General features: G+C 39.3%; 2 protein-coding genes across 6 annotated transcripts; one reads left to right on the top strand and one right to left on the bottom strand.

Moving 5' to 3' along the window:
- Positions 1-8,425: 8,425 nt before the first annotated feature.
- Positions 8,426-21,235, bottom strand: LOC140196425 (E3 ubiquitin-protein ligase MSL2-like). 2 transcript variants are annotated; one of them, XM_072255630.1, is made up of 3 exons: positions 20,180-20,268; positions 19,875-20,006; positions 8,426-12,251 (listed from the first exon to the last, which is right to left on the bottom strand). In XM_072255630.1, the coding sequence occupies exon 3, from the start codon at positions 12,187-12,189 to the stop codon at positions 10,633-10,635; it is 1,557 nt and encodes a 518-aa protein (XP_072111731.1). In that variant the 5' UTR covers positions 12,190-12,251; positions 19,875-20,006; positions 20,180-20,268; the 3' UTR covers positions 8,426-10,632. The 2 variants fall into 2 exon arrangements, with proteins under 2 accessions (XP_072111731.1, XP_072111730.1); XM_072255629.1 differs by lacking the exon at positions 19,875-20,006 and having other exon boundaries at positions 20,180-21,235.
- On the top strand, positions 19,917-114,324 carry pccb (propionyl-CoA carboxylase subunit beta). 4 transcript variants are annotated; one of them, XM_072255634.1, is made up of 15 exons: positions 19,917-20,210; positions 55,314-55,433; positions 56,524-56,592; positions 60,748-60,804; positions 62,249-62,362; positions 65,293-65,403; positions 74,605-74,713; positions 90,940-91,060; positions 102,065-102,146; positions 105,635-105,758; positions 106,668-106,775; positions 108,345-108,445; positions 111,595-111,693; positions 112,562-112,661; positions 114,045-114,324. In XM_072255634.1, exons 2-15 carry the CDS (start codon positions 55,413-55,415, stop codon positions 114,164-114,166), a joined length of 1,338 nt encoding a protein of 445 aa, XP_072111735.1. In that variant the 5' UTR covers positions 19,917-20,210; positions 55,314-55,412; the 3' UTR covers positions 114,167-114,324. The 4 variants fall into 4 exon arrangements, with proteins under 4 accessions (XP_072111735.1, XP_072111734.1, XP_072111732.1 ...); XM_072255633.1 differs by lacking the exon at positions 19,917-20,210 and adding an exon at positions 20,831-21,110; XM_072255631.1 differs by lacking the exon at positions 19,917-20,210 and adding an exon at positions 21,646-21,963.
- The last annotated feature ends 5,253 nt before the right edge of the window (positions 114,325-119,577 follow it).

Raw genomic sequence — 119,577 nt, 5'->3', positions numbered from 1 at the left:
TTAATCTAATCCATATGAATATAGAGTAAGGAGTTCATTAATGTGATTCAATATACTGTATCTGGTATTATATTTTCTTTTGTTTTATAATATGTATTCTCTTGAACTCTGTACTCTTCTATACAGAAATCAATAAAAAATATTGGAAAAGATGTACTTCTCCTTGTGGGACAAATCTTCAACTAATCCTCAATATCTAGAAAAAACAAGTTTCTGTAATAGGGACTATAAAACATGCCTATTTATAGGGAGAAATACATTGCTTTTGCACTGTTAGGCTTATGTGTGACTGGTTTTGAAGGGATATAGAGCCTTGACATCAACCTCCATTCTGTGACAAAACAATAAAACTCTAGGCCATTCAGGGCGACTAGTAATTCAGTAAGGATGACATGCAACAGCTTCAGTTCAACAGTTGGTCTGATCAGAGGGCATTTTGTGGTATCAAAAGCCACTCAATATGACAAATCTCTGCAAACGCATGTAATGAGAGGACAAAACTTCATGTTTCATGCTCTGAAGAAACAACTGAAAGCACTTACACATTTGTAAGCGTAGTGACCGCAAATTAACCAGCTATCCTAAAGAATGGAATTTTTTAAAAAACATCATGCAAGTCTGAAGGGGCATTTTGAGAAATGCAATATACTAGGGAAGTTACAACTCCTAGTCAGTTACCACAGATATTTCAGTTCACTTTCCTAGGTTGACCATATATATTCTCTGTCAACAAATCATTAAGATGTATTATTATGAACATTAATTTATCAGAATTTTATAGAGAAAATTGTTAGCTTAGTAAATTGCATCAACTAATGATTTAACTAATTTACTCTATTAAAGTTCCTGGGAAAAATCATTTAAAGGACTACAATTTCAAACAGTCCACAGCACTATTACTTCCTAACAACCAACAGCTGCACAAGATGTTTGTCACCCTTAGTTACTATACATACCATCTGAAAAACGATCAAAAGCTTACAAACAGCTTAATAAAACTGCTCAAAACCAAAATAGAACACAGACCCTACTTAGCAGATTGCAACGTGTAATGAAGTAGTACTTCATTTGCATCGGAGTGAACAAAAATAAATGCACAGAATTCTGAAGTGACATAAAATGGACATTATGCAATTTCAGAGGAAGGCAATACAAAAAATCCACAAAACACAGACATTTTTAGAAACAGCAGACTAATTTTAACAACATTTCACAATTGATATTCAGTCTCTCTTCTCACTACTCCCTTCAGGAAATGAGGTACAGGAGCCTTAGGTCATAAGCCACCAGGTTCAGGAACAGTTATTAGCCTTCAACCATCAGGCTCTCACTCACCTCAACACTGAACTGATTCCACAACCTATGGAATCCCTTTCAAGGACACTACAACATGTGTTCTCAATATTATTAATTACTCCCGCACCACCCCGCCCCCCATATTTGCAGTTTGTTTTCTTTTGCACATTGGTTGTCTCTGTGCCGCTTTTCATTAATTTATTGTATTTGTTCTGCTGTAAATGCTCACGAGAAAATGAAATGCAGGATAGTATATGGTGACATATACGTACTCGGATAATAAAATTTTAACATTGATATAAAAACAAATAACCAATAAGATCGTTACTTTCTTTGAGTGCTTTCATTCCAATTACTTTTGCAGTCATCTGTAATTTGGAGAAATTTCCATATACAACCTTTCTTTAATCAACAATATCAGTCCAACCTTACATTTTTTCCACATCACCCAACTAAATTAAATCTGGTATGTTTCTGTCCTGCCAACTCTTGTTATCGAATATTAACGTTAGGAACAGGATTCCAAACATGTGGTACTCTTACCATTAAACAAAATTATGGCTGATCAGGGCCTTCAATTTGCATTCTATCCCCTCTCAGTCTCAGTGTTAACCCATCTATCCATGCATTAGTCTAATAAATCTTCTCTGAGCTACTTCAGATGCATTAACCTTCTTTTAACAAGGAGACTGGGCATACTAAGGTAGAGGGTAAAATGAATGCAGCAGAGGGTAAATGAATGCAGCAAAATACAAGGAAATCTTGGAGGAAAACTTGATGTGGTCTGCAAGAGAACTGCGATTTGGAAGATTTGTTTTACAGCAAGACAATGACCCCAAGCATAAAGCCAAAGCCACACAGGAATGGCTTTAAAACCACAAAGTTAACGTCCTGGAGTGGCCAAGTCAGAGTCAAGACTTCAATTTGTAGCTGGAATTGAAAAGGTCTGTTCTCTCATGATACCTGTGCAATCTAACAGAGCTTGAGCAGTTTTGTAAATAAGAATGGGAAAAAATTGCAGTGTCCAGATAGAGACCTGTCCACACAGACTCAAAGCTGCAATTGTTGCCAAAGGTGCATCTACTAAAGACTGACTTGAAAGGGGCGGGTAATTATGTAACCAATTATTTTGTGTTTAATAATGAATTAAGTTAGATCACTTGGTAGAGATGTTTTCACATCGACCAACAGAAACTTTCATGTCAGTGTCAAAAAAAGCAAAATTAAATCCATTGTGATTCAATGTTGTAAAACAATAAAACATGAAAACTTCCAAGGGAGATGAATACACTTTATTGGTCCTGTAGACTGCTTGCTACTTATAACTGAAGCATAATTTCATACTTTTGTGTTCAATTCTCCTACAAATTAGTATTCAAAATTACTTCCTGTATTTGCATACTAACCTTTTGCACCAATATAACCAATTCTCTGCATCTTAGAATATATTTAATTTTCCCTTCATGATGGACAATCTTCCACTCTTGCTAGCATTTTATTCTATCCAATCAATACCGGCACTCTCCTTTCAAGCACCACGTATCTGTCCTACCTCACACGCTGCCCACAGCCTCACTTCAACATCGCTATGTATTGATGTTCAATTTCTGACCAAAGTCTGATTGCAAAAACTGGGTTAGACATTCCTTAGTGGCACTCCTCATCCAGGCAAGATCTCCCACCAAACTATTGTCATTGGAACAAAAAACAGCCAAGTCAGATAACAGGTCCTGTTTACAGCTAAACTCAAGATGAAACATAGCTAAGGATAGCAAGGTCAATTTCACCTTTGCATGCATTTATTCGCAGTAATGCAAAAGCCAATGAGTTGCAGGTACGGCAAGCGTATTGCACAGCGATGTTGACTTACTCAAAAGCTGTTTGACGAAGTAAAAGCTGAAACCACAGCAATTTCTCCCAAACCATTCTTCAGGAAAACATGAATGAAAGATTGTAATAAATTGTTGTTGTGTGCCAGCGAGACATTGACAACTCACGACGACCCTATGGACAGTGTACTTGTCCATAGGGTTTTCATGACAAGAGACAGAAGTAGATTGCGAGGTCTTTCTTCTTGTGAGTTTGGGACTCGGCCAGATTCAAGCTCAGGACCACGTGCTGCAAAGTCCAGTGCGGACACCACATCACCAACCAGCCCAAAAAATGATGTTCGCATAAAAGGTTACTACATTATCTGCTTTGAATTATCCAATTTCCTCCACTCTAGATGGCTGTAATAAATATCAGTCATGTATAAAAGACACATTGCCATTGTAGTGAAACACTGATGGAGAGAATATACTTTATAATAAAGATTTATAAATGTTTCATTCTGGATGTCAAGCTTTGACAAGTCTGAAGCTATTCATATTGATGTAAGAAATGCTAGTTCTCATTTCATTTCCTCCAAGCTATTAAATTTTGTGCAACATTGCTGAAAAGCCTAGAACCCTAACCCTAAATTAGATTCAACATCCATTGCACCAATTTCTGTCAACATGTAACAACTAATCTTATATGACTGCTCCACGTCACTGGATTTATCATCCTTGCCCGTGTGAGAGAAACTTGATTCATCCAGTAGTCTTCATAGAACATAGAAAACCTACAGCACAATACAGGCCCTTCGGCCCACTAAGTTGTACCCAACACGTCCCTACCTAAAAATTACTAGGGTTACCTATAGACCTCTATTTTTCTAATCTCCATGAACCTATCAAAAAGTCTCTTAAAAGACCCTATCGTATCCACCTCCACCACCGTTACCAGGCAGCCCATTCCATGCACTCACCACTCTCTGCGTAAAAAACTGACCTATCTCCTCTGTACCTACTCCTAAGCAACTGAAACCTGTGCTCTCTTGCGGCAGCCATTTCAGCCCTGGCAAAAAAGCCTCTAACTATCCACATGGTCAATGCCTCTCATCATCTTATACACCTTTATCAGGTCACCTCTCATCCTCCGTTGCTCCAAGGAGAAAAGGCCGAGTTCACTCAACCAGTTTTCATAAAGCGTGCTCCCCAATCCAGCCAACATCCTTGTAAATCTCCTCCACACCTCTTCTATGGCTTCCACATCCTTCCTGTAGTGAGGCAACCAGAACTGAGCACAATACACCAAGTGGGGTCTGACCACAGTCCTATATAGCTGCAACATTACCTCTTGGCTCCTAAATTCAATTCCACGATTGATGATGGCCAATACACCGTATGCCTTTCTAACCACAGAGTCAACCTGCACAGCTGCTTTCAGCATCCTATGGACTCAGACTCCAAGATCCCTCTGATCCTCCACACTGTCAACATTAATACTGTATTCTGCCCTCAAATTTGACCTACCAAAATGAACCACTTCAAACTTAACTGGGTTGAACTCCATCTGCCACTTCTCAGCCCAGTTTGGCATCCTATCAATGTCCCACTCTAACCTCTGACAGCCCTCCACACTATCCACAACACCCCCAACCTTTGCGTCATCAGCAAACTTACTAACCCATCCCTCCACTTCCTCATCCAGGTCATTTATAAAAATCACGAACAGTAGGGGTCCCAGAACAAATCCCTGAGGCACACCACTGGTCACCAACCTCCATGCAGATTATGACCCATCTACAACCACTCTTTGCCTTCTGTGGGCAAGCCAGTTCTGGATCCATAAAGCAATGCCCCCTTGGATGCCATGCCTCCTTACTTTCTCAATAAGCCTTGCATGGGGTACCTTTTCAAATGCCTTGCTGAAATCCACATACACTACATCTACTGCTCTTCCTTCATCACACACATTCTCAAAAAATTCAATCAGGCTCATAAGGCACGACCTGCCCTTGACAAAGCCATGCTGACTATTCTTAATCATATTATACCTCTCCAAATGTTCATAAATCCTGCCTCTCAGTATCTTCTCCATCAACTTACCAACCACTGAAGTAAGATTCACTGGTCTATAATTTCCTGGGCTATCTCTACTCCCTTTCTTGAACAAGGGAACAACATTCACAACCCTCCAATTCCCCGGAACCTCTCCCGTCCCCATTGATGATGCAAAGATCATTGTCAGAGGCTCAGCAGTCTCCTCCCTCCCCTCCCATGGTAGCCTGGGGTAATCTCATCCGGTCCTGGCGACTTATCCAACTTGATGCTTTCCAAAAGCTCCAGCTCATCCTCTCTACATGCTCAAGCTTTTCAGTCCGCTGCAAGTCATCACTACAATCACCAAGATCCTTTTCCGTAGTGAATACTGAAGTATTCATTAAGTACCTCTATTTCCTCCGGTTCCATACACACTTTCCCACTGTCACACTTGATAGGTCCTATTCTTTCATGTCTTATCCTCTTACTCTTCATATACTTGTAGAATGCCTTGGGGTTTTCCTTAATCCTGCCCACCAAGGCCTTCTCATGGCCCCTTCTGGCTCTTCCAATTTCCTTCTTAAGCTCCTTCCTGTTAGCCTTATAATCTTCTAGATCTCTAACATTACCTAGCTCTCTAAACCTTTTGTAAGCTTTTCTTTTCTTCTTGACTGATTTACTGCAGACTTTGTACACCACAGTTCCTGTATCCTACCATAACTTCCGTATCATTGGAATGTACCTATGCAGAACTCCACACAAATATCCCTTGAACATTTGCCACATTTCTTCCCTACCTTTCCCTGAGAACATCTGTTCCCAATTTAAGCTTCCAAGTTCCTGCGTCATAGCCTCATAATTCCCATTACTCCAATTAACCACTTTTCTAACTTGTCTGTCCTATCTCTCTCCAATGCTATTGTAAAGGAGATAAAATTATGATCACCATCTCCAAAATGTTCTCCCAGAGAGATCTGACACCTGACCATAACCATTGATTTAAGAATATTGTTTGCCACAGGAATAATTCACTGATAGCATTCACAATCATGTATAAAAGTTATGGGCATGTCTTACCTGGAGACATGAGTATTGTTCAAAGTCCTGCTTTTCAAATATGCCACTATACTGCTGCCCCTTAAATTCACAGATGCAAAATTTCCCAATAGTTATAAAACCCTGAACAATATGCACCCTGAATGAACATCATTAAAACCATGGATAGCTGGTTATCAGATTACTATTTATGGAAACTTGTTATGTGCAAATAGTCTCCTATTTCCTATTTTATAGCTACTTAATAAGCAGTAAATCTGTTCAGAATATCCATGTTTATGAAAGGAAATTGATTAATCTTAACAACAAAATCTTCAATAGATGTTATTGCATTTTGTCTATTAAGGTGAGCAATCAAGCACACACAGCTATTAATAGACTTATTCATGCAGATAAACTACAAAGGAGAGAGAAACTAAATACAGAAGACTGATAGGCAGATGCTGCCAGAAGAGTATATAGCACAACAGAAGGAACTTGCATTTCCTTAGGGTGACCCAAGCAATTAGCTGGTCAGTTACTGCAATTGTTTTTGTAAATGAAGTTGCCAATTATCTTTTCTGTAAATGGTGGAGGGAACTTCATCTACCAGCACATGATAGAAATGTAGATTATCCATTGACAATCCAAAAGCAGAATCTCCTGTAGAGAAACACTAGTAAAATGAACTTAGAGCTTCCAGACCACTACAGTTAAGTACATTTAACAAACTTAACTTACCTTCTGAAATCTACAATAATTTATAGCATATGGTTCATTTTAAAAAGTACCAGTTCATTAAATGTAGGATTTTAAGATGTAACTTAATATAAGCAATTGCAAAAGTAAACTGCAGCTTTCAAAATAAAAGTACATTATTAAGTGGGAATTGTTGCATCTGACTTGGTATATATTATTCAACATAACTCAGAATAGTGAAGTCTTGTTACAGAATATAAATGAAAAATTTCTCCCCTTTTTAAAAATTATAAATTTTATAAATGAGCACACGGTTAAAAATGCAGAAGGCAAAGCTGGTTGTGGAGGATAGAAGCTTTATCTGGTTGATGGTACTCCATCCCATTTGCATTTTTTCTTTACTTCCTATTCTTTCTTTTCCTAGCATCTAAAAGTCAAGGTAAATGTAACCAAATTGCTGGCACTTCAATAAAGTTGTATTTATTTAACTAAAACAGTACAGAATACAAGTTATCTTTAAAATTGCAGAAAATTCAACTTACCAGCAACTTACCTTTGGCCATGTTGGGACAGGTGACTGTTGTTCTAAACATCAGAGTTATTTGCTTTTGATCTACACACCCAAGTATTCTTTTAAAAAAAATACCTCAAGCAAACTTTAGGGGTTTTAAGCTCTTCCAACAGTTCAAAAAACAAAAAGGCCACTAAACTTAGGGTATGCAAAAACTAGCTCAGCTGAGATAGTAGCTGTGAAGACACACCTAAGCTTTTTCCCTAGGGTACTGAAGAATGAAAAATACTTTCATCCATCCTTTCTAGAACACTGAAAGACTACACATACTAGATTCAGTTACAATGCCTGCCATTATCAAATTGAATTTTGGAGAAGACCCACTTGTGTGTATATACCAAAATTAGCATCAGAAAAGAAGTGCAACATGCTACTAAGATGCAGGTAATCAAGAAAAACTACTAAAGATTAATGGAACAATAATTATCCTCTAAAGAGAAGTAACTTGTAACCCATGTGGAAATTGAGAGAGTTAATCTACTCTCCCCATGCACTGATGCACCAGACTAATGATCTTGTGTGCCCTTAATATTTTATATTTTGAGATGAGCCTTACTATCAAGACCACACAAAAAGGTATATAGGGTTCATTAAGGATCTATTTGATATCACAAGCCAAATAAACTGATGTGACTCAACTGAGCCCTCAATTAAGCATATTTATCAAATTGTTAAGAATTCTTAAGTGTTATTCCCTGCTGCTCACAAATTTGGATAATTTACAAAAACAAGTAATTTTCAGAAACAGTAAAGTTGATAGTGGTAATTGACTTTTAAAGAATTTCTATCCTGTTATGCTAGTTCTTTATCAACTACAATTTGTTTCCCATCGATTCAAAGTACAAATTTGTTGTTCAATTTTGTTCAGATTTGAACAGTCTTGTCAAAGCCCATACGAAAATTAAATTGATTAGGTATACTCTAATACAAATAATTTGCACCTTTTTTCCAATAAAGTATTGCACCTGAATATAGCTAAACCAGAGTAGTATAAAACTAATGCATTTATTCATTACTTTCTCATACATGTTCCGGAAAACGGCATGAATATACCATCATTTAGAAAAGAAATTAAGGATATTTTTTCTAGGTTCCTCAATGGAATCTGGACCAACTTTTACCACGGATAACAGGAAAACAACAGTGTTAATACAGCTTCACAGCTTTGCAAAAATGTCATGAAATGATTCCACGGACTTCTTGTGGCTACATACCAGAATCTGTTTTCAATGCTCGAACAGCAAGCGTAAAGTTCATGCGAGAGTTAGGATCAACCACCTACTCGATTAATGGAATTTTTGGTCAGCATACAGAAATCACATTACACAAATACAAAAACATAGCTTCGCTATGACATTAATTTACCACGGATGTCAAAAAAATTAAAAAATGTAGGTGCCTTAGGTGCCAAAAAAAAGACAAGAAAACTGAAGAAGCATTTTCCACCATTTACTCTCATTATCAAAAATAGTTTCAATTCTTCTTGCAAAACAAAAAAGAAAAAAAAACAAAATAAAAATACAGACTGGACACAAAACATCACATTATTCCTATGGCTTCAAAACGCTACTTGACCACATTCACAGGAAATGACACCAGCTACACTATAAAAACAAAAAGGTGCCATTCAAACTCTTTCTGTATGTGAAAATTTTCCTGCACATTTACACTATGTGAGTAACCATTGTTGTGCATGCTATGTGCCAAACCATAAGTGAGGCTGAGGAGTAATTTCATATACATCATTACAATGGTGGACAGTGGTACAAGCAGTTCAGCCACATTGACACATGTAATAGAGTTATGAGATATTAATAAATGGTAAAATATTGTTTTGCTTTTAATGAAAGGAACACCAGAGGGAGATGAACACATGCACTAGCCCTCGTTTTTGAACTGCCTGAGTGAATGTTATTGTACATATTTATTTTAACTTTATGTGAAGTATGCAACAAATTGCAGATAAAGTCACAGGTGCCATCTGTTTGGTTACTCAATTGGATTTATATCAATGTAAAACCTGAATTTGCCAGTGTGGTTAAAATGTTTTATGTTTGTTTATTTTGGTCAGGCATGCTGATAATCAACTATTACCTGCAGTACTATCTGTCACTATAGGGTACAGGTGCACTTTGTAAATACAGGATTATTCAGTAAGTGCTATACTACCCAATGGCAGACAAGTAATGCAGAGGCACTGCTGAAATATGCACATTTGGGTTAAATGTTAAATTTTCACCACTTTGCATCCTGTATCATCAAATGGAGATGGTGGCAAATTGCAGCACAAATCCAGCACATTATCAAATTATTATACACCTCTAAGTTTGTAAAATGAGTCCTTCACATACCTTAGACAAACACTTGCACAAAACACCTCTGGCTAGATTAGCAAGCATTTGTGCACAACTTAACTAACTCAATAACCTTCATCTGTACATACTGTTGTCAACATGGATCCAATGCTCTCTCCAATTGTAAGCATTTAAGTGCATGTGTACAGTGGGTAGGGGTCTTCCAGCAACCACCATTCATGACAAAAATTACACATTTAGCACTGCATGGTTCTAATAATACAGCAAGCAAACCTGAGGGAAGAAAGCATATATCATGTGTGCCTAAAGTATCATCCCCATTTCTACTTGAAACTAACTACACAGGTGTAATGGGAGTGTTTTGCTTTGTGCAACTGATCCATGCTAATGCAGACACTAGAAAATAATGAGGCATTTTGTTTTAAATATATTCTTGGGTCATCTAATGACATTACCAAAATAAAACAAAACCAATGTTTTTTTTTGATTTAGAGAACACAAAAATAATCTGCATATAAAAAGTGACATTATATTCTACATGTTTTTGTTAAACTGTTCGTACTGTAGTTCACCATTTTCTTTTTTTAAATTACACCTTAACCTTTTGCGATTATGCACAATGCATAAGCAGCAACAATGAGGTCAAATTTCTCTTGCCAAAGATCATTCAGTATAAACCACTTGCATATTCCCCTTTTCTAGAGGCAAACCTGATGATTTACATTTACTTCAAGTGATCTATACCCAAAGCACTACGGCAAGTTCAACTAAGTTTCTTTTTCCCCAAATATAGAACTATAGCTGCCTTAAAGTTGTAGTCATCCCCATTAACAGGGACATGCCTAAGGTTTACCAGATCGATTCCAATCTAACAGTCATATCGATAGTCAATAGTTTCATCCAGGCTTTTGTCGTCATGTGGACTGGCAGCTAGGAAAGTAGGTATTGGCGACCCAGTTGTCACATTGATGACACTTGCGCTCGTGCTTGCATTCCGCACCGCATTGCTGATGCTGGTTAGACTGATGCCCACTGTAAGCCTGGTCTGTTCCAAGGCCTTCTCTGGCACGGCAAAAGCCTCCAATTTTTTCTCACCATTGGCCATATATGAGTTCTGGCATCCACGACAAATGCAGTCCAAACAGGCCTTGCGATTTGAGTAACAAGGGCAACGTTGCCCACGACAAGTAAGAACACTTGGGTTTTGTGTAGCACGTCCACACTTGCACCCCTTCTTCTCGGGGGGCTTTTTGTATGCTATTTTTGATGGGCTACCAGGCATTATAGCACTGCTATGAACCTTCTCCTTGGTTTTAGATTTGGTTGCTCCCTGCTTTACTTTTGAGTGTGATTTCTTTGTTCCATGTTCTGAATGTTTTTTAACATTTTTACTAGTTGCAAGCAAGGATTTGCCCACTTTTAACGTGCCCCCATTTGGCACCGTGACTACAGTTTCGGTGGACATTTTGGTCTCTCGTTTGGCAGGAATAGGAGCAGCTGCCCCTAATGCCGGACCATGTATAATTCTGGAAATAGGTAGGGGCTGAATTTTTTCACTGTCACTCTCTGACCGGGATCGCTTCCGATTCATCCGTACAATTTTGGGCGTTGCTGCTACACAGGGAATACCATGAGGGGGTGCATTGCTAGAAACAAAAATACTGCTTTTAGAAGGCAAGGAGATAGGTTTGGCATCTAAGTGAGGTCCATTGGGTGTAATAGCCTCAGATATCGATTGTGAATAATTGCTACAAGCATCTAGATCATTTGCAACATTTTCTAAGTCTTGAAATACATGTCCACCAGTAAGTAACAATGGCTTTATGTCCTCACCATAACTGCAAATGTCAACACCCACTACATCAACATTACTACAAGAAACTACTTCGTTGACTGCCTGCAAATTGTCAGAAATGTCCCTATTTTTGAAATCCTCTCCTGTACAGGATGTATTGAGCCTTTCTGAACTTTCAGAAGAAATATTTACAGTAAATTCGCCAACAGAAAGTCCATTGCAACCAGGCAATCCATTGAAACTAGAGCATGTTAATTCAGTATTACTGGAAACCTGCTCACGATCTTGAATATTTTCAATGATTTGTGGTGTTGATGCCATCTCCAGGTCACTGGTGCATTCCGAGGTTGACGGGGTTGGGGAATTTGATAAGTTTAAAGCATTTGCTGAAGCAGCGGTCCCTTGCCTCTCTTCATCCAATGAGAGGCCCTCCTGCAGCAGGTTTAAGATGTCAGGAGCACCATCCATAACTGTAGTGAGGTGCTGTGAAATTGGGGATTCCGCTACATATTCACATAGTTTTTTGTAGCAACGCACCAGAATGCTCAACTGTTTATTTTCCTCAAACTGTTCATAATCTTTGCACCAACTACAAGAAGGCTTCATCATCATTTTTTTGCCTTTACACATTTTGCAGACATAATGCTGGCAAGTGGAGTTTGTAGGAGCAATTGGATCTTTCAGTAGGTTTCCTGCAAAAGAAAATATTATTATTACATAAGTAATGTTCATAAATGTTAAGTACAATTTTAAAGAAGTTTCTGTAAAAAGTATAATAATCTCCTATATTATTTCTCATCTATTTTCTGGGAAATCCTTTCAATTTTACTTTTTAAAAAATTGTTCATGTATGTAGACTTTGAGAAACAATGTCCTTCTCTTCCATTTCATAGATCTACTTTCCATCAAGGAACAAGGAGAAAAGATACCTTGTAACTTCAACTGAAATGCATTAAAGTATTAAAGTTTGTGGTTGTAAGAAAAATAATATTCTGTTATTCAAGCATTTGTGTTATTTTCTAAATTAGAGACTAGTGTAAACAAAAATTTAAAGACCCTAGAATACCATTTGTTAGTATGTATGACTCCAGTGGAACAGACTGAAGAAAATGTTGCTCAGGTAATTATCTGTAAAATAGAGATTTCTTAAGAATGATTGTACAGCTACCATTACATTGTAAAACTGGATTTCTCCATTTTTGCAATGCCTGTCCTATCCTGCATCTTGCTCCTTAATTTTTCAGCCATATTCTGCCTTCACTGACTGTGAATCAAGATCTTATTGTTGTTTGATATGACAAGAAGAAAAAAATTGAACTGGAAGCTTGTTGCCACTTTGGTCTCAATAGCACAACTGCTATATAGGTTTTTACTTTTGGAACAGCGTTCTAAGAGAGGAAATTAGTACAAGTTCATGATCAAACCAATATCAAAGTATCAAACAGTTAATCCACATTTCATCTTTCATCAATCACGTGAGAACAGACTAGCCTATTTAAAATGTGGAAGAACAGCAAAGAAAAAGAAAACAGATGGGTTATTTGAATATATTAACAATTCTTTGACAAATAAAACACCTTAAAGTAAACATTTTCCTTTGTTCACTTTAAAAGGACTGTCTCGTGCATTTTTCAGTATCAACTTTAAAAGACACTCTCCCAACAGTTTGTGATTCGGCAGGTTCGCGTGGGGCCTGGATAGCAACTTGCGGTTGCTACTCATGAGCGCAGTAGTTATACTTGCCTTGTGTGGCTGTATACTTCTCAGTACACTGCCAGCATTGTTGGTGAGGCCTTCCCACAAAGTGGAGTGCTTTCCAAGTGGCAACACGGCCACATGCAGTGGAACCCAAGATAATGCCAGCAGACTGTCTTGATAATCTTTTGTAAGTACAAGCTATTAGAATACCTTCTCACTGCTTCCAATTGAGACACTTAGAAACAACCAATTTTTAAAAAAATTTACAAATCAAAAATAAGTTCAGAACACTTGAAAAGTTAGTACGCATTTTAGTGAACGAGATTAATGAATGGGATCATACTAGATATACCAACTATAGCTGGCACATCACTGAGGGTGGGACCAGATACAAGATATATCCAGCCCTGCAGCTCAGTGAGTTATGGAATGACCCTGTACTTGGTCCAAAGGTCATTTGCCTTTGACCTCTAGCACGTTTTATAGTTCTGTGCATGTAATGAAATCTGGAAATCCCTGAAGCCTCAGATGGTTCTTTAATGAGTTACCAGCTAACCATGAATATGATCTGACCTTGCAGATTTCTTTAACTGTACTCAAAAACAAATCTCAGTAAGAAGAAATATGAATTGGTTGATTAGTATTGCATCCATTAACATTACTATTCCAACTTGGTTGGGACTGGTATTTTATTTGCAATTGTTTCTATTTACACTCAAACTTCAAATTCGCAAAAAAAGTTACACAAATTGTTAAACATGCTTGATGTGAAAAATTAAGTCCAAAACCCAGTGACTGCAGTATTATACAAAAAGATGAAAATACTAAATTTGAAAGAAAAATTCTTTTAAAAGCAATTTTCCTCAAGGGACAGAAACGAGCTATTGCTTGTTGGCCTGGTGAGGGCAAGCCAAAACACTCTGGGACTTTCGTATCAGTTGCTTGAGTAAACACACCACAGATGAATTAATCAATGTCTGATCATAGTACAAGGGCTCATATCATGTTAAAAAAGTTATTGCAATTTTAAAGGATAAATTTAGAAGCTAACACAGTGAAACTACTGTAATGGGTTCTTGCTGCTGGACATAGCAGATCACCATCTAAAAAGACATTTACAAGTTCTTTTCTTGTTCAATAAAAGAACAAAACTGCTTGACATTTGCCTTCTAAAATGAGTAGTTCTATTAAACATATCAGATAAGGATAAGTCATTTATTTCTTCTTCATCTGATGAAAAGCCAAGGCATTTTAAATAACAGGATACTTCTTTTAATACATATTAAAAAGGAAAATGCATGGCAAAATAGCATTTTACACTGCAGTAGTCTACAATAAAATCCTACAGGGTATGAAATATATTTTCAAGGAAATCTTTCCAGAGTTTTTTTTTTATGCCATGGACCTCTATCATTAACCAAGGGTTCCGTGGACCTCTGGTCTAGACCATTTCCTTAATGATGTAAAGCCACATAATGCTCATCTTTTAACCTCATCTAATATCACTATCCACTCATCAATGAACACCTTCCAAAAACTATCAGAACGTACCTTGCAATAAAGTTAAATGCGCACTATAAACAACTTTACTCACACCTGATAATATTCCACTATTACACAGTGAAAAGATCGCCATTGAGTCTGAAGTACAATTCTTTATTAAACAAGAACTTGTAACTTACACTCGAAGTGCTTTCATCTATGATCTGCCCTTCCACTCAGGTCAGAGATAAAACGTAATAATGTCAATTCCCTGGGTATTCCTACCTACCTGGATTCCTTATTGAAAGAAATCTGAAAACGAACAGTGCAGAAAATAGGTTCTGCGCAAGTTAAGTACAATATATATTTTCTTTAAAAAATATACTACACCTAACAATTGTTGAACATTTAAATTTTCAGCTATCAGTTAAATTTGACAGAATAATCACCCAACTGTGGACTAACGAAATTTGCATCCATAGATGGTGCCCAACCTGCTGAATTCCTCCAGCATTATGTATGTATTACTCAAAAATTTACTTTACTCTGACCCACTCAGATTTTAAAAAAATCACACATTAGAAAAGCAGTAAGACCTTGTGTTGAGTTACGAGCAATGAGACTCAGTAAAGATATATTTGCATTATTGTAGCATGGCTCATCAGAATGTTATTGGTCTTAAAAGCTCGAAACACACTTAAAATTAAAGACACAAACAACAGGAATTCTGCAGATGCTGGAAATTCAAGCAACACACATCGAAGGGTCTCGGCCTGAAACATCGACTGTACCTCTTCCTAGAGATGCTGCCTGGCCTGCTGCGTTCACCAGCAACTTTGATGTGTGTTGCTTAAAATTAAAGATTTAAGATTCAAAGTACATTTATTATCAAAGAATGTATAAATTATATAACCTTGAGATTGTATGCTTACAGGTAGCCACAAAGCAAGAAACCGGAAAGAACCCAATTAACAAATAAAAATTAAGGACCAATACAATGTGCAAAGTACAAGCTATTTTACATTTCCTCAATTCCAGAAAGTTTAATGGAGATCCAGTTTTCATCCCATAAATTAAGAGTACATGCACAGAATGATTTTAAACAAGAAATCCAGAACACAAGCTCTACTCTTAATATTAGCATTTTGATAAAGCATCATTGACCTGAAATATAAAGTCTGCTTCTTTCTCCAAAGATGCTGACGAGTATATAAACTCAATCCCCTCCATAAATTCTGTTTGACCTGCTGAGTTCTTACAGCTTTCTCTGTGTATGTTGGTCAAGTATTTAAACTTTTTTATTATACTTAAAATTTACTTTAAGTGATGCAAAGTAAGCATCAGGTCATGTAAAAGTTTCAATTTCAATTAAGCTCAATCTAATCCACTGGTAAATCTTACAGGACTGTTTAACCAATGTATTATGGCAATTGTAACCAAATCAATACTAGTCATTATTAAATCAAAGGTTTATTTAACGTCTTAGGTTCTGCTCTAGACTCTATACCAAATGCACCTGAAGTTTTCTTTGATTAGAAAAATCAAAAACATATCAAATTCTTAAACTTGTATCAAAAACTCATTTATTTAGATAACACTAAATCTGTTTATGATATCCAACAACTAAAGTGCGTATGAAAATTATTGGGCAAATCAGAACGATTTGTCATCGGCTATTTAACTCTCATCTGAATACTAAAGTCTTTGAAAAATCTATCCAATTAGAATACTGGAAAATGTAATAAGCTTGTTTTTTTAACAAAATACTGACATGACAGCAGAGAGTAAATCTGGATACATTTTCCCTTTTGATTTAGTCTCAGTGCATACACATTTTCCAGATTATCCCTGCTATTTTCTGTAATGCATACTAAATGATCTGACTCTTGGCACTCTGCCCAGAGCTCAGCACCCAAACAATGAGGCAGAATCACAAACCATATCAAGAAACAACCAACTGCCCATCTTTTACAAAACTACTTTTTCAACAGAAAAGGTGGGAATACTCTCCCAGAATTATATTTTAAAAATGGAATTTCCAACTTTTACACTTTCTCATCCTGAACAAGATACCATACCAAGGAAATGAAGTTTCTCAACCCAACTTAATGTTAAAGAAAACAAGCATCCCCCCCCCACCGAAATAAATTGCTAAAATGCAAAGGATTCTGCTTTGCAATATGAACTTCTTTCTTTTAGAGCACCATCTCTTCATCTCATTCTTCAATTCAGAAATCTAGCTCATTTCTGCATAATTCATCCTTAAATCTAGGGACGCTACCTCTTGATAGGAAGGGAAATTAAATATTTCAAATGGGAAAGGCTCTCTCTCTCCTGCGCCTTTAAAAAGATGACTACCTTTCAATCAAACTTTACCCGAGAATTGGACACAGCAGCCTGAACTTTTCAAAATCTACTTGCATTCCACCAACAACCAATCTTGATAATGCCATGAATTCAGGAAGTTATGGACAAAGAATTGCAATACATGTTGTTATATGAAGTGTTATGTCAGATACTGTAATATATACAAGCCAGGCGATTAGCGGTAAAGCCACTCTTTACCACGTAGAGTGAATTTAAAAGGGGAAAGTAAATGATTAAAATAGATAATATTGGCTTTATTCAAGATCATAACATATACCAGAAGTATGCAAAACTATTTACACAGAAACACAGGAAACATACCTGAACTCAGAAACACAATAACATTTAACGCCTGAGCAAGTTCAGTCAATGAGACTTCACCCAATACACTGGCCCCTTGCTCCAAGCACAATTACTTATATTAAAAAAGATTTTCTTTAATGCCATTTATATTCCCCAATCTGACTTTCATTATTTTGATAAGTTATCTCTAACACACATACACACACCTGGACATCCATTCACCTTTGCCATTTATCTATACTATGGTTTATGTATTACAATAACAATTTCTCCGGTGAAACAAATACCTTGCCTTCTGTTTTCCAGGTCTAGAAAACAATTTAAATGCTAGGAAGTATTTATAATAAATACCCATATCCAGTAATTAAAAACATTTCACTATTGGAAATGTTAATGCAAATATTCCACAGAGAAATCAACCTTACAAGCGACTTCATCACATTAAAATATGCTGAAATATTTACAAGACAAAAGCCATAATGCAAGATATCTATGCCAAAAAGAATTCAAAACAGCCATTGCTATAAGGGTTTTATTTATTTTTAAAGGATATCCTGCCTTGACATTAAAAAAATAATGCAGTAGAGGTCGCCATATAAGACCCAATCAGTATGGAATAACCATTCAGCAAATTGTTTTAGTTAAAAAAAATCAGAGAAACAGCTAATGACAATCAGAGATAAAAGGCAGAAAATGTTGAAAATACTCAACATGTTTGGCTGCAATCTGTGGACAGAGAAACATGAATAACTCATGAATCTGAGAAATTAACTTTGAACTTCTGCATAGATGCAGCTTGTTTTGCCGATTTCCAGCAAGGGCAGTAGTGCAGGTTTTTTTTACCACTTGGTGAGACTGCAAAGGTTCAGATGAACAGCAAAAATACCCACAAAACCACCTTGTAAAGAGGAGTGAAAATGTTTTAAGCACAAGACCTGAGACAGTACCCCTTGATGGAAACAAAATCATGGGAAAAGAACAGTGAAAGACGGAGAGATCTCAATACGAAAGGATTTCACGGAAAATAACATATGTACGTGTAAAATAAATGTTGAAGGACGATCACATTATGTTCAATCTATTCAAATATGAGTAAACACACCGTCTTGAGAGGTTGCTGTTTAACAACCATTCGTAAAGTATCTAAAACCATTCCACGCAATGTCATTCAGACCTTATACAGCGATAGTTAGTACTGTATACTCTTCAGAATATATCAAAATTATAATGGACAGTGACTGAAGCTTACTGCAATCGAGTTCCTCACAAGGTAAACTTGCTTCATTGCAGGCCGAAGTTTCATGAGAAACACGTGTGCGTGTTTACTTTTAGGCAGAATGCACCAGCGACCGGGGATTGTGAGACAACTAAAAGGAATCTGCAACTTTCTGCAAGTTAGCTCACAGAATGTAGTGAATTACAATTTCTATATCTTTAAACTGGTTATAAAAATAACTTCCTCTCGCCGACGCAATGGGCCAAGGGTTTAAAATCAATTTATGCAACAATAGTTGGTCAATGCAAAAGGGAGAAAAGCAATATTATGCTCATCGTTCACTCATTAATCTCCAAAAAATGCAGCACCACTTTTTAAAAAAAAAGTTGAGTAAATGAACTACGATGACCTATAAGGAAACTGTTACACTGCGATGAAACCATTCCCTTCTCCAAACACGTGGCGACTTTTGTTTTCAAACCACAGAACGGCAAAGCGCAAACCTACAACCTTATTTCTCCAGATCTCAAATTGCAAAGAAAAGTACAAAGAAAGTGCAAAATAAATTGGGCGTTCGGCGAAAAAAGGACATTCAAGTAATGTTATCTTTGTACTTACAGGCTTGTAGGAAAATTACAAATTGTGTTTGTGATCGATACTATAAAAAGCAGAGACCTGTTGCAACGAAAAACAATCAGTACGGTCATTGCTTACGCCGTACTGAAGCCTTGCAATAAAAACGATTTCGTATGGTAAAGCTGTGGGTGAAAAGCTCCACAGTTTTGACAACACTACAGGCCTTGGCTGCAAATTCAGAAAGCACATTGCACAATACTGCAATTAATAAATACAACCCACATGTTATTCTCAATATAATCAAATCATTTAAATTGCTTCACTGCAATAATAGCTAAAACCAGAGACTTCGACAATTAAATCACACAAGGCTGGTCTGGTAGTACAGGCCTCTGCTGCAGTGCAAAATTAATCTTACCCAACTCGGGAAGGAAAAACTATTTACCCTAAACATTAGTATCCAATTGAACAACAACTTTGCTCTAACTGTTGCTCGCAAAGATTGCTCGACCAGATTTTTACAAAGCATACTGATTCTAGTTTTACTTCATAGCATTGTAAACGGTGATCGATCTTAACCGCACTGGAAAGGATACATAAACGCAAGCGAAAGGCGGGGGAAGGGGCGACTACGCCACTTGCACTTGATCAAAAGCAAAACAAACACACGCACACATTTACAACTGAACTTGCACCATCCGCATCGGCAAGGTATTAAAGAACCAAATTCTGACGGACTTCTGATGGCAAACACAACAGGCCTCTGGTGCAATGCACAACCCTTTCCTTGAAGTGTTCACATGCACTGAAAATAGAGAAGGGAGAAAAACAGGCTTAAAATAACAGAAAAGTGCGTAGCTGCTTATATAATTGTACAGAATGTTTCGGTTCCCCGTTTCTGAAATAAGAAATTAAAAAAAGGCCTTCATCGTTTCAATTTTCTGGCCTGGTTTTTCTTTTGCATCGTTGAGCACTCACCGCAGACACAGCAGGAGAGGGACTGGCGTAGGTAAGGCAGCAGTTTGTAGATTTCGGGGAAGGAGCCGGGTTCCTGCGGCTCGCACTGCATGATGTAGCGGCAGGTCGACACGTACAGGCTGGTGGCGTTCACCGGATTCATGGCGGCGTCGGAGCGGCCCGGGAGGCCGCTGTGCTGCTGCTGCTCCTGTTGCTGCTGCCGCCGCCGCCGCCGAGCGCGTTTCCGATCGTTTTTTCTCCGACGCCCAGTTTCCGCGGCGTTGCCAATGTCCATTTAACAGAGCGAGGTGTGAGCGGCGCTACCGCTGCCGCGACCTAGTCTCCGGTAGATCGGCTCCTCGCCCACAGCCATAACAACACGGCGGCGGTGCTGCGCTGGAGCCGACTAACCGTGAGCTGCGTCTCCATCCGAGCCGCGCCGACTCGGGGCTCCGCGTCCCTCTCGCGATCCGGTTGGCTCGAGCGCGGGGGGCCTTTGGCGCGCGCCTCTCGCCATTCGCGAGAACTCGCCTCCGCTCAGCCCCCGGCTTCCCTCTCCCTCCTTCCCAGCGGCGGCGAGGGCAACCTGCTTCTCTCCGAGGGAGGGAAAAGAGGGGGAAGGGGAGAGAGAGAGTGTGAAGGGGAGTGGAGGGTGGGGTAGGGGGGAAAGGAATGAGCGTGCCAACCACACACAGCTCAATCCTTCGCAACCCGCCCCGACATTGCCACCATTACCCTCGCTGCGACGGCTATACGACTCTCCTTGCCTCGCGGGCTGCCCGCTGACGGTTATATCCCGCCCCCTGTTTAAATTCTGCCCAGATTCGAATAAGGGCGCGGGGGTCGGCGGCGATGGGCTGCAAAAAAAATTTAAATGGTGGAAACGTTCGTTTAAAGAGGAAAAAACGGAAAGTGCTCGAGCGCCGGTCACGTGACTGGAAGAAAAAAGAAGGTAATGCGAAGCGCCTTTCCAATTGCCTGATCCGATTCATTTCTTGTTTCTCCCCCGCTAATATCCTCTTTTTTATGACGATGCTTACAAAATAAATATCATCGATTGTAGTTTTATTTGCGTACAATGGCTCTAATAAAAAAGCTATAACTTGGAATAATTTCCTGTTAAGTGTTCACACTGCTTTTTGCATGGTGCATATCTAAGTAAAGATACAAGTGGTTCCTTTTTATAGGGAGGTTGGTAGGGCGGGCACCATCACGGAACCAATAACGAGCATCCGTGGAGGTCCTTCGCCAACGAGCTTGGTATCGCTGTTGTGGGGCATGCTGGGATTGTAGTCTTGGCGAGCAATGTCGGCGGAAAATGTCACTGCAACGCTTCGCATAGAACTACAACTCCTGTTGGACTCGCTGCATTCTTTTTAAATTATAGTATGCGCATGTACCATCTGCTAACTTTAACATGCGTGCCAATATATGTGAACCCGCCTTTCTTCTATTTTATTGGTTGAAATTATCGGCACCTTTGCAGTGTAGAAACCAAATTGTTGCTACGACTGTCAACCAAGTGACGTAGCGAGACTAGAGCTAAGTCTGGTTTGCTAGGAGCTGGAGCCCCATTCCCGATCATGGCGGCTGGGTTGTGTGTTTTGGGTTGCTCCCGCTCGCTGACACGCGTATTGCGGTTTAGGACCTACACGTTACCTGTTTCCAGTATGGTCGGAACTGCCAAGGAGCACAGGCGGTGGTACTCAGTTAGCAATTTGACCGTACAGGAGAGAATCGAAAGGAAATCACAAAGGGCGATGCTTGGAGGAGGTCAACATAGGATAGATGCCCAACACAAGAGGGTATGTTTGACACATCGGCATTAACGTGAAGTCCTCGTGGGGACATATGTTTGAATATTCCTTTATAAACGTTCCGTTTATTTGCGCGTATGTCCTTAGTCTGCTAGGCAATCTTTCTAATGTCAGAGGCTGGGTGGTATTAATTGATTATATTAATCGCTAATGTTAAGTTAGCTGTATTTGCTAAGTATGGTGGTAGTTGCTTATCTTTTCCTGTATAAGAATTTATCCATGTTTGCATTGCTTGAAGGGCATCTTTGTGACAATTGTGTAAGAGTTGCACATAAAAACAGAAAGCACTAGAAATTCTCAGCCAGTCAGGTAGCATTTGTAGAGAATGGAAAAAAAGTTAACTTTTTAGGTCGATCACCCTTTACTAGTATTCCGCCACTGCTTTACTTTTGCACACGTCATTTATTGTACCGGCATGTTTATAATGATGTAAAAAAGTGCTTTTGTGATTTTCTGTGTGCTTCTGCTCTTTAGCATTTAGTTGCTACTTGAATTCGAAGGTTTCACCAACAATAGGCCAGTGCTTCCTTCATGAGGTGATTATGCACCTAATCGATAATTTTACTTTTATTTGTTGGCGACTGAACCAGACATTAACTGTTATTTGTGTACATGTGCAGTTTTTAAAAGTGTAAAGTATTCTTCCTATGGTCAGCCATGGAATCAGCAATAACGTGTAATGCTGAATAGAGGGGATTGCAGTTAATTGGGGCACATCGGAACCAATACATATTGGCCCAATTGTGGCTGCCCCAATTACCTGTGTAGCCAAGTGGTTAGGGTGTTGGACTAGCGATCTGGTTATGGGTTCGAGCCTCGGCCAGGGCAGAGTGTGTGTCCTTGAGCAAGGCACTCAACCACACAATGCTCCAGTCTACCCAGCTGAGAATGGGTACCGGCAAAAATGCTGGGGATTAACCTTGCGATAGACTGGCGTCCTATACTGGGGGGAGTCTCGTACTCTTAGTCGCTTCACACCACGGAAACCAGCATAAGCACCGGCCTGATGAGCCACAAGGCTCGTGACAGACTTTAATCTTTTAATCAATTACCTGTAGTTAAAAAGGTATAACTGAATAACAAATTATGCTTTTAAATGAAATGTGGAACAAATTAGAACACTACCAATGCTACTACAGTACTATAAAACCATATATTAGTTCCTAATAGTTATTGACGGAGGAATTCATCCAGTGTACGTTGCCGTGTATGGGGTGTCCATGGAGGGAGTGTGCCTCTGGTGAAGGGGTTTGTCATGTCCATTCTGGGGCAGCTCACTCACCTTTGGTCTCCACCAGACATTCAGCTCTCACCTTTGGCTCTATGTAGCCATTTGCATTCAACGGCGGCTGTGGTAAACCATGTATATATGTTGTAACTCGGTTACCTGTCTGGACACACCCCTCTGCTGACTGTCCCTATGGCTCTTCCCACAGAGTCCTGTATAAAGGTGTTCGCCTTGCCCCTCCCCCTCAGTCCGGGGGCAGACACTCACTGTGGAGGTCGTATTGTACAGCGAATAAAAGTCTTTCAGTATTTTACCAAACCTCAGTCTTTTGGAGTAATTGAAGGTGCTTCAGCGGCCACACCCTGGTACACTGTTTCGACAACAGGCTAAACCAGGTGAGGATAACTGGCGAGCCTAATACCCCGATGAAATAGGGACATGCATGTCCTAGCATGTGAAATCAGCTCCAGTGGAGTGGACGGTTGAGATCAACAGTGAGATCCAGCAGCAAGAAGGTGGTTCTGCAATGCTTCGTGAAGAATGAAGGATAAGACATATAATACATGGTTATCCACAGCAACCAAGGAAGACCCCAGTTAGTGATGATTACTCGTACCATGGACCTGGACTTCCAAGGTCAAGAGCCTTTATACAATGTCTTCGACAACTGTATCCTCCAAATCTTTATCTTCATTGTAACATTCAAGCTGATTACCAGTATCTTTAAATTCTTCGTAGTTCCTAACTTGCTGGAAGTAGTGAAATCGTTTTTTTTAACCCCCTTCTCCCATCAACCCAGGTTTTGTATATTCTGTAAAGATGTCTTATGCCCATTATCCCACAAGTCTTGCCATAATCCCCTAATTCTTAACCCCCATCAACCCCTTAGATTCTGATTTGCTAAGTGGAAGGTGTTTATTTAGTTGAACTTTTAACAGCTTTTTGAGTTAAACAATCAACCTGCTCATTCCTCTCAACATCTCTATGTGCAGGAACCCATAAGAAGAGACATGTAAACTGATGCATTGACTATGAAGTAAAGTTTGACGAGCTTCCAACAGTAAATCTGACCTCCTGCTTGAATGACCAATTTCAAGACTCTTAACAAAACCGAAAAAGAATTTCAACAAACTACCACGTTGCAAGGACAATTTTCTCCACCCAGTGTAAGCCCAAAATGATGGCAACCAATTCTGTATATACTGACAAATGATTAGTAAGACTTTTTTTATTATTACCTGTAATTCAAGCATAAAACATCCACACCATCATTCCCAGTTAATTATCTTTTGATCCATCAGTAAAAATGATTAACATATCATAATAATTTTCCTTAACATATTGATGAACCAACAGACTCTCAGGCATATCAGAATTCTTAGACTTCATTAAATCATGTAACCTAAAATCAACTAAAGTAATTGGCAAAAACCAAGGTGGGGTGCTGAGATAATTACAGTGGGGCACATTGCATAATCCAGCAAACCCATATTCCTAGCATAGTAAGAACCCAGCCACCCAAATCTTTTTTAAAAAAAAGTCTTCTTGTGATGTTCCCAACAGTCGTCCAACACACCTTTAACAGGGCATTTCTTTGCCCCCTTAAATTAATCCAATATGTTAACATCAACTTCAGCCTCCCCAACTGTAGGAGTAATTGTCCCATTTCAACCAGTAAAGCCAAAATGGGGGACAACGTTACTGCACCATGACACAATCTTAAAGCCTTTGCTTGAATGGCATCCAAACATTTGAAAGTTGAAGGTGAAGCTGATCCATTAGCCACACAGCCAGAATCAAGCACATATCTAGTTAAACAAATATAAATGTCCAACAAAGATTTTCATGTAGTGCCCAAGAATACTCGCATATACACCTGTGAATATTTAATGCTCTTTTACATTTACCAATTATCTTACTGGTATGGTGCTTCAATGTCAGCTTATTATCCATCCACATGCCTAGAAATCTTACCACTGACACTTCAAGAGTTTGACCATATAATTTCAAATCAATTTCAAAAAATACTGCTATTACAACTTCTTTATATACCTGTGCTTTCCTAATATCATCTTCCAAATGCAAAATTGAAGCTAATGTCATTCTATCCTTCCGAAATCCGCTCTAATAAAATACTATATCACCTCCCTTTTTGAAAATATCATTCAATTACCATATGTTCCATAAGTTTACACAAATGGGACATTAATGATATTGGTCCATAACTAGAAGGATCCGATGGGGGTTTCCCAGGTTTTAGAATAGGCACTACTACTGCCATTTTTCATGAGGAAGCGTAGTGGCCCAACCTCCAAATATGATTTTAAAAATTTAATATTTCAAGGGAGTTGTAGTTTTATATATATGTTTAAATATAGATATCATCCTTTCCTAGAAACGTCTGACCTGCACCATTAATGGCCGCCTTAGATTTACACAAAGAAAACTCTACATCACTACTACTATCATTGCTACAGTTGGCTTCCAACACATCAGGGTATTCACTTAAAACCTTATACCTACGTTGTTTAACCTCTTTGCTTAAATTATCTTGATTATGAATTGTAGCAAATGACCTAGCCAGTAATGCAACCTTCTCTGTTTTAGTAACAATCATATTATCTTCTTTAATCAATATTGGAATGTTATTATGCCTGTGAGTCTCTCAATTTACTTAATCGTTCCCAAATGTCTCCGTTTCATGTCCCTTCCAGTGCTTTCATAAAATGACCTCCAGTAAATCTTTTTCGCCCTTAACCACTTTCCTCGCCACATCCTTTTATACTTAATAAGGTCACAGAGAGTGATACTTCTTAACTTTCCTAAACACCTTATTTTCCTCCTAATTGTGTCTGCACACTCCTCAGTGCACCTTAAACTTCTCCCAATTTGCCTCACCAAAATTCCACCTCCTAAATGTGCCTCATATGCTTCATTCACATCCACACCTCTACATCCTATCCCTTTTCATATAAAACTGGCAACACCACCACTTCTACCAACTAACCTATCATGCCTAATTACAATATAATCCTGCGAAGAAAAACTCAAATGTAACAACCAGCTTTCCTGAATACATATAATATCTGGAGGATTTGACAGATCAGAAATAAACTTTTTAAAGTCATAATCATTAGAAATCAGGCTTCTCACATTCCATTGTCATATTATTAATCTCATTGTGTCTACCTTCACAAGTAGACTATAATATAGATATATCAGAGCTTCATTTACAGCTTCCCACATAACACCAGTTATATTAAGATACTTTTCAGCAGCTTTCACAATAATTTTAATTTTCTTAGTATGACTAGATGTCTGAGCAGTACAATTCACCACATCCATTATAAACAGCACAAACTTCATTTTATCAGCTAGTATCTAGTAAGAGAACTGTGATGCCAACATGTATTTACTTACTTCACTGTCTGCTTTCTGACTGGTAATACTTTTATCAACATTCAGTTTAACTTTTTGCAAGGCCTCTGTATTAGATGCACCTGTTGAACTTCAGCTGCCTTCATAAGCATTTCACATCCTCTATAAGCTGCAGTATGTCCTCCTCCACAGTGACAACAGTTAAACTTCACGCCTTCTCCACAATCTTCATACTTGTGTTCCCCGTCACACTTACTGAACCTTAGTTTCCCACAACATACTGCCGCAACATGCCCTTGTTATCGTATGAATGAAGTCACTGGAGAAAAGTACTGATAGATACAAAGCAGCTTTTTTATTCGACAAAACAAGATACAGTAGGCATCATACGGAGATGCTATTAGTCAAAAGGTCTCTCTGGCCCAATATGAGGCTTGGTATTTTATGTGTTAAACATCAAAGGACAATTCCATATTTACAAAGTATGGATAATGCTTTCTTTGAAACTACACAGAAACTTCACGGACTTTTGATAAGATGGCGATAGTTTAATCGCTTAAAACTGTGGCTCCATTTCATTTCTTACCTCCGCACTTCTTATCTTTTTTTAACCCCAGACTGCTAATTTTTTTTTGTTCTCCTACCTGCCTGCAAATACGCCTGTCCTACAATCGCTTTTAAGCCCTCCAGATCTGAGGAAAAAAGAAGTCTCTGCAACTGTCTCCGGCGCTTCTGCCGAGGTTATCGCTGTTTTGGAACAGCACCAAGAAGAGATTATATCTGAACTTAAGTCCGAATATACGTCTTCTTTCAGTTAGTTGGAGTCAAAATTGGATCAAATTAATTCCAAAGTGGAGGATCATGCCGTGTGTCTCTCTCATCTTGACCTAGAGACCGAAGATTTAAAATGGCATGTTCAGCAGCTGGAAGCCATTTGTTCTAATTTGAGTGAGTATAACACCAAGTTATCATCTAAAATAGCTGATCTTGAAGGTCGGAGCAGAAGGCATAATCTATGAATCCTGGGTATGCCAGAGGCTATCAAAAGCGGATCTTCTGTTGAATTTTTTTTTCCTTTACTTTGTGAGATTTTTGGGAAAGATACTCTGTCAACTCCACCTGAGTTAGACGGAGCTCGTCATACACTTCCGTACGGCTCTAGGCCACACCCAGTTATACTCTGTTTTCATCGATTTCAGGTGAAAAACCTTCTGTTTATGGAAGCATGTCGGAGAGGAAAATTGCATTATAAGGGTCATTCTATTCATATTGTTGAAGATTATGCTCCTCAAGTTCTGAAGCTGCGCGCCGAGTACAAAGTCGTTATGAAAGGGTTTTACAACCGTGGATTCAGGCCCTCTCTGCGTTATCCTGCCCATCCCCAAATAACTCTTAGTACAAAAAATGTACTAAAAAATGGTTTAACTCTGTTACAGAAGCTCAGAAATTTATCAAAACTCTCCCTACCATTGCCATTCATGCTCGATCTGATTATTTAAAATAGCTGATTAGTACTTTTTCTTTTCTCCCTTTGGTTTTTTCCCGTTTTCTTTTTAAATTTAATTTTTTAATTACTGAATTCTTTTTCATAGTTTTTCATGGGTATGGCACTCTGCATTATTACTTTAAGTCTAACACTTTTTGCTGGAATTGTTTCGTTTTTCTATATGTACAATTTTAATTTGCAGTGCATAAAATCTCTTTTTTTTGAACTGTTAATTAAATGGAGCTTATGAAGATATTCAGAAACTGGAAGTTGGCTTTCGGGGTAGTTTTTTTTCTGAAGAGCTTGCCGCTGTTCTTTGGTAGCTTTCTTGTTTTGGGATGGGGGGGGGAGGGTTCCTTAGTGCCAATACCATTTATACAACCTCCAGTTATTCTTTGTTACTCAGGACTTTTTTTTTTGTCCTGATTCTCTTGTCTTATACTTTTGCCCCAGATCTGTTATTTGAATGTTTGTTCTTGTCTATGCCTACTACCCTTTATGTTTTTTTTAAAGGACAATGGTTAGTCTGTTGCACTTTATAAGCTGGAATGTTAAGGGATTTAATCATCCTGTTAAGAGGAGGAAGGTATTTTCACATCTTAAGCAGCTCAAAGCTGACATTGCTTTTTTGCAAGAAACACATTCGTAGTTTCGATAACTCTCGCCTTATGTCTAGGTGGGTGGGACAGCACTTCCATTCTGCCTTTCTGGCTAAAGCCGGGGGGGGCGCGCGGGGGGGATGTTTCAATCCTTATCAATCAGAATGTTCCCTTTGAGCTTCACAACAAAGTGTCTTGACACAAATGGTCGTTTTATTATTGTCTCTGGGAAATTGTATAATACTAGGGTAGTCTTGGCTAACCTCTATGCTCCCAATTCAGATGATGTGGACTTTTTTGATCATTTTTTCTCTTTATTGCCTGACTTGAATTTATATTCCCTCATATTGGGTGGTGATTTTGTTTCTTTTCCAATATTTTTTATTGATCTCTATATAGAAGAATACAGAGTTCAAGAGAATACATATTATAAAACAAAAGAAAAAATATAATAATACCAGATGCAGTATATTGAATCACATTAATGAACTCCTTACTATATATTCATGTAGATTAGATTAATTGCTATACTAGAATATAAACAATTTTATTAAAAAAAAAAGATCTATACCCACTACCAAAGTCGAAGCTGTCTGGGGAAAAAAAAAAAGAAAAAAAACTTATCAGATAAAATATAGTATTAACCAACTTCTGTACTTTAGCAAGAAGTCAAAGCTTATGAAAATAATTTAAAAACGGCCCCCACAAATTTTGAAAATCTTGGTTAGATTCAGAAATTGAACAATGAATGTTTTCTATATTTAGGCATGCCATAACATCCCGTAACCACTGAGCATGATTAGGCGGAACAGCATCCTTCTATTTAAACAAAAGCGCCCTCCTAGCCGTAATAGAGATAAAAGCCAAAATGTGCAGATCAGATGTCTTCAAAATGGTATCTTTCTTTCCAACAGTACCAAATAGGGCAGTCAAAGGATTAGGCTTAAAATTTACTTTAAAGAGTACAGAAAAAGTTTGGAATACTTCCTTCCAATATTTTCCAAGATTTGGGCACGTCCAAAACATATGAATAAATGAAGCTTCTCCATTGTTACACCTATCACAGTAGGGGGATATATCCCTATAAAAATGAGGTAATTAGCAGTCTGGGGTTTAAAAAAAGAATATAAGCCCTATACACTTTAAATTGTAGGAGGGAATGACAAGCATATAACGATAAGGTATTAACCAATTTAAAAATCTCATTCCAAGTTTCTTCAGAAATTGAGGTCTGTAAATTTTGTTCCCAAAGATTTTTAATTTTGTCTAAAGAATCATTTCTCATTCCCAACAACATATCATAAGTATTGGATATTGAACCATTATAGAATGATTTCATATAAGGAATTTCATCTGATACGTTCTTATGAGGACTATTAGGGAATGTACATAATTGAGATCGCAGAAAATCTCTAATTTGTAAGTACTGAAAAAAATGGGTTTTTGGTAAACTATATTTAGTTGACAATTGTTCAAACGAAGAAAGACCTCCTCCCACAAACAGATCCCGGAAACATGTAATGCTCAATCTTTCCCATTGTTTAAAAACTACATCAGTCATAGAAGGCTTAAAAAAATGGGACTAGAAAGGGAGAATGTCAATAAACCAAAGTGTTTTCTAAATTGTATCCAAATCCTCGAAGTATGTTTGACTACCACATTATCAGTTATCTTACTTAAGGATAAAGGAAGTGAAGATCCCAAAAGGGAGGTAATGGAAAATTTATTAACCGAGTTAGCTTCTAAAGAAACCCACCCGGGACAGTCCTCGTGATTAATATAGTATAACCAAAATGTGAGATTCTATATATTAGCTGCCCAGTAATAAAACCTAAAATTTGGTAAAGCTAAACCTCCATTCTTTTTAACTTTCAGGAGATGAACTTTATTCAATCGAGGACATTTACCTTTCCATATGTAGGAGGATAAAATAGAGTCCAGAGAGTCAAAAAAAGATTTAGGAATAAAAACAGGTAACGCCTTAAAGAGGTATATAAATTTAGGTAAAACATTCATTTTAATAGAAGTAATTCGGCCAATCAATGATGACGAAAGGGGCGACCAATTTGATAATGTTCTTTAAATGAAAATTCTCTTTAAATAAGTATTTATAATTCTTAGTAATTGTTACACCCAAATAAGTGAATTGGTTTCTTACACTTTTGAAAGGAAGGTTAATATCAGTTAGTGGCAAAATATTCAAAGGAAAAAGTTCACTGTTGTGTAGGTTCAGTTTATATCCAGAAAACTGACTAAAACAAGATAGTAAAGAAAGTACAGAAGGTAATGAAGTTTCAACATTAGAAATGTAAAGCAATAAATCATCCGCATAAAGTGAAACTTTGTGGATAGTACCCTTCCGTAAAATACCAGTGATATCATTTGATTCTCGAAAAGCAATAGCTAACGGTTCTAAAGCCAGGTCAAAAAGCAAAGGACTCAAAGGGCAAGCTTGTCTGGTTCCACGTTGAAGTTTAAATGGTTTAGAATTCTGGGAATTAGTAAGAACCCGAGCAAAAGGGGATAAATACAGTAATTTAATCCATTGAATAAAGTTGAACCCAAAATTAAATTTTTCTAAGATTTTAAATAAATAATGCCATTCAACCCGATCAAAAGCCTTCTCAGCGTCTAAGGATATCACACACTCCGATATCTCCTTAGAAGGAGAATAAATAGCATTTAATAATCGACAAATATTAGAATGAGCATATCGATTTTGAATAAAACCAGTCTGATCGTCAGAAATGATAGATGGTAAGATATTTTCCATCCTACGGGCCAGAATTTTAGATGAAATTGGTCTATATGAAGAACATTCAATTGGGTTCTTATTTTTTTTAAGGATAAACGAAACAGAAACAGAAGATTGTGGCAACCTACCTGATTTAAAAGAATCTGAAAAAACTGAACATAAATGGGGTATGAGCAAAGAAGAAAAAACCTTATAAAATTCTCCAGGAAATCCATCAGGACCTGGAGCTGTCCCTGAATGCAGTGAACGTACAGGCTCAGCAATTTCTTTGTGAGAAATACATTGATCCAACTGTTTTCGGTCATCAACAGAAAGCGTAGGGATATTTATTTGGACTAAACAATTATCTGTTACAGCATTACCTTTCAGAAGATCAGAACTATGAAGTTTGGAATAATATTCTCTAAAAGTATCATTTATTTCTAGATGATCAGTTGTCCTAATATCGTTAGCTTTATGAATTTCTTTAATCTGTCCTTTAGCACTAGAAGTTTTAATTTGTTTAGCCAATAATTTACCTGTTTTATCTCCATGAATATAAAATTGACTTATATCCTTTAGGAGTTGAGTTTCAATAGGGTATGTTAATAAAAAGATCATATTTAGTTTTAATTTCAACCCGTCTTTTATATAAAACGGAATCTGAAGTCAAAGCATATTCTTCATCTAATTGTTTCGGCTAATTGGCTAAATTAATTCTCTCTGTATTAGCTTTTTTTCTTAATACTTGCAGTATAAGAAACTATTTGTCCTCTAATATATGCTTTAAAGGCATCCCATATGACAAGGTTAGATGTCTCCTCCACCGTATTCTCTTCAAAAAAAAGTGATTTGCCTCTCCAAAAACTTTAAGAAATCCTTGTCAGATAACAAAGTTAAATTAAAACGCCAGAATCTGTTGGTCTGAGGAAAACCAGGAAGATTTATGGATAAAAGCACAGGAGCATGGTCAGAGATAGCAATCTCTTTATATTCACACAATTGAACTAATGGAATCATTTGGTTATCAATAAAAAATTGTCAATTCTGGAGCACGTATGATGAACATGAGAGAAAAACGAGTATTCTCTATCTGCTGCATTTAAGAAACGCCGTATATCAACAATACCACATTTCATTAAAAATGAATGGATAAATGAAGCTGATTTATTAAGTGTCGCTGGTTTAGAAGAGGATCGATCTAAAACTGGATCTCACCAGCAATTAAAGTGTCCTGTCATCACCAATGAATACAAACCCAGATCAGGCAAAAACAAAAAAAATCGCTCAAAGAATCCTGGATCATCTATATTTGGGGTATAAACATTAGCAAATACCAACAATTTATTCACTAACTTCCCTGGTACTATAACAAATCGCCCATTGGTATCAGAAGCAACCTTGTGTTCAACAAAAGGAACTGTATTTTCTATAAAAATTGAAACACCTCTAGCTTTGGCCTGAAAACTTGCATGAACCTCTCCATCGGCTAAAAAGGCGTAAGTTATCAGAATTGCATATGTGTGTTTCTTGTTAAAAAAATAATTGGGACCTTAAATTTTTTAACATAGGACAAAACCTTACTTCGTTTCAGAGGATAATTTAATCCTTTCACGTTAATACTAAGTAATTTAATATTATAATCCATTTTATTATTATTTTTAAAAAAGTAAAAGGATAATCCTTAAGAAGAATAATAAAACTAAACAATTACCTATGAGATAAGAAAACCAAACAACAGGTTTGGCTAAAGATCCCAAACAGCTTCCAAGAAAGAAAACCCAAACACCCTCTCCCCTCCCAAAGAGAGAAAGTCGACCAAAGAAAGTCGAAGCCTGCAACTAATAACGACATCCCCCTAAAAATCCTGCTGGCTTAGCTCCAAATAAATTATAAGGTTAGAATATTCCAACCTAGTCAAAACAACAGATAATAAAGAGACAGTTAATTCTGGTAACAAAAGAACTCTAGAAAAGTAAGTATAATATAAAATAATGTGGACACACAGAATATTGGCTCATTAAAATCTTAATCTCAAAGTAAAACCTTAAGAGGTTCTGAAAGAAAATTGTCTACAAGATTCACCAGAGGCAAAATACACAATTATTCATGTAAGTTTTTGTTAAACAGCTCTAACATGACACTTTTAAAGTTAGCAGACAAAGTAATAGCACATTGAAGTCTTGTTCTCAAAATAAATCCTTAAAAAGCTCAAAAAAAGAGTTAAGTACAAAGTGTAGCACAGGTAAAATAAACAGTTATTCATGTAACAAATAATAAGCAATCACTTTACTGACTCTAAATATTCCTGAGCCTAGAGACTCGAAAAGAACCATTTTTGCAATCCGTCCTGCAGTGTTCGCCGGATACCGTAAAGAAGGTTTCAGATCTTTTTTGTAGAACTCTGACATGATGCTTTTGAACTTAGCACGTTCCCTCATAATCTCTGCTGAGAAATCTTCAATGATTCTAATCTTTTTTGCGTTAAAATCAACCATACCTTTCTGACGAGATTCATGAATTATACGGTCCTTTGTTTGAAACTCATGAAAAGCAATTACCACTGAACGAGGTTTGCTTGTAAACATTCTGTTCCCAGGTATTCTGTGCACTCGGTTGATCATTGGTGTTGATTTTAAAATATCAGGAAATAACTGAACCAGAAAGTTTGCAAAAAAATTCCGTAGGATGATCACCTTCAGTTAACTCTTCAAGACCAAGAATTTGTACGTTATTCCTTCTACTTCTGTTTTCTAAATCAATAATCTTCTGTCTTAGTTCGTCGTTAACCTTGGATTGTTTTTCATTACACTTTTGCAGGTCGTCCATTTTCTCATCCAGAATCAACAAGATTTCTTCATTCTCTTTTATTCGTTTATCGTGCTCAGATAAGATTTCTTGAATAGAATCCAGTTTTGTATTTAATTGTTTAATTTCAGAGCCAAGTTGTTGAAACTCTTCGGAGGGTTCCTTTCTGAATCACTGAAGTTCGTCGGAGGATTCTTTTCTGAATTGCTGCAATTCCTCAGACGCTTCCTTTCTGTGCTTTTGCATCAATTCAATAACAGAATCCAAAGATGTAGAAGAATCTCTTCTTTTTTACATTTAGCAGTTCTTGTAGTCGTGGTGTCAGGTCAGGTTGGAAAGTAAGAAAAGTAAAGTAAACTAGGAGAGGCTGTAAAATGCTGCTATTCCATCCACCGCCAACAGGAAGTCAACAGGTCACCGCCAACAGGTGGTGATTTTAACTGTTGGTTAGATCCAGTATTGGATCGATCCTCCTCTGTTCCTAGACTTCCTAGTAAATCTGCTTTATCTATTCACTCTTTCCTTTCTAATTATCTCTGATGTGTGGCATTTTTTCCATCCTACTGAGAGAGATTACTCCTTTTTTTCACATGTCCATCATACTTTTACTAGAATTTATTATTTTTTTTAATGGATAACCAGCTGATTCCATCTGTTCGCTCTTCTGATTATCAGAGTTTATTGATTTTGGATCATGCCCCAGTTACCCTGTCCATAAACTTCCCTGGTTTCCCTCAAATGAATAAACATTGGCGTTTTAACCCGACCTTGTTGTTGGATATTGATTTTGTAAAATTTATGAAGGACCAGATAACTTTTTTTTAAAGTACTAAAATGTCATCTGAAATCTCATCCCAGGTTGTCTGGGATGCTATAAAAGCATATTTGAGGGGTCAAATTATTTCATATATAGTGAATCTAATATGAAAGACCTATTTAGAGCGATTAGACTTGATTAGTCAAATTAAAGCAATAGCCCAATTATATGCCCAGACCAAAAATCCTGAACTGTATAAAAAGCGAGTAGAACTTCAAACTAAGTTTGACCTTATTTCCACTCAGCCAGTTGAACGCCAACTTCTTGAAAGTAAGAGTCGATTTTATATTCATGGTGATAAATCCGGTAAATGTTTAGTTAACCGACTAAGACGCTCTAAAGCTAAACAACAAATTACAAAAATTACAAATGGGAAATGGGAACATTACTTCAAATCATTCTGAAATTAATGATACATTTAAGAACTATTATTCTCGACTTTATACCCCTGAATCTTTAAATGATGGTATCTCTGTTGAGCATTTTTTAAACAGTTTAAGTATTCCTTTGCTGTCTTCCAACTTTAAAGCAAAACTCAATGAGCCATTATCATTAGAGGAAATATCAGCTGCCATCTCTGCATTGCAGTCAGGTAAATGTCCTGCACCTGATGGATTTTCTGCAGAATTTTATAAATCATTTTCTTCACTACTTTTGTCTCAATTATTATTAGTTCTATGTTATTCGTTTAAACATGGTAAATTGCCAGCATCATTTAATGCGGCATGTATCATTCTTTAGCCAGAAAAGGTAAAGATCCAACAGAGTGTTCTTCGTATAGGCCGATTTCTTTGTTAAATGTCGATGTTAAAATTTTGGCTAAAGTTTTGGTTCGTAGATTAGAGAACATTGTACCTTCTATTATTTTTGAAGATCAAACTCGTTTTATTAAAAATCGCCTTCACTTTTTTAATATAGGGCGCTTATTTAATATCTTATATTCACCCTCAATTGGGACTCCTGAATATGTTATTTCTCTTGATGCGGAGAAAGCGTTTGATCGTGTGGAATGGAGTTACCTTTTTGAGATTTTAGGAATATTTGATTTTGGACAAGGTTTTATTTCATGGATTAAATTGTTATATTCATGTCCGACTGGTTCTGTTTTGACCAACTCTCGGCAATCCCAGTCTTTTAGCCTTAAATGTGGCACCCGTCAAGGATGCCCTTTAAGTCCCTTACTTTTTGATTTGGCTATAGAGCCACTGGCGATTGCGTTTCGTAGCTGTGCTGAATTGATGAGGATTTGGAGGGGAGGTGTTGAGCATGAAATTTCCCTTTATGATCTTTTACTTTTTATATCAAACCCGACCACCTCCTTACCCCCAATGTTTTTACTTCTTAATAAATTCAGTCAGCTTTCCGATTATAAACTTAATTTACATAAGAGCGAACTCTTTCCAATTAATAGAGAAGCACAATCATTAGTATTTCATGACCTCCCTTTTAAAATAGCTAATAATCAATTCACTTACCTTGGTATTACAGTAGCAAGGAACTTAAAGAGTCTTTTTCAAGAAAATTTTGCTAATCTTCTAAATTCTACAAAACAGAATCTGACACAGCGGTCACCCTTGTCCATGTCTCTGGTAGGTCAAATTAATGTTATTAAAATGTATATCCTTCCTAAATTTTTGTATTTATTTCAATCCTTACCAATTTTTATTTCTAAAGCTTTTTTTGATGCGTTAGATTCTATTATTTCGTCTTATCTATGGAAGGGCAAATGTTCCAGACTTAATAAATCTTAATAAATCTTCAAAAATCTGAAAAAGGAAGGTGGTATGGCCTTGCCTAATATTCATTTATATTATTGGGCAGCCAATATTCGTTGTCTTATTTTTTGGTCTGTCTTCCATAATCAGTCTGACTGCCCAAGATGGGTGGCAATGGTGTTGAATTCTAGTAAGGATCTTTCTGTTTCTGCACTTCTTGGATCCGCACTTCCTTGTCATTTGCCTAGACGAATTGTTAATCCTCTTATTAGACATACTCTGAGAATATGGGCTTAGTTCAGAAAATATAATGGCCTTCATGGTTTCTCTCTCTCTAGCCCTATTTTACACTATCATCTTTATCTACCTTCTATGCGGGATTCAACATTTCATGATTGGTATAGAAAGGGTATTAGGCGCTTTGAAGATCTTTTCATAGGTAATTGTTTTGCAACTTTTCGACAACTGTCTGTGAAGTTTAATCTACCTAATACTCACTTCTTTAGATATCTTCAAATTAGACATTTCATTAACCCTTTAATATCAAACTTTCCTCAGATGCCTGAGAAAAACGTCGTGGACCTGTTTCTTTGTATTAATCCATTGTGTAAAGGTTTAATATCTGCTATTCGGGATAAGTTAGTGACCTTGAGGCGTGCCCCCTTTGATAAAATTAGAACTGCCTGGGAGCACGTTTTAAATATTTCCTTATCTGATGCAGTTTGGGATTCAATTCTTAAGTCAGTCAACTCAACCTGTCTATATGCTTGCCACGGCCTTTTGCAGTTTAAGGTTGTACACAGGGCTCATATGTCTAAAACTAAATTATTGCGGTTTTACCCTGACATTAGTCCTGTTTGCGATAAGTGTAAAGGGGGCGAGGCTTCTCTTATCCATACGTACTGGGCCTGCCCGAGTCTAGAGGAAGTCTGGAAAGAAGCTTTTTCAACTCTATCCCATATTCTTAATTGCCACTTAGAATCTAAGCCTCTGATTGCTCTTTTTGGCACCTGGGTGAAGACATGCACTTGAGTCCGACTAAATGTCGAACATTATCTTTTGCCTCTCTCTTGGCTACACGGTTAGTTCTTAGGTGGAGAGATGCTGCCCCACCCACTCATGCTCAATGGCTTAATGATATTATGTCCTGCTTAGGCCTTGAAAAGATTCACTATTCATTTCTTAATTCGGACATAAAGTTTCATAAGGTGTGGGGGCCTTTTCTTGAATACTTTCATAGCTCCTCTTTAGATTAAGTTTATCCTTTTTTTCATATTACAATCCTATACTTTCAGCTTTTTTCTGTAAGTTTTACAGTTTTTTTTGATGTGAATTACATTATAGTTTTGGTAGTCATCATTATATTTTCTTTTCATATATATATCTACAGCTCTGTGGGCTTGAATGCTCCGATTAACTTTTCCTTTATACATAGAAATGGTTGGCCTGGGGTTTTATAGTGGGAGGGTGAGGAGGACACTAATTTTATACAAATTTATTTTGGGTGCTCTTTCCTTATTGTTATGAATTATATATTGGACACGTTTGTTTCACCCTGTATAAATCTCCATTTCGTTGATTTTTTTTGTCGCTGTATTGTAGAACCACAAAAAACCTTTAAAAAATTTTTAAAAAATAAATTTCACACCTCCATATTCACACGCACACCACAGATATCCAAATGAACTTTAATCGCCATTGTCTAGTCTGAAATTCACAGCTTTTAGGAACCCATTGTTCAGAGCTGCACTCCTAGTTAAATCCACAATACATATTCAGATGTGATGACTGGCGGCCAAAGTCATTTGCTAAATATAGATGTGCTAAACCTAAAAATTGTTCTAACGGTCCGAATCTCTGACATTTATAACATCTAAGTGGAGGTGGAAAATAAGCTTGTACATTATAACTAACATACCCTAAACTAAATTTATCAGGGCACTTTGCCTCATCAAAATAAATCAATACAGATAAACTATCCATCCTTTTTCCCCCATTTCTAACTACTTGTAATTTCTTTTCTTCCTTAACCTTGCCTCTCAATAAATGAGATTTAACCTCTTCTGTTGAAATCCCACCAGAACACCCATTACATCACCTCCTAATACCTCTATTTTCATAAGGCAACATAGATACTATCTTTTTGCCAAGCAAAGTCTTCAAACATAATGCCTTCTTGCGCTTTCTTAACTTTACAGACAGTTAACACATTACCTCCTCTCAAAGTACAAGCACAATCTATATCTCTTTTAGCAGATTTCAACTCTAGTTAATTTAATGGGATTGACAGAAGAAGACTGATCCGGGTCAAATTTAAACAATATTTTAATCTTTTTTTTCAAAATATCCTGCCCTTCCTCTCCATTACTTCAAATTACTCCAATATTATGTTTCTTTTTCCATTTTCCAAATCTAGATTCAACTTCATTCCAACGTCTTCCCACCTACCTGCACTCTCTCTGAGCCTCCATTTCCAGTTCCTTTTGCAGATCCTCCCCACCACCTGAACTTAAACTATTTCCCAACATCCCCACACCATTCACAGTCCAGCGCCACCAACTGCCACTCCTTTGCACCGGAGCCTCGGAAATTGAGCAACCCATGCTCTCCAGTCAACTTGTTCCCCTGTTTTTGTTCCTTAAGAGGTGTCCCAAATAAATAGCTGCCCCAATTTACCGGAATCCACTGTATTACTAAATCTTAACACTTGTAAAGCCAATTAACATTTAGCTAGCTTGTCTTGCAAAAATCAAAATGCATTCTTCCCTCATCAAAAGGGACTTAGTTTCTACTTCATTTGTTTTTTGTATATTGCCATTTTCCTGCATGAAATTTCCTTAATGTGAGATGTATTGCATTAAATTCATTAAAATATTTCTTTTGAATTCTGCAATATTTCGTTTTCCTTAATTGGTTGAAATGACATAACAATTTGGAAATGACGTCAACTTTTGAAAATACATTTACAATTCTGTTCAAAGTAAACTTATTATCAAAGAACGTATATCACCATATACAACCCTGAGATTCATTTTCTTTCAAGCATACACAGTAAATCCAAGAAACACAATAGAATCAATGAAAGACCATACCCAACAGAACGGACAAACAACCAATGTCCAAAAGGTAACAAACTGTGTAAATACTAAAGAAAAAAGAAGCAATAAATATCAAGAACATGAGACGAAGAGCCCTTAAATGTGAATCCATAGGTTGTGGGAAAAGTTCAGTGATAGGTGAGTGAAATTATCCGCTCTGGTTCTAGAGCATGTCAGTTGAGGGGTAATGACTGTTTCTGAACCTGGTGGTGTGGGTCTTGAGATTTCTGTACCAGCTTCCTGATGGCAGCAGTGAGAAGAGAGCATGGCCTGCTGGATGGTGGGGGTCCTTGATAATGGATATTGCTTTCCTATGACAGCACTCCATGTGGATGTGTTCAGTGGTGGTGAGGGCTTTACCAATGATGGACTAGACCATATCCATTACTTTTTGTAGGATTTTTTTCATTCAAGGGCGTTAGTTTTTCCATACCAGGTTGTGATGCAATCAGTCAATATGCTGTCCATCACACATCTATAGAAATTTGTCAGAGTTTTAGATGACATGCTGAATTGTTACAAACTTCAAAGGAAGTAGAGATGTTGTGCTTTCTTCATAATGGCTTTTACGTGCTGGACCCAGGATAGATCCTCTGAAATAATAACACCAAGGAATTTAAAGTTGCTGACCCTCTCCACCTCTGATCCCCTGATGAGGACTGGTCCACGGACCTCCGGTTGCCTCCAACTGAAGTTAATAATCAGTTCCTTTGTCTTGCTGACATTGACTGAGAGGTTGTTATGGCACCATTCAGCCAGATTTTTCAATATCCTTCCTATATGCTGATTTGTGACCACCTTAGATTTAGCCAACGACAGTGGTGTCTTCAGCAAAGTTGAATATTGCATTGGAGCTTGTTTAGCCTCACGGTCAGAAGTATAAAGCGAGTAGGTTAGGGGCTAAGCACACAACCTTGTGTTGCACCTTGTGGTAAAAATGGCATTTTCTTTGTATTATGTTAAAATTAAACGTTTAGCCACAAGCTATTTTTAATTACTTATTTGAAAAAAGCTTGATGACCAGGTATTTGGGTGGGAAAAAATAACTTTTATGTCTTAGGCAAATGGGATTTGCTAAAATTTCTGTATTTTGATATTCTGTAGGGGTTTATATGAAATTTAAATAATATTAATTTCCTCAAAGCTTAATTTTTTGTATGCTTTTAACTCTTTATGTATCTTCAATTTGAAGAGGACAGAAAAGTTATAGCATTGCCATGATGTTATAGTGACTTGCAGAATTTAAAAGCAACTCTAATTATCATTGAAAGTAACCTATGCAGTGTTTTATATTAAAGTTGCAATACTTATTACTGATTTTAATATTATGCAACTTTTCCCCATGAAACAATAGATTCAGAAAAAAAATTATTGTTTGCCCAAATGCTGACAGCTTGCATGACTGAAGTGAAGTATTCGCATTTTAATTTTTAAAAATCCTGCCGTTCTTAATTTTTCAAATCATGGTCTCTGATTCAATAGCTGTTTTTGTTATACTATTCCCCTTTTCTAGATTTGCTTCTGGGAAACAAAAACAACAAATTGTGATTGTTAGAAATCTTGAAATAAAATCAGAAAAATTTGAAAGTACTTGGGTCATGTAACCTCTGTGGCAATGAAAACATAGTAAACGTCAGTCTGATGAAAAATCAGCAACCTGGAACAGTGTTCTTATGAACGGTCATTGACATGAAATATTAAGTCTTTTGCACTCTTCATAGATGTTGCATGATTTGCTTAGTACTTCCAGGACACTCAGTTTTTATACTTCAGATTGTTTGTTTTACTCTTAAAACAATTTAACTTACTTTTATTATGAGACTTAATTGGCTGAATGTCAACCTTAAAGTGTAGTCTGGTAGGTATTGATCTGAGAGAAGAAATAATGTAAAATAAAAGCATGTTGTTCAGCCTTATTTGTTTATACTTGTACAAGTAGACTTTAGGTAGGAATGCAGTATTTTAAAGAATAACCAGTTCATCTTGTGCATATGCTTATGGCTCCGGGTTGATTTTGTTTTACTAACAACTAACAGTCTTTTGTGGCAAAAGAATTAAATGACTATCACTTTTGTGACTTATTTATTTATTTAGTGATACAACATTCACTAAACCTTCCGGCTGTTTGAGCCACACAACCCTACGACCCCAATTAACCCCCACCTAATCAGGGGACAGTTTACAATGACAAATAAACCTACCTGGTATGTCTTTGGTTTGTGGGAGGAAGCTGGAGCACCCAGGGAAAATCCACACATTCCACAGAGAGGAAGTACAGACTTTATTACAACTACAAAAGTTATGCACTTTGCAATAATCTGCCAATTTTGAATTTTCTCTGTGAACTAGTACTGCATAGAAATTTGTTTCAGCTTAATGTTTAACAAGTTAGTATACCGTATAATGACTACATATTATCAACTGCATATTTAATGTTTACATTGTAATCCTTTTCATCATAGTTGTGTGACTATTTTTACCTCATTGCACAGTGTATGAAGAGTTCAGTGTATTACATCAGTAATTTGAATGAGAAATTCATTTATTGCCGCCTTGGGCCCAAGATATTGATGCAGTTACAAAGAAGGCATGGCAGGGGCGATATTTCATTATGAATTTGAGGAGAATTGGTATGTCATCAAACTCACTTGCAAATTTCTACAGATGAACACTCACAATGCGCTGGAGGAACTCAGCAGGTCAGTCAGTATCAGTTGAAAAGATTAGTCGACGTTTCGGGCCGAAACCCTTCGTCAGGACTGAAGGAAGAACTTTGGGGAGGGTTTGAAGAATGCCGGTAGTTGAAAAAAACAGTAATTTGAAAGACAAAGGGGTGGGGGAGGGGAAGCAGGGAGGTGATTGGCAGGAGAACAATGCGCAGTAGTAGAAGGAGGCGGAACTATGAGGGAGGTGATGTGAAATAGGGATAGAGGAAGGGAGGGGGAGGGAATTACCGGAAGTTGGAGAATTCTATGTTCATACCAAGAGGCTGGAGACTACCTAGACAGTATATGAGGTGTTGCTCCTGCAACCTGAGTTTAGCCTCATCATGGCAGTAGAGGAGACCATGTATGGACATATCTGAATGGGAAGCAGAGTTGAAGTGGGTGGCTACCGGGAGATTCTGTCTGTTGTGGTGGACGGAGTGGAGGTGCTCGACGAAGCGGTCCCCCAATCTGTGTCGGGTTTCACTGATGTAGAGGAGGCCGCACCGGGAGCACCGGATGCAATAGATGACCCCAACAGATTCGCAAGTGAAGTGTTGCCTCGCCTGGAAGGACTGTTTGGGGCCCTGAATGGTGGCAAGAGAGGAGGTGTAGGGATAAGTGCCAGGTGGGAGATCCGTGGGGATGGACGTGCGGATAAGTGAGTCGCGGAGGGATTGATCCCTGGGGAAAGCGGAGAGGGGTGGAGAGGGAAAGATGTGCTTAGTGGTGGGGTCCTGTTGAAGGTGGCGGAAGTTGCGGAGGATAATGTGCTGGATCTGGAGGCTGGTGGGGTGGTAGGTGAGGACAAGGGGAACTCTGTCCCTGTTGTGGTGGCGGGAAGATGGGGTGAGGGCCAAAGTACGGGAAATGGAGGAGGTGCGGGTGAGGGCATCATTGGTCACTGTAGAAGGGAAACCACGATCCTTAAAGAAAGAGGATATTTGAGATGTCCTGGAATGGAAAGCCTCATCCTGGGAGCAGATGCGGCGGAGACTGAGGAACTGGGAATAGGGAATGGCATTTTTGCATGTGGCGGGGTGGGGTAGTTTCCCTTCTACGGTGATTGACCCCTCTGCAACTCACTTATCCGCACGTCCATCCCCACGGATCTCCCACCCGGCACTTATCCCTACACCTGTCCCTACACCTCCTCTCTTGCCACCATTCAGGACCCCAAACAGTCCTTCCAGGTGAGGCAACACTTCACTTGCAAATCTGTTGGGGTCATCTATTGCATCTGGTGCTCCCATTGTGGCCTCCTCTACATCGGTGAAACCCGACGCAGATTGCGGGACCGCTTCGTCGGACACCTCCACTCCGTCCGCCACAACAGACAGGATCTCCCGGTAGCCACCCACTTCAACTCTGCTTCCCATTCCCATTCAGATATGTCCGTACATGGCCTCCTCTACTGCCATGATGAGGCTAAACTCAGGTTGGAGGAGCAACACCTCATATACCGTCTAGGTAGTCTCCAGCCCCTTGGTATGAACATAGAATTCTCCAACTTCCAGTAATTCCCTCCCCCTCCCTTCCTCTATCCCTATTTCACATCACCTCCCTCATAGTTCCACCTCCTTCTACTACTGCGCATTGTTCTCCTGCCAATCACCTCCCTGCTTCCCCTCCCCCACCCCTTTGTCTTTCAAATTACTGTTTTTTCAACTACCGGCATTCTTCAAACCCTCCTCAAAGTTCTTCCTTCAGTCCTGACGAAGGGTTTCGGCCCGAAACATCGTCTAATCTTTTCAACTGATGCTGACTGACCTGCTAAGTTCCTCCGGTGCATTGTGAGTGTTCCTTTGACAACAGTATCTGCAGATTATTTTGTGTTTACAATTTCTACAGATGCACTGTGGAGAGCATTCTAACTGGCTGTATCACCACCTGGTATGGATCAGCCACCACACAGGATTGGAAGAAGCTGCAGAAAGTTGTAAACTCAGCCAGCTCCATCATGGGCACCAGCCTCCCTAGCATCGAACACACCCTCAAAAAGGAGGCATCAATCATTAAGAACCTGTATCACCCATACATGCCATCTTCTCATTGCTACCATCAAGGAGGAGGTACAGGAGTCTGAAGACTCGTGCTCAACATTTCAGGAACAGCATTTTTCCCCCTCCACCATCAGATTTCTGAATGGACAATGAATCCATGAACGCTACCTCACTATTTTCCCCTCTCTTTTTGCACTACTTATTTATTTTTTAATATATTTAGTTTTTTTAAAATTATTATGTATTGTAATACATTGCTGACACAAAACAACAAGTTTCGCAATGTACGCCAGTGATATTAAGCCTGATTCTGGTAATGAGTGTAGGTGGACCTGCAACACAGTACAGGTTTCCCCCGCCATCCGAAGGTAGAGCGTTCCTGTGAAACGGTTCGTAAGCCGAAATGTTGTAAAGCGAAGAAGCAATTACCATTTATTTATATGGGAAAATTTTGTGAGCGTTCGCAGACCCAAAAGTAACCTACCAAATCATGCCAAATAACACATAAAACCTAAAATAACAGTAACATATAGTAAAAGCAGGGATGATATGATAAATACACAGCCTATATAAAGTAGAAATACTTTTGCACAATCATTACTGAACTGTTCTCCATAGCGAAAATCTCACGCAAGCGCCATCGGCAGAAAATCTCACGCAAGCGCTGTTGGCAAGAGCACTCTCTCCAGTGACCTTTAAGCTAGGAAGCTGCCAAATCATACCAAATAACATGTAAAAATACGCAGCTGATATAAAATAGAAATAATGTATGTACAGTGTAGTATCACTTACCGGAAATTGGACAGCGTCCAGCACACTGATAATGGTGTGTTAGGCTGAGTCGGAGTTTGGGTGGTGCAGTGGCCCCCACCCTCCGGGCCACCAACCGATACATTCCCGCGAAGCACGCAGGGGTCTAGTGGTAGCTGGGAGGCACACAGCACATCTTTAAGAAAAAAGCCGAAATAAACAATCTAATTAATTAGGTGCCGCCCGACAGGTAATTGTCAACCCAGATCAGTGCCGATTTCCGATTGTGTCGGCTCTGATCTGAGCCAACGATTACGTGTCGGTGGCACCTAATTAATTAGCTTGTTTATTTCGGCTTTTTTCTTAAAGATGTGCTGTGTGCCTCCCGGCTACCTTTGCATTCTCCGCAAATCGGTATCTGTCCGTGGCCTGGGGGTTGGGGTGGTGGGACACTGGTGTGTCATCTCGTCGTCTCTTTCCATTAGAGCAGGCAGTTCATCTTCTTCTATCTCTGCCCACCTCGATGTCGAAGGTCGAGGTTCGTCGTCTGCTGTGGCTGGTGTGGAAGGCTTGCTTGACTGCTGAGCCTCACGCATTTTTCTATCACACAGTTCTTTAATAAGGACTCAAACTATCCTGCAAATATCTCCTAAACCGACATACCCTTTCAAAATTAAAGTCTTACTTTATCATTACTCATTTGGTTTCAATTGTTTTCCTTTTTTCTTCCAATTGCATCAGCTGTTCATCTGTCAGTTCTTGGTGATGGGATGCCAAAACCTCTTCAACATCATGTTCGTCAGCTTCCACAAGCCAAACTCACGTTGTCCTTACTTCATTCACCACGATCAAAACGCTTAATTATGTCTAGTTTTACTGTAAGTGTAACACCCTTATGAGCTCTTTCAGGCTTTTCTGATACCATAGAGCTCATCTTGCAAACGGCTGCTCACAGGCACGTGTTAAAGCAAAGCAGTTCCCAATCCGGGGGAGAGCCGCTGCTCGGGGCGCGCTCTGCCTTTTATCGCGCGCTGAATTTTTTTCGTAACAGTGAAAACACCTTCTGAAAGCGAAAACAGGGTACTAATGTAGGTCTTTCATAACAGTGAGGTTTCGTAAAGCGAACGTTCGAAAAGCGGGGGACACCTGTAAGCGAAGAAATATTATTTGAGCTCCCCTGCCCTGATTGGTGATATTTACTGTTGTTGGTAACCCTTGAAATGTGTATATCAGCCTTGCTCAACCTTTTATCCCTGGAGGAACCCTTGAAAAAATTTTCAGGTCTCAGGTCTAGAGCTGACAGTACATTAGCATGAGCAATAAGTTGTAGAAATAATACTCAAAAATAATTGTCAATGCTCTTTTGAGTAGAGAATGAATTTTTAGCCAACCTTTCTTGAAAAAAAACAGGTAGTTAAGCTTCGCTTACCTTTTTTGAAATTAATCTCTTCCTTTCTCTTCCATAAATTCTAAAAACTCCTAAGGCAAACATAATACATTTCTCAATTCTGAGTCAAACTTGAGATAAGCAGATATGGATTTCACCTTCAACTGAAATGAGACGATCTCTGTCCTTGCCCCTGATGCTTGTTAAAAAAAGAAAAAGCTTGCTTGCGCATGTAAGAAGTTGAAAACTGCTGCAAAATGTTCTTTGCTTTCCTATGAATGGCAAGATACTCTTTCACAGAAATCCAGAACTTGTCCAGGGGCAGATCAGTAAATCTCATCATGAGTGCATGATCAGAGTGCAGCTTACAAAGTTCTTCCTCTTCTCTCAAAGTCAAGTTCTCAGACTGAGTAGTAGATTCAGAGAAAGGGTCTCTCACCCAGTCATACACTTGTGTTGAAAGGCAGGAAAAATACTGTAGTTTCGTTCTGCAGTTCTTTCAGATGGTTTTCAATAAGACTCGAGACTTTCTGATACCCTTCCTCTCTCTCAAGCCCAAGCAGCAGTGGAAACATTTCAAGATTTCTTTTTGCAGCATGGTTTTTCCCACGATTCAGTTTCTTTTTAAATCCAAGAATCTCGTCATTGAAGTCAAAACATTTTTCTCCAGGCCCTTGCAGAGACTTGTTGAACTGGTTCATATGATGAAAAATGTCTGTTTAGTAGGCTGGTTTCTGCAGCCATTCTTCATCTCCAAAGGATTTAGCAAAATCTGGCCTACTATTTTCTTGAAAGTACTCCTGCGATTTACTTTTCAGCTCAAGCACCCTATTGAGCAATCTTTCTCTGCTAAGCCATTGGATTTCTATATGTAGCAGGAGATTGGTGTGCTCTTTGTCCAGGTTTTCACACAGTTTTTTTAAACATTCTTGAATGAACTGGTCTTCAAGCTACTAAGTAACTTGCTTCCTGGATCTCTTTACTGACTGTGACTTTATTTTCAAAAGCTTTAATCTGTTTGTTTTGAGATTCCAATAGTCGTTTAAAATAATCGGCACTTTTACGTGGCTGTGATTTGCGGTTAAGTGTCTGTTCAACTTTGCTGGAGCTATTGCTACATTTGTAAGTTGCTTGCCACAGACGAGGCACAATGGAATAGGAAAATTTGGTTCACCAGTCCATGTAAAATCCATTGATAAGTATCTTTGATTGTAAAGGTATGGTACCAGCTGATTAATTTAGTCTTGCCCACTGCTTTTGTATCCAGGACCCAGAAGAGGCCTGTGGAATTCTTCTGGGGCAACAGGAGGCATTGGGTCTCTGCTGCAGTCCTGAGTTTTCCATTGCAGAGGTCAGTCATTGGTGCATGTGCTGGCGGCTCTCTGCCTCAGGTCCCTGCAGAGATACCTATATATTGACCACCCTCCAAAATGGCATGCGCCGGTGACACACTTTCTCCACCGGGGACACTGCCTGCAGGAGGACACATAGCTTCCAGTGGACAGCATCAACTGCACTGTTCTGAGGGAACTGCCTCACTTTCACGGAGAGTTGTTGAGGGTATGGGTCTAGTCTCATCCAGACAAGGTGCTCCTGCACCGAGGGGAACTGCGCCCCATCCTATCCCGGTGGGTTTCAAGGGGACTCAGGGAAGTGAAGGGTTCCAGCTGCACCACCACCAGGAGTACTCGTCGGACCCAGGCTTTGGGATACCACGTGGGAGAGGGTCCCACACAACGTGTGCCATCTTGCAGTGATGCCCATCATGCCCTTCCATGACACTCCAAAGCATTTCTTGTGCAGGCTGCTGTAGCGCACCTTTAACTTCCTTGCCTTCGTCTGTCGACCAGACTCACCTTGTTGATCTCTGTTACCATCCGAAAACAGAGGAGGTCCCCAGTGGAAATCTCTTTATGCAGCTGTCTTTCCCTTGTACATTGGGACCTGGGATGGAAGGTGTTGTACAGGACTGTACCAGGCAACAGGTTTTTAAGCAGGTTCACCAACACCTGCCTATCTATTCTGTGGCCGGGAGGAGTCAGTGTACCATGCTTATATGGAGTGTAAGAGGTTGCAGCCCCTGTGTGAGTATCTGAAGGGGCTGCTGCTCAGGTTCTGGTTTCATTTCAGCCCTGCGCTCCGTATATACGGGCACCCAGTGCGGAAGGTGGCGGATTGCAAGTAGGATTTACTGATGGGCTTGCTCCTGGGCTTGGCCAAAATAGCTATTCATGGGTCTAGGCAGCAGAAAGTCAAGGACTCTGCCTGGGCTGACTGCAAGCCTCTCTTCCAAGGATACGTTCATGCCTGGCTGCCCTTGGAGAGGGAGCCCGTGGTCATTGTGGGTACAGCTAGGATTTCTGAGAGTGGTGGGCCCCCCAGGGAATTGACTGTTTTATAGATGGTAGTAATCATATTTTAATTTGAATTTATTCACTGTCTTATAAATAATGTTTGTAGTTATTGTGTAAACAAACTGTTACGGTTTTGTAAAAAAAAAGGACTTTTTTTGTGTCCAATGTAACACTACTACAGTGAAATGACTCAGAAGATTAATTCTTCATCATTAACCTTATCAGAATTGTCTGTAGGCCTAGGCCTAGAATCCCCCTCTTCCACCTCACACCTCTTCAAAAATTACCATACTAGACTGTCTTTAGAATGAAAATTTCCCAACAATTTTCTGCTACACTGGTAGAGTTTGGGCGCTCCTGTAAGTCAGGTGGTGGCACGTAAGGGGAAGTTGGGGGAGGTAATTCGGGAGGGAGAGGCTGATGTCACAGCCCAAATTGGGTAAGTCCATTCAATGCTTGGAAGATGCACCACACTCCTCATCAGCTTAGCGTCCTTCCCTCCGTGCAATCCAGCACTCATCATCAGCCTACTGTCCTACCCTCCGTGCAATACAGCGCTCACCACTGGCTTACTGTCCTCCCCTCGTGTAATACAGCACTCACCATCAGTCTACCAGCCTCCCCTCGTGTAATACAACACTCACCATCAGTCAACCAGCTTTCCCTCCATGCAATACAGTGCGCAGCAATTAACAGCCTGTCATCATCCCCCTCCGTGCGATACAGCGCTCACCAATTATCAACAGCCTCCCCTGTCTCATGTTAAAAATTGAGAATAAACACAGTCCTATTGTGCATTGCCATACTGGGCTAAGAGACCTCAAACAAGATTGCTAACGGGACAGCTTGGTCACTAACCACCACTGCAAGGCTAGCGTGGCGTGTTGCAGGAAGTTCAAAAAACGATGCTTTTTTTTAATCACGATCTCTCACGGAACCCCAGTTGAAAAACCCTGGTGTAGACTGCTATTGGGTTTGCTTTGGGAATTCTGATTTTGTAGTTCATTTTTTAGAAATTACTTACAAGGGAAGCCTCGTATCATGTCGGACCACTTATTTCAGCTGGGATATGATGTGCATGCTAGTAGTCAAAACTGCTGCTTTTTTTTGTTGCTATTCTTTAGGCTTTCTCTCATGAGTTTTTGACTCGAGATCTTCTTTACATTTGTTCCGGTGCTGGGTCATGCAGCCACTTGCGCATACGACGGGGTATGTACAACTGATGTAAGCAATGGAATCTCTTTTTTTCAACGATGATCCTAGTGTTTCATCAACCTCATGATATCTATGCTCATCTTCCTGTACTAGTGAGAGGAAGCAATGAAGTCCAGAGTAACCACAATTCCCCCAAGTTCAATTTTTGGGGGTTGTTCTGGCCACCGAAAACACTTGGGAGTCTAATCTACTTGGATGGTGAAGGAGAAGTATCGCCTGAACATTAGATAATTGGAGACTTTTTTTTGTTGATAAAAAGGTCATATTCATTTGATTCCTTTAGAGGCTTGTGAATACATTCAGTTGCTTTTTGGACTTGTAGCAAGATAGAAATGGTGGCCAAGCTGTGGTGACAAATGTTCCACCCATGAAATAATTTCTTTGTAAATATTTGATTGAGCCCCTCTGAGGCAGTGATAAGCAGCAGATTGAGGGAGATCACAGAGATTCTGCTGCAGTTACTTGGCAGGGAAGTTGAAAATCAGTGCAATCTTAATCACAATGCATTTCAGGGTGTATATTGTATACATTTCTCTGACATTAAATTTGACCTTTGAACAATAGAAAGGGTAATCAAGGCACATGGCTGCTACACTTCTCACAGAATTTCACAGACATCAACAATGCAAGCCTTCAAGTATGTACATGGATTGTTCTATCAGAGGAACAGGTACTACAAAAATGGTGGTGTTGGGTAGCACACTAGTGAGGCAGTTGGCCCGCTTTATAGCAGTGGCCATTGGGGTTTGATTCCTGCCACAGTAATGAGTTTGTATATTCTCCCCATGACCACATAGTTTCCTCTATGTTCTTGTTTCTTCACAGATTACAAAGACATACTGATTAGTGTTAGTAAGTTGACGGTATGCTATGTTGGCACCAGAAACATGATAATACTTGCAGGCTTCCCTCAGCACATCCTTGGACTGTGTTGATCATTGACGCAAGTGATTCATTTCATTGTACAAACTGATGTTTCGATATACATGTGACAAATAAAGCTAATCTGTATTATTGGACTAGTTACCCAGAAGATGGACTAACAATTCAGAGATTTGATTTCAAATTTTACCCTAGCTGCTGTGAAATTTAAATTTGGTAAATAATGGAAAATTTGGAGAAACTGTCAACTGGATTTAGTGACCAGAAACTACTGAATTGTTACTTAACAAAAAAAAATCTGGTTCTACAATTATAAACACAAAATAATCTGCAGATGCTGGGGTCAAAGCAACACTCACAACACGCTGGAGGAACTCAGCAGGTCGGGCAGCATCTGTGGAAAAGATCGGTCGATGTTTCGGGCCGGAACCCTTCGTCAGGACTGTAGAGGGAAGGGCCAGAGGCCCTATAAAGAAGGTGGGGGGAGGGTGGGAAGGAAAAGGCTGGTAGGTTCCAGGTGAAAAACTAGTAAGGGGAAAGGTAAGGGGGTGGGGGAGGGGAGGCAGGGAGGTGACCTACTACCCCACCGGCCTCCGGATCTAGCACATTATCCTCAGCAACTTCAGCCACCTTCAACAGGACCCCACCACTAAACACATCTTTCCCTCTCCACCCCTCTCCGCCTTCTGCAGGGATCGGTCCCTCCGCGACTCCCTGGTCTACACGTCCCTCCCCACGGATCTCCTACCTGGCACTTATCCCTGTAAGCACAAGTGCTACACCTGTCCCTACACCTCCTCTCTTGCCACTATTCAGGGCCCCAAACAGTCCTTCCAAGTGAGGCAACACTTCACTTGTGAGTCTGTTGGGGTCATCTATTGCATCCGGTGCTCCCGGTGCGGCCTCCTCTACATTGGTGAAACCCAACGCAGATTGGGGGACCGCTTTGTCGAGCACCTCGGCTCCGTCTGCCAAAACAAACAGGATCTCCCAGTAGCCACCCACTTCAACTCTGCTTCCCACTCCCATTCAAGTATGTCCATACATGGCCTCCTCTACTGCCATGATGAGGCTAAACTCAGGTTGGAGGAGCAACACCTCATATACCATCTAGGTAGTCTCCAGCCCCTTGGAATGAACACAGAATTCCCCAACTTCCAGTAATTCCCTCCCCCTCCCTTCCCCTATCCCTATGTCACTCTGCCCCCTCCCCCAGCTGCCAATCACCTCCCTCATGGTTCCGCCTCCTTCTACCACCCATTGTATTTTCCCCTATTCTTTCTTCACCTTTCCTGCCTATCACCTCCCTGCTTCCCCTCCCCCACCCCTTTATCTTTCCCCTTACTGGTTTTTCACCTGGAACCTACCAGCCTTCTCCTTCCCACCTTCCCCCCACCTTCTTTATAGGGCCTCTGCCCCTTCCCCCTACAGTCCTGACAAAGGGTTCCGGCCCGAAACGTCGACCGATCTTCTGCACGGATGCTGCCCGACCTGCTGAGTTCCTCCAGCGTGTTGTGAGTGTTGCAGGTTGCATCTGTTTTTTTTTAAATCTTTCAATTTCAAATGAAACTTCAGTCATTTTTGCTTTACAATTCTTTCTTTCCTGTTTTGATTAGATGTTTCTTATGTAGCATATTAGGCTAGATACATGATAGCTAGTGGTTCTTGGGGAAAAGTTCTAGCTTGCTGCAATTTGATGACTGTTTGTATCTGACTTTCATGCCTGCACAACATGGAAATTGAGAACAAATTGGAGGTTGGAGTGTAACACCACACATGTGCTGATTTGAGGGGCTGAATGCACAGTATATCGGCCCCTCAGTTTCATAGCAGTCTTGGCTGGCATTTGTAGTGGTGACCTGGATTGAAGAATGCTAAGTGATTTGCTTTCTTTCCTTTACTGAATGATTTTAATTTTATTATTTTAATTTATTAAACTATATAGTTATTACTGGCTTAAAATTATTTTGAGGTATTTTAATAACTTTAAGTACTCCTGATTAGCAGAAACATTTATGAACTGCTTACAAAGGTTTTTAATAACACACTACTTATCAACAAGCCTTTGCGGCAGTCTAGAGGCAGGGCCTAGGGATCAGCCCACCAAAGCCTATCCCCACACTTCATCAGCTAGTGGTAACAACAAGCTCTGAAAGTGACTTGGAGTTGTGAAATTGCAAAATGGTAAATATGGTCACAGGAACAGTGTAGACAGTGAGCATGAGGAGATGACCAGTTTAACCATGATCCAGCTATTGAATCTGCTTACTCTGAGTCTGATGTTATTCAGTACATATTCTGGATTTTAATTCCTGCAGTTGTAGTGACCATTGTTTCCGATAATATAGTTTCTATACTTCAATGGCCTCTACGTATTTATTTTTCTTTGTTTGAAATCTGTATGCGTGGCTTTATACGTAGTATTACATTAATCTACATTTCTGGCCCTCTGCCCTCTATCCTACATTTATCTCTCCCACAGGTGATTATCAGTAAATAAAACAAATCCAGCTGCTATAATCATTCACAGCAAGTAGAATACGTCAAATTCCTTGCAGAGATTCTATGCATCATAAAGAATCCTTAGAATATAGTAAGAAGCAATTTTCTTTCGGGTATACAAAATGTTCAAATGCTCATTTCTTACTGACATTACTATTTAAAGATCTTGTATTCTTACCGCAACAAATGCTGTTTCCCATTGCTGTGATCCCATTTTAAGAATAGTAAGTTCTAATTATAAATGACTATTGTATTATTAACCAGCTTTACTGCTAACTCAGTCATATAAATCCTTCAATACAGGTGGCTTAACATTTTTTTTCACCACCTTCTGGAGCCTTTTATTCAGCTGCAGACTTGCATTGTTCATATAGAATTAAACTTGCATTCAAATAAATTTCTAATACATTTAACTATACAGTGGCATTTTAACTTTGTACATGTAAAAGATAAAAAATGGAAGAACATAAAAATGAAAAGCAGGTGTAGGCCATTCAACCCCCATTCAGTAAAATTGCAGTTCATTATTCAAGCAACACACGTAAAAGTTGCTGGTGAACGCAGCAGGCCAGGCAGCACCTCTTCCTAGAGATGCTGCCTGGCCTGCTGCGTTCAACAGCAACTTTTATGTGTGTTGCTTGAATTTCCAACATCTGCAGAATTCCTGTTGTTTGAGTTCATTATTCAACTTGCTTTTATACCATAAAGCTTGATTCCCTTAATATCATATATATTTTAAAAAACTGTCATTCTGTCATGAATGTACTCTGAACCTCTGCAGCCCTCATTTCCCGAGTGACAAAGATTCATTCCCTTTTGGGTGAAGAAATTTCTGCTCGTATTTGACCAAATAACTAACTCACTTTGAGGCCGTGACCTATAGTTTTGGGCACCCTAGCCGGGAAAATATAACTGTGAAGTTCTTACAGGAGTTGACAGGCTACAAACAATGAGATTTTCATTTTTCTAAACTCTAGTGAATACATGTCTAGTCCATTTAATCTCTCCTTAGACTACAGATCATTCATTCCATGGATCAATCAGGTGAGCCTTCACTGAACTCTAGTGCATTTTCTTGTGGTTATCTTTTTGAAGTAGGTGAAACCAGATCTGTACAAAAAACTTGCAGACAGAAACTTTCAGTGTCTCAATTGGAGCAACATGTCTCTGCATTTGTGCTCAAATCTGTTTAAAATGAATGCCAATGTAAAATGTGTTGTTCTGTTTTTGATGTTAAGTTTCAGTGATTTATCAATTTCCAGTTATCAATTTACCTTCCAACATCTCTTTTGGACTTGGAAGGAAACTGGGAGCAGGCCAGCAGAAACTTCCACAGTCACATGAACAATATGCAAACTTTACATTGACCAGGATTGAACCCATAAAAGTTGCAGCATTATCTGAGTGAGGAGTAGAAGAAAGAGACTTCAGGAGTAACCCTTGTTTAGCGGCTGTACCATAGTGAGAATAAGTAGATTTCTTTTTTATTTCCTGGTTGAGTATTGGTGCTATATTTGTGACTGTGTATACAGTGCACATGTAACTTCAGTTTTTCATGTAAAAATGCATTGATAATCTTCATACTTAGTTTCTATTTTATCCATTTATGTCTCTAGTAAAATAAAATGTAATATAATCTAGATACATGACATTGTAATTATGATCTTCTGTACCTAGGGGAAGCTGACTGCCAGGGAACGTATTCAGCTACTCCTGGATCCTGACTCCTTTGTAGAATATGATAAATTCGTCGAACACAGGTGCTCAGATTTTGGTATGGGCACGGAAGACAATAAGGTAATGTTGCAGTGTCTGGATAAGGCATGACCCATTCTCAGTCTGATTGGGTTCTCATTACAAAAAGCAACAGTCTGTCTATCTTTAAATTTTGGTTTTAGGGTTAAGGAGCAATTCTTTTCAACATCTGATCAATTGTGGTTAATGAGTATTTTAAACTGACCAGAATGTTTGTCCTGGAGTTGGCTGGTCCTGGAAAATCTTATTGGAGGTGTGGATTTTTTTTGAAGTCTGGTCTCCATGACTTCAGAAAAAGATTTTAGAAATAATTTCCATGACTTGAGTATAAATCAGTAGAAATTTGAAGTACTATAAAGAACCTTTTCTCCCATCTGATTGTCTTTACTCTAAATTTGTTGACTTGGAGTACGTTTTTTTTGGCATCTTTGGAGTGCATGGTAGAATGAAGTGCTAAGGTAGTTCCTATAAAATGAGCAGAAGTGACTCTGTGAATCATAGCTACCCCTTTGTGGAATATGCTTGAAAGGAAATTATAGCTCAGCCTTCTGATCAGACTGTTTATGGTTCGGTGTATTCCTGACTTGGGTAGGTATCAGTAAATGATGAATAATGCTGATTGTTATGCTGATTATTTCTAGATGCACAGCAGGAAAGGAAACTTTATAAAGCGCATGTTCTTCAAATTGAACTGATTTATTTTGATGTAGGATGTGCATTTCTTTAATGAGGCAGCTAGAGAAAGAAAATAGTATTCTATAGGTTGAGTTCAAAAATACTGTGAAGGTCAATAGCAATTAAAGAATCCATCATGCTGCAAATACTGTGTGACAGTTGTTATTTTCTTTATCCATTCAAATGCTGAAACAGAATCTGGAGGGCTGAAGAAATGGAGTGCTAAGGGCCATGGGGAGAAGGCGGGAGAATGGGGTTGATGAGGAATAAAGTCCATGATTGAATGATGGAACAGATTCGATGGTTGAATAGCCTAAATCTGCTGTTACGTCTAAAGGTCACAATTTCTTAATGTGTTACGAGAGAGATATTGGCAACTAAACTAACTTTTCCATGTCTTGCAGTATTTAAAATGATTTTTTACTAATTAGTTTATTCTTATTTATGAATCTTTCAGTTTCCTGGTGACAGTGTGGTGACTGGTCAGGGCCAAATTAATGGGCGACTTGTTTATGTCTTCAGCCAGGTAATAATATGCATGCTTTAACTTGATATTCTTCCTAAATAGATTAAGAATCGCTAGCACTACTACTACTTTAAGAGTTCAGAACACTCGAGGGTGGATTTGATCTGGAATTCTGGTTCCTGTCAAGTTAAACATGCAGGAAGTAGTCTGGCTACATGTATATACCAAGTGCCTGATGGTTCTATCAGAGGAATAGTATTTTGGGAAATTGGTGTATTTACGTTAGGTTGCGGATGGAAACAAGGGTACTCATTAGTTAATTTTTACGTTAATTTGTCTAATGGATATGGGAAAAAATACAATTGTTGTCACCCAATTACTCTTCTGTAGTCCAGAATGGAGTAGGTTGGCAAAGTTGCATTAATGCAAAACAACAAATGGTAATGTTTTACTTTTTAGCTCAAATGAAGGAAGCATGAAATCTGATCAAAAGAATAGAAATGAAAACTAAAATAAATGCTCTCATTGGTACTTGTCTTTCTTATTTGGAAGTGCAACAAAGGTGACTACCTTTTTGAGAATTTGCAAGCTTAGACTTAATTTTTTTTCTCCTTTTTATCTGACAGTAACCTACACATTCAAATTCAGGTCCCTCTCCAGGTTTCAACAGGGCTCTATTTCTAAGAACTGTTTGTAAGTGGAAGTCAGAATAAAAATATTGGCTAACCAAAGGCAAGGTGTAGTTAAACCAGGGCATTTTAATCACGTGTTTGGATATTGCTGCAAGCTGAGTTCCCATACACCAGAAGATGCCTGCGGCAGCTGGCAAATCTATCCCACTGGTGTAACAAATGCTTGTTCATATGCACAGTAGCTATGTAAGTTGAGTGTCTGTAACTTGGGGAATTCCTGTATCCAAATGGTATTGCACATTATGGCTGAGGGTTAAGGGTGGGGGAGCTGGGGTCCCCAAAAAAAAGATTTTGTACTGCAAACTCCTGTCCTATCCAAGAGCTTGTCATGGCATAAGTGCATTTTTAGACTAATGCTGTTTTTTGTTGGAAGAATGAAGGATTGAGATTTGTATTGATGAAATTTGATGGCAGAGTGTGCCATGTGCCTTTTTTTTTGAGGGGATAGAAGGTTTTCAGTGGTAAAGGAAGACATTGAGCTTGTGGCTAGGCATGAAAGCAAGTTTAAATTTATCGTGTCTGGTTACATAAGCTTCCTACCAGTGCAATTGTATTGCCAGCATAGCCTTGAATACTTCCTTAATGATATAACATGCCAGTTTGTACCTCTGAGTTTCATCTTTGCTGTATGTTGATGTGTAATGATTGTCATGAGATGAAAAAGGATTGGAGCTTTTGCCTTGGGTCAGGGTATTTCCTTGGGTTATGGAGACTGGGGGAAAGGAGAAAGCATCAGAAAGTGTTTGCAAATGGAGATGAAAAATCCTGGTCATTGAGAATGTTGTATTGATAAGGTACAAGCCATGGATTTTGGTTCAGAATGGTTCTGCGTTAGATGCCAGAAAGTTGCAAGATAAGTAAGGCAATTATCTATTTTCTAACTATGCTCCCAAGCCTTGGAAGTTCTGAACTTGCATGGAAGAGCAAGTGAATATCTACATATATGTCCACTGCAGCATTAAAATTCGTTTCCCTGAAATGAATGGAAATGAGACCCTCTCCATCGATTTAAAAAGGCATGAATTGTCACAGTTACGTACATGGGTTTCTTGAAGAAAAACAATTGGTATCCTAAATTTTTTAATATAGGCAAAAATCTTATTTTTTTCGTGGGGTGATTTAGCCCTTTCATGTTAAAACTAAGTAAACTAATACTTTGATCCATTTTAAAACTATTTATAAGAAAGGTTAAAATAGCAATCAGACAAATGTATATTAAACCCAAATAATAAACCTTGAGATATATTAGCTAAACTACATAATTGACTAGATTCCCAAATCAGCTTCAAGAAAAAAGAACTCCCCATCCTCCTCCCTCCTCCCAAAGAGAGAAAATCGGTCAAAGAACAACCACTATCTACCCCCACTGAAAACATCCCCTTAGAAAGCCTGTTGGAACCACTCCAAAGAATTCAAGGTTATTTACTGTTCCAACCAAGACTAAATAATACACAGTAAAAAAAAAACAAGCTTAGACAGGTTTATCAAACAGAGCAATTATTCATATTGAAATATATTAAACAGTCATTTTAATATATAGTATTTCTGTTTTTGCAAGATTTTTAATCTATTCAATATATGTATACAGTCATTTTTTTTGAGTCTAAAAATTCTTGCGCCTGCTCCTTTGTACAAAACCATTTAAATAATCCATCTTCCATTGTGATTCTCAGTCGAGCCGGAAAACAAAGAGAAGGCTTAAAATTCTGGCTGTATAGCTCCGCCATAACTTTTTTAAACTTAACCACATTCTGCCATAACTTCTGATGAAAAATCTTCAAAAATACAAATCTTCTGACCTTGGTAGTCGATCATACCTTTTCCACGGGCATCATGAATCAGACGGTCCTTTATTCGAAATTCATGGAAACATATAATGACTGATCTTGGTTTTGATTTTGAAGTCGATCCGTAGATAAGCGATCTGTGAGCACGATCAATCAAAGGCAGAGACTTTATAATGTCAGGGAATAATTCCATCAAAAGGTTTGCAAAGAATTCTTTAGGATTATCTCGTTCCATTTGCTCTTTAAGTCCCAAGATTCGTGAGTTGTTTCTCCTACTTCTGTTTTCCAAATCAATAATCTTCTGTCTCAGTATTTCATTGGACTTGAATTGTTTTTCACACAGCTTTTGCAACTCATCCATTCTCTCATCCAGTATAGTAATAACCTCTTCATGTTCATTTATCTTCTTATCGTGCTCGGTTAGAGTTGCTTGAATATCGTCTAATTTCACCTATTTGTTTAATTTCAGCGCTGATTTGTTGCATATCAGCCGACACTTCTTTTCTGAGCTGTTGAAACTCCTCAGTAAGCTTTTGAATTGAGCCCGTAATAGCTTCCAAAGCTGCTTTGGTAGTCATAGTAATATAATAACCCGTCTAACAGTAGTATTTCAAAAGGTTGGAGACAAAAGTAAGTTAGGAGCACCAGCAGAGAGCTGTTACTCCATCAGCGGCCACCAGGCAAATTCCATGTTCCAGTTCTTAAACTACACAACTATCTGTGTTGAACCGGTTAGCTTTTCCGAATTGTAGGACAGTTAGTACCAGTTGAGCAAAAATTTATTTCTACTATTGTGGATTAATTATTTAAAAAACCACTTTATTCTGTTTGTAACAAACTCCATTCACTAGCACTCCAGTTTTCACCCTGGTAATTGTTTGCAATTAAATCAGAGTGTTTACACTCTGACCTCATGACTTTTGGACCCTGAATTTGCCATCACCAAGACAATCTTTTACCCCTCTGAATCATTTCCATGCTGAGGGTTACCTGATGAATCCTACATCTTTGCTATATCTACCTCTGGACATTATTACTCCATTGTTCCTCTGGCCATCTTCCTTTGTTTCATACTCCATTAACCAAGGTGATGCAATACTCTGCCTTATTCTGTTGTTTACCATGTATCTACACCCATGTAGTCTTCTCTACAATTTAAAATTCATCTTTTATTTTTAAACCTTGTGGATATGCCTTTCCTAATTTCTAACCTGTTCCAGTCCCCATTATTTTCAGGTATCTGTGCTCTTTTAATTCTATTGTTTTGCCTATTTCCAAATGTAATTGCTCTGTGGCAGCTGTGCTTTCAGCTACCAAGACCCTTAAGGTCCATTACTCCTGACTCCACACCACCCCAAACCGCCAAACATATCTGGCTCACTATATCTCTTAAGAGCTCCTCAAAACCTACCCTTTTGTTCAAACAATGTAATCTGATATTAATTTTTGTCTCTGAGTGATATCTATTTTTTAAGATACTTTGTTAAAAGTGCTACTTTGAAACAAATTGTCGCAGTTAATCCCTGCTTACAAAACTTATTTTTTGACATTCTTGTTCATACACTAAGGGAAATATTTCTTTTAAAAGTTTTTAAATATAGGTGAAATTGCATCAGTATCTAAACTTTGTACAACATTAAAAGCAAATTAATTTCACCTTTTATGAAAACCAATGTATTTTCCATTTATCCAATGCATTTACAATACTTACAATAATTTTATTTACTTTTTGCCAGGACTTTACAGTCTTTGGAGGAAGTTTGTCAGGAGCTCATGCACAAAAAATTTGTAAGGTAAAGTGATAAGTGTGTAGAAGTTGTATTCTGAATTGTTAACGCCCTTAAATAAAGAAACTGCTCTTACGACTGCAAGTAAGATGAGCTACACAGATAGTTATTCCTATAACTGAGCAATGAACATGTTCAAATTATTTATGATCTAAAATTCAGTTAAGTCAAGGCAGTATATGATAAGTGATAATTTAGGTCTTATTCTGTTTTGCTTTCCTTGTTCCCAACCACAACTCCAAGATTGCTTAGATTCACTTTCTGCAAGTAGGTGCTGCATGTTTTCATACATAATTTATAAATTGGGAAAATCTAACTACACAAAATCTTTCAAAAAGCAAAGAACCATAAGAGTCTGGGCAGAGTCTGCTCACCATTCAATCATGGCTGATTTATTTTCCCCTCTTAACCCGCTTCTCCTGTAACCCTTGACACCATGACTAAACAAGAACCTGTCAACTTCTTCTCTTAATATACCCAGTGACTTGACGTCTACAACCATCTGTGGGAATCGTCTGACTCACCACTCTCTGCCTAAAATAAAAATCCTCATTTCTGTTCATTTTTGTTTCCCTGTATTTTGAATCTGACTGCCCCACTGTTGGAAGCATCCTGTCCATGTCCTTTCTATCTAGACCTATCAATGTTCAATAGGTTTCAATGAGATCCTCATTCTTCTTAACTCTAGTGAGTACAAGCCTGGAACCATTAAGTACTCCTCATACATTAACCCTTTCATTCCTGGGATCACTCTCATGAACCTCCTGTGGACCCTATCCAATGCCAGCACATCCTTTCCTCGATATGAGACCGAAAATAGCTCGCAATACTCCAGATGTGGTTTTCCCAATGTATTATAAAGCCTCAGCATTATATCCATGCTTTTACTGTATATTCTAGTTCTCTCAAAATGACTGCTAATATTCCAATTGTCTTCCTTACTAGTGACTCAATCTGCAAGTTAACCTTTAGGGAATCCCTAATTTGTGCCCCTTTTGAAAACAGTCTACGCCTTTATTCCTTCTATCAAAGTGCCTGGCCATACACTTCCCTATACTGTATTCCATTTGTCACATTGTCCGTTCTTCTAATCCGTTTTAAGTCCTTCTGCAGACACCCTGCTTCCTTATCACTACCTCTGCCTCAACCTATCTTTGTATCATTGCATACTTGGCCAGAGAGCCATCAATTCTGTCATGTAGTTCATTAACATATATCATGAAAAGTAGTGGACCTAACACCAACCCCAGTGGAACACCCCTAGTCACTATCAGCCAACCAGAAAAGGGCCCTTTATTCCCACTGTTTGCCACGAGAGGTCTGCAGGAAATATCTGCTACTGAGATTACATGCATCCATAATAAATAAGAGGGCAGATGTAACCTTTAAATGTAAACGTTGGACCATCAGTTTTAACACAGATTGATAAATCAATATGCTTACTTTCTAGATTATGGATCAGGCTCTCTTGGTGGGAGCTCCAGTTATAGGTCTGAATGACTCTGGAGGGGCACGTATTCAGGAGGGTGTCGAGTCCTTGGCTGGTTATGCTGATATTTTCCTGGTGAGACTAGCAATGTGCAATAAAAAAACTCAAAAGATGATAGCATTCATTTTTGTTTACTTTTGTGTTTTAATTGGATTTTAATTTGAATGCCGACAGAATGGAGGAAAAAAAGAGATGATACTTGTTTCATTTCCAATATGATAAGACAATATTTATTTTTATTCTGTACACAGATTTTACCTGCAATTATTAGGTGAATCATTTGTAAATTCAAGGATAATTGTCCTTATCAATAAAAGAGCCATGGATTACTTGCTCTCAAATGATACATGATTTAGTCAGGATAAAAGTTTTATAATACAATATAGAGGTTTTGCTGATAATATCGATCTATATTGCAATGAACTGCAAAGAATAAGCTTTGTTTAGTCAGGAAATTTTTAGTTTTATATTTGTTTGCCACTTTTGTAATCCAGGTGAAAAGCGTAGACTCCTTTAACATAGTTTAATTTGTTTTCAACATAATGTGATACTTGCATATTTCCAAAATTACTCAATTCTCATACATAACATTATCCTGCCACTATTGCCCCACCCCAGAAAAAATACTGAAGGATTGGAATGCCATAGCAGTTCACTGGAATTTTCAGAATTGGGGTTTGTTATCACTGACCTATATTGTGAAATCTGTTGTACAGTGTAAGGCATAATAATTATTCTAAGTTATAAAAGTGCCAAAGAGAAATAGCGAGGTTGTCAATAAAGGTTGACTTACACAAAAAGGAATTTTCTTGTGACTTTTGGTTTCCCTTTAGTTCACTGCTGGGTTTTGGAAGCCAACTATATAATCATGTTTCTATCATACTTTGGCTTTGAGTTTTTGGCTATACCATGATCTCTTTCAAAATACATTTAAAGATCAAAGTACAGGTCAACTTTCACTAATCCGACTACCTGTAATCTGATTCCTTCGATAATCCGCACTGGTTTCAAATTTTCCATGCAACTGTAATTTCAAATTTTCCGGGCCACTGTACCAATCTGTTGTGCATTGTTTTGGTTGCGCTAGATCTGTTCACATGTTAGCACGCTCTTGTAAGCACAGACAGGCGATTCCTGCTTGTTTTCCTGCATTTATTACTGTAATATCATTTGCATGAGGCGCGGCCGCCTGGCACCCGCCCGTTTCACCCACCAGCAGCGGGGAGCACTGGGCCAGTCCACCTTCTGGCCCGCCTGCCGGCAGTCGCGCACTGCCAACCAGCATCGCCCGGCCAGCGCTCCGTTCTCTTCTGCCTATGACCTCAGATCAGACGTGGTGACCTGCTGAATTTAAGCATATTACAAAGCGGAGAAAAAGAAACTAACGAGGATGCCCTCAGTAACTGCGAGTGCGATGTAGTCTTTGCTATCGCTTAGCTCACGCTTGAGTGCTGGTAGTGGGTGCACTTTATTTTTTGCCGGTGGGGAGGGGGGATTGTTGTTTGCTGCCACTTACACGCGGGAAGGAGGGGAGCGGTGGGGGGAACTTAGGGGTACTAACATTTAACTGTCATTCATTCTTTGGGGCACTCCTCTGTTTTCGTAGATGGTTGTGAAGAAAAAGCATTTCAGGATGTATATTGTATACATTTCTCTGACATTAAATGAACCTTTGAATCCTTTGATATCTTAAAGCTATGATGAGGCGGTTAGCTATTGCTTAATGTGATCCTTCTGTAATTCGGCGTTTTCACTAATCCGGCACTCCTCAGGTCCCAATGGTGCCGGATTATAGAAGGTCAACCTGTACATTTACATTTATTATCAAAATATGTATCATATACATTGTACAACCTTGATATTCAGCTTCTTCAGGCAGGCACAAAGCAAAGAAACGCCTATAGAACCCATTGAAAGAAAAACCCCACATAACAAAACCTCAAGTGTGCAAAAAAAATCAAATCATGCAGACAACAAAAAGCAAACAGATAACACATGGAATGTTAAACATCAAACAGCAGAGTCTCCTAAAGTGAATCTACAGCCACGAGGCACTGAGGCAAATGACGCCAGTCAAGGAGCCAATAGCCGCGGCCTCAGCCACTGAGTTAGTCAGTTCAGCACTCTTGTCAACGGCTGCAGATTCAGCTCCGTGCTGAAGCACCTTGATTAAATTGCACAAATAGTAAAGCATTTGCACAAATGTCCAGCACTGAGGACATCAAACATAAAACCGTAGCGGAAATTGAGTCCACGGCACGAGCTACAGAGATGATCGAACCTTGTAGCATGGGAACCAGGACTCTGGCACCTTCTGCTGACAGCAGCAAGAGGGAGACTGGTCAAACACGGGTAGATGGTATTGGACACCCATTTGTTTCCCACTGTGGTCCTCTTCAATTTTAATCTCGCTTGATACTTTAATCAGCGTGGAGTGATGGAGCCAACCACGGGTCCGTGGTCTGCCATTAGGAATTGACATAGCCTTCCCCCAGCAATGGCTGGAGCTGCACTCAATCCCCAAGAAGATCACAGAAGCGTCATATCGTGTAGTTGGCTCAAAAATACATTCTTATAATGGAAATTGCAGGCTGCAATCAACTACAGTTTAGAAGAATAAGAAGAAGTATATTTAGCAGAAGGAGAGTATCCAGTAGTTTTGTAAGCTCCCTGCACAATGTCGCCTTTCATCACTGGCGCCATCTTACCTGATGTTATGAAAATAACATTTTTGTTATTAATCTATGAAATGTATAATGTATTAACTAAAAATGCCAGTTTTATAGCATTAAGCCAGCTATCCCAATATGCCTTTTTTTTGTATGCTGCCAGTTGTGTAATGTTTTTAGATTGATACAGAGCTTGTCTGTGAAATATTCTTTATGTAAGCATTAATGGCTACTTAGCTGAACAATATTTGAATTATCTTGCTTGATGAACAGCTGCCTTATAGACTGTATTCCAGAAGTAATGCAATAACAAACTGTGTTTTTGATATTTTGCAGAGAAATGTATTGACCTCTGGAGTCATTCCCCAGATCTCCCTTATTATGGGTCCTTGTGCAGGAGGTGCTGTCTATTCACCTGCCTTAACTGACTTTACATTTATGGTGAAGGTAATTGCATTAATTAGTGATTCAATTGCAGAAATCCTTTGTTTTGTATTCTGCCAAGAAATCCTCTCAACTGCTTGGAATTAGCTCAATGCTGCAATATATTTTCTGGATAGGCTTAAGTAAACAAAAGTTATTCTGAGAGAAGGAACAAAAAGCTATGCACATAATACTGGATGTGCAGCTCAGTAGCCCAAAGAACAGTTACATATGGCTGCTGTTTTCTGCAATCTGGTTCCTTTGAATGCCCATGAACATGCTTTAATTCAAGGAAAAGTATGCCTTTTGAAAGGAAAACTTCAGTTCTGTTTCAGTTTGTAATGGTGGAAATCATTGAGCAGCAGAAGAAGCACTTAAAAATAATTGATGGCTAATGTGTAATTTTGGAAATTCCTACTTTCCTTCCCCCACCATCCTGTTGTGAAAGTTACATTAACAAACAAAATTGATTTGTCAGTGTCCACTTTTCAGAGTTAGTGTTATTTCATTTTAAAAAAATCATACATCCACAGGTCATGCTTTTATATCAGGCAGTTATATAGTGCTATATATAACTATAGTCATATAGTTAAATAGTGTGGTAGTTAACACTATTTTTATAGTGCTAGCGAATGGGGTTCAGTTCCCGCTGCTGTCTGTGAGGTGTTTTTATGTTCTCCCTGTGACTGCATGGGTTTTCTCTGGTTACTCCAGTTTCTTACCACATTCCAAAGATGGGTTAGTTGTGCCCGTGCTATGTTGGCACTGGACATGTGATGACACTTGGAGGCTGCCTCAGCACATCTTCGGACTATGTTGGTCGTTATGCAAACAATGCACTTCACAAAATGTTTCAATGTACACGTGACAAATAAAGCTAATCTTTAAACCTTTGTAAATCATTATATTTAAAATCAATATATCCATAAGCTGCAGTCATTTCTGTGGTATATAAAATCAAATTTGTTTTCTAAATGTACCACATTCGCAAAACAGTTTTAGTGAGGAGGCATTAGATTGTAGTCCCTCATCCCAACTCCAAACATCAACCAGGATCTCTGAGAAAGCGTCATGTTGTCTTGAATATATCTCTCAAAATCTACCTTGGATGATACAGCTCAAGGTCTTGGATAGTTCCTTATGTCACAAATCAGAGCAGATTTTGGAAAGACCACAGAACTGCTTTCACGGAGTTGAAAGACTTCCATCAGAAATTGATGTTCGTTCTGTTATGTATCACTGGAAACAACCTGTAGGACAGAAAGACCAACATGTTCTGTTGCAACTCCTTGCATGTAAAGGGTACTGCAGAAGGACACGGGTGATGATCTCATAACTTTTGCAGGCTTGTGGGCTGCTTATAGTGAATGCTGTAATACTTGGTGGTGTTCCGTAGGGGTTGGTGTTGGGACCACTTCTTTTTATGCTGTACATCGATTTAGATGATGGAATAGATGGCTTTGTTGCCAAGTTTGCAGATGATATGAAGATTGGTGGAGGGTCATGTAGTGTTGAGGAAACAGGTAGGCTGCAGAAGGACTTGGACAGATTATAAGAATGGGCAAGAAAGTGGAAAATGAAATACAATGTTGGAAAATGCGTGGTTATGCACTTCAATAGAAGAAATAAATGTGCAGACTATTTCCTAAATGAGGAGAAAATCCAGAAATCTGAAGTGCAAAGGGGTTTGGGAGTCCTTGTGAAGAACATCCTAAAGGCTAACTTGCAGTTGAGTCGGTGGTGAGGAAGGCAAATGCAATGTTAGCATTCATTTCAAGAGGTCTAGAATACAAGAGCAGGAATGTGATGCTGAGGCTTTGCAAAGCACAGGTGAGGCCTCACCTGGAGTATTGTGAACAGTTCTGGGCTCCTCATCTAAGAAAAGATGTGCTGGCATTGGAGAGGGTTCAGAGGAGGTTCATAAGGATGATTCCGGGAATGAAGGAGTTATCTTGCGCTGGAATTTAGAAGGTTGAGGGGGGATCTCATTGAAGCTGTTTGAATGTTGAAAGGCCTAGACAGATGTGGCCCATGGTGGAGGAGTCTAAGGTAAGAGGGCACAGCCTCAGTATAGAGGGGCGTTCATTTAAAACAGAGATACAGAGAACTTTCTTCAGCCAGAGGGTGGTGAATTTGTGGCTGGTGAATTACCACAGACAGCTGTGGCGGCCAGGTCATTGGGTGTATTTAGGAGAGAGCTTGAATGGTTCTTGATTTGACACAGCATAAAAGGTTATGGAGTGAAGGCCAGGGAGTGGGGCTGAGGCAGGGAAAAAAGAATCAGCCATGATTGAATGATGGAGCAAACTTGATGGGCCAAATGGCCTAATTCTGCTCCTATGTCTTATGGGCATATGAACAGAGAATTTAGCAAGTTCTAGAGATTTTTGTCAGTCTTTTGCTGTTACCTTTGGGTTCTTTTTCACCTCCTTCAAAATTGTATGTTGTGCTCTTGGTGTGATCTTTGCAGGACCCCCACTCCTAGAGAGAACAACAAAAGTAGTGAATTTCCTCCATTTGTAGACTATTTCTCCTACTGTGGACTGATGAATACTCAGGTCTTTAGAAATGCTTTTGTAGTCTTTTCCAGCTTCATGCATCTCTGCAATTCTTCTTCTAAGGTCTAATAAAAGTTGTTTCGATCGAGGTACGGTGCATATAAACAGTTCTTTCTTTAGAAGCTCTGGCTCTGTCAGTTACCTGACTTTGTAATTCTTTTTGCTAGGGCAGGGTACCTCTGCAACCCACACCATCAATCTCATATCATTGATTGGAACAGCCGACTCCAATTAGCTTTTGTAGAAGACATCACCCCAGAGGTTCACATACTTTTTTGAACCTGCGCTATGATTGTTTAAATGGTTACTCTGTATTGATGAGAAGTACAATTGTTTGTATTATTATGTACCCTGTGACAGGTTAATGAACCAGCAGAAATGGAAAACACTTTGGAGTCTGGTATTGCTATTAACTAATGGTATTTATTAGTAACTACACAATACTGTAAAAAAAAAATCAGATATATCAAACAGGTTAGCAATGATTATATATACGTGAAAATATAAAAACCAAGATTCTTCAAGCTTAGGGGTAAATGAATACAGTCTTACGGTGATGAGTAAAGTTCAGTTCAGTTCGTGGTATTGAGTTGAGTAGTGATGGAGCGAGAAAGAGGTGTTTAGTTCTTCAGGTGAGCTGATGCCATCGATCTTCCCATTGTCCTCCGAAACTTCCAAGTTAGCCAGACTTGACCAACTTAAGAGCACCGTCTTCAGGCGTGGGTTAGACACACTAGTGTCACATGATCAGCAACAATGAATTATGAATTGATGCAGGTTTTATAAACAAACATAAACATTTATTAAACTCTGCTCAATAATAGCAAGAAGTATTTAAACGACTAACATAACCAGAAGTTAACTGCTATATGGCAACTCTGGAACAGTTCTTAAAAGGGTAAATGCGAAAACAGTTCTTAAAGTGGTAAATTCAAACCCAGTCTTAAAATGGTAAATTCGAAAGTCCGAGTGAGTTACACAGTAAATAAGGAGAGACTTCTCTGGAAATAGATTTCTTGGAAGACATGACGTTACTGCTGATACTCCAAAGGTTCGCGACGAAGGAAATAATATGGCTTAAAGGAACTGACCTTTTCCTGGCGCGTGAACACTGCACAACTTCCCCGCTCTTGCATACAGGTCTGTATCTCAGATGCAGGCCACTATATTATGAACGAATTCTCAATAAGGTTGATACTTTATAAAGCCGCTGAACGACTCCAACTTTATTCCGATCCTTCAGGTTCCCATCCTTTAATAAAGGGAAAATTACAGATACACCAACAAAGCTGACAGCGACTAGTGAAACTGCCGGCACAACAATTCTACCTTACAAAAGAAAGTAAAACTCTGTTTTAAAACGAAACTGCATCATAAAACGAATACGCAGCATAACAGAGTAACTAATGAAGCAAACAACTCAACTGAAACTAACTGTGTCACTGGGGTTTCCCTTTATATACCTATTGAGAACAGGTCATCATGTGACCTCACACTGGCAGAAAAATGACATCATGTGACCTCCGCAAGACCATTACATTATGCTCATAAGACAGTCACAAGATACCCACGGGGTATGTAACACCAGTGTACTCCACAAGGCCGCTCTTTCATGCACTAATAATCACTGATCGATCTCTCGGAATCGATCCTCAGTCCCGCACTCGTGGGCACCTAAAAAGGATAGTGGTAACTTCACCACACCTTAGTGCATCTGCATGTCCCCTGTGAAACAAGCAATTACGCCGGTTTAAATACTGTTGTGCTGAACAGCAGCTGTCCATCAAGTAGCTCCTCCCTTCTCTCTGTGTAGGATCTCAAAAGCTGACAGTGTCCTTGCAGAAATACCAATCAAACTCTGAGCAGTCTCTCTCCCTCCCCCTCCCCCCCAGGATCCCATCACACCTTCCTCCTTTTAGGAAAAATTTTGATGTAGGCAAAATTTTTAGTTTAACTGTAGATTACAAGGTTTGAAACAATACATGTATAATTATCAGATAACAGAGCAAAACGTGTACAACTTCTAACATAACATCTGGATAAACAATCAGCTATAATGTCAGTACCTTTCACATGTTTTATTTTCAGGTCATATTCTTGCAAGATCAGACTCCAGTTTAATAACCTATTCTTATCTTTCATCTTAGAAACACTAACGGATTGTGATCCGTGTAAACCACAAGTGGTTTCTCGAAATTTCAAAACATAACCCAACACACTGACACACATTTTCAGATCAGACCACTGTTCTCTGAGCAAGGTCAAAGGTCCTTTGGGCCTGTGACCAAAAAGAAGCTCAAACAGATTAAACCCCAGTGTTTCTTAAATTCAATACCTAACAGCAAATAAGAGTAGGGGGACCCCCTCATCCCAGTTTTTTTCATTTTCTACACAATATGTTTTAATCATGGTCTTAAGAGTGGAATTGAACCGTTCCAAGTCTCCCTCAGACTCTGGGTGATATACAGATGACACAATGTGCTTAGCTCCCAGCTCAGAAACTATTTGCTGGAATGTTCTCGAAGTAAAGTTACTACCCTGGTCAAATTGAATTTCTTTGGGCAGACCTACCAGTGTGAAAAACTTACTGAGCGCTTTTACCACAGTCTTGGCCTGGATGTTTCCAAGAGGCACAGCTTCAAGGAACCTAGACGCAGCACACATAATTGTTAACAAGTATTGATGACCAGCTGCAGCCTTTGGCAGTGGGCCTACACAATCCACTATGACTTGGGAAAATGGTTCACCAAAAACAAGTATCGGTTTAAGTGGTGCTACTTGAATAAACTGATTAGGTTTCCCCTCAACCTGGCAGGTATGGCAAGTCCTGCAAAAATTCACAACATCCTTTCTTAAATTAGGCCAGTAGAATTCCTTCATAATCCTGTTCACTGTCTTTCTCACTCCAAAATGTCCACCTAAAGGCATACTATCAGCCATGTTTAAAAACTCAGCCCTGTAAACTTCCAGAACCACTACCTGGTGTTCAATAGCCCAATCCTCACTTGCAGGCACAGTTGCTGGTTTCTACTTCATCATTGACACCCCATCCTTTAGATAATATCCCACTCTCTCTGAACCTCCTCTTCTGTGAGAGCTGCCTCCTTTAAAGCCACCATTTCCGAATCTCGATTCTGTTCCTCTATAAATTCCTTCCTCGATAAGGACAAACCTTTCTCATCAACCTTACTCTCCAAATCCTGTTGTAACATGGAAGGTAGAGAAGTCTGTGACAAATCATCATGATTTAAACCCCTGGTTTTGCTATCATGGACCTCAGCAGACTTTCTGTGTGGATCATTAGCAGCAGCTTTGCTCGTTAGCTGAACTGCTGAATAAACATCACCTCGAATAGGTGTCAACCTCCCCCCAATGTTTACTAAACTCAGCACTATCACCAGACTTACAAAAACCATGTGTATATTGTGAAAAATGCCAAACAATCCATTTATTTTATTCCTACAACCGTTATCTCATATTGTCTCCATAGTAATCGCTTTAAGCGGCCTATCAAAACCAAAACAATCCCTCTTCACCACATCACAATCGTGAAAAGCAACCTCACAACCTTGAAGGTGTTTACATCCAAATTTTAAAACAAAAATTCAACAGAGTGGCACATACTTCTTCAGCAGACCCTTGTCCTGCAAGCAGGGTCAAAGGTCACAAAACCAATCCAACCTTCTCAACTACTTTATTCAAAAGTCCAGAAACAACACTTGCCTCAATAGCTTCAATAACATTCACCTCACCAATTTTAATCCCATCACTAACTTTTAGAACACTGTCTAATACAAGTCACTGAGAATCCTCAGTTTCCACTGGTACCAAGATTAACCCCTTATTCACTGAACCAAGACCATCTGACACAAAAGGAATGCATTCCTTTTCAACCAAGTCATACACCTCAGACCGTAACTGAGCTTCAACACAAGGTTCAGTACCCTGTGAATCCACAGATAGTTCAACAACCTGAACACAGGCAATCGGGACAGCTGCCTCTTCTGGGCTTTCATCACTTCCCCAGTTTCAAATTCAAGGTCACCCCGAACGTCCCAGCTATTCTCTGGGAAACTCATCTGGAGTAAACTCATCCTCGTGGGTTAAAACAATCTCTTATGCTGTCTTAGCAGACCCCTGCAGGGTAGCAGCATCCTCTTCATCTTGGTATGCCCTTATGTCATCGGGAACACAACTTTTTAATTCTTCAATCAACACAAGCTCTTTCGAGCTGTATAAATCATCAGGGTCCAACACTGGACCTCCCAGCTGCCACATCTCCCTCTCAAACTCTCTGTCTTTCTGCCTGTTCTCTCTGTCTGCCTCTCTATGCTCATGGACCCTCTGCTTTTCTGCTTCATCAGCCTCAGTAAGTACTTTGCCTTCAGCAAACATTTCCAACACCACCTCCTCAAATGTTCCTTTGGATACATAATGCTGTGCTATTAACATCTGCATCTGAGCCCTCTTCATTCTAGTAGTCACCTTAACTTTTAACTTATGAGCAATTCCCAACAACTCATCCCTCTTAGCATCATCCAACGCCTCGGGTTGGTTCTGCCACAAACTTATTAACCTCAAACTCCATTTCTGCTGATATTCCACACAACCAAATCAAAAGGGATTTTCCCCAATCACTTCAAATAAGCCCCCAACCAATTTGTTCAAATCCCGGATGAGCCCCCAATTTTGTTACGTACCCTGTGACAGGTTAAAGAACCAGCAGAAATGGAAAACACTTTGGAGTCTGGTATTGCTATTAACTAATGGTATTTATTAGCAACTACGCGATACAGTAATAAAATTCAGATATATCAAACAGGTTCGCAATGATTTTATATAAACCTAGCTTCTTCAAGCCTCGGGGTAAATGGACACAGTCTTACAGTGATGAGTAAGGTTTAGTTCAGTTCTTGGTATTGAATTGAGTAGTGATGGAGCGAGAGAGGTGTTTAGTTCTTCAGGTGAGCTTATGCCATCAATCTTCCCGTTGTCCTCTGAAACTTCCAAGTTAGCCAAACTTTACCAACCTAAGAGCACCGTCTTCAAGTGATAGTCTACCACCCCAGTCAAGGGTTAGACACACGAGTAGACTCCACAAGTTTGCTCTTTCACGCACTAATAATCACAGATCGATCCTCAGTCCCACACTCATGGGCACCTAAAAAGGGTAGTGGTAACTTCACCACACCTTAGTGTGTCTGCATGTCCCCTGTGAAGCAAGCAATTATGCTGGTTTAAATACTGTTGTGCTGAACACCAGTTGTCTATCAGGTAGCTCCTCCCTTCTCTCTCTGTGTAGGATCTCAAAAGCGGACAGTATCCTTGCAGAAATTCGAAACAAACTCTGAGCAGTCTTCGTCTCTCCCCCCTCCCCTCCTCTCTAAAAGCATAGTTCATAAGGGATCATTCAGGATCCCATCACAGTATGCTGTTAGTTTAGGCAGATTGTGTTTGTCTATTATTGTGACTTAGATGAAGATCAGACCTCATTTTGTGAGTAATTAATGCAGAAAATCAGGTAATTGCAAAGGGTTCACAAACTTTTGCTTGCAACTGTAGTCACTAACTGACATGGCAATGAACTTAATAAAGCAATTAAGTAAAGATTGGAGGGGAGGAGGGAACTCTTGATTTGATTGCGTTGGATCCCAACATTTTAATTGCAGCAGTTCACCTCCTCTTGCAGCTCTGCACCCATTGTAGATGGTCTTAGTCTAACCTTTCTCGACTTTAGCAAAATAATGGTTTGTATTTCTGATACTTGTACATTTTCCTTTCTTTGTTTTGTAGATTGGGTTGATGATACATTTGTAGATTGACATTCTTCTTGCCAAGACCTTACCTTCAAGCTTTTCTGAAAGATCAGATCCTACCTAGTCAGATGGGCTGAGTATAGCTTCACCTTAAGTCAATGCTTTTGGGACTACTACCCTTAAAGGGACTGGATGGCCTAAAGTCACTGTTTCTTAATCTAGAAGTTGCCATAGATCCTCAGCATGACAGACTGTGAAAATGTCACAGAGCCTTCTTCCTCCTTTGGCCAGTTGGTCACAGAACTTCCCCAAGCATCTTCTGGAAGGAGAAATGAAGTTCCTTGTCTTGCACCAAGGTGTAGGCTGGAATGGAGGATCATCTTAGAAGTGTGTTCTTGGTCCTTCACCTCATTAACATGAAACCCTATACCAACTGCAATTAGAGAAATTCTTGCATAATTTTCTGTACTTGTTACCTTTCTTTCTGTCTCTGTGCCACTGTCTCATGAATTCAAAGGTAACATTTTGGGAATTGGGTATTTTGTGAAAAACAACAGAAAATTTATTTCCTTTTGAATTATGGCTTAGAATTTGATTTGGAGTAAAAACAGAATCTGGGTTCTTTTTCCTGGCTCCAATCTATTAATGAAGTTGTCCACCCAGCTCTTTATTTTTAAACACCTTTCTTCATGCTTTGTGGTTTAGTCACACTGAGTTCTTGGTTTTTAGAAGTACTTTGTATTGTCAAGTGAGTATACGGCTTTAAAAGAAAGTGAAATATCTGATATTAGGTAGAAAATTCTGTTTGTACCAGGTCTTTTTCTTAAACAAAAACATACACGTACAGAATTTATGCTGCTCATTTCTTTATCAGAATTGACTCCCATTAGAGCAGTGTTGTGGTTTTGCAGGGCACCTCTTACTTATTCATTACTGGCCCAGATGTGGTAAAATCTGTTACAAACGAAGATGTGACTCAGGAAGACCTTGGTGGTGCAAAAACCCACACTGCAGTTTCAGGTGAGATGATTTTTAGAAAGTAGAATGTGTATTGAATGATCAATATTTTGCATTTGAAATGTGCTGGTTGAATTTGTTTAATTTCTGCATTGGGATTGTTACTTATTTACTCCTTTGAGTATTGATCATTTTAAAGGAAATTTGTGTTTCAAGAATCTGTTCAAATTTTACTTCAATTGAATTTATATGCTGATTATGAGTTAGTGCATTGTTATTCATTTTAGGAATTAACTGCTGTGGCACAAAATAACTTACTCTAGAATTTGCAAGAGGAAGATGTAACTCTGTTTCAATTATGTTCTATCACTTACAAACGGTATTTTCAGGAAGGGGGTAAATTCAACTACTGATGACTGAGTTCAGAGTGGGGTTCTTGAATTCTAGGATTGAGGATGAAATATTTATAAAGATGTCAAATAGAACACAGAAAAGTACAGCACAGTACAGGCCCTTTGGCCCACATTGTTGTGCCGACCCTCAAACCTTGCCTCCCATATAACCTCCCACCTTAAATTCCTCCATATACCTGTCTAGTAGTCTCTTAAATTTCACTAGTGTATCTGCCGCCACCACTGACTCAGGCAGTGCATTCCACGCACCAACCACTCTCTGAGTAAAAAACCTTCCTCTAATATCCCCCTTGAACTTCCCATCCCTTACCTTAAAGCCATGTCCCCTTGTACTGAGCAGTGGTGCCCTGGGAAGAGGCGCTGGCTATCCACTCTTATCTATTCCTCTTAATATCTTGTATACCTCTATCATGTCTCCTCTCATCCTCCTTCTCTCCAAAGAGTGAAGCCTTAGCTCCCTTAATCTCTGATCATAATCCATACTCCCTAAACCAGGCAGCATCCTGGTAAATCTCCTCTGTACCCTTTCCAATGCTTCCACATCCTTCCTATAGTGAGGCGACCAGAACTGGACACAGTACTCCAAGTGTGGCCTAACCAGAGTATTATAGAGCTACATCATTACCTCACGACTCTTAAACTCTATCCCTCGACTTATGAAAGCCAGCACCCCATAAGCTTTCTTAACTACCCTATCTACCTGCGAGGCATGTACCCCCAGATCCCTCTGCTCCTCCACACTACCAAGTATCCTGCCATTTACTTTGTACTCTGCCTTGGAGTTTGTCCTTCCAAAGTGTACCACCTCACACTTCTCTGGGTTGAACTCCATCTGCCACTTTTCAGCCCACTTCTGCATCCTATCAATGTCTCTCTGCAATCTTTGACAATCCTGTACACTATCTACAACACCACCAACCTTTGTGTCGTCTGCAAACTTGCCAACACACCCTTCTACCCCCACATCCAGGTCGTTAATAAAAATCACGAAAAGTAGAGGTCCCAGAACCGATCCTTGTGGGACACCACTAGTCACAACCCTCCAGTCCGAATGTACTCCCTCCACCATGACCTTCTGCCTTCTGACTTTCTGAATAAGCCTACCATGTGGAACCTTGTCAAATATTTGGTGTGTTTGCACAATACTGCATATCAATGTTTTCTACTCTAATTTTCTAATGTAAAAATGCAATTTTCTTTTGGAACTTGGGGAGTGAATTAAAAGGTATGTGACTTATTTGTAGGGTGCTGTATAAGGGGTTTTTCAATCATACCCAATAACAGTATCCATTAATCATGTTAGAAAACATTTCAGTAAGGGAAAGCAGGCTGTTCTCTTCAGTCCATGTCATACTGTCATATAGAACATTATAGCACAGTACAGGCCCTTGGGCTCACGATATTGTGTCAGCCTTTTGTCCTGCTCTAAGATCATTCAAAACCTTTCCCTCCAACATTGCCCTCCACTTTTCTATCATCCCTTCTGCCTGAGTTTTCTAAATGTCCCTAATATATCTGCCTCAACCACCATCCTTAGCATTGAGTTCCACTCACTCACTCAACACTTTTTTTTAAAAAAAAGCTTACCTAGGTATACTTTCCTCCCATCACCTTAAAATTATTCTCCCTTGTATTAGCCATTTCCGCCCTGGGAAAATGTCTCTCGCTATTCACTTGATCTATTTTTCTCATCATTTTGTATACCTCTAGCAAGTTGTCTGTCATCATTTTTCATTCCAGAGAGAAAAACCCTGGCTCACTCAACCTATCCTCACAAGATACACCCTCTAATCCAGGCAGCATCTTGGTAAATCTCTACACCCTCTCTAAAGATTTCACATTCTTCCTATTGTATAATGATGCAACCAGGACTGAACACAATATTCACAACATGCTGGAGGAACTCAGCAGGTCGGGCAGCATCCATGGAAACTATGAGTCGACGTTTCGGGCCGGAACCCTTCGTCAGGACTGAAGAGGGAAGGGGCAGAGGCCCTATAAAGAAGGTGGAGGAGGGTGAGAAGGAGAAGGCTGGTAGGCCTTTTTCAACTGGACCTACCAGCCTTCTCCTTCCCACCCTCCCCCACCTTCTTTATAGGGCCTCTGCCCCTTCCCTCTTCAGTCCTGACGAAGGGTTCCGGCACGAAACGTCGACTCATAGTTTCCATGGATGCTGCCCGACCTGCTGAGTTCCTCCAGCATGTTGTGAGTATTGCTTTGATCCCAGCATCTGCAGATTATTTTGTGTTTACTGAACACAATATTCCAGGTTCTGAGTACGGTTATTATCAAAGTACATGTATGTCACCATATACAACCCTGAGATTCATTTTCTTGCAGGCATATTCAATAACTCCAATAACCATAATAGAATCAATGAAAGACCACGCCCAACAGAGTAGACAGTGTGTGCAAATACAAAAGAAAAAAAAGAAAAAAATTAAATAAATAAGCAATAAGTATCAAGAACATGAGATGAAGAGTCCTAGAAAGTGAGCCCATAGGTTGTGGAAACAGTTCAGTGATGGGGCATGTAGGTTGAGTGAAATTATCTCTTTGGTTCAAGAACTTGATGGTTGAGGGGTAATAGCTGTTCCTGAACCTGGTGATGAGTCCTGAGGTGCCTGTGCCTTCTGCTGGTGGCAGCAGCAAGAAGAGAGCATGACCTGAATTGCAGGGGTCCTGATGATAGATGTTGCTTTCCTGCGACAGTGCTCCATGTCGATATGTTCAATGGTGGGGAGAGCTTTACCTATGATGGATTTGGCCATCTCCACTACTTTTTGTGGGATTTTCTGTTCAAGGGCATTCCTTATGGTTTTTGAACTCAGTCCCCTGACTAATGAAGGCCAACACACCATTGTCTTCTTATTAACCCTTTTCACCTTGCATGGCAACTTTGAGAGATCTATGGACCGGGGACTCCAAAATCCCTCTGTCCCTCCCTGCACATTGCTTAGAATCCTGTCGTGACCCTATGTTTTGCCTTCAAATTTGACCTTGCAAAGTGAATCACTTCATATTTTTCCAGGTTGAACTCCATCTGCCAGTTCTCAGCCCAGTTCTGCATCCTTTCAATAACTTACAACATCTTTTTACACTATCCACAAGTCCACCAACCTTCATGTCATCTACAAAATTATTAACCCACTCTTCCACTTCCTCATCCAAGTCATTTATAATTATCTCAAAAAGCAGGGGACTCAGGACAGATCTGTGCAGAACACCACTGGTCACTGACCTCCAGGCAGAATATGCTCCATTTTGAATGACCCTCTGCCTTCTAATGGCATGTAAGTACTGTATCCATACAGCCAAGTTTTCCTGGTTCCCATGCCTCCTGACTTTTAAATCAGCCTACCTTGGAGATCCTTATCAAATGCCTTACTAAAATCCATATGCACCACATCCACTGCTTTGTCAATGTGCTCTGTCACGTCCTCAGGGAATTCATTCAAGCTTGTGAGGCATGAACTGCCACTCACAAAGCCATGTGGACTGTTCCTAATCAGACTATGATTCCTCAAGTGCTCATAAATCCTGTCCAAGAATCTTCTCCAATAATTTGCCCACCACTAAAGTAAGACTCATTAGTCTATAATTCCTGGGGTTATCCCTACTGCTTTTCTTGAACAAAGGAGTAACATTTGCCACCCTCCAATCATCTGTTACTACTTCTGCATTCATTGGGGATGCTATGATCATTGCCAACAGTTCTTTCCTTGTTTCTTGTGGTATCCTGTCTGGCCCCAGGGTCTTATCTATCCTAATGTTTTTCAGAAGTTTCAATACATCCACTTAATGTTGATATGTTACAACCTATGAGCCTCTTTTATGTTGTTCTCACAAATGTTAAAGCCCCTCTCATTGGTGAATACTGAAGAAAAGTGTTAATTATGTACTCTCACCTACATCGTCCAACTCTAGACACATTTTTTCTCTTCTATCCCTGATTGGTCCTACCCTCATTCTAGTCGTCCTACTGTTTTTCACATGCGTGTAGAAAACCTTAAGAGTTTTCCTTAATACTACTCGCAAAAGCCTACTCATGCCCCTTTGTAGCTCTAAGTCCATTCTTCAGCTCTTTCCTCACTACGTTGTAACTCTCTAAGCCTTTCTTAATCTTTTTGCCGTGGAGGAACCCTTGAAATAATTTTCAGATCTCAGGGAATCCATGCATAAAAATTATCATATCTACAGCTCATGGTATATTAGCATGATCAGCAAGTTGTAGGTATAATAATCCAAAAATAATTGTTAATGCTCTTTTGAGTAGAGAATGAATTCTAGCCAACCTTTCTTGACTTTATTAAGAAAAGCTTTACTCTGTTTTGAGATTCTATTAGCCGCTTAAAATAATTAGCACTTTTACATGTCACGTGGCTGTGATTTGTAGTTAAGTGTCTTTTCAATTTTGCTGGAGCCATTGCTGCATTTGTAAGTTGTTTGCCACAGACTAGGCACAATGGAATAGGACAACTTGGATCACCAGTCCATGTAAAACCCATTGATAAGTAGCTTTCATTGTAAAGGTGGAGTTTTTTGTGTCTGTTGTTGCACTGATGCATTGAAATGACTCAGAAGAAATAAACACGGTCTACTATGCACTGCCATACTAGGATGGGAGGATTAACGAGATTGCTAATGGGGGTGCTTGATTACTACCCACCACTGCACACGTTAGCATCGTGTGATGCACGAAGTTCAAGAAACCATGTTTCATTTTTCATCACAATCTCTTGCAGAACCCTAGGGTTCCATTGAACCCCATGTAAGAATCCCTCCTATAGAGCCTTGTCTTGATCCTTGCTTCCTTAACCTTAAGTAAGCTTCTTGCTTCCACTTGACTAGATGTTCTACATCTCTTGTCAACCATTGTTCCTTCAGTCTACTGTCCTTTCCCTGCCTAAATGAGACAAACCTATTGATAACCCCCATGCAAGTACTCCCTAAACAACCTCCTCATTTCCGTTGTGCATTCCACACAGTACATCTGCTCCAGTTTATGCTCCCACATTCTTTCCTAATAGCATAATTCCCCCACCTCTAATTAAATACTTTCCCATACTTTCTGCTCCAATCCCTTTCCAAGGCAATGGTAAGACAGGGAGTTGTGTTAATTGTCTCTGAAATGCTCACTCATCAAAATATCTGACACTTAATCTGATTCGTTACCTAGCACCAGATGCCCTCTCCTCTAGTCGGTCTGTCTATGTATTGTATCAGAAATTCTTCCTGGACACATTCCACCCTTGTTGCAGGAATTCTTGACCTAATGTCTTGGTGAAAAGGCAGATGTAAAAAAAATATGGGTAGAAATCTGGAAAATTGCTTTCTAACTCTCAAAGTTGGTGAAACTTTTCAGGATTGCTTTTAAATATCAATGTGTAGTGGCAAAAGTAAAAACGAAATGAGAGAAGCAAAAATATGGTACTGGTAAGCTAACATCAAAGAAAGCCTAAACACCATTTGTAAATATCTAGAGAGTGAAACGGTAAAATTTAATTATAAATCCAAAGGATTAATGTTTGTGGAGGTAGAAAGATAGGGTATTGTTATTAATGTATAATTCTGTCACCACAAAGAACCGTGAGTAATCCAGATATTGTAGATTAGGAGTTACAAAAAATGGTGCAGGTAATAAACAGTGAAAAATAATGTTAGACACACGAGCTTCTTTCTCTGTTTTCTTAATAACAGACCCAACTCGTTCTCCTTTATCACCACTCTCCTCCACCTGCAAGAACTGGTACTCTTTCAGCTCCTTCCATTTCCTCCAGATCAAAGTTGTGGCAACAGGTACTTGTATAAGTGCCAGCTATGCCTACCTTTTGTTGGCTATGATGAACAATCCATGTTCTAAACCTACACCAAACAGTCCCAATCCCCCACTGATTTCCCCTTCACGCATTTATCCCAGTGACTATGCTAAGTGTTAGACCTCCTTCAACACTACCTCCCCTCACTACTATTCAGGCTCTCAACAGACTTTCCAGGGAAGGCAGAATTTTACTGCTCTGGGTTGTTGATTGTAGCCACTGCTCCCATTGTGGCCTCCTCCAGATCAGTGAGATCTGACACAGATTGAGGGATCACTTTATTAAGCACCTTTGCTCTGTCTGTGATAACAAACAGCACCTCCTAGTATCCAACCATTTTAATTCCATTTCCTGTTCCCACACTGATGGGAAGTGGAATTGAAGCCAGACATAAATTGGAGGAGCAATACCTTGTACATGAAATGCTGTCACAGGAAAGCAGCATCCATCATCAGGAACATGTCTCCCTCTGCCCCTGCCCTCTCAGGACATGATCTCTTCTTGCTGAAGGTACAAGAGCCACAAGACTTACATCACCAGGTCAGAAACAGTTATTACCCCTCAACCATCAGGCTCTTGAACCAAAGGAGGTAACTTCACTCAACTTCACTTGCCCCATTACTGAACTGTTCCCACAATGTATGTACCCACTTTTAGGGACTCTTCATCTCATGTTCTTGATATTTATTGCTTATTTATTGGGTTTTTTTGTATATGCACATTGTTGCTTTCTGTACTCTGGTTGAATGCCCTAGTTAGGTAGTCTTTCATTGATTCTGTTCTGGTTATTATTCTATAAATTTATTGAGTATGTCCACAAGAAAATGAATCTTAGGGGGTAAATGGTGACATATGTACCTTGATAATTAAAATTTATTTTAAACTTTATTTTTTCTTCATAGTCTCCAATTTGACAGTATCAACATTGATTTATCTAACTTCTAGTAACAACTCTTGTCTGTCCCCACCCTCTCCTTATCTTTCCCCTCCACAATCTGCCCATCACCTACCTTCCTCCCTGTTTTCTACCCCCTTCCTTTTATTTCATAGTCTACTGTCCTCTCCTATCAGATTCCTTCTTCAGTGTTTTGCCTCTTCCACCCATAACCTCTCAGTTTCTCTTAATCATTCCTTTTTCTCCCCCTCACCTGCATTCACCTATCACCTGCCAACTCGTGCTCCTCCTCCTCCCAGCTTTTTATACTGGGTATTCCCTGCTTTCTTTCCTGGTGTCAATCCAAAACTTCGACTGTTCATTACCCTCCATAGATGCTGCCTGACCTGAGATTCTTCCGCATTTTGTATTAGTTGCGAGAAATAATATTAAGCAATTCAGCATCTTTAAAAGTAGATAAAGCAATAAGATCAGATGAAATGTTAATGGAAAGCAAGGAAAGAAAATGGCTAAGACTCTGACCATCTTTTTGCAGTCTAGTCTGGCTAGGGCACTGGATGTCTGTTATTGTTTTGCTTTTCAAAAAAAAGTGAAAGCAAGCAAGTATGGCAGCATAGTGGTTAGCATAACAGTATCACAGTGCCGGCAACCTGGATTCAATTCCCACCACTGTCTATAAGGAGTTTGTATGTTTTCCCCATGACCACTTGTGTTTACACTGGATGCTCCAGTTTCCTCCCATGTACCAAAGACTTGCAGGTTGGTAGGTTAATTTGTCACATTGGTATAATTGGGTGACACAAGCTCGTTGGGCTGGAAGGGCTGTATCTCTAAATAAAATAAAATTACAAAATCAGCCAACTTAATCTCAGTAATGGGCACTTATTGGGAGAAAAACTGAGGGGAAAGTATAAAGCAGATACACACTTGTAATTATCTTTCCCAATGCCTACACTTACATCAGCAAAGAAGATAGTAAAGGGTAAAGAAAATGATACTGGTAGCTGTTTGCCAAACAGATGAAAATCCATTGACAATTTATTGCCTGGGGACATTCAAATCAATTTTTATTGTGCTGTAAGCACTGAGCTACTGAATCCATCTTCTGTCATACAGAATAACTGAGGTATTTTATAAAGGACTCTGAAGGAACATTACTTTAAATAATTTGATTAAATTAGTAAAGCATTGCATTTTCTAGGAAAAGAATCTGCAGATGCTGAAAATTTAAAATGAAAACACAAAATGCTGCACATAATGCATGTCAGAGCATCTATAGAGAGAAACATGACAGTTCATTGACCTGAAATGTTAACTTTGTTTCACAATCTGCAGATGCTGCCTGACTTGAATATCTCCAGCATTTTCTGTGTTGTCTAGAAAACATCTTGATGGTGCTCCTGAAGATACACTTTCTAAGTGAGCACAGTAGTTTCCCAATATTTCATCTTAGTTATTACTTATATTTAAAACATGGCCCCACTTTTTCCTGGAATTGTTTTTCAATGATTTTAAAAAATCAGAACGATATTACCATCTATTGAGTTAGGGAAACAGCCCATAACAGGAAACAGCAAATAAACAAATGAACCAAAGACTTACATTGTTCATGTTGAAGGATCTTCAGGTTGGTACCCTTTAGTCCTTCAGTCTAGTCTTTTAACATTTTTTATATACAGTTGTAAGAAAAAGTTTGTGAACCCTTTGCACTTAACCTGGTTTTCTGCATTAATTACCCATAAAATGTGGTCTGATCTTCATCTAAGTAACAATAATAGACTAAAACAATCTGCCTAAACTGATAACACACAAACAATTATACTTTGCATGTCTTTATTGCATGTTTAATCATTCACAGTCCAGGCTGGAAAAAGTATGTGAACACTTGTATTTAATAACTGGTAGAACCTCCTTTAGCAGCAATAATCTCCACCAACATTTCCTGTAGCTGCTGATCAGACTTTCACAATGGCGAGGAGGAATTTTAGACCTTTCCTCCATACAAAACTGTTTCAGTTCATCAATATTTCTGGGATTCCTTGCAAAAACAGCCTCTTCAGGTCATGCCACAGCATCTCAATTGGGTTAAGGTCTGGGTTCTGACTTGACCATTCCAAAACACACATTTTTTTCTTTTTAAACCATTCTGTTGCTGATTTACTCTTGTGATTTCGATCATTGTCTTGATGCATCATCCAACTTCAATTAAGCTTCAGGTGATGGACTGCTGTCTTGACATTCTCCAGTAAAATGTCTTGATACAATTTTGAACTCATTGTTCCCTGTACAATTGTAAGCTGTCCAGGCCCTGAGGCAACAATGTGGCCCCAAACCATGATGCTCCTTCACATTTGGGATGAGGTTGAGGTTTTGGTGTTGGTGTTGGTGTGGAATGCCCTTTTTCCTCCAAAGATAGCAGTGTGCATTTCTGCCAGAAAGATCAACTTTTGTCTCATTTGTCCACAGAACATTGGCCCAGAAGTGTTGTGGAACATCTAGGTGGTACAGTGTTTTGCTTTTTTGGAGAGCAGTGGCTTTTTCTGTGGTATTCTTCAATGAACACCATGAAAGGAGTACTTTCCTTACAGTGGACACATGAACAGAGACCTTAGCAAGTTCTAGAGATTTATACAGGTCTCTTGCTATTGCCCTTGGGTTATTTTTCACCTCCTTCAGTGTTACACGTTGTACTCTTGGTGTGATCTTTTCAGGTCACCCACCCCTAGGGAAAGTAGCAACAGTAGTGAATTTCCTCCATTTGTAGGCAATTTCTCCTACTGTGGACTGATGTACATAGGTCTTTAGAAATGCTTTTGTAGCCTTTTCCAGCTTCATGCGTCTCTACAATTCTTCTAAGGTCCTCTGAAAGTTGTTTTGATTGAGGCATGATGCACGTAATCAGATCACCTCTACAACCCATACCTCCAATCTTATCACATTGATTGGAACACCTGGCTCCAAATAGCTTTTGTTGAAGACATTACCCCAGAGGTTCACATTTTTTGAACCTAGCCTGTGAGTGTTTAAATTGTGTACTCAGTATTGCTGAGAAGAAGTACAATTAAATGTTTGTGTGTTATTAGTTTAGGCAGCTGTGTTTGTCTATTATTGGATAAAGATCAGACCACATTTTATGAATAATTAATGCAGAAAAACAGATAATTGAAAAGGATTCACAAACTTTTTCTGGCAACTGTATAGAGTGATAATATTTAATATTAAATTCTCTCATCAGTTAAACAGTTAAAATCTTTGAGCTTAAAAACACCTAAACTTTAAAACTGCTTCTACATAACTAAAAGCAGTTAAGCAAACATTATAGTAGGGAAAATTGAACTTTACTTTGTTTTGAATCTCTCACAGCAGTTTCTTGCCTTTCAAGAAAAATAGACTGTTGTTCCTGGTCTAGATCTGGGATGGTACAAGTTTTTTTTTTCTGACAGGATCCTGGGAAACAAAGGTGAAGGAATATATAGATCAGGAGGCTCGTATTAGTCCAGAGGATGGGGAATTTTACTAGAAGCAGTAGCAAAAGTTAATGAGGGAGAAAATTGATCATAAGGAAAAATAGGTAAACATATTAAAACAACCAGCAAGATCTGCTGTGGATTTATAAAAGGAAAGGGGCAGCTAAGGTGTAACTGGGGACCTGAGGAAGCAAGACTGGGACATAATAATGGGCAACAAGAAAATGGCTGATGAGCTTATATCAATTCCTACATCAGTCTTCATTAGGAACACTGTGTCACAGCTCAAAGATTTCTTATAGGCTAGTTTGATAGTATGGAAGAACATATTAATAGCGTTTGTAATAAGACTGAAGGCAGACAAGTCTCCAGGTCCTGATAGTCTGCATCTAAAGGTCTTATAGGATGCGATTGCAGCAATGCTGGTGCCATTGTTTGCAGTTTTTCAAAACCTCACCAAGTGGAATGGAGAGCCACAAAAGCTATTCCATAGTTCCACTGTTTACTAATAAAAAGGGTAATTATAGGCCTCTTAGCTTCTGTTGTTGGCAAGACACTGGACTTTATAATCAAGGAAGAAATAGCTTGTCATTGAGAGAACCTTATTGTAAACAAGTCACATCATTGTATGAAAGGTGAATTGTGTTTGATCATTGAGGATGTAACAAACAGAGATGATGAGAGGAACCAGTAGGTGTAATGTATTTGTAATTTTTGAAGGCATTTGATAGGGGCTTACAATATGGGGGGGTGGGGCATTAGCATGGATTGAATATTAGCAATCCATAGCAGATATTGAGATAAGCAGATCTTTTGTAGGTAGGAAATTCCTGGGCCACCAATTATACTGTATTATGATCTGGAGAAGGATGAAGGGTAAAAATTTGCTGATGAAATGAAACGCAGGAAGGACGTGTGGTAATTAAGGGTATTAGGACTCTGCAATAGGATATAAATGGGCTGACTGAGTAGTAAAAGCTTTGTTAATGGAGTAATTTGAGGAAAAAATTAAAATAGACAATTATCTGTAGTCTTTCTCCAGGTACAAAAATTGGGTAGGAAGTCAAATGGTATGTTGGCCTTTATTGAAAGGCGGTAAGAGTCTTAAAAATGGAGAAATACTGTTACAATTGTACTGGATACTGGTGAGGCCATATCTGGAATATTATGCAGTTTTTGCCCCTTAATTTAAGAATTGATGCACTGGCATTTCAAAAGAGCTTCAGCCATCCAGTTCCTGAGATCAGTGGGTTATCCTATTATGAATAGGTAAAGAAACTAAACTGAAAATAATGGAGATTTAAAGGATAAAGGATTATCCAATTGAAACATGCAAGATTCTGACAGGAAATGGCAGAGTAGATGTTGATTATTCCATGAGTGGGAGAATCTTGAGTGAGAGGACATAAATGCAAAATTAAGATAGTGTAGTCTAAAATTGAGGTGTGCAGGGATTTGTTCTTAAGGGTTTGCAAATCTCTCTAATCCTCTGTGCCAGAGATTATGAAGGCTAGATCATTTGAGATACTTAAAAGAGGAAGTAGATACATTTTTGAAAGAGTGGGCGTTTGAGGGTGATGGGAAACTATCATTGAAGAAAAGTTGAGGCATAGAGCAGATCATCTGTAATCCTATTGAATGATGAGCAGGTTTGAAGGCCCAAATAACCAGCTCCTGTTCTAATGTCCTTGAGCTGCACAATCATGCTGTTGCTGCCACAGAGGTTCAAACATTCAACTGTGGATGAAGCATCACTGCCTTAGGTTAATCAGCAAGTTCTGATTTCTTGTCTATATTGTGCATATATGTTGACATTCAGTGTTATTACTACAGATATAATTTGGACTTTGAATTGGTCATCATTATTCCAAACCAATGAGATAGAGGAGGTTTTAGATGAGAGTTGTTTAATAATTTACTGGGGACTGGCTTTAATATAGAAAGGAAAAAATGTGCAGAATAAAATATGAATAACTTCACAGATGTTAAACCCAGTTTGGATACACCACCCCACTTGTAATTGCCAATAGTGACATAGAATGGCAAATTTTAGTCCATGAATTGTAAACTACCTCTGATCAGTTTTTCGATTAAAAATTTAAAAAGTGCTGATATTTAAATAGAAAATATAATCAAAATGTCACCATTATTCACTAATAAATACTGTGAAATTGAAAGGGCCTTTTCCAATCTTTGATGCTCCATCACTGCTTCTTGAGGCAGTCCGCCTTCAAACCCAGAAACTATTTTTGTGTTGTGGTTTATTATGTCAGCTATAAAAGCAAAAGTATTCTTTTGTATAAACACAGGGTTATATTTGAACTGATCTAGAAGATGCATTGACAAATTGAACTGATGAAACATTTTGACATGCTGATCATGGGAATTTTCTGTGACAGAATGTCAAACAGCCTCTCAACATGAGATGGTGATTCAAACCTGTACATTAGAATTCATGCAGTATCCACCTTTACTGTTTTGTTGTAATTGGTTAGATTAAAAAATATTGTAACAGTAAAACTTCAGTAACTGTGTATTAACGATGCAATAATAACCCATTTTGAAATATCATTTAAAGTATTATACATCTTTGACCAATTTTAAGCAGTATATTTTAGTAATACACATCAAAGTTGCTGGTGAACGCAGCAGGCCAGGCAGCATCTCTAGGAAGAGGTGCAGTCGACGTTTCAGGCCGAGACCCTTCGTCAGGACTAACTGAAGGAAGAGTGAGTAAGGGATTTGAAAGTTGGAGGGGGAGGGATGGAGCCAAGAGCTGGACAGGTGATTGGCAAAAGGGGATACGAGAGGATCATGGGACAGGAGGTCCGGGAAGAAAGACAGGGAGGGGGGGACCCAGAGGATGGGCAAGAGGTATATTCAGAGGGACAGAGGGAGAAAAAGGAGAGTGAGAGAAAGAATGTGTGCATAAAAATAAGTAACAGATGGGGTACGAGGGGGAGGTGGGGCCTAGCGGAAGTTGGAGAAGTCGATGTTCATGCCATCAGGTTGGAGGCTACCCAGACAGAATATAAGGTGTCGTTCCTCCAACCTGAGTGTGGCTTCATCTTTACAGTAGAGGAGGCCATGGATAGACATGTCAGAATGGGAATGGGATGTGGAATTAAAATGTGTGGCCACTGGGAGATCCTGCTTTCTCTGGCGGACAGAGCGTAGATGTTCAGCGAAGCAGTCTCCCAGTCTGCGTCGGGTCTCGCCAATATATAAGAGGCCACATCGGGAACACCGGACGCAGTATATCACCCCAGTCGACTCACAGGTGAAGTGTTGCCTCACCTGGAAAGACTGTTTGGGGCCCTGAATGGTGGTAAGGGAGGAAGTGTAAAGGCATGTGTAGCACTTGTTCCGCTTACACGGATAAGTGCCAGGAGGGAGATCAGTGGGGAGGGATGGGGGGGACGAATGGACAAGGGAGTTGTGTAGGGAGCGATCCCTGCGGAATGCAGAGGGGGGGGGAGGGAAAGATGTGCTTAGTGGTGGGATCCCGTTAGAGGTGGCGGATGTTACGGAGAATAATATGTTGGACCCAGAGGCTGGTGGGGTGGTAGGTGAGGACCAGGGGAACCCTATTCCTAGTGGGGTGGCGGGCGAATGGAGTGAGAGCAGATGTATGTGAAATGGGGGAGATGCGTTTAAGAGCAGAGTTGATAGCGGAGGAAGGGAAGCCCCTTTCTTTAAAAAATGAAGACATCTCCCTCGTCCTAGAATGAAAAGCCTCATCCTGAGAGCAGATGCGGCGGAGACGGAGGAATTGCGAAAAGGGGATGGCGTTTTTGCAAGAGACAGGGTGAGAAGAGGAATAGTCCAGATAGCTGTGAGAGTCAGTAGGCTTATAGTAGACATCAGTGGATAAGCTGTCTCCAGAGACAGAGTAGGAAAGATTTAGAAAGGGGAGGGAGGTGTCGGAAATGACCAGGTAAACTTGAGGGCAGAGTGAAAGTTGGAGGCAAAGTTAATAAAGTCAACGAGTTCTGCATGCGTGCAGGAAGCAGCGCCAATGCAGTCGTCGATGTAGCGAAGGAAAAGTGGGGGACAGATACCAGAATAGGCACGGAACATAGATTGTTCCACAAACCCAACAAAAAGGCAGGCATAGCTAGGACCCATACGGGTGCCCATAGCTACACCTTTAGTTTGGAGGAAGTGGGAGGAGCCAAAGGAGAAATTATTAAGAGTAAGGACTAATTCCGCTAGGCGGAGCAAAGTGGTGGTAGAGGGGAACTGATTAGGTCTGGAATCCAAAAAGAAGCGTAGAGCTTTGAGACCTTCCTGATGGGGGATGGAAGTATATAAGGACTGGACATCCATGGTGAAAATAAAGTGGTGAGGGCCAGGGAACTTAAAATCATCGAAAAGTTTAAGAACGTGAGAAGTGTCACGAACATAGTTCGGAAGAGATTGAACAAGGGGTGATAAAACAGTGTCGAGGTATGCAGAAATGAGTTCGGTGGGGCAGGAGCAAGCTGAGACAATAGGTCGGCCAGGGCAGGCAGATTTGTGGATCTTGGGTAGGAGGTAGAAACGGGAAGTGCGGGGTGTGGGAACTATAAGGTTGGTAGCAGTGGATGGGAGATCCCCTGAGCGGATAAAGTCGGTGATGGTGTGGGAGACAATGGCCTGGTGCTCCTTAGTGGGGTCACGATCGAGGGGTAAATAAGAGGAGGTATCCGCGAGTTGTCACTGTGCCTCGGCAAGGTAGAGGTCAGTACGCCAGACTACAACAGCACCCCCCTTATCGGCGGGTTTAATAATAAGGTTAGGATTAGTGCAGAGGGAGTGGAGAGCAGAGCGTTCGGAAGGAGTGAGGTTGGAATGGGGACAAGGTGCGGTGAAGTCGAGACGGTTGATGTCCCGTCGGCAATTAGCGATAAAGAGATCCAGAGCAGGCAACACTTCACCTGTGAGTCGACTGGGGTGATATACTGCGTCCGGTGCTCCCGATGTGGCCTTTTATATATTGGCGAGACCCGACGCAGACTGGGAGACCGCTTTGCTGAACATCTACGCTCTGTCCGCCAGAGAAAGCAGGATCTCCCAGTGGCCACACATTTTAATTCCACATCCCATTCCCATTCTGACATGTCTATCCACGGCCTCCTCTACTGTAAAGATGAAGCCACACTCAGGTTGGAGGAACGACACCTTATATTCTGTCTGGGTAGCCTCCAACCTGATGGCATGAACATCGACTTCTCTAACTTCCGCTAGGCCCCACCTCCCCCTCGTACCCCATCTGCTACTCATTTTTATGCACACATTCTTTCTCTCACTCTCCTTTTTCTCCCTCTGTCCCTCTGAATATACCTCTTGCCCATCCTCTGGGTCCCCCCCCCCCCCCCCCGTCTTTCTTCCCGGACCTCCTGTCCCATGATCCTCTCATATCCCTTTAGCCAATCACCTGTCCAGCTCTTGGCTCCATCCCTCCCCCTCCTGTCTTCTCCTATCATTTTGGATCTCCCCCTTCCCCCTCCAACTTTCAAATCCCTTACTCACTCTTCCTTCAGTTAGTCCTGACGAAGGGTCTCGGCCTGAAACGTCGACTGCACCTCTTCCTAGAGATGCTGCCTGGCCTGCTGCATTCACCAGCAACTTTGATGTGTGTTGCTTGAAACTCCAGCATCTGCAGAATTCCTGTTGTTTATATTTTAGTAATGCTGTGTTGTTCATACTGCAGGTGTTGCACACAGGGCTTTTGAAAATGATATTGATGCCTTATTGAATTTAAGAGAGTTTTTTAATTATATACCACTGAATAACAAAGATCCAGCTCCAGTAAGAGAATGTCAAGATCCATGGTAAGTAGAACTCCGCTTTGCACTCGATTCTACTCTTTAGATGTGACTTTACAGGCAAGGTACTGCTAGCATGAATTGGGTGACTAGCAGGAGGCAATGAGTGGGATTGAAGAGGGCCTTTTCTGATTGGCTGCTGGCGACTAGTGGTGTTTCGCAGGGGTCAGTGTTGGGACCACTTTTCATCTTATATTTTAATGATTTGGATCATGGAATTGATGGCTTTGTGGCCAAGTTCGAGTACAATATGAAGACAGGTGGAGAGGCTGGTAGTGTTGAGGAAGCAGGGAGTCTGCAGAAGGACTTGACAGATTGGGAGAATAGGCAAAGAAGTGCCAGATGAAATGTAGTGTAGGGAAATGTATGGTCATGTACTTTGCAAGAAGGAATAAAGGCATAGACAATTTTTAAAACAGTGAGAAAATTGAAAAATCTGAGGTGCAGAGGGACTTGGGAGTCCTTGTGCAGGATTCCCCAAAGGTTAACTTGCAGATTGAGTTGATAGTGAGGAAGGCAAATGCAATGTTAGCATTCATTTCAAGAGAACTAGAATATAAAAGCAAGGATGTAATGCTGAACCTTTATAAGGTATTGGTTAGACCACACTTTGAAGTATTGTGAGCAGTACTTGGTGGGTATATGGAAGGAACAGCCAGGGTAAATGGTGGAGGCAGGTGCAGTTACTGCTTTTAAAAGACATTTGGACAAATACATGAATCGAAAAAAGAAATATGGGCAAAGTACTGGCTATAAGGGCTAGTGCAGATAGGCACTCTGGTTGTATGACAAGTTGGAACAAAGGGCTTGCTTACTTGTATAACTCTTGACAATGCATCATTCTGATCGCAAGATCAGCAATCTGTACTTCCTCAGTGCTGTTGATCTGCTTCGCAAAAATGGATCTTGGAGCTATTTCTTGTGCCATTCTTTTGTATGAAATAAAGTATATATAATTGGCCTTAGCATTAAAGTAGTTAAGTATAGTTGAGCTATTTTATATGCATAGTATTTTCCCAATAAGCAATATTATGGGGTGATCTTCCACTATGTTAATATTTGGCAGTGTTGGAAGATGTTTGAGATGGTGCATGCAGTGAGAATTGAATAAGAGCAGCACTCAGGTGCCTAGCCTATCACTGTATTTCACTTTGTCCAAAAATAAATTACATGATAGACCAAGTAGACAAAATGAACCTTATAAAAGTATTTAAGATAGTTGTCAAGTTATCATCTATACACCATCAGGATAGATCTATAGAGTCTCTCAAAAGCAGAGGTGGAGGACTATGCCTCATGATCAACTCCTCGGTGCACAAATATATCAGTGCTGTCCCAATTCTGCTTGCCAGACCTGAAATATCTCGCAGCCCATTTTACCTACCATGGGAAATTTCCGTGATCATTTTGGTAGCGGTATACATTCCACCTCAGGCCAATGTCAATCAGGCTTTAGATCAGGCATATCAAACTCATTTTAGATCATGGGCCAGATTGGGCAAAATGTGATTTCATGTGGGCCGGATCAGTTGTGCACACGCGTGTGCTCCCACAGTTTTCATTGCCTTCGTTTTTTCAACCTGCTCTCATGTGTCTCAGTCTCTGCTATAACCACAGAGTGTTTCACTTTACGAATTTCTTTTCTTATGAAGAAGATTGCCTAGCAAGCATTATTTTTATGATTAGTATTAACTTACAGCCATAGGCTGCAAGAAAGTTGTGATGAGAGAGAGAAAAAACGATGCTATTTTGGCTAAGATTGTTTTGGGAGCCACACCCTTTCCATTAATAAACCATTTGAAATTAAACATTAGCAGACACAAATGTAGACCTAATGAAACAAATTGTAAATGTAAGCTACACAACTGCACCTAATTTTTATTAGCCCGCTTCCAGCAATCAAACTTAGACAATGAACACAGTTAGTCTCTAATTTTTATTGAAGTGATCACATTTACAATAATAGAATAGTCAGAAAATGAATGAATCACAATATTATGACACTCAGTATTTCATAATGCATTTTGCTTAAATGTCGCAGTGCATCGAACAGTGTCACTCATTTTTCACTTGCTGCTTCCAGGCACCTGACATCTCTTGGCTTTAACCAGCCTGTCAACATCTGGGACCAGTTTCTGGGCAGTTGTGATTTTCATAATGCCGTTTAGATGTCTGTGTGTCAGCTGTGAGCGCAGTTTGGATTTGTTAATATTCATTATGGAGAAAGCCTGCTCACAGAGATATGTTGTCCCAAACATGCAAAGGATCTTTGAGGCAAAGGCTGTCATCTTGGGGTACATCGGTCCCACGTATTGATAGAATGAGTCCAGACCCACAGCCTCAAATTTATATTTCAAAGCCGAGTTACACTGAATTTCAATTAGTTCCATTTGGAGTTCCTCCGGCACATCTGATCCTGCTTGGACGGCAAACGGCGAGCAAAATAGTGAGAATTCCTTCTCGAACTGAGTGAAGACTTGGAAACGATTCTGAAACTCACTTTTCAGCTGTGATATTTTGTCCTTGTACCTGTCCATGCTGTCATTACTCCCATGAGCGACATGCACAGACTGCAAAGAGGGGGAATGAGCTGGTTTGCTCCGGGACAGTTGCATCTCCCACAGGCTTATTTTAATTTGAAAGGCACGAATGCTGTCGTAGTATTCCGTAACAAGTTTGTTGCGGCCTTGCATGTTAATATTAAGCACATTTAAGTGCTATGTTATATCCACCAAAAATGCAAGATCACGAAGCCAGTCTGGATCATCCAACTCTGCCACTGGCTTCCCTTTCTCGTTCATGAATAGTCCAATTTCCGCACGTAATTGAAAAAAACATTTGAACACAACCCCTCTGCTCAACCAGCGGACTTCAGTGTGGTAGGGTAGGCTATGTCCAATATTATTTTTGGACAAAAGAGTGTCAAATTGCCGATGGTTGAGTCCCTTGGCTCTAATAAAATTAATTCGTTTTGATTACTACATCCATGATATTGTCCATTTTCAGGCTCCTGCTACATAATGCCTCCTGGTGTGTAATACAATGAAAATTCCAAAATTCCTGCTCAGGATTCTCTGAACTTTCTCTCTGAGTTTCATAACAACATCTGCCTTTTTCCTGACAATGGACGGTGCGCCATCTGTTGCCACGCTGACAGCGTGACTCCAGTCAACCCCCAGTCTGTCCAAGGCCTCGACGAGGCTGGAGAAAACGTCATTCGCCGTTGTGGTGTTTGTCATTGGCGCCATCTCCACAAACTCCTCGGTGATGGTCAAAGATGCATCAACACCACGAATAAGTATTCCCAGTTGAGCTACATCAGTCACATCAGTGCTCTCATCAATTGCAATAGAGAAGGCAATAAGTGACTTCACTTTGTCTTCTAGTTGACTGTTCAAATCTCCTGCAAGGGTCCCCGATTCTCTCTGCCACAGTATTTCTTGACAAGCTGATATTACCAAAAGCCTGTCTCTTCTCAGAGCACACCAGCTCAGCCGCCGTCAGCATGCATGCTTTAATGAACTCCCCCTCTGAGTATGGCTTCGATGCAGCAGCTATTTTGTTGGCAATAATATAGCTGGCCTTGACCGCTCCATCATAAGTCTCTCGACTTTTGGTGAACACTGATTGCTGTTTTTTCAGAGCTGCTTCAAGCTTGTTTACCTTTTGCGTTCTGAGTCGTCCTGTGTACTTGTCATATTTTTTTCTGTGTGACATCTCATAGGGTTGTTTGATATTGTACTCTTTTGCCAGAGCCACTTGTTGCGAGCATATCAGACACACAGGTTTGCCATTGACCTCACAGAAGAAAGAACAATCTTTCCAATTAACGTTGAATATTCGACCTTCGATGTCAACTTTTCGTTTCTTGGAAAGCATTTTGAACCACAGCAGCAAACAGTCTCAGCCTTGCTACAGGTGTTACTTACCTGAGTACTCTGTGCGTTTATACTGTGTCTGACGACGTAAGTAGGGCCCTAGTGGTCTTCAGTGCAGGGTGGTGGGTGCTTATGCACAGCGGGTGGTTAGTTGCCGCCTATTCTTTTCTAAGTACACACAACAAGCTGCCGGTGCAGCAGGCGGCCCAGACAGCGGTGGGAGAGAGAGAGTGGCTGCCGTACAGATACATAATAAATAGTCCTGAATGTACTTTTTTTTCCCCAAATCATCCCGCGGGCCGGATTGGACCCCTTCGCGGGCCGGTAGTTTGACACCCCTGCTTTAGATGATCTGAGCAATGGGATCAACATGCACGAAACAGTGCACTCTAATGCCTTCACCATTGTTTTTGGGGCATTTTAACCAGGCCAACCTGAGTAAAATCACTAAACAATTACCATCAACAGATCACTTGCAATACCAGAGGAAACACACTGGACCGTTGCTACACCACCATCAAGAATGCCCATGTGATTCCACGCCCTCACTTCAGGAAGTCTGATCACCTGTTTGTACTTCCACTCCCTGAGTATAGACAGAGACTGAAGACTGCAGTACAAGTAGTAAGGACCAAGAAGGTATGGACAAGGGAAGCAGAGGAGCATACGGGACTGCTTTGAATCGGTGGTCTGGACCGTATTCAGAGATTCGTCTTCGAATCTGGATGAGTATGCTGCAGTCATTACCAACTTCATTAAAACCTGTTTGGACGAGTGTGTGCCTACAAAGACTTGCTGTACATTCCCAAACCAAAAGCCGTAGATGAACCAGGAGGTACATCATCTGCTGAAGGCTAGATCTGTGGCATTTCAAGGCTGGCGACCCAGGTCTGTACTAGAAAACCAGGTATGACTTGCGGAGGGTTATTTCAAGGGTGAAGAGACAATTTCGAACGAGGTTGGAGGCAATATCGGATGTACGACAACTCTAGCAGGGTTTGCAAGACATTACTTACTACAAAGTGAAACCCAATAGCATGAATGCCAGCAATACTTCACTACCAGATGAACTCAAAGCTTTCCATGCCCACTTTGAAAGGGAGAATATAACTACAGCTGTGAAGATCCCTGCTGCACTCGGTGACCCTGTGATCTCTGTCTCGGGGGCCAATGTTAAGCTATCTTTAAAGAGAGTGAACCCTCGCAAGGAGGGAGGCCCCGACGGAGTACCTAGTAAGGCTCTGAAAACTTGTGCCAACCAGCTGGCAGGAGTATTCAAGGACATTTTCAGCCTCTCACTGCAACGGGCCAAAGTTCCAACTTGCTTCAAAAGGGCAACAATTATACCAGTGCCTAAGAAGAATAATGTGAGCTGCCCTAATGACTTTCGCCCAGTAGCACTCACATCTACAGTGATGAAATGCTTTGAGAGGTTGGTCATGACCAGACTGAACTCATGCCTCAACAAGAACCTGGACCCACTGCCATTTGTCTATTACCACAATAGGTCAACGGCAGACACAATCTCAATGGCTCTTCACATGGCCTAAGACTACCTGGACAATACAAACACCCATGTCAGGATGCTGTTCATTGACTATGGCTCAGCATTTAATACCATCATTCCCACAATCCTGATTGATAAGTTAGAGAACCTGGACCTCTGTACAATTGGATCCTCAGCTTCCTAACCAGAAGACCACAATCTGTGCGAATTGGTGATAATATCTCCTCCTCGCTAACAATCAACTCTGGTGCACCTCGGGCATGTGCTTAGCCCACTGCTCTACTCTCTCTGTACCCTTGACTATGGCTAGGTATAGCTCAGATACCATCTGTAAAGTTATTGATGATACAACCATTGTTGGTAGAATCTCAGATGGCAACAAGAGGGTGTATAGGAGTGAGATAAACTAACTAGTGGAATGGTGCCGCAGCAACAACCTGGCACTCAATGTCAGTAAGACGAAAGAACTGATTGTGGACTTCAGGAAGGGTAAAACAAAGGAGTAGATACCAATCCTCATAGAGGGGTCAGAAGTGGGAAGAGTGAGCAGTTTCATGTTCCTAGATGTCAAGATCTCTGAGGACCTAACCTGGTCTCAACATAGCGATGCGGCTATAAAGAAGGTAAGATAGCGACTATACTTCATTAGGAGTTTGAAGAGATTTAGTATGTCAACAAAAACACTCAAAAACATCTATAGATGTACCGTGGAGAGCATTCTGACAGGCTGCATCACTCTGGTATGCTGGGGTGGGGGGCACGACTGCATAGGAGTGAAAGAAGCTGCGGAGGGTCGTAAATTTAGTCTGCTCTATCTTTGGTACAAGTCTACAAAGTACCCAGGACATCTTCAAGGAGTAGTGACTGAGAAAGGCAGCATCCATTATTAAGGACCCCCAGCACCCAGGGCATGCCCTTTTCTCATTGTTGCCATCAGGTAGGAGGTACAGAAGCCTGAAGATACACATACTGCGATTTAGGAAAAGCTTCTTCCCCTCTGCCATCCAATTCCTAAATGGGACATTGAACCCGTAAATACTACCTCACTTTTTTAATGCATATTATTTCTGATTTTGCACAATTTTTAATCTATTCAATATGCATATACTTTAATCTTCTATATTATGTATTGCATTGAACTGCTGCTGCTAAGTTAACAAATTTCTTGACACATCCCGGTGATAATAAACCTAATTCTGATTCTAAGCTGCCTGCAGAGGCCATTATATGCAACTCTGTTGTGGGTAAGTATAGATTTAAGCAGTGGCTGGATCTTTACAACAGGCTATTTAAAAGAATCAGATTTTTTTTAAAATAAGAGAAATGGGAAAAATGCTAGATAATATTGTTCTGGGTAATGGTTAGCCAGGATACAACTGATAGCAGATACAACTTGAGGAGTCAGTTACTGTTTGTTGGCACATTGTGCAAAAGAATGCTGGTATTTAGATATATTTCTCTTACTAAATAGTCTGAATAGAAATATCATGGCTGACAGTGGAATTACAGTATCTTCCATTGTACAAAAATGAAACTGTGTGCCTGGAAGATTAAGGAACGTTTCATTTCCATCTGAAGAGCTGCTTGTATGTTGAGTTTACTGCTACCTCTTTAAATGTCCAAGTCTGCCCTCACGTGGCTGCAGGGAGATTTCTCCAATTGATGGAATGGTGCTTTCTTTCCTCTCCAGTTACAAATGAAAGACTGTCATCTAGTGGCTGTATTGAATTATGCACCCTTTCCAGATCACAAATTTTTGCAAAGAACCCATTTTTATTTATTTCAAAAATGAATATTTTTTCTAAAATTGTAAGTTTATAAACACATTATTCAGTTATTTTAGCTGTAATTTAGCTTTATGCAATACCAGTCACATTTTTATTTGGCAAATAAATAAACTTTGGACAAACTCCTGAACCCACACAATTTCATGTGTCTCTTGGATCTGAAATTTTGCATTCAAAGTGTCAACTACAGAACACTAAACCCAAGTGGGCTCTATATTTTCTGCAAGGTGTTAACTATTATAAGAATTATACTACTGAAAATGATTTACAGCACTAAATTACAAGGTGATGGCCTTGTGATTGACTAAGAAGTTGGAATTAGATTTGATATCTGCTCTCTTTTAATTGTTTTACGTATATTAGAAATTGATATTGTCTAGAAGTAATCTGAAGCTCTTAAATCTTAAAAGGGGAGTACCTGTTTAGTTAGTATTTCAAGTAATTGTTGCTCATGTATGCTGCCTATGTTGCAGTATGTCCTTACATCCTGTAAGATATTTGGACTTATTTTTCCCTTTATGGCTGAATTTAATGATTTTGGAGGTGAAATTAATTGTTTCAGAGTCATAGAGTATTTGTTTTATTGAACTAATGTAGAATGAATTGGAAAAGACTATCATGTTGTCGTCTCCTTGACCATTTTTAAAGACTCAAAAATATGCTTTTGATTTTAAACAGAGCAGAATTGTTGAAGCAGATATATTGGGTTTCCATTGTTAAATATAATTTCATGAAACTGTAGGAATGCATGGATCTGTTGAGGACAGCAACCATGAATGTGTTAAGTTTAACCAATCTAATACAATTTTTTTTGAAGTACTCAATTTATAGATAAAGCTCATCAATGTTCAGAAGGAAGTTATTTTTAAAAACAGTGTGGCAGAATAATTTTGATAATGCAGTGCAGTGTGAAATTGAACTTCGTATCTAGTCCTGGCCCTTATCTATCACTCTATGAGCCTCTACATCCAAATCATCGTTCTCTGCAACTTCTGTCATCTCCAAAGGGATCCTAGCATCAAACATGTCTTGCTTTTCCCCCACCACAGGGATCAGTTCCCCCATGGTTCCCTTGTCCATTTGTCCCCTCGGCACTTATCCTCGCAAGTAGCCAAAGTGCTACACCTGCCCTCACCTCCATTCAGGGCCATAAACTATTCTTCTAGGTGAGGCAACAGTATACCTGTGAATCTGCTGGGATTGTCTATTGTGTCCAATGCTCCTGATGGAGTCTCTTCTACATTGGTGAGATCCATCGTAAATTAGGGACCACTTCGTTGACCACCTATGCTCCATCCATCAAAAGTGGAACATCCTGATGGCCAAGCATTTGAATTCCGGTTCCCATTCCAGTTCTGACATGTCAGTCCATGGCCTCCTCAATGATGAGGTCACCCTCTGAGTGGAAGAGCAACATCTTGTATACCATCTAGGATCCTCCAACCTGATGGCATGAATATCAATTTCACCTTGTGGTTTTAAAAAAAATTCCTCCCCCTCCCCACTTCTTCTATACCTTAGTCTTGCCTCTTCCTATTTGCCTATCACCTCCCCTTGGGTCCCCTCCTCCGTCCCTTTCTCCTATCGTCTGGTCCACTCTCCTATCAGATTCCTTCCTCTCCAGCTCTTTACCATTCCTACTCAACTGGCTTCACCTATCTCCTTGTAGCTATCCTCCTTCCCCTTCCCTCTTTCCCCCCTCCCCCCCACCTTTTTTACTCTGGCATCTTTCCTCCTCTTCCTTTCCAGTCCTGAAGAAGGGTCTTGGCATGAAACATTAGCTGTTTATTCATTTCCATAGATGCTGCCTGACATGCTGACTTCCTCCTGCATTTTGTATCTGTTTCTATGGCAAGTAGTTTCTGGTATGATGAGCAGTTCTGCACTTTCAAAAATAAAACGTTGGGCGCACTTTTGGTTTGGGTATAGATACCATTTGTTTCCAGGTTTGCTGTTAATGCAAATAGGAAATGGGAAAAAAAATGGGTTGGAGAAAGTCACATCAAGCAGCATTTTCTGTCGATTTCTCTTTCTACAGTCAGTTGCTGAGTGCTTCTGGCATCTTTTGCTTTATTTCAGATTTCTAGTATCTTCAATATATTATTTCAGTGCAAACATAGGAAGTTGGATGAACAACAGTGAGAACATTCAGAAACTTATCTGAAAGCTATAAAGATGTTCTTGTGTGAATGATGATGTGTGAAAAACATGTTTTAAAGAATGAAGAAAAGAGTCTTAGAAATGTCTTAGAAACAGAGATCTTGGGTTTGTGGACAATTCTCTTAATGTGCCAGTCTAGGTAGATGGGCTTTCTTCTTGTCAAAGCTATATTGAGTTTTATATAGTATAAAGATTAATAGAATGGCTAAATTGTGAGATAATGTTGCAGCTCTATAAAGCCCTGGTTAGACCACACTTGGAATATTGTGCTCGATTCTGGTCGCCTCACTACAGGAAGGATGTGAAAGCAGAGCAGATTTATCAGGGTCCATCTGTATAAGAAAGCTTGTTTTATGATAGTTTGAGTGAGCTAGGGCTTTCCTGTTGGGAACAAAGGAAGGTGAGAGGTAACTTGATAGAGGTGCACAAGATGAGAGGTGTAGATTGAGTGGATAGCCAGACTTTTTCCAAGGGTGGAAATGGTTAATACGAGGGGCATAATTTTAATGTAATTGGAGGAAATTATAAGGGCACTGTTAGAGGTAAGTTATTTTTACACAGTGGTGAGTGCATGGAATGGCCTGCAAGGGATGATGGTAGAGGCCGATATGTTAGGGACATTTAAGAAAATCTGAGATTAGCACACGGATATCAGAAAAATGGAGGGTTACGGAGGAGGGAAAGGTTAGATTGATCTTGGAGGAGGTTATAATGTCAGCATAACACCAAAGGTCCTTACTGAGCTGTAGTGTTCTATCCTTGCAAGTGGAACAAGTGTCACACCTGCCTCTATACCACCTTCCTTACTACCATTCAGGGCCTCAAACAGTCCTTCCAGGTGAGGCAATACTTCAACTGTGAGTCTGTTGGGGTCTTATACTGTGTCCGGTGCTTCTGGTGTGGCCTCCTATATGTCAGTGATACCTGACCTAGATTGAGAGACCACCTCACGGAGCTCCATCCACCAGAAAAAGCAGGATCTCCTGGTGGCCACCCATTTTAATTCTACTTCCCATTCTGACATGTCAGTCTATGGCCTCCTCTACTGCCGCAATGAGGCCACACTCAGGTTGGGGGAGCAACACCTTGAATTCCGTCTGGTTAGCCTCCAACCTGATGGTATGAACATGGATTTCTCGAACTTCTGGTAATGCCCCCCCCCCACTTCACCATTTTCCCCTCTCACCTTAACTTCTTACCTGCTCATCATCTCGCTCTGGTGCTCTTCTCCCTTTGGGCCATGGCCTTCTCTCCTCCTATCAAATTTCCCCTTCTCCAGCCCTTTATTTCTTTCACCAATCGACTTCTTAGCTCTTTACTTCACCCCTCCCTCCTCTTTCCCCCTCCCCACCTTCTTACTCTGACTTCTCATTTTTTTTGCCAGTCCTGATGAAGGGTCTCATCCCGAAACATCAACTATTCACGCTTTTCCGTAGATGTTGTCTGTGCTAAGTTCCTCCAGCACTTAGTATGTGTTGTTTAGACTTTCACTATCTGCAGGTTTTCTCTTGTGTTCTTATGTTCAATTAGTAGCCCACAATCAAAACCTTGTGCAAAATTTTACATGCTTAACCACAACTGTCATTGATGGTTGAAGTCCAAATTTACCACCATATATGCTGTAAATAATTGGTTGACAAATCTTTTTTTTAAACTTTTGCTCTTTCTGTTTATAAAGTGACAGGTTGGTACCAAGCTTGGATACATTGGTTCCCCTTGAATCCACAAAGGCATATGATATGTTGGATATTGTCCATGCGGTGAGTGTTTTTAGGTTTAACTTCGTATTGCTGGATACAGTATTCACACTTGCAAAACAGCATGTGGCCATACTTCCTTTACATCACAATAGATGAGAAAGCCCAGTCTCTACCTTGTCATCACATTGATCCAGCCTCAGCATACTTGTGTTTGATTATTCCATCTTCTTAAAGAATGGGATGCTTTCTAGCTTAACCTTAGTGGTCTAGTTCTAACTTAAAATTGTCACCTATGGTACCATCAACAATGCTGTAATTTCAGAGTTAATTATCCCGCACAGACTTGAAACAAAAACCTTGATTAACATGGAGAAGAATGTAAAGTAATTTAAGTACAGTCGGCCCTCCTTATCCGTGAGTTCAGCATGCACGAATTCAACCAACATTTTAGAGAATTATTACGGAACATCATTGGACTGGGAAAACATTAAACTTAGCACATTTTTAAGGGCAAACTGTATTTGGTTAACCTAGGGTTAATTTAGCGATTGAAGCTGATATATAAATGCACTTCTAAAAGGAATCTCACTCTTTAATACAACAGATTGGAATATAAAACTAAAACTCCATGAGGTCAATGTAAGAGGCACGTTTAAATTAACCAGGGGGGGAAAAAGGAACAAAGTCATGCAGCATATTATCTGGATTCCACAACCCAAAATGTGGTAGAAGCAGACTCTACCACATTTTAAAAAAAAATGTTTAAAGTGAATTTTAAACATTTGCTTGGTTCTCAGACAGAGCTGGATAAGACACTTGATTAGACAACTTGTTTCAAGAACCAAGAGAAGCACAAGCTCAGTTAATACCTCTGTTATATCAGTCTTATGAAACTACTGTATGCTCCTCTCAAATAAGATATCCTGAGGTTCAGTATTCAGCACTAAATGTATGTGGCCTTGTAGGATCAGATTTATTCTTTAATTTTGTTTGTGTATTTGTCCCCTAGTTTTGTGCTTACAATTCTTGAAGAACAGATAAATATAATGATTTATCAATATTTTTTTTAAAATTTAAACATATGGAGCTAGTAGTCACTATTTGCCGGATTTGTTAGTGGGTTACCTTCCTGAATCCTGGAAGAACATTGGACATAAAATGGAAGTTTAGCCAGACCCTAATAATCTAACTTCCCTATAATCACTTGTATAAGATTGTCTAGCAGGTTTACAGTCATAGAAAAGTAGAGCACAGAAACAGCCCTTTGGCCCATCTAGTCCTTGCTGAACCATTTAAACTGTCTGATCCCATCGACCTGCGCCCAGAGCATTGGTTAATCACGACCTACACCACACAAAGCCATGCTGACTATCCCTAGTCAATCCCTGTCGTATCCAAATACTCATTAGAATACCTTCCAGTAACTTTCCCACTACTTATGTCAGGGTCGCCGGCCTATAATTTCTACCTTTCTACCTGGTGTAATATTTTTAGAACCTTTCTTAAACAGTGGAACAACGTTAGGTATTCTCTGGTACGTCACTTGTCGCTAAGGATGATTTAAATATCTCTGATACGTTCCCTGCAATTTCTGCACTTGCCTCCCACAGGGTCTGAGGAAACACCTTGTCAGGCCTTGGGGATTTATCCACTCTAATTTGCCTCAAGATAGCTAACACCTCCTCCTCTGTAAACTGTATTGGGTCCATGACCTCACTGCTGCTTTGCCTCACTTCATACTACATGCGTATCTCTTTTCTTCTTACCTGCTATGCACCTCCTTTTTTATTCTTTACCAGGGCCTCAATTATCTCTTGAAAACCAAGGCTCCATAAACCTATTATATTTACCTTTTATTCTGACAGGCACACACAAGCTATGTACTCTCTAAATTTCACTTTTGAAGGCTTCCCACTTACCAAGTATGCCTTTGCCAGATAACCGTGGGTCCTAATCCACACTTCCCAGATCCTTTCTGATGCCATCAAAATTAGCTTTTCTCCAATTTAGAATCTCAACCTGCGGACAAAACCTATCTTTTTGCATACTTACTTTGAAACTGATGGCATTATGATCACTAGATGCAACATATTCCCCTACACAATTCCTATCTCATTCCCTAATAGGAGATAAAGTATCGCACACACTCTTGGAACTTCTACGTACTGATTAAGTAAACTTACCTGAAAGCATTTGACAAACTCTATCCCATCTAGTCCTTTTACAGGTTGAGAATTCCAGCTAATATATGGAAAGTTAAAATTACCTACTATAATAGCCTTGTTTCTTGCAACGGTCTGCGATCGCTCTACAAATTTGTTCTTCTAAATCCCGCAGACTGTTAGGTGGTCTATAGTATAGCCTCATTAACATGGTCATACCTTTCTTATTACTCAGTTCCACTCATTAGCCTCCCTAGACATCTGTCCAGACTAAGAGTTACTGTGACAATTTCCTTGACTAGTAACACCACCCCTTCCTCTCACTCTGTCATGTCTAAAATAATAGAACCCCAGAATAATTGATTTACCCACCCTGCAACCAAGCCTCACTAATATCATAATTCCAGGTGTTGATCCATGCCCTGAGTTCATCTGCCTTTCCTGCAATACTTCTTGCATTGAAACATAGGCAGCTCAGAACATTAGTCGCACCATGCTCAACCTTTTGATTTTTGACTTTGTCTGAGGTCTTAACAACATTTGTCTCTGCAACCTCTCCACTATTTGTTCAGGCACTCTGGTTCCCATCCCCCTACAACTCTAGTTTAACACCCCCACCAGTAGCACTAGCAAACCTTCCCGCTAGGATATTGGACCCCTCCAGTTCAGGCAAAAACCACTCTTCTGTACAGGTCCCACCTTCCCTGGAAGAGAACCCAATGATCCAAAAATCTTATGCCCTTTTTTCTACAGCAATTCCTTAGCCACATGTTAAAGTGTATTATTTTCATATTTCTGGCCTCTCTAAGCACATGACATGGGTAGCAAACCTGAGATCAAAGCCCTGGTGGTCCTCTCCTTTAACTTGGCACCTAACTCCCTATGCAGAACCTTATCGCTTGTCCTATCCATGTCATTGGTACCTAAATGGACCACAACCTCTGGCTGTTAATCTTTCCACTTAAGAAGACTGAAGACTTGATCCAGGATGTCCTGGACCCTGGCACCCGGAAGGCAACATATCATCTGAGAATCTTGTTCTCGACCACAAAACTAACTTGCTGTTACCCTAAATAATGAATCCCCATCACCATGGCTTGCCACTTCTCCACCCCCTGCCCCCCCGCCCACCTTCCCTTCTGAGTCACAGGACCAGACTCCGTGTCAGTGACCTGATTGCTGTGACTTAAAACCCTGTTACTTCATCTCTCCAACAGTATCCAAAGTGGTTTAATATAATTCCTATGAGGACCATACTGTTCAACACACAGCTTTGTTTGATCATAGTTTGAAGTTGTGAAAGTATTTTACGACAAGCAAACTAGTATTGAATTAACTTTAATATAAACCACAGTTTAAAAAGCTCTTTTTGAAATTCTGTTTTAGATTGTGGATGAAAGAGAATTTTTTGAGCTCATGCCTAATTATGCAAAGAATATTATTATTGGATTTGCCAGAATGAATGGAAGCACAGTAGGAATTGTGGGTAATCAGCCTAAAGTGGCTTCAGGTGAGTATGTGATGTGGAGAATACATAGCATAATGCTATTAGCACACCATCATCTCTTCCCATATTGCACAGGAACTCAAATACTCATTGCTGTGAACTAGCAATTTGTCTCTTCCAATTTGTGCTGTTGCATGGGCTCGTCATTTGAGAAACTAAATGCAACTGGAGTAATTGTTTTGCAAAGTCTCTATTCAGTCCACTAAGGTGACTCTGAACTTTGTTTTGTCACTTCAGTTCTGCATCCCAGTCTCACCCCCATTTCTGCCATCTCTGTACTTTTCATTGAAATTCCATGTAGCTCAAGGAACAACATATGTCTTCTGCTATTGTGGCTGTCTTCCTATGGTTCCAGTGGACTTCTCTTGAATTTCATTGACACACCATGGTTTTCCAGCTCTCAGTTTAGGGAACCTACACTGAAGTGCCCAATCAAATAAATGGGAACATCAAATTTTTAGGAATTAAGTCATAACTTTTTTTGTATAATTTATTATGAAACACTGTCTTAATTGTTTCTAAGGCTATACTCCCTAATTCTAGATTCCATGAGAGAAATCACCCTCTCCGTATCTACCTGGTTAATTGATCTGAGAATCTTGTATTGATAATATGACTTTTAACAACTCTTTCATCCCAGGAGTGGAAAATACTGAAAATCTTCTGAACAGGCATTTTGATTTTTAAGTAATAACTTGCACTTCCAAAGAATCTTGAAGTTTGGTGTCTGTTTCTGTACCTCGTACCTTTACTAGACTTCAAATTCCAAGTTTCATGCTATCTAGTGATTTGCTTTCTGTTGCCCTTTAGTCAACTTTATTCCTGTTGTGGATTCAATTTCAAGTGAAGGAGAGAATATCAATAACGAGAATTATATCCTATATACCCTATATCATAATTTTATTTTTTTAGGTTGTCTGGACATTAATGCATCCGTTAAAGGAGCTCGGTTTGTCAGATTCTGTGATGCATTTAACATCCCTATCATTACGTTCGTGGATGTGCCTGGATTCTTGCCAGGTAAAAACTAAAAAATAACATAAGCCATTAGAATGTTTCATTTTCATGTTCAACGATTGCTCAAATTGATCAAACTTCCACTGTGTTCTACAAATGCATATTTGTGCTACACTATGTCTTGTCTAATTTGTGTATTTACATACTTGTTAGGTTGATTCACAGCATTGTTTCTGCACTTGATGAACACAGTGGCCCAGATTTTAATGATCTAACTTAAAGTTCCAGCTCATCATTTCTTTATTTTATTATATTTAGAAACAATTCTCTATTGGTAACTCGTTTTATTTATCAGCCTGTTGGATAATTTGGACACAGTGTAATGTTGTAGTGCAGTTCCTGTCTGTTGTTACTGCACTTCGATGCACTGCTTTCAAATTGTATACAGCAATTGTCCAAAGCTTATTTCCTTTTTAAAGGAAAAAGCACTTTTCTCTTCAGATTGCATAGCAGCTGTTGCCAACTGGTACAAGAGTTCACTTAATTCGAAACTTGGCCACAAGCAATTTTTAAACTGAATCTAAGGGCTTATATTATGATGGCAGTACTGTCACTCTTGTGATGTCAATCCTTTTGCATTTATGCTGAACGGTCTACAAAATAAAGCCCCTTCTACAATATCACTTCCTCCTATTAAAGTGGAAATGCCCGGCCTGCACATCAGCATCAGAATTAGAATAAAGAACATTAGTAATTCTTGGGTAACCTCAGAAAGTCCTTTCCATAAAGTATTGATCTGGATTTTATAGTGAAAAATAAGTTCGGCTTGTTTTTAAAGTAATTTGGGGTATAACAAGATGTCTGCATGTTTTTAACATGGAATTCAGGAGTTTGATGTAAGTTTCCCTATATCTCGGTTAAGCTCTGTTCTCTAGAAGCTGAGATACCAGTTCTTTGAGAAATGATTTGGTATTAAAGCTCTTGGATTGCTTCAAGATGCAACACTTAACCACTTATTATTAACTCTACCTGAAAGTAAAAACAGGCTAAGATATTGTGGCTCAAGTCAAACTGTTCCTAAAATTAAATGTAATTTGTGTTCTCTGTACCTTAATCCCATTTTCCATTTACTGTCAATTATTTTATCTTGAATTGAAGTATTTTAACTTGCACTTTATTCTTCAAATTTTGTAAGATTTTAAAAATCATTCACTATCATTTTGGGAAGGTAATAAGTCAGTTCTAGGGGCTTGTGGAAATACAATTTTATACAAATCCTTTCGTACACTTATAAAGCATTATTTCAGGCTCATGATGTTTCATTTGCTACAGTCTATTCCATTAGCTTAATTATAGATAGCGATAGCATAATGAAACACAATTATGGCAAATGCATGGGTAAGGATTACTAGAAAACCTTTAGGAAAACCGACTTCCAGGCAGTTCTCAGGAACAGAAACATTGCATAACCTGTAAAGGACACTATGTCAAAATGCATCTTTAATCATATGCTCCCGTGCAAAGCCCATAGAAAACAGCAAGTACTGTCCATTCTCAAAATCTTATACCTAAATCTAGTATATTGGAATGTCTACTGTAAGTATTTTATTTATAACAATTGTTTACATGCAGGAACCAGTCAGGAATATGGTGGAATAATCAGACATGGTGCCAAGTTGCTTTATGCCTTTGCTGAGGCAACAGTTCCCAAAATTACAGTAATCACTCGAAAGGTAAGTTGTAAGTCTGCAGTAAATCTGCCTGATTAGTTTGAGTTCTACACGGTCTACTTCAAAACCATCTAAGAAAGATGTTTTTCGACCTGGACCAGTGTCACTATCTTAGGCCAAGCTCATCAATGACAAGTCCGAGAATTCTTAGAGGCTTTGTCCTCCACACAGAATTCTATCAACAAGCACGTTGAAATGAACCCAGTTTACATCCCGCTTCAGCGTCAAGTCATAGTTCAGAGCCAAGAGCTGTTTCACACCTGATTACACGCGTCAATCAATGAGGATGATGTTAATCCTACATAACAGTTGACTAACACAGGCTGGACAACAATTATCACCTAATCGGATTTTATTGAACCAATCGCAGATTATATAATCAGCAACCAATAAAAATGGCACATGTACGTGTGTGCACACACACACACACACACACACACACACACACACACACACACACACACAAACACTTAAAAGACGAACAATGTAGATCACCAACATTTCATTTGAAGTTGCACTAACGTTGCCTAGCAGGGTAACGAAACATCTGCAAGCTAACAAGCCAGCTTGGTGAGCTACTCAACAGCAACATCTGAAACACTTTGATTTGGGAGTGCTGGAAAGCTAATTCTGTAAATTTATGTAGTAATATAAGATACTGAACAGAAATGCTTTGGCCAAAGAATTTCTGTGCTGCTGGGTGCATAGTGAATGCTACTACAATTATGTGGACTGGCCACAACATTGGAAATGTCCCAACCATAACATGAATATTTTTCTCTAAATTTTGGGTTTAGTGTTAAAACTTGACTCAGCTAGTCGAAATGCAACCTTTTTCCCCCAAAAGAATACTTTTACTGTTGCAATTATGTAATAGTGTATTCAAAAAATAAATTCATTGGTACGTTTAGAACTGTATTTAACATGTGCAACATCTGCCATTCCATGTCTGTCCAATTTGCATACAGGCTTGACAGTAAACCAGCATTTATCTTCTTTGCTAAATCCCCCAGATTGATAATACTTAGATTAGATTCAACTTCATTGTCATTGTGCCGAGTACAGATACAAAGCCAATGAAATGAAATTAGCGTCTGACCAGAAGAGCAAAAGAGTAGTATTATTTATAAAATAACTGCGATTTAAAAAGTAAGTACTACAGCATACAAATATAAAAGTACTGAGACAGTCCAATATGGGTGCAATACTGCTTAGTGCTGTGAAGTGAGGTTCAGCAGTGTCACAGCCTCAGGCAAGAAGCTCTTCCTGTGCCTGCTGGTGTGGGAGCGGAAGCTCCTGTAGCACCTACCGGATGGGAGGAGAGTAAAAAGTCCATGGTTAGGGTGAGATGCATCCTTGATAATGCTTTTCGCCCTGCCCAGGCGGCGTTTATGGTAGATATTCTCAATGGTGGGCAATTGGGTGCCGATAATCCGCTGGGCAGTTTTCAGCACCTGCTGGAGTGCTTTGCAGTCTGATACGGGACAATTGCCATACCACACTGAGATGCAGTTGGTGAGTATGCTCTCAATGGTACAGCAGTAAAAGTCTGCCAGTATCCTGGGACAGAGGTGAGCTTTCTTGATGCTCCACAGGAAATAAAGGCGCTATTGCGCCTTTTTGATCAGGATGGAGGAGTTCAGGGACCAGGTGAGATCATCGGAAATGTGGACACCAAGGAACTTGAAGCTTGATACACGCTGCACTACAGCTCCGTTGATGCATATGGGGACATGTGTTTGGCTCCTCGCATGCCTGAAGTCCACAATAATCTCCTTGGTCTTCTGGGTGTTAAGGGCCAGGTTGTTATCAGCACACCACACGGCCAGGTGTTGGTCCTCATTCCTGTAGGCCGTCTTGTCGTCCCCTCTGATCAGGCCAACCACTGTGGTGTCGTCTGCAAACTTGATTATGGAGTTAGAACCGTGTACAGGAACGCAGTCATAGGTGAAAAGGTAGTACAGAAGAGGGCTCAGCTCTTCTTGAGACACGCCGGTATTCAGGGTGAGAATGGAGGGGAAGAGGTTGTCTAACTTAATACTTGTGACTAAATAAGCTCTAGACCGATAGTGGGATAGCCTTAACCTGTCATCTTATTTACTGTGAACAGTGCTTTTGCGGTAAGATGGTTTATATGCATCCCTCAGTTTGTGATCTTCACCTTGAAATGTCAGTCTACAACATTTACTTGTGGACTGGAAAAAATAAGTCTTGGGCAGATGAAATTATTTTTTGCATGACGAACAGGGTTTTACTTCCTTATACTGATGCTGCTTGCCCCACTGAGTTACTCCAGCCCAAATTGTTGTAGCTTCTGATTCTCCTTTTTCCACCACTCTATTGAAGCTTGTAAACCAGAATTTTGCATAAAGTAGTTGTTTAAAAGGAAATATAACAATGACCACTACACTGTTTTACAGAGCTCCTTCTGTGGAAATAAAATGAATGGCTGGCTCTTGAGCAGTGTACAGTAGATCTGATGGGTGGGCCATTCCCACCACCAAGTAACACTTTAAGAGCTTGGTTCAAATCCTGGAGAAGAGGCATTCCATAAACTTTGGCAATCTCCTTCAGAAACCACAATCCAATATCTCTTTCCATACAGCCTTCAGCGTATTCTGTACAGACTACCACCTGACTAACTTGATGTCACTGGTGTTTCTCAATACAGAGATGCAAGTGACTAGGCTGTTCCAAGTAAATGGACTGTTCTGCAGTGGGAACAAACTTTATCCCTCTAGCTAAAGAACTTCATGCATCAATCAAATGCTGCATTTTGCTGAATACTCATTCTTCCCAAAAATTGGATATATGTGGATTATGTCCCATTTAAGCTGGACATATGTATGTATGTGAGGTAGATTTTGTGAATTTCTATTTTGTAATTTGCATCTTAAACATCAATACCTTCTGACAGAGGGAGAGAAGAGAGAAACATTTAAAGAAATACAATAAAAATATTGATCACCTGTCTGCCCATTTCTATTGGAAATTATACCAGTCCATAAACAACATTCACCAAGACCCCCATGACCTTTTACCTATTGGTCATCTCCTGTTAGTATTAATGTAATAATAAATTAGCACTGCTGTATACTGCACATTATTTTTTTGAATGGTGCACTGCATGTTTGATGTGTTTTCCTTGACAGGCTTATGGAGGTGCTTATGATGTGATGAGCTCCAAGCACTTAAGAGGAGACATGAACTATGCTTGGCCAACAGCTGAGGTCGCAGTAATGGGGGCAAAGGCAAGTCACATCACTGCATATTCATGCTTTAAAGCTATAGATAGATATAGTCCAGATCTATTCATTGGATAATTAGTCACAATAAAATCTGTCGCAGAGTTGGAGATCTAATTTGTAAAAGTTGATCCAATTAAATGTAAATTTCCTGCTTGGACAAACACATTACATGTTAATAACATCCTTTCAGACTTTTACTAAAAATGATGAATATCCTCTTTTTTCCTTCTGAACAAATTATCAACATTTGAAAAATTTGAAGGGCCAAAGAAGCTCCAATAGACAGTTGTAGTTCTATTGCAACTTAAATAGCAATTATTAACTTACCTGCAAAAAAAAATAGAATGAATGGAGGGAAGTAAAGGCTTCATTCCTCATTTCCCTCTATTACCGTTTCAAAATGTAACAGCTAAATTGATAGTCCAAATCTGATTCGAAGTTATTGTCTTTTAATTTTTATAATATTGTCCAAATAAGATGTAAAAGTTAGTAGTGAGATGTGCACCTTGCACTATACCCACTGGGACAATTGTACCCACTGTGACCTTTCATGCATTGGTTAGGAAATAGTCTATAAATGAGTAACAGAACAAAATGAGTTGATTTGAGTTCCTATAGTTAGCTTAATCTACTATTTTTGTATCAGGAATGAATAAATTGTTGCGCGACTTACCCAAAATCAGAGATTTCCTTGGTACATTATGGGAGGATAATTAGCTGAAAGGAATTAGTTATTGACTTGAATATTTGAGTTTGAGGCTGTTAAAAGATTGATTATGTCAATGGTACAAAATTCTATTGTTGAATCTAATCTCCTTAATGCCTACTATTACTATTGGAAATTTTGATCTTTTACATTTTTCTTTCAAAGGGTGCTGTGCAGATTATCTTCAAAGGAAAGGGAAATGAGGAGAAAGCAGAGGCAGAATACGTGGAGACTTTTGCAAATCCATTCCCTGCAGCTGTTAGAGGCAAGTACCCTGGAGAGGGTATAGTAATTTTCTAAGTTTATTTGACCTAGAATTTCTGCTTACTTTTTCTTCGTTACAATTTAACTAAATCTGTATGGTCATGTACTTGTAAAATTTAAGTCCAACAACAGCTGTTTTTAAAAAGTTATTTTACTGGTCCTGGCCAAAGACAGCCCATACCCCTGATGTAAAATAAATATCTATTGGAATTTCTGCTGTTAATTGAACTCAGAAGCTTTAAAAAATGAGACTTTTTCCTTTCGTTTCATTCTTGAAATCTTTTTTTACAATAGGCTTCTTAAGTGGATTTACTGTAATTAGAATATTTTCAACTTCATCTGCTTAAATAGTGACTGGGTGAATTGATTTTGTTTTAAAGCTCCTCCATTACACTAGTTTACAAATTGTTGCTTTTGGTGATTTGCAAATATGTTTGGAAACAGAAGGCATTTATTTCATAACAGGTGCTCAAATCAGCAATACCTTAAAACTCTGGAGTATCTTGCAAATTATTTGAAGATTTATAGCATATAATTATTTAAAACATAAGATCTCAAATAGAATAGAAGAACAGTGTGCTGCTTGATTTACCATGATTTGGTGGGGGGGGGGGGGTAATTAATCTTAGCTCCAGAGTAGGACATAGGACAAATGTCTACTATCCTACCTTCCTCTTTTTGTGATTAGCTGAACTCTGTTTTCGGGGTGTAATGTGACTCAGTAAATGGAAGAAAGTTATTGTTATTGAATTCTGTTATGCACTTTCCTACGGTAAAACTTAACTGTGCAGAATGAGAAGAGTATGCCTGACCTTTCAAGCAAGAGGCTGAACTTGGTCTGTTATCTGAACGCTTCTAAAAAGATAAAAGAAAAATGCATAACATTAATCTTTAAACATTGCCACTGTAAAATTTCAAAAGAATACTTTTTGGGGAGATTCCTCCCTGTATTCTAGTGCAATGGTGCAGTAGTTAGCTTGCTGCCACATGGCTCCAGCAACCCACGTTCAATTCTGACCTTAGATGCTCCTGTGCAGAATGCACATTTTCCCAGGGTGCATCTGCTTCCCAATGATGTGCCAGTAGATTTTATCTATTGTAAATTGCCACTAATATGTTTGGGGGGGATGGTATAGGTGGGGGAAGGAGGTCAAGAGAGGTAGAGGTTAATAGGCATGAGAGGAGAATAGGTTACAGGGAATGACACTGATGGAACATGGATTTGTCTTCTCGGAAGTGTCTTTGATTTCCTCACCGTAAAAAGTTAGTAATCTTTGGATTCTAATATTCCTGAACTGGGAAGGAGAAAATGACAACTGCATGAAAAACATGTTTTGATATTAATTAAGTGACAATTGACTCTATGTGCTTATGTTCTCTGCAGGTTTTGTTGATGATATAATTCAACCAGCAACCACTCGAAAGCGTATTTGTCAAGACCTAGAGATGCTATCAAACAAGAAACTGACCAACCCTTGGAAAAAGCATGGCAATATTCCATTGTAAAGCAAAAATCTTCAGTGTTACAGGACAATGGGATGGAGAAGTTTTCTATTCAAAAGGACTGAATTATTTTAATGGATTAAAAAAAATATTCAATCTGTTCAGCAGGAACTAAGTTTTTTAGTAATAACTAGAATGAATAAAATAAATAGTTCTTGTGACGCCTATTCACTGTGCCTTTATTGATAAAGTAGTAAGCAGCATAACGTTTGGGCTAAAAAGTGTACACTATCATCAGATGAGTAGATGACAGTGCAATAAATGAGTTGAACCTCAACTTTAACCACTTGACAAGAACTGGATTGCTTTGGATCATGCACTTATTTCATGCCTGATATATTACATTTTGATGTCAAAAGTGGAAAAACCCCACTACTGACTTCTGACCCCAGATTTCTTTTTGATACTAGAAAATATAGGATACGTTTAGGAAATCATTATTAATTTTGACAATTAAATACATGTTCATAGTAGGTTAAAACCAATGGGAATTTAGATTTAAATTGTCAGTCATATTCTTATGACCAGCAAACTTTCAGCTTGGTAAAGGAAAATCAAATTGCTTTACTATAGGCATCTAATAGATACACAGTAGCTTTAAGGTTCAATAGTTTTAATTGTAAATAGGCTGAATATTACTTTGATTTGCTATACAGTATCTTCCTAATATATTTCAATTTCATTTCTCTTATGTTTCCAAGGTAGAAAACATAAAGCAGTCGTAAGGGTGCAAGGGAATATAGATGAGTTACATGAGCAAATATCAAGTACATAGAGTACGACAGAAATCTTAAACTCTGTAAATGGGAGATTGCAGAGCCGTGAGATGCAGAGGGATCAGGGTATCTGTTCGTTATCTGCAAAATCTTAGCAGTAAAGCAAGCAAACAGGACAATGTTATTGTTTGGGTTACTGAATACAAAAGGAGGTTATACTCCCAAGGAGGTTATACTATAGGGCATTGGTGAGACCACATCTAGAATACTGTGTACAATCTTGACTCCTTATTAAAGGAAGGACATTAATGCATGGGAAACAGTTCAGTTAATTTAAGAAACTAATACTTGGAATGGATGGATGGATATTCTATGAGGGATTCTCCAGGAGGCACTCATGGAGTGAGGTTGATTCTGGCTTCGCTCCATTACTGTTATTCTTTTTAACCTACGATCACCCTTATTTAACTTACTTTTACCTACACTTAAAGATTTAAACTATATTTTTGATTTTTCCTTGAATTGTGACTGTGAAATTTGAAGAAATGAGTAAAGAAATACCTACAATATCTAAAACCCGGGATCCTAAAGATGGGAAAGACTCTGATGGAAACGGGAGGAAGAAACCTGAAGCCAAGCAACCCAAAGTAACTTATGATACTCTGCTGAATCTCCTAGATGAAAAATTCGCACAACAACGTCAAAGTTTTAAAGAAGATTTAAAGTCAATTACGGACTCTTTGGAATCACTGGGCTCCGAAGTGAAACAGCAACAAAGTAAAATTACCAAATTGGATAGTGACACTCGGGAGGGAGATTTGAAAATTCAGAGTTTGGAACAGAAATTGTCCTCGACGACTAAACAGCTGGAGCGTTATAAATCTAACAGTATTGATCTTGAAAATCGATCTAGAAGACAGAACTTAGGTATAATTGGTCTCCCTGAAGATGTTGAAGAAGGTGATCCTTTAAAATTCTTCTCTCAACTTTTAAAGGACGCGTTTAGCTCTGCCCCAGATGATCCTCCACTGCTTGATCGTGCGCACCGTTCATTACGTTCAAAACCAGGCCCCGGATTTAAACCGAGGCCAGTAATTCTCCGTTTCCATTATGTTCACAATAAAGAGCATCTTAATCTAAGTTGCCCGTCGGCAAGGTATGATTAAACTTAAACAATATCAGTGCCGTTTAGTGGAAGACTACAGTCCCGAAGCGATGAAGGAGCTTTTATACCTTTGATGACGGAATGTTACCATAAAGGTCTCCGACCAGCATTATTGTATCCCGCACGATTAAGAATTTCTCCCCCGGACAGTTCACCTCGTATCTTCTATTCCTTAAGTATGGTTCGAAGTTTTCTGGATGAGCATTATCCAACTGCTACGGACACTTCGCTCTAATGTCTGGCGCTCGCAGTATCAGCTCTGTTCTTATGTACTTTTTCTTTAAAGCCTATAATCATCGTATGAAGATAGACTTTTATAATTCAAGATTTTTTTATTTTTGGTTGATAGTGTAGGTATTCTTATTTGATTTTTGACACTATTACTAACGATTTGATGGTAAATTTTTACTGTATGGAGGAATATTTTGTTTTTTAGTCTTACATAATTAAGATGGGTTTTTTTACTACGCCATCTCTTTATATTTCTTCTTCCCATAATTCCTTCCTTTCTTTTTTTAAAGTGCCATTTTCAATTATTTAGATTTATGTCTGTAATTGATTGATAATACGGTTTGGCCCTTTCTTCTTTCGTCTATTTTTGATACCATAATATTAAGATTATTACTGTATAAGGTTTTTTTGGTTTTTGGGTGGCTCTTTTTTTAACATATATCTTTGGAGTTGCCTTCTGGAGAAATGGGGGTATATTTAGTGTTACTTTTCTCTTTGGCCTCCTTTAGGCTTAATTCTAGGACTTTACAGGTGGAGAGTGGGGGGAATTTTACTTTTATTTTCTTTTTCTATTGGGCTGATTCCAAATTACAAAGACGTCTGCGGTGTCTTGACTTCCGGTTCCTCTCTGAATATTTGTTCCTCTTTCGATTTCATGAGTTTACATTCTGGTTAACTCTTTATATACCAAAGGGTTAACTTTAAAATATGGCTCAAGCTATTAATTTTGTCTCTTGGAATACAAATGGCTTAAACCATCCAATTAAACGGAAAAAGATTTTTAAAGTATTCCAAAGACTGAAAGCTCATATTATTTTTGTACAAGAAGCTCATGTGAGGAAAGAGGGTAATCAATGTTTTTTCAGGTTTTGGAAGAAACAACAGTATCACTCAAGCTCTCAGGCCAAAGTGAAAAGAGTTTCAATTTTTATAGATTCCTCAATTACATTTGTTCATCATGACATCATTTCAGATCCGAATGGTAGATTTCTATTACTGGGTTACTCTTTAATAAAAAAAGTTGCTATGGTTAATGTTTATGCTCTGAACGTGGACTATCCTGAATTTTTTAAGCATTTATTTACTTTATTTCCTAATTTAAATGAATATATGTTGATAATGGGTGGTGATTTTAATTGTTGTTTAAATCCTTGGATGGATAGATCTATATCCAGTCAAGCTTTACCGAATAAGTTGGCCACTCTTATCAACTCTTTTATGATTGACTCAGGAATTACAGAAATCTGGAGATTTTTACATCCTCGTGAGAAAGAGTACTCATTCTTCTCACATGTTTATCATTCATACTCTAGGATTGATTACTTTTTTATAGACTCTCGCTTAATTCCATCTGTAATTGACTGTAATTATGACATTATTGCCATTTCTGATCATGCTCCATTGAAACTTTCTATCAAGTTAATGGATATATTTCCTACTATCAGACAATGGTGGTTTAATTCTAATTTGCTTCAAGACCCGGATTTTGTTAAGTTTATGAAGGAACAGATTGATCCCTTTTTTTCAGCAAATAATATGGAAGAAATTTCTATCAGGACAGTATGGGACACTTCTAAAGCATATATCTGTGGTCAGTTTATTTCTTATTCTGCTGGTTTGAAAAAACGTATTAAGAATGAAACACTTCGGTTGGTTGAGGAAATTAAAGAAATTGATAAGAAATATTCTACTACTCCTAGTAAGGAGCTCTATAAACAAAGAGTTGAACTTCAAATGGAACATAGTTTATTATTAACATCCTCCACTGAAAATCAATTAATGAAAACCAGAAGTGAGTTTTATATACATAGTGATAAGTCGGGTAAACTACTGGCTAATCAATTGAAAACTGATTTGGTTAAATGTCAAATTATTAAGATTCGTAAACATGACGATACTTTAACAGTCAATCATGATGAGATAAATAAATCTTTCAAGAATTTTACACCTCTTTACACCATTCTGAACTTCCTCATGATTCTAATATTATGCATGACTTTTTAAGGAAACTGAGTTTTCTGAAATTATCACCAGAAGAATCTTTAACATTAAAAACTCCTATCATGGATGAAGAAATAAAAGGTGTTATTTCCTCTATGAATTCTGGTAAAGCACCAGGTCCAGATGGTTTTACAGTGCAATTCTTTAGGTTTTTTTCTTCTATTCTTTCGCCTTGTTTGTCCAGAGTTTTTAAAGAAGCAATCAGATTAGGTAAATTACCATGATCATTTTATGGAGCTTCTATTTCTTTAATTCTTAAAAAGAATAAAGACCCTACTGATTGTGCATCATATAGACCGATATCTCTATTGAATGCAGATTCTAAGATTTTTTCTAAAATATTAGCAACTAGGTTGGAGAAGGTATTACCTCAAATTATCTGTGGACCAGACTGAATTTATTAAAAACTGTTATTCATCTTTTAATATTAGGAGATTAATGAATATTATTTATACTTCACTTACTACTCCAGAATGTGTTATTTCACTAGATGCTGAGAAAGCTTTTGACAGAGTTTATTTGGCCATATTTATTTACTATGCTTGAGAAATTTAATTTTAGCCCAATATTTATACCTTGGATTAAACTGATATACCCCTGTAGCTTCAGTTTTTACCAATAATCAAAGATCTCCCTTTTCTTCGTCCATTATTATTTGATATTGCCCTTGAACCTTTAGCAATTGCTATTCGAGATTCACCTGGCATTCTTGGTATTACCTGTGTGAATGAAATACATAAGCTATCATTATATGCAGACGATTTGCTATTATATATTTCTAACCCTGAGGAATCCATTCCTGCTGTTTTATCCTTGTTGGCTCAGTTTAGTAATTTTTATGGTTATAAATTAAACCTTAATAAGAGTGAACTATTTCCCCTAAGTAAGCAGGTTCCAATTTATAGAGGTTTACCATTTAAATCGGTTACCGTTTTCTTTACATACTTAGGGTTAAAATTCCAAAAAAGCATAAAGATTTATTTAAGGCTAATTTTTTACCTTTAATTGATCAGATTAAACTTTTGTTTACCAAATGGTCACCAACGTCTCTATCATTCATAGGTCAGATTAATGCTATCAAGATGATTATTTTACCTAAATTTTTATATTTATTTCAAGCGGTGCCAGTTTTTATTCCAAAATCCTTTTTTGACAAGGTTGATTCTAAAATCTCTACATATATATGGCAGAATAAAAATCCCAGGGTAAAAGATACTTACAGAGATGTAAAAAGAAGGAGGGGTCTGGCATTGCCGAATTTTAGATTTTATTATTGGGTAATTAATATTAGATATTTAAAA

This window comes from Mobula birostris, chromosome 4 (genome assembly GCF_030028105.1).
Source record: "Mobula birostris isolate sMobBir1 chromosome 4, sMobBir1.hap1, whole genome shotgun sequence".
NCBI classification, from domain to species: Eukaryota; Metazoa; Chordata; class Chondrichthyes; order Myliobatiformes; family Myliobatidae; genus Mobula; species Mobula birostris.
This window is presented reverse-complemented; position numbering and strand designations above follow the sequence as displayed.

What these genes read in the sequence shown, in the direction of transcription:
- pccb (XM_072255631.1), top strand. Translation starts at nt 21,742, where the DNA reads ATGGCGGCTGGGTTGTGTGTTTTGGGTTGCTCCCGCTCGCTGACACGC. An exon ending in ACTTTACATTTATGGTGAAG is followed by an intron (nt 65,404 to 74,604) that starts GTAATTGCATTA and finishes GTGGTTTTGCAG; the next exon opens with GGCACCTCTTACTTATTCAT. An exon ending in TTACAGTAATCACTCGAAAG is followed by an intron (nt 108,446 to 111,594) that starts GTAAGTTGTAAG and finishes TTTCCTTGACAG; the next exon opens with GCTTATGGAGGTGCTTATGA.
- LOC140196425 (XM_072255629.1), bottom strand. Translation starts at nt 20,453, where the DNA reads ATGGACATTGGCAACGCCGCGGAAACTGGGCGTCGGAGAAAAAACGAT. An exon ending in CCTCTCCTGCTGTGTCTGCG is followed by an intron (nt 12,252 to 20,179) that starts GTGAGTGCTCAA and finishes TTTCTTTTGCAG; the next exon opens with GAAACCTACTGAAAGATCCA.